The sequence below is a fragment of the Rhinoderma darwinii genome, chromosome 9 (assembly GCF_050947455.1).
Source record: "Rhinoderma darwinii isolate aRhiDar2 chromosome 9, aRhiDar2.hap1, whole genome shotgun sequence".
NCBI lineage: Eukaryota > Metazoa > Chordata > Amphibia > Anura > Rhinodermatidae > Rhinoderma > Rhinoderma darwinii.
The window spans coordinates 17,523,577-17,667,755 of record NC_134695.1 but is presented as its reverse complement, the minus strand read 5'-3'; the positions used below and the strand labels follow the sequence as shown (position 1 = coordinate 17,667,755).

The window sequence follows — 144,179 nt, the reverse complement described above, 5'->3', positions numbered from 1 at the left end:
CACGGAGTGAACCCTCTCTATACGATGCGGGTGTCGGCTGTATGTTTGCGATGTAAAGTGTCATTTCAAACGAGATTACGCTTGCCTTGCTGGAATCTCACAGAAAAGATTCAGAAGCGTCAGGATTCTGAATAAACATCACGTCCAGACTAGTAGTGATGTATATTCATTATCAGGACACTACAGTAATGTTATAGTGTGTGTATTTAGCTGCACATAACAACATAACTATATCGCTAGTGCAGTGTAAATGAATGGAGAGAAGTGCATGATGCTGATTGGTCACTGATTGGTCAGCGTCATACACTCCTCTGTACAACGCCCACTTGGTCTAAAGTAAAACACACCCTCTTGGGCATTAAGAAACTCATAAAGCTAAAAATCGCTCATAAAGTGGTTTAAAATAGATTGTTTTTCTAATTAAAAAGCATTACTGTCACCTACATTATAGCGCCCATCTCCTTATATAGGAGATAGGGCACTTATAATGTGGTGACAGAGCCTCTTTAAGATAGGGCCCAGCATGTATAGAGATATAGGTATGCAGGGCAATAATATTCCTGGTAGGGCGTTTGGTGCCGGGGGCAATGGGGTCCATATGTATCAGGCTAGATGCCAGGGGATTTCTTAGTAGTTCCAGGGTTTGGGAGCTGTTTGTGGGGTTTAGCAATAAGCTATGGGGCCTGTCAGCAATGGAATAGTAAGGAAGCATTATCACCGAGCCAAGGGGAAATGTCTGGGCTATGGCAGGAGAAGGGTCACATAGGAACACATGCTCGCACAATATATTTTTTTGCAGGGAGTGAAGCAGCGATAGAGCACAACAAGCAGAGGAGGGATTGCAGCAAGCCAGCGCAGCGACCAGCAACCCAGGATGGAGTCATTAAGAGCCTGGAAACCGAAGGATGCAACAACTGGGTGAGTCTGATTCCGATTCTTCGGATGGGCATTATTTGTGTTCAGATGTGGAGTAATGCAGTAATTAAGGAAAAATGCTTAGAATATAAAAAAATAATACAAAAATAAAAAACAATAATACAAAAATAAAAAAAAACAAGGAAAAACAAAATAAAAAAAACAAACAAACCCAAAACATTTAAAGGTAGTGAATAGAAGATTCTGTTCCTGTAGGGGGATGTAAGAATTGTTCTCTTCCTAAGGGTAAGCGCAATAAATGAAATAAAAGAGTGAGTGTATAAAAATGTATTGCATAAAGAGTAAAATGACTGTTACAGTTATTCTGAGATTTATATGGAGATATGCACACAAAGACAGTCATGAGCAATAAACTTTTGAGACACTTTTTGCTTATCAACAATAGTTCCATTGTCCACACTACTGGTTGGCATCTGTTAGAGATACCTGTGAATGTCTGGGTCCTTTGTTGTGAGAATCAGATTAAACAATAGGTGATTTGCATACTGATGAAACGCATTTCATTGAAACATGCAACTATACCCATGACTTGATTCATTCAAATAAAATACTCTATATGATATAATATAACATTATATACGGCTTTCATTTTCAAAATCTTCATTTGATACAAGGGGTGGGGGGCGGGGGGGGCGGGGTTCAGAACAGTGATTTGGTAGAAAAAGGGCTAGCGGTTGGGAAAGCAGGATAACCTATGCCTGTTCATTGTTGCCCACATATCCAGATTTGCCACAAAAGGTTTTGAGAAGGAAAAAGTATGTGGTTGTTTTTGTCTAAGTGGAGGTAGCTAAGGAGAAGGGGCTCAGCCAGGCAGATAGATAACAGTGGAAAACTATGTGTGTGGGTGGATGGTAAACCAAGCAATATGTGAATTTGTAAAATACATGGATCTGGTGGATGCACATGCTTCTTATAGCGGAATGGAGTGGTATGATAAAGGGCCTTCAGGAAAAAAAATGGAGGGGCAAAAGGTTGAGCTTTGGTCAGAAGGATTTATATCTGTGGTCAAGATTTATGGACAAGGAGAAAGTAAGTACGGGAGTAGGGGCAGATGGGCCTAATATGGGGAGCAGGGAAAGGATGGTCAGTTGGCCTATGAGAGTGACTGTGACCAGGAATTTGCATGCATGTTCCAAGTGTGAGGCAGGTCATTCCCAAGTAGAATGTGCAGGAAAGACATTTCAAGGGAAGCCCAGGACGATTTATTTTTGTAAATTTGCTCAAGTCAGAGTTTCAGGTGAACATAAACAGATTAAGTAGCTGCTGAGTATCCAGATAGGGAAAAAGTGCAATTCCTGGAGAGTGGGGTTAGGTTTAGGTTTTTAAGCTATCGGTTAAGGGTGGTGGTGCAAGAAAGAAATTTGAAGTCAGCAGATGAGTCGCCAGCAATATTAGTAAAATTAAATAGTAAGGGAGGTAAGGCTGAGAATGGCAGGACCATTTCACAAACCCCCGGTTAAAGGTAGGGTTGCTGCCCCACTAGGGATGTTTTCAAAAAAGGAGAAGGGGAAGTTACATGATAATCCAGCATCTATTCTATGCAGAAGGGTGTTTGGTAATTGATGCGATACGGAAAGAATCATTAGCTTATAGCAGATGCAGGTGAGGTACTGCTGGAGAGGAGGACTAATGGCCAAAGGAGACATTAGGTTGGGCTTAAGATTATTGCTGTTGCACTCGGAGGATTTTAACCCCTTCCCCCTGCTGGCATTCTGGGCCCTAATGTCCAAGCCATTTTTTAGATTTTTCCATTGTCACATTCGAAGAGCTGTAACTTTTTTATTTTTGCGTCGGCATAGCTGTATAAGGTCTTGTTTTTTGCGGGACGACTTGCAGTTTTTATTGGTACCATTTGAGAGTAGATGCGACTTTTTGATCACTTTCTATCACATTTTTTTTAAGTCAGGATTAACAGAAAACAGCAATTTTTCCATTGTTTTTTATTTTATTTTTTACGGCGTTCACAGTACGGGTTAAATAATGTAACAGCTTTATAGTCGGGGTCGTTACGGACGCGGCGATACCAAATATGTGTAACTTTTTTGCTTTATTGTAGTTTTTTTTAATAGTAAAGCAGTTTGTAAGGGGAAAAGCTGGGTTTTTCATTTTTTTTTTTCACTTTTTTTTTAAATTAACTTTATTAAACTTTTTTACTAGTCCCACTAGGGGACTTCACTATCCTCCGATCGCTATTATAATACACTGCAATACTTTTGTATTGCAGTGTATTACTGCCTGTCCGTTTAAAACGGACAGGCATCTGCTAGGTCATGTCTGCGGCATGATCTAGCAGGCATTCGCTGCAGGCAGACCTGGGGGTCTTTATTAGACCCCCGGCTGCCATAGAAGACACAGACACTCGGCGATTTTATCGCCGGGTGTCAGTGAGATGAGAGGGAGCTCCCTCCCTCTCCAAAACCATTCAGATGCGGTGCTCGCTATTGTGCACCGCATCTGAAGGGTTAAACAGGTGAGATCGATACTAATATCGATCTCACCCGGCAGAGCAGGGACGCCCCCAGCCCTCAGATGCTTCTGGCAGCTGAGAGCAGGGAGATTTCACGGCTCCCTGCTCTGTTTACTTTATTCTACAGCAGCGACGTAGTTTGTCGGCGCTCTAGAATAAAGCCCACTAATGACCGCCGTAAAAAGACGTATCGGCGGTCATTAAGGGGTTAAATATACTGGTTGTTGGTTTAGGGGCAAGTACTTTGTTGATAAATGTCTTCCAATGGGGAGTGCCGTGTTGTGTGCTTAATTTAAAGCATTCGGGACCTGCTTACATTACTGTTTATCGTATTACCTGGACAGGGTCTGTATGCGTGAGTGGCATTGGATCCTCGCAGAATGTTTTGTTCTTACAGGACTCAAGAGGGAAGCAGTGAAAGAAGCCAGGATTCCACCAATTATGGAGCGCCTATAGGTCATGAAGCACAAGGACCTGGACTTGGCGGGATAATGGTAGCTTCACATGAGAATGTGTACATTTGTCAGACAAGGGTGGTATGGTCCAGTAGCCACGAAGGTTGGTCAGGATGATCAACCGCTACCTTGGGGGCCTGCTGGGTGCAGATTAGCAAGACTGCCCTAAAAAGTAGGCTTGGTGGTGCAGCACAAGCATTTGGGCTGTAAGGGACGTTCAGAGAGGATGGTCTGTATAACATCAGACGATTGAAGGATTCATAAGTGGTGGGGGCAAAGTAGGGCAGTTGGATGAGCCCTACTTTTTGTGTCGGGATTGCGGCACTTCACACACATGGAGTCGGCAGCTATGGGCCACGGCAAGATAACCACGAGCTACACTTCAGGGTTTCTTGTCTGTGGGGGGACACAAGCTGGACGGCTGGTCCCCGGTTCGGGACACAAGCTACATGGCTGGTCCCCGGTTCGGGACACAAGCTACATAGCTGGTCCCCGGTTCGGGACACAAGCTACATAGCTGGTCCCCGGTTCGGGACACAAGAACACGGCTGGTCCCCCGTTCGGACGGACTTGGGCAACTATGAAGGTTGGTCATGGTAGCTAGCGGTTGCTCAGGGGGAGCCAGTGGAGGTGCGTGTGCACCGCTGGCTCCTAGTCCTTGAGAGGGCTGGGGTAGGCGGGCCCCCGGCCCATCACGTGAGGTGCTGCAATTGGTCGGGTTCGCCCAACTGAGCTGTATAATGTGTTTTAAATAAAGAGTGGCTAGTGCCACAAATTTATTTGTCATAATATTGTTGTTGTGTGGTTATTTGTGTTGGATGAGTGGGGGTTTAACCCCTTAATGACCAACCTATTTTAGACCTTAATGACCAGGCCATTTTTTAAGTTTTTCCATCGTCGCATTCCAAGAGCTATAACCTTTTTATTTTTGCGTCAACATAGCTGTATAAGGTCTTGTTTTTTGCGGGACAAGTTGTATTTTTTAATAGCACCATTTTGGGGGACATATTATTTATTGATTAACTTTTATTAGCTTTTATTTGGGGGGAAATAGAAAAAAACCTGAAATTTCGCCACTCTTTTTTGTGTCCTAAATCTACGCCGTTTACCGTGTGGTATAAATAACACAATAACTTTATTCAGCGGGTTGTTACGATTGCAACGATACCAAATTTGTATAGTTTTTGTATGTTTTACTACTTTTACACAGTAAAAACGCTTTTTTTTTCAAAATTATTTGTTTTTGTGTCTCCATATTTGAAGAGCCGTAACGTTTTTATTTTTTCGCCGATGCGGTTGTGTGAGGGCTTTTTTTTTGCGGGAAGACTTGTAGTTTTTACTGGTACCATTTTGGAGTAGATGCGACTTTTTGATCACTTTTTCTCAAATTTTTTTAAAGTCAGTATTCACAGAAAACAGCAATTTTTCCATAGTTTTTTATTACATTTTTTACGGCGTTCACCGTGCGGGTTAAATAATGTAATAGATTTATAGTCGGGGTCGTTACGGACGCGGCGATACCAAATATGTGTAAATTGTAAACTTTATTTTGTTTTTTAATAGTAAAGCATTTTGTAAGGGGAAAAGCTGGGTTTTTCATTTTTTTTCACATTTTTTTTTTTAATTAACTTTATTAAACTTTTTTTTCACTTTTTTACTAGTCCCACTAGGGGACTATAATATGCGATTCTGCGATTCTGTTTAACACGGACAGGCATCTGCTAGGTCATGCCTGCGGCATGATCTAGCAGGCATTCACTCCAGGCAGACCTGGGGGCCTTTATTAGACCCCCGGCTGCCATTGGAGACACAGATACTCGGCGATCGTATCCCCGGGTGTCGGTGGGAGAGAGAGGGAGCTCCCTCCCTCTCTCCAAAACTACTCAGATGCGGTGCTCGCTATTGCGCACCGCATCTGAGGGGTTAAACGTGTGAGATCGATACTAATATCGATCTCACCCGGCAGAGCAGGGACGCTCCCAGCCCTCAGCTGCCTGTGGCAGCTGAGAGCAGGGAGATTTGACAGCTCCCTGCTCTGTTTACTTATTCCGATGCCGCAACGTAAAAAGTCTATGGCATCGGAATAAGGCCGGTCACTAACGGGTTAACATGTGCACTCCTTATAGTGGTAGAAATGCATGATTTGTGCCAAGCACAATCAAGGCAAAATGACTAATGTACAGAGGAAACACTTTGTAAAACCTGACTACCCATTTCATAGACTGCAGATAAACTACATTCAACTACCTAGATGTGCTGTCTATGAATATGTCTTAGTATGTGTAGACATGTTCTCCTCTTGGGTAGAAGCATGGCCTGTTGCTAAGGCAACAGCTGTAGTGACAGATAAGAAAATAATATCTGAGATTGTGTGCAGATATGGCCTACCTGAGACGGTAGAGTCTGACCGTGGGACACATTTCACGGGGCAGGTATTTGCAGAAATGTTGAAAGGGTTGCAAATTAGCCAACACCTGTATACTCCATATCACCCACAGTCATCAGGGAAGTTTGAGAGAGCAAATGGCATCTTAAAAAATAAGATAGCTAAAATCTGTGAGCAAAAAAACTTACTTGGGTACAAGCCCTACCGTTAGCTTTATTTTCAATAAGGCAAACACCAGTATGAAGGCATGGACTTTCACCGTTCTAAGTGCTGTTTGGCAGGCCACCGCTGACAGGACTTTTCTTTCCACAGGAATTACATGGACAGCATGCTTCGCTAACAGACTATGTTGTCCAGCTCCATAAGCAGCTGACTAATTTGCAGGTCTTAGTCTTTTCTTCTTTACCAGACCCACAAGACAAAACTGGAACTCACCACCTACAACCTGGACATTGGGTCGTATTAAGAAGATACGTGAGGAAACATCTGGAACCCAGATTTGCTGGCCCATACCAAGTACTACTGACCACTTCTACCTCAGTGAAAGTAGAGGGGAAACCCAACTGGATTCACGCTTCTCACAGTAAAAATGTGAACTTTCAGGTCAGGTGATGCAGATCTGTGTAAAAAGGGTGAGGCCACTCAGAGAAAGGAGGATTGACTATAGGAAAATGTCAAAAATGCATTTGCTGTCTTGCCTGTTGTTTTGTATCTTGTGCTATTGTATGAAGGTAAATGGAGAACGGCGGAAGAACTCTATTTGGCTTCTACATCAACAAACAGCCAAACAGCTGAAGACAACTGACTGTTGGATCTGTTCTCATGTTCCAGCAAATCATAAAGGAATCCCTTTCATTGGTGTACCAATATCAATGAATGAGTTCAATCTCACAGACTATAGCTATGATGTTGAAATAGATGTAAATCACACCGCTCACAATGCTCTCTCAGACCAAAGAACATATTTAGAAATTGCTGGCCTATTAAATACACCCACTATGTGCATAGGGCCTATGTATGCTGATCACATAGCCAGAATTAACCCCGTTCCCGTCATTTGACGTATCCATACGGCAAAGTCGGGTAGGAGAAGTATGGAACGGGCTCACGGAGTGAACGAGCGGGATTGTGCTGGAGCGCGATCCCGCTCGTTTAACTCGTTAAATGCCGCGGTCAATAGCGACTGCGCATTTGAATCGTTAAAAAGAGGGGGGCGACCCCCTCTAACAGCTCATCGCGCCCCCGCAATGCAATCGCGGGGTGGCGATGGTTGCTATGGCTGCCTGGAGGCCTAATGTAGGCCCCCAGGTCCGTAATTTTTGTGCTCCTATTAAGCGCTGCCTCCGGCAGGGCTTAATAGAAGCCTGTCAGAATCACTATATACTGCAATACATTAGTCATTAGTAGAGCCTTGACAAAGCGCTTGTAGCGTGAAACGGTCGTTGGCATCCTCCACATCATTACTGACCGAGATGAACCTCAATAAATCTTTTTTATTGCAACTGCTGTGAGTGCCTCGTATTTCCTATCTGTCTTTTTGCAATACATTAGTATTGCAGTACATAGTGCAAGCGATCTAACGAAAAAATATTAAAAGTTCAAAAAAAAAAACTTTTTCCATTTTCCCCTTAGAGCATTGTAAAAAATAAATAAAATAAACATAATTGGTATCGCCACATCGGTAAAAGTCTGAACTATTACAATATATCATTATTTAAAGGAACAGTGTCACGAAATTTTTTTTTTTACATCAGTTTGATTTTAGTGTTTTATTAAAAACTTTTATATTTATTTGTGTGTCTGTGTTTTACTTTTTTTTATTTTTGAACTTCTTCTTCCCTATGGGGGCTGCCATTTTTTTTTCCATTTCTGTATGTGTCAATTAACGACACATACAGACATGGAATACGGCACATACAGTCCCATAGTGAATGCGAACGGGGCCCGTTCCATCCACTATGCTGTACGCCGTCTGTGTGGGAACGGCGCATGCGCCGCTCCCACACAGTCCAAGTTGAACTGTGCGACGTCCGGCACCATTTTCCTGTGGACCGGAAGTCGCGTCCGGACAGTAAGATTACTACTTCCGGTCGCGGCTTCCGGACTTGTGCACTTGGAGCGGGAGGGAGCGGACGGACCGGAGGGAGGAGCAGGTAAGTTATTTCTGTGTATGTAAGTGTTTTACTGTGTGTTTACTACTGTACGTTAACCTACTACACTGTGTGTTAGCTCAAAAAACGGCGAGACACAGTGTAGGAGGTTTGACCGTTCAATCCCCTCGTTTCTCCCGGCACTAGTCAGGATAAAGGAGGGGGGATTCTGAGAGCTCACTAGAGCGAGTGAGTTTTCTCAAATTTTGCAGCATAAAGCAATGTGGTTGCTTTACCACATGCAATGCTGCAATTTTGGGAATTGCTCCATCTAGTGACCAGCACTGGGAAATATTATAAATTAGAATCTAATTTATAATATTTCCTGACTCGTGAAAAAAATAAAAAAAATTAGAACAATGTTTAATCACCTATACACTAATTGTTTAACCGCACGGTGAACGCCGTAAAACAACCAAATGTAAACGCCAGAATCGCTCTTTTTTGGTCACCCCATCTCCCGCAAAAAATGAAATAAAAAGTGATCAAAATGTCGCATGTACCCCAAAATGGTATCATTAAAAACTACAGCTTACCCCGCAAAAAATAAGCCCTCATACCACTTACTCGACCGAAAATAAAAAAGTTATAGCTCTCAGAATTTGGCGACACAAAATAAATTTAATTTTTTACACTTATATATAGAAAAAACTATATATATATTTGATATCGCCGTAATCGTATTGACCCACAGAATAAAGTTAACATGTTGTTTTAATTGCACAGTGAATTCCATAAAAACGACGCGCAAAAAACAATGGAGGAATCTCTGTTTTTTTTCATTTTCTACCCCACAAATAATTTTTTCCCCATTTCCTACTACATTATATGGCACGATAAATGGTGCTACGAAAAACTACAACTCGTCCCGCAAAAATCAAGCCCTCAAAGGACTATATCGATGGAAAAATAAAAAAGTTATGGCTTTTGGAAGGTGGGGAGGGAAAAATTAAAATGAAAATCTGAAAAAGGGCTGTGGAGGGAAGGGGTTAAAGGGCGCAAAGTCAATTTACCCTAAGGCACATGTTGGAGAAACAGATTGTAAAAATGCCACATTACTGTTCAATATGAAGTATGATGTAGTAAAATGTGATGAGGTACACGATAATTGTAATAATCAATGTTGGTGTGCAACTATGACAGCGTCTTGTGCCCCCAGGTGTTCCTGTCCTGACAAAGGAGATGATGACGAATAGGACTGTAAGGGTATGTTCACACGTAGTCAACCAAAACGTCTGAAAATCCAGAGCTGTTTTCAAGGGAAAACAGCCCCTGCTTTTCAGACGTTTTTTTACCAACTCGCATTTTTCGCGGCGTTTTTCGCGCCGTTTTCGCGGCGTTTTTTACGTCCGTTTTTGGAGCTGTTTTCATTGGAGTCTATGAGAAAACAGCTCCAATAACGTCTGAAAGAAGTGTCCTGCACTTCTTTTGCCGAGGCTGTATTTTTACGAGTCGTCGTTTGACAGCTGTCAAACGACGATGCGTAAATAACAGGTCGTCTGCACAGTACGTCGGCAAACCCATTCAAATGAATGGGCAGATGTTTGCCGACGTATTGGAGCCGTATTTTCAGACGTAAAACGAGGCATAATACGCCTCGTATACGTCTGAAATTTGGCCGTGTGAACATACCCTAAGGGTATGTTCACACGAGGGCGTCCGTTACGGCTGAAATTACGGGGATGTTTCAGCCTGAAAACATCCCCGCAATTTCAGCCGTACCGGCATGTGCAGGCGCTTGAACGCCGCGTCATTTACGGCCGTAATTGGCGCTGCTATTCATTGGAGTGAATGAAGAACGGCTCCAATTACGGCCAAAGAAGTGACAGGTCACTTCTTTGACGCGGGCGTCTATTTACGCGCCGTCATTTGACAGCGGCGCGTAAATATACGCCTCGTGTGAACAGACAAACGTCTGCCCATTGCTTTCAATGGGCAGATGTTTGTCAGCGCTATTGAGGCGCTATTTTCGGGCGTAATTCGGGGCAAAAACGCCCGAATTACGTCCGTAAATAGGCCGTGTGAACATACCCTAAGACTAAAGTGCATGACAATATGAGATGGTTTCACAGTTGGTTGGACAATCATGGTAAAATAGTTCCTAGGGTGATAACAGGACTATATTATATTTGTGGTGACAGAGCCTATTCTTGGCTTCCTATGGGAGCGTGGGGTAATTGCACTATAGGAAGAGTTGTTCCAGCCATCAGACAACTTCCAAACATCTCAATTGTATGAAATGTATTCTAAGGAGACTAGATATAAACGAGGGTTGTTTACAGAAGCAGATAAAGCTTGGATGTGGTTCTCCTCTTGGACAGGCTGGGGAATCGAACTGGCGAATAAGTTAAACAAATATGCTAGTATTATGGCAGAGGCGTAGCTAGGTTCTCCTGCACCCGGGGCAACGATTAAGATTGGCGCCCCCCCCCAACTTATTTCCCGACATCTCCTTCCCCCTCGCCATGTTTTCTTTCCCTACCAATCAATGAGATGTAATTTTTTGTTCACAATTTTTTTAATGTAACTTGAGTATAAAAGCATTTCTACATTTTACAAGCGATATAGTTCTTTAATGTAATTAACATAAAAATAAATTAAAATAAAAAAATTAAAGAGGCCACACACAGCCCCCTGTAGATAGCGCCACACAGCCCCTCTCTTGTAGATAGTGCCACACACAGCCCCTCTCTTGTAGATAGTGCCACACACAGCCCCCTGTAGATAGTGCCACACACAGCCCCCAGTAGATAGTGCCACACACAGCCCCCAGTAGATAGTGCCACACACAGCCCCCCTTGTAAATAGTGCCACACAGCCCCCCTTGTAAATAGTGCCACACAGCCCCCCTTGTAGATAGTGCCACACACAGCCCGCTGCCCCTTTGTAAATAGCGCCACACTCCCCCCCCCTTTTATATAGCGCCACACTCCCACCCCTTGTACTTAGCGCCACACTGTGAACAGACCGGTGAGTGGTAGCCTACCGCTACCACTCTCCGCTCTGCCTGGTGTGACTTACCGGAGGAGCCGAGGAGGTCATGCGGCGCAGGCAGCGGCGGAGTTCCTTCTGACTAGGGTTGGTGACAGCCAGGGCCGGCCTTAGGTTGGATGGCGCCCTGTGTGGGACTCTCTATTGCCGCCCCCTGCACAAACCAAAAATTAACCACATATATGGACAGGCTGGAACATATATACTGTACATACATAAAGACAGATATTTAGACATACAGGCAAATATACATACACACATTCTGGAATACATACATACAGGTATATATATATATATATATATATATATATATATATATATATAGACGTGCAGACACATATACGCACACACACCGGCATATAAATACACAGACAGGAACATATACAAATACATAAAGGCACAAATATACAAGCACAAAGACACATTCACAAACAGACCCATATATAAGCACACAGGCACATATGTACACAGCACAGATAATGCAGTAGTGTTACCTGCAATCCTATGTAACACCGCAGATAACACAGTGATAACTCTCTAAATACAGATAGTAGTGTTACCTGCAGTCCTATGTAACACCACAGATAACACAGTGATAACTCTCTGAGTAATGATAATGAGGTAGCTGTTGCCTGCAGTCCTATGTAACACCACAGATAACACATTGTAGTAGAGCTGAGATTGTAATTTAGCACAATGTGTTATCTGTGGTGTTACATAGGACTGCAGGCAACAGCTACTACATTATCTGTAATCAGAGTTATCACTGTGTTATCTGTGGAGTTACATAGGACTGCAGGTAACACTACTATCTGTATTTAGAGAGTTATCACTGTGTTATCTGTGGTGTTACATAGGACTGCAGGTAACACTACTACATTATCTGTACTCAGAGAAATATCACTGTGTTATCTGTGGTGTTACATAGGACTGCAGATAACATCTACTACATTATCTGTACTGTGTAGCAGAGCTGAGATTGTAATTTAGCACACAGTACAGATAATATAGTAGATGTTCCCTGCAGTCCTATGTAACACCACAGATAACACAGTGATATCTCTCTGAGTACAGATAATGTAGTAGTGTTATCTGCAGTCCTATGTAACACCACAGATAACACACAGTGATTACTCTCTGAGTACAGATAATGTAGTAGATGTAAGAGACAAACACATGCAGAGACAGACAGACAGACAGAGACACACACACACACACACACACACACACACTGTAACATACACATCCAAACACAAGAGACACACATTACACACTACACACACAGACACTCACCATGTCTCCTTGCTGACAGGTCAGGACGGGCTGTGTGTGGGCGGATCTTCCTCTCTGCTTCTCGACAGAGCACAGAGTACAGGCAGATGCTGGAAGGCTGCAGCACGGGAGTGGACCTGTCCCCTGACCTGAGTCATCTGACCTCATGTCACTGACGTGAGGTCAGGTGACTGGACTGGTCCACTCCCTGGCCGTCACAGACCCCAGTCAGAACGCCGTAATGTCCTGGCTCTTCCTAAGCTGCTGCAGGTGTCCGACATACGGGGTGCCTGTCAGCAGCGATCAGCTGCTCTTCGGCGCCCCCCCCCTATCCTCCGGGTTGCGCCCGGGGCACATGCCCCGCCTGCCCCCCCCCTAGCTACGCCCCTGATTATGGATGGGATAATTAATGAGACCTCCAGTTCTATCCAGGCTATCAATGGAGAGTTGGCCCAAGTTAGGAAAGTTGCACTCCAAAATAGAATGGCTCTTCATTATCTGTTAGCAATAGAAGGTGGAACTTGTGCTATTATAGGTGAAGAATGTTGCACCTGGATTGAAGACTCACATGACCCCATAGAGGCACATGAATAAAGTAAGGAATTGCAGAAAAAAAGCTAGAGATATATCTTAGGAGGGATGGAATCCCTTTTCTTGGATGATATTGGTGTTTGGTTTAACAATATGCTTTCTGGATTGCTGAAACCCCTAGTGGTAGTGATAGGTGCCACGTAACGGGTTAGTGGACCCACTAGGCCGCACCGCCGTAGCAGGGAGGCAACTGGCCAAACAACAGGAACCCCAGAATACAAAGTCCCGCACAAGGGTACCTGTATAGTCCAGACAGTGGCCGCAGCTCTGGCACTGATGGAGATGGGTGCAGCAGGTATCGCCAAACGTGGCGGATGTCACAGGTGCCACAGGTTGCGCCGTGATGAATTCCTCCGGACGTGGAAGACACAGGACGTGGCAGGTGACACAGATGCCGCAAGTTGCGCCAGATGTGGTGAATTCCTCTGGACGCGGCAGATGACACAGGATCTAGCGTCCATGGCCGCGGGCCGTCGGGTTTACTCACCTCCCGACACCTGCAGCCATGGATCCGTGAGCGCTGGTCCCCATCTCCTTCCTAGGAGACGCTAGCGCTCACTTCCGCTTCGTTCTGCTGTGTCCCGTAGGGTGCGCGCGCACGCACGTGCCGGCCTTAAAGGGCCAGAGCATAAAGGAAATCGTCATCATCATCAACTGCCATGGTTTCCTGGTCTATAAGAAGGCCCCAGCCCTTCTGATCCTTGCCTGAGCAGTGTTAGTTTATCCCAGTCTGTCTTGCAAATGGTCCCTTAGTGTTTCCCGTTCCAGTTGTTACCCGTGCCCTGTTACCTGTTCCTGTGTCTCGTACTGTTCTTGTTCCTAACAACTGGAACCGGAATACACTAAGGGACCATTTGAAAGACAGACTGGGGCCTTCTTATAGACTAGGAAATCATGGCAGTTGATGATGATGATGATGAAATCGTCATCATCAACTGCCTCATGCTGTTTCTGTAACTTCAGGAGTTATAGGGGGCATCAGGACTTAAAGAGGCTCTGTCACCAGATTTTGCAACCCCTATCTGCTATTGTAGCAGATCGGCGCTGCAATGTAGATAAGAGTAACGTTTTTATTTTTAAAAAACGAGCATTTTTGGCCAAGTTATGACCATTTTTGTATTTATGCAAATGAGGCTTGCAAAAGTACAACTGGGCGTGTTTAAAGTAAAAATACAACTGGGCGTGTATTATGTGTGTTACATCGGGGCGTGTTTACTTCTTTTACTAGCTGGGCGTTCTGACGAGAAGTATCATCCACTTCTCTTCAGAACGCCCAGCTTCTGGCAGTCCAGACACAGCCGTGTTCTCGAGAGATCACGCTGTGACGTCACTCACAGGTCCTGCATCGTGTCAGACGAACGAGGACACATCGGCACCAGAGGCTACAGATGATTCTGCAGCAGCATCGGCGCTTGCAGGTAAGTCGATGTAGCTACTTACCTGCAAACGCTGATGCTGCTGCAGAATCAACTGTAGCCTCTGGTGCCGATGTGGCCGACACGATGCAGGACCTGGGGCAGGAAGTGAGTGACGTCACAGCGTGATCTCTCGAGAACACGCTGTGTCTGCACTGCCAGAAGCTGGGCGTTCTGAAGAGAAGTGGATGATGCTTCTCGTCAGAACGCCCAGCTAGTAAAAGAAGTAAAAACGCCCCGATGTACGCACATAATACACGCCCAGTTGGACTTTTACTTTAAACACGCCCAGTTGTACTTTAGCAAGCCTCATTTGCATAAATACAAAAATGGTCATAACTTGGCCAAAAATGCTCGTTTTTTAAAAATAAAAACGTTACTCTTATCTACATTGCAGCGCCGATCTGCTGCAATAGCAGATAGGGGTTGCAAAATCTGGTGACAGAGCCTCTTTAAAGTGCATAGGAGGACAGCATCAACTAAATACGGCCCAGCTTTCACCTACACTCTCTCCTCTGGCCCCCCACTTAAAGGGGTTTTCCCACGAGGGACAGGATATGTCATAGATGTCAGATAGATGCAGGTCCCACCACTGCTACGCTGCTTCCGTAACTGCTATTCACTACTATGGGAGTTACGAAAACAGCACAGCTCAGCGAGCTACGCTGGTTTCGGAACTGCCGACCATAAAGTCAGGAAGTGGCCGGGAGTCAGCGATTACAGACAAAGCTAGAACGGGGTTTAGGGGGCCCCGTTCTAGAGATAGGTGTTGGTCCCAGAGGTGGGTCCGGCATTTATCTGACATTTATGACATATCCTGTGGATATCTCATAAACGCCCCTCGTTGGAAAACCCCAATAACCTATTCCCCTCTCCTCCTCCCACAGAGCCTCTGCCACCATCTGTGCCCCCACCACAAATAAAGGTTCACAATCCTCTTCAGTGTCCCCTGCACCTCATGAGACCCTCCTGCCACTTTCTGTTCCCCATAGTACCCCTACCATTTGCTCCCCAGCATTTTACCGGACACAATAGCGCAGCATGCACTATTTTGGTCACAATTTTTTTTCCCTGCAGTGCAAGCTATATAGTATGCAAATTAGTTTACTGTATGTGGAGGGAAAGTTCCTGACGCCTATGATAAATGTATCCATAGACCCCCATACACCCAACACTTTTTTTTTTTTTTTGCTACCTAGAATATCTTTAAAGGCTGCGCTATTCCATGCATATGTATGTGTTTTTTTTTTAACATGGGCACCTATGGAGGAAGGATAGCAGCAGTGGCGTAAGTACCGCTGTAGCTGCCATAGCGGCTGCTATGGGGCTCGCGGCATAATGGGTCCCGTGCCACCAGCCGGCACGCCCCCCCCCCCATGCCCGGAGGCTCCGGCAAGCAGCCGCTATGGCTGCTACAACGGTAGCGACGCCACATTCAATAGTGTCTGCGTCCTTCAGGCGCAGATGCTATTGAACACTATGACAGAGCTGGGAGGTATCTCCCTGCTCTGCCATAGGATACTGTAACAGTGGCGTAGCTCTAGGGGTCGCAACCGTTGCAATTGCGACCGGGCCCCTAAGCCTGGGCAGTTGCGATGTTGTGACGTCATTGCGCCTGTCTGCGCCGAGTCTCACAGCACAGACCGGAGGAGAAGGATCCGCCACCCGTTGTGGGAACGTGGATAGTTAAGTAATTATGCTATTATTTTTCTATTAGGCACTACGTGGCATTATACTGGGTAAGCAAGGGTGGCTGATATAGTGGCAGCTATAAGAGCATTTTACTATATATGGGGCATTATACTGTGAGGACAGCTATGGATGGCATACTGTGGGGGCAGCTATGGCGGGCATTATATTGTGGGCGTAGCACTGGGGAGCATTATACTGTGTGGGGGCAGCTATGGAGGGCATTATACTGTGGGGACTTTATACTGTGGGGGCAGCTATGGGGGGCATAATACTGAGAGGGTATTATATTGTGTGGGGCATTATATTTTGGGGCAGCTATGGATGACACCCCTTGAGGAAGCAACCGCGAAACGCGCGTTGGGGTTTCCACACGTTTGTCAGGCTCCTGTACACATATCGCAATGGGTAAGCTTTTCTAGCATTTGGGGATTTCATTGAAGTATGAATCTTTGACTGACTGTCTATTCTTACTGGCACTCTGTGAATAACATACATGTATTAGCAATATATCTCATTCACATCCTCATTACTGCATACTTATGTTACGATATGTTTATTAGTGCCTTTAACACATTGTCTCTTATTCATTCCCCATATCTATTCTCTAGATTGTTTACCGCACCCCTATACTTGTAATATTGAGTCTGCCATTCCTGTTAGGGGGGATTCACACGAGCGTGTATTCGGTCCGTGCGGGCCGCGTGGTTTTCACGCAGCACGCATGGACCAATACAAGTCTATGGGGCAGTACAGACAGTCCGTGCTTTTTGCGCAGCGTTTGTCTGCTGCGCAAAAAGCGCGACAGGTTCAATAACTCTGCGTATTTCGCGCATCACGCACCCATTGAAGTCAATGGGTGCGTGAAAATCACGCGCACCACACGGAAGCACTTCCGTGGGACGAGCGTGATTCGCGCAACAGCAGTGAAAAGGATGAATGAAAACAGAAAAGCACCACGTGCTTTTCTGTTTCCAAGCATCCAAACGGAGTGTCTTTGCGAGGAGCGAACCCCGACAACCGAGGCAAACTTCACTGGGTTCGGCCAAACTCGTTTTGGCCGAACCCGGCAAAAAAATTTCCGGTCCGCGACGTCGGGAGAGATTCACTGTGCATGGTGCTGAAAGAGTTAAACTGTTTCAGCACCATGGACAGTGACTTGCGATCCCAAAATACATGAACCTGTAAAAAAAACGGAAGTTCTAACTTACCGATTACTCCTGTCTCCTTCCTGCAGTCCGACCTCCCGGGATGACACTTCAGTTCAAGTGACAGCTCCAGCCAATCACAGGCCAAGCACAGGCTGCAGCCAATCACAGGCTGCAGCGGTCACTTGGACTGCCGCGTCATCCAGGGAGGTGGGGCCCGATGTCAAGAGAGGCGCGTCACCAAGGACGCGTCACCAAGGACGCGTCACCAAGGCAACGGCCGGGAAGTTCTCGGTAAGTAGGAACTTTATCTTTTTTTTTTACAGGTTTTTCGCTGTTGTGTTCGGCATTCACTGTCGAGGGTGCTGAAAGAGTTAGCTCTTTCAGCACCTTGGACAGTGACGGGCGTCGACAAGCCTCATCTCTATGATGCCGGCTGCGCGAAAATCACGCAGCCGCGCATCAGACACGCATGACACACGCAGCTGTCAAATGGTTTTTGCGCTCGCAAAACGCCGCGTTGTTTGCGCGCGCAAAAACGCAACGCTCGTGTGAATCTGCCCTTACAGTGGAATTGTATAGAGTCTCTCTGTCCATTTGTACCTTGTTAGAAACTTTTTCTGTGTATGTAATTATGTCTAATAAAGTTTTTTTCACTTTTTAACTATATGGCTTCCATGCTCCTTTCTCTCTTCTGTATATAAATGCTTATTTAGGAGTGCCTTAAATACGAATTAGGTAGTATGCTTTACACCAATAGCATCTAACCCTTTACCGCTATTTGCAATAGGAGTTCTTTTGTGTATAATTATATTGTGGGGGCAGCTATTGGGGGCATTATATTGTGGGGGCTGCTATGGGGGTATTATACTGTGTGGGGCAGCTATGGGGGGCATTATACTGTGGGACATTATACTGTGGGGGCATCTATGGGGGGCATTATACGGTGGGGACAGCTATGGGTGGCATTCTACTGTTGGGACATTATACTGTGGGGGCAGCTATGGAGGGCATTATACTGAGAGGGCATTATACTGTGTGGGGCACTATACTGTGGGGCAGCGATGGGGGCATTATACTGTGGGGGGCTGCTATGGGGGTAGCTATAGGAGGCATTATACTGTGTGGGGGCAGCTATGGGGGGCATTATTCTGTGTGGGGGCAGCTATGGAGAGCATTATACTGTGGGGCAGCTATGGATGGCATTATATTGTGGGGGCAGCTATGGGGGGCATTATATTGTGGGGGACAGCTATGAGTGGCATTATACTGTTGGGACAGCTATGGGTGGCATTATACTGTGGGGACAGCTATGGGTGGCATTATACTGAGGGGGCATTATACTGTGTGGGGCATTATACTATGTGGGGCATTATACTGTGGGGGCAGCTATGGGAGGCATTATACTGTGGGGACAGCTATGGGTGGCATTATACTGAGGGGGCATTATACTGTGTGGGGCATTATACTGTGGGGGCAGCTATGGGGGCATTATACTGAGGGGGCATTATACTATGTGGGGCATTATACTGTGGGGGCAGCTATGGGAGGCATTATACTGTGTGGGGGCAGCTATGGAGAGCATTTTACTCTGGGGGCAGCTATGGGGGCATTATGCTGAGGGGGCATTATACTGTGGGGGCAGCAATGGGGTGCATTATACTGTGTGGGGGCAGCTATAGGTGGCATTATACTGTGTGGGGGCAGCTATGGGGGGGGGGGCATTATTCTGTGTGGGGGCAGCTATGGAGAGCATTATACTGTGGGGCAGTTATGGATGGCATTATATTGTGGGGCAGCTATGGGGGGCATTATATTGTGGGGGACAGCTATGAGTGGCATTATACTGTGGGGACAGCTATAGGTGGCATTATACTGAGGGGGCATTATACTGTGTGGGGCATTATACTGTGGGGGCAGCTATGGGGCCATTATACTGAGGGGGCATTATACTATGTGGGGCATTATACTGTGGGGGCAGCTATGGGAGGCATTATACTGTGGGGACAGCTATGGGTGGCATTATACTGAGGGGGCATTATACTGTGTGGGGCATTATACTGTGGGGGCAGCTATGGGGGCATTATACTGAGGGGGCATTATACTGTGGGGGCAGCTATGGGAGGCATTATACTGTGGGGGCAGCTATGGAGAGAATTTTACTGTGGGGGCAGCTATGGGGCATTATGCTGAGGGGGCATTATGCTGAGGGGGCATTATACTGTGTGGGGCATTATACTGTGGGGGCAGCTATGGGGGGCATTATACTGTCTGGGGCAGCAATGGGGTGCATTATACTGTGTGGTGGCAGCTATGAAGCGCATTATACTGTGGGGCAGCTATGGGGGGCATTATATTGTGGGGGACAGCTATGAGTGGCATTATACTGTGGGGACAGCTATAGGTGGCATTATACTGAGGGGGCATTATACTGTGTGGGGCATTATACTGTGGGGGCAGCTATGGGGCCATTATACTGAGGGGGCATTATACTATGTGGGGCATTATACTGTGGGGGCAGCTATGGGAGGCATTATACTGTGGGGACAGCTATGGGTGGCATTATACTGAGGGGGCATTATACTGTGTGGGGCATTATACTGTGGGGGCAGCTATGGGGGCATTATACTGAGGGGGCATTATACTGTGGGGGCAGCTATGGGAGGCATTATACTGTGGGGGCAGCTATGGAGAGAATTTTACTGTGGGGGCAGCTATGGGGCATTATGCTGAGGGGGCATTATGCTGAGGGGGCATTATACTGTGTGGGGCATTATACTGTGGGGGCAGCTATGGGGGGCATTATACTGTCTGGGGCAGCAATGGGGTGCATTATACTGTGTGGGGGCAGCTATGAAGAGCATTATACTGTGGGGCAGCTATGGGGGCATTATACTGTATTGGGCAGCTTCGGGGCTTTAATGCTGCATGGGGCAGCTATGGGGCATTATGCTGTATGGGGGAATTTGTTTGGGATTTGTACTGCATGGGGGTATCTGTGTGGGCATTAGACAGTATGCGGCATCTGTGTGGCATTAGATTGTATGGGGCATCTGTATGGTGGCAGCTATGGGGTCATTATACTGTGTGGGGACACTATAGGAGCATGATACTGTGTGGGCTGAACCGGGTGTGTATGGGCAGGGATTGGGTGGGATTCGAGGCATGGCTTAAAAGAAAAAAAAATTGCCTGCTGTGCGCCGCATCGATTGTCCCCCTTTGTGATGCTTAAAAGTATGGCACTGTATACAGGGGCGCTGTATAGCACTGTACAGGGGGGTCTGTATAGTACTGTCTACATGGGGGGGCTGAATAGAACTGTCTACAGGAGGAAGCTGCATGGCACTATTTACAGGGGGGCACTATCTACAAGTGCGGGCTGTGTGTGGCACCCAAGGGAGGGGGCCCAGTCAAAAGTTTGCTATGGGCCCAGTGTTTCCGAGTTATGCCCCTGAATAGCAGAGACATCAATTTTTTAAACTGTTTAATGCATCTCCAGGGAGCTTTATCAGTACATACATAATATTGATAGAAATACTGTGGTGCGAAAGCCGCCCATGATGCAGATGTGAACACAGCCCAACGCTAACAATAAAAATAAGGCTGCATTATTAGATCTATCACCAATGTGGCTACAGCAAATGGTTTGCTGACTCCGCTTACTTGTGCTGGCCCCACCCACAACAGGGGGCCACTTTTAGATTTTTTCCAGGGCCACTTTAAGCTCCCAATCTGCCCCTGCCTGGCATCGTACAAACTATGATGCCAGTGATATACTGCCGACATGCGGACCGTATATCACGGGCCGAACATGGTCGCGTGAATTAGGGTATGTGCACACACAAACTCAAAAACGTCTGAAAATACGGAGCTGTTTTCAGAGAAAACGGCCTCTGATTTTCAGGTATTTTTGAAGCTGAAAATGAAGTTTCTTTTAATTTGGAGCTTCTTTTGAGGCGTTTTTCATAGTGTTCAGTGGAAAATCAGCTCCAAAAAACGCCTCAAGAAGTGACATGCTACTTCTTTTTACAGGGTGTCTTTTTACGCTCCGTTTTTTAAAAAGAGCGGCGTAAAAAGACGCCCCGTATGATCTAAATGCTGTTTTTCCCATTGATTTCAATGGGCAGATGTTTGTAGGTGTTCAGCTTCCATTTTTTCAGGCGTTTTTCAAGGCATAAACACCCCAAAATACGCCTGAATACACTTGCGTGTGAACATACCCTTAGGGCCAGTTCACACTGAGTTTTTTTACACAACTTTTTCTTGACGCGGAAACGCGTTGGAAAACGTGCCAAAAAACGGCTCTGACATCCCATTGACATCAATGGGAGGCAGAGAAAGCGTATTTCGCTGAGTTTTTTGTCCGTAGTACTCATTGGGCGCGAGCGAAAAACGCAGCGAAAATCGCGGCAAGCAGAGTGCAGGAAGGTCAAAATCTGCCTCAAAATCCCAAACGAAATTTTGAGGCAGGATTTTTCTTCTGCAAAAAACTCCATTTGAACTCAGCCTTAGGCCTGATTTTCACGAGTGTGTGCGCTTTGCGCACGCAAAAAACACGGCGTTTTGCATGCGCAAAAGGCACTTAACAGCTCCGTGTGTCATCAGCGTATGATGCGCGGCTGCGAGATTTTCGCGCAGCCGCCATCATTATGACACTCCGTTTGGATGTTTGTAAACAGAAAAGCACGTGGTGCTTTTCTGTTTACATTCAGAGTTTGACAGCTGTTGCGCGAATCACGCAGTTCACACGGAAGTGCTTCCGTGCGACCTGCGTGATTTTCACGCACCCATTGACTTCAATGGGTGTGTGATGCGCGAACAGCGCACAAAGAAAGGACATGTCGTGAGTTTTTTTCAGCGGACTCACGCTGAGCAAAACTCACGGACTGTCTGCATGCCCCCATAGACTAATATAGGTGCGTACGACATGCGTGAAAAGCACGCGCATCGCACGCACGTATATCACGCTCGTGTAAACGAGGCCTTAGGGTATGTTCCCACGCAAACGCAAAATACGTCTGAAATTACGGAGCTGTTTTCAGGCGAAAACAGCTCCTGAATTTCAGACGTAAATGCAAGTACTCGCGTTTTTCACGGCGTCCATTACGGACGTAATTGGAGCTGTTTTTCAATGGAGTCAATGAAAAACGGCTCCAAAAACGTCCAAAGAAGTGACATGCACTTCTTTGACGTGGGCGTATTTTACGCGCTGTCTTTTGACAGTGACGCGTCAAATTGCACTTCATCTGAACAGAACATCGTAAAACCCATTGCAAGCAATGGGCAGATGTTTGCAGACGTAATGGAGCCGTCTTTTCAGGCGTAATTTGAGGCGCAAAACGCCCGAATTATGTCTGAAAATAGGTCGTGTGCACATACCCCGAGGGTATGTTCACACACCCTATTTACAGTCGGAATTCGGGCGTTTTACGCCTTGAATTACGCCCCAAAATAAGACTCCAAACCGCCGGCAAACATCTGCCCATTGAAATCAATGGGGTTACGATGTTCTGTGCACAGAGGCTTTTTTTTTTTACGCGCCACTGTCAAAAGACGGCATGTAAAAATACGCCCGCGTCAATGAAGTGCCTGTCCCTTCTTGAGACTTAATTCGAGCCGTTTTTCATTGACTCCATTGAAAAACAGCTCCAATTACGTCCGTAATTGACGCCGCGAAAAACGCAAGTACGAGCAAACCGCGCCGTAATTTCAGGCGTATTGGACGCTGCCGTGTGAACATACCCTTAGGCTTAAACAGCCAGGATCCCAGCCGTTGCAGCGGGATTTGGGCAGTATATTACAACCACCATCCCATGGAAGTTACATTCATTTTTGAGAAGGGATTAAACACCCCACATGGGGGAGATTTATCAAAACTAAAAGGGGCGGAGTTGCCCATAGCAACCAATCAAACTGCAGCTCTCATTTCTCTAATATAGTTTAAGCAGAGACCCTATATTTTTTAGGTACCAGCTCCCCCTTTTTTTTTTTTTACAAGATCCACAAATGAGCCCTGCTGTCAGTGCCACTCCGGACCATTGCAGGCAGAAAGTAGAAGAGTTTTATAGCAACCAATAAGATTCTAACTTTTAGGAAATCAGCGCGCTTGTTTTTATAAATGGCGCCTATTTGTGCTGACAGTGACACCCCCTCCATATTTACTGTCGCTTTCCCCGTCCCGAGCAGTCCCTGCCTGTGGACTACTCCATTTGTTTGCCCTGTCTCTTCTCTGGGGAAGTGAGACGAGCTTCCTGAGGGAGGGACAGTCACTGACTGGCATGAAACTGACTGCTAAGGAGGGAGGAACAGAGAGTGCGGGGGTGAGGAAGAACCACGAAGCGAAGAGAGACAGAGACTACGGGACGCGCACAAGAAAGTGAAAGAGAGGGAGGGAGCTGCCGGGTAGCGCGCTCTAATCTCCGCCTGACAGGTCACCTCAGGCAGGGTGAGAAGTCCGGGACATCTCTGTTCTGTCAGGGATAAGTAGCATGGAGGAGGACCACTCTGCAGGTGAGTATAGAGGAATGGGACTGTAACTTCTCAGTCATGTGCTCTATGCCATCCTCCAGCTGATGTGACGCTATAACTCCCAGCATACCCTGACAACCACAAGCTGGGAGTTGTAGCGTCACCGCAGCTGCGGATCCCTCAGTGAGGTGGAGAGAACTTTCTGCGACTTCTCATGGAACAAACACTTGTTGTTACTCTTCTCTGTAGTTCTAATCTACTTTGTGTATCACTTCCCTGTCGTTTGCACGGTTTCCTCTTGCTGTCAGTGATTGGGAACATTCCTGTTTACATCCAGAGGCTGAAAAACTGTACAGATCTAATACTTCTCACAACTGAGTGTTTGCTACACTGTACCCAGTCTAGACAATCCTCTGAGCTAAAAACATCAGCAGTAGAAATTGCTCTCCTGTCCTGAAAGTTTGCTATAAGGTGTTGATAAAATGATATCAGTCTAGGTTGCTTAGCTTACAAATTATTTCGAATTTTTCCTTTCACTGACAGCAAACAGCGGTCTTGAAACACAAAGACACAAAACTGTAAGGCATGTGCACGGCGGTGATTTTCGGGTCGGTCGGCTGCGGAGTGTCACCCGCAAATCGCGAGCCGTGCACATGGCTGCGTCCGTTATTTTCTATGAGCCTGGACGGCTGTAATAAGACATGTCCGTTCTTTCTGCGGTCCAGGCTCGTGTGCATGGGCCCATAGAAATGAATGGGGCTGCAATTCTCCCATGGATTTTCGGGGGAATTGCGGCCGCAAAAGCACGTTGTGTGCATTTTAGCCCATAGCAACCTATCACAGCATAACTTTTTTATTTTTCCACTGCAATAAAAGCTGAGCTCTGAATGGTTGATATGGACAACAAGGACCGTTTTTCTATTAAGGTATGTGCACACACAAAATCAAAAATGTCTGAAAATACGGAGTGGTTTTCAAGTGAATTAGAAAGTTGCAGAACTTATCATCATTATATAATTAGGATTTATTTGCATAAATGATGAAATCCTTGTAAAGGGTTATTCCCTTTATAAGAACTGATGTCATATCTTTAGGCCGGGCTCACACGGGTCAGATACGCAGACTAAAAACTACGCAGCGTATCAGACCTGGAACCCACAGTGCATTTTGTCCGGAAAAAACACCACATTGTGGTGTGGTAGTTCGGCCAAAATTTTCCGCTGCGGTAAGCAGCGTAGAGATAATAAAAAAACAAAAACCGCTCATACTTGCATACAGCCCATTTGACCGCTGTTCATTGTCACGTGGGATGAAACGTCATCGCAAGAGAAACAAGCAGGCAGTTCTGAGAAAGGCCTCATGCACACGGCCGTACCCGTAATTACGGCCCGCGATTGCGGCCACGGCTGGCAGCCGAAACCCGCAGGCCGCATTTGCATGCCGTACTCCCATACAAAGTATGGGAGCACGGCCCGCAAAAAACGAAAAGTAGGACATGTTCAATATTTCTCGGCAAGGTCCTACGACACGGACACGTTTCCGTAGCGATACGGAAAGGTGTCTGCTGCCAATAGAACCAGGCGAGTCCGTAATTGCGGACCGTATTGCGGTCCGCAATTACGGAGTTTTTCCATGGTCGAGTGCATGGAGCCTAAGTATGAATTATAATTTTTTGCAATTTTTCAACGGAATCGCTGCGATTTCACACAAAAGTCGCAACACTTCGCTTTCTGTTGCGGGTTTTGCATCCCCATTGAATCCAATGGGGAAAACCCACGAAAAGCAATGAAAATGCAGCATTAATAGATATACTGCGGATTTAAATTCCGCACCGCAGGTCAATTAATGAACGTTTTCGCTGCAGTTTTTTTCCACAGCGTGTGCTGCTACTGTAAATGCTGCGGAATTTCCGCACAGGATTCTATTGCGGAAATTCAGCAGCGTTTATGCTACGTGATAACCCGGCCTTGGGGTTTACCATCACTTCATGACCTGTGCAGATGCGACCAATGGTGTCCCCTTGGTTTATTCTCTTCTCCGCTGCAATCCTATTCACCCACCATGCAGGGAACTGCGACACAGCTCTATTCACGTGAAGGTGGCAATGCTGTTGGGGTTTCTGGTACTCCCACTAAACGTGATGGCATAGCCCTGCAAAATGTCACCATTTCTTATGGTGGGGAAAACTCTTTAACCCTTTCACGACCAAGGACAAAAATGAACGTCCTGGTCGGCTGCTAGTTCCCGCACCAGGACGTTCATTTTCGTCAGCATTTCAAACTGTCACTCTGTGTAAACACAGAGTGACAGGCGCGCGCTGACAGCTGTCCTAGACAGCTGAGACATCAGTCTCGCCGGACAGCGGACCATAGTCGCTGCTTTCGGCAATTAACCCCTTAAGTGCGGCGACGGATTGCCGTCGCCGCATTTAAGTGGTTTGAAGCACATCGGCAGCCCCCACGAAGTGATCGTGGGGGCTACCGATGCTTGTCACGGCAATCGGAGGTCAGATAATGACCTCCGGGTTGCCATGTACGGATGCCTCGGAGGAGCAGCCTCCGGCCGGTCCTCCGAGGCTTCCTGTCAGTGTGACAGTTAGGTCACAATGACAGTTGGAGTACATTACACTACGTGTGTAGTGTAATGTACTCCAGCAGCGATCAAAGCTGCAAGTCTAAGTGTCCCCTAGTGGGACAAGTGAAAAAAGTAAAAAAAAGTAATAAAAATGTTTTAAAAAAAAAGTGTGAAAATAAAAGTTATAAGTTCTATAAACACTAAATGCTTTTTTCCCTATAATAAGACTTTTATTATAGAAAAAAAATGAACACGTTAAAAAAGTGCACATATTTGGTATCACCGCGTTCGTAACGACCCCAACTATAAAACTGTAATGTTATTTTTCCCGCACGATGAACACCCCAAAAAAAATCAATAAAAAACTACGACAGAATCACAATTTTTTTGGTGATCAAAAAGTCGCATGTACCCGAAAATAGTACCAATAAAAACTTCTATCCGTCCTGCAAAAAACAAGCCCTTACACAGCATTTTTGACTAAAAAATAAAAAAATTATGGCCCTCAGAATATGGTGACACAGAATTTTTTTTTTTTATAAATAAGTCATTTTATTGTGCAAACGCTAATAAAAAGGACCAAACCTATATACATATGGTATCGCCGTAACCGTACCAACTCGCAGAATAAAGTAAAAATTTCATTTATAGCGTACAGTGAGCGCTGCAAAAAGAAAACCTAAAAAACGGTGTCAGAATTCCTGTTTTTTGCTCAGGATTGCAAAAAAATTGAATAAAAAAAAATCGCATGTACCCCAAAATGGTACCAATGAAAATTACAGATTGTCCCGCAACAAATAAGCCCTCACACAGCTCCGGTGGTTAAAAAATAAAAAAGTTCTGGCTTTCAGAATATAGCAACGCAAAATGTGCAGAGTGTCAAAGTCCATTTTTATACCCTCTTATTATGCCCTGATGTTCTCCGCACAGATTACATATATCCCCAAATTATAAACTGAAACCTTGACGTCGGAATAGAGAAGACACATCAGCTCCAGGCGTCAGAGGGTGCAGTTGAATGTGCAGCAGCATCACCATGTGCAGGTAAGCATAGTAAACTCCCTAGAGACGAGCATATTAACCTTTTGGACGCCTGGAGCCGATGTATCTTCTTTGTCCGACGACAAGGTTGAAGGACCTGTGGGTGACGTCACGCTGTGTGTCTGCAGTGAAAGAAGCTGGGTGGGAAAGATGAGAAGTGTATGACGCTGATTTGTCAGCGTCATACGCTTCTATTCACAACGCCCAGTTGGTAAAAACACAATACACGCTCAGTTGGTAAAACGAGAAAACACGCCCAGTTGTCCATTCAAAAGCTCATTTGCATAAATATAAAATTGCTCATAACTTGGGCAAAAATTATCGTTTTTCAAAAAAAACAAAAAACTTTGCTGTTCTCTACATTGCAGCGCCGATCACATTCAATAGGAGATAGGGATTTGATAATCTGGTGACAGAGCCTCTTTAAAGAGGCTCTGTCACCAGATTCTCAAATCCCTTTCTCCTATTGCATGTGATCGGCGCTGCAATGTAGAGAACAGTAACGTTTTGTTTTTTTGAAAAACTTTCATTTTTGGCCGAGTTTTATGAGCTATTTTATATATATATATATATATATATATATGCAAATAAGCTTTGAAATGGACAATTGGGCGTTTTTTTTTCGTTATGTCCAACTGGGCGTGTATTGTGTTTTTAACTGGGCGTGTTTACTTGTTTTACTAACTGGGCGTTGTGAATAGAAGTGTATGATGCTGACGAATCAGTGACCAATCAGCATCATGCACTCCTCTCCATTCATTTACACAGCAGCATCGTTCTTACTAGAACGATGTGCAGCCACATACACAAGTGTCCTGATAATGAATACACATGACATCCAGCCTGGACGTCATGTGTACTCAGAATCCTGACACTTCTGAATCTTTTCTGTGAGATTCCAGCAAGCCACGCGTAATCTCGCGAGCATCATACACTTCTATTCACAACGCCCAGTTAGTAAAACAAGTAAACACGCCCAGTTAAAAACACATTACACGCCCAGTTGGACATACGAAAAAAAACACGCCAAGTTGTCCATTTCAAAGCACATTTGCATATATATAAAATAGCTCATAACTTGGCCAAAAATGAAGGTTTTTTAAAAAACAAAACGTTACTGTTATCTACATTGCAGCGCCGATCACATGCAATAGGAGATAGGGATTTGAGAATCTGGTGACAGAGCCTCTTTAAGTTACATTTAGATTTGAGCAAAAATTTAATTATAGCACACTTTACAATGACGCAAAGAAGGGGAAAGTGCTATCACAAGAACAATAAGGCTGGGTTCACACGACCTATTTTCAGACGTAAACGAGGCGTATTATGCCTCGTTTTACGTCTGAAAATAGGGCTACAATACGTCGGCAAACATCTGCCCATTCATTTGAATGGGTTTGCCGACGTACTGTGCAGACGACCTGTCATTTACGTGTCGTCGTTTGACAGCTGTCAAACGTCGACGCGTAAAAATACAGCCTCGTCAAAAGAAGTGCAGGACACTTTGGACGTTTTTGGAGCTGTTTTCTCATAGACTCCAATGAAAACAGCTCCAAAAACAGACGTAAAAAACGCAGCGAAAACGGCGCGAAAAACGCCGCGAAAAAAGCGAGTTGTTCAAAAAACGTCTGAAAATCAGGGGCTGTTTTCCCTTGAAAACAGCTCTGTATTTTCAGACGTTTTTGGTCACTACGTGTGCACATACCCTTAGGCAGAGCTGTATGTACACAGGTGAGCAGATACAGTATATGGACAAAAGTATGTGGACAACCATCCTAATTATTGAGTTCAGGTGTTTCAGCCACACCCATTGCACACAGGTGCATAAAATCAAGCACGCAGCCATGCAATCCATAGACAAACATTGTAGTAGGGCTGGGCAATTAATCGAAATTCAGCGCAATTAATCAACGTCATCTTGTGAATTTTGGTTTTATCAATTATTTTTTCCCGGTTTAAACTGTGTCTGCACCCTCAGGACTCCGATACAGTTTAATCCAATGGTAGAGCAGGGGACCTGCTCTACCATTCACTAGGTATCGCCGGACGCGAGGCAGTGACATCATCGCGCCTGTCTGCGCTGAGTTGCACAGACCAGAGGAGCAGAGGGATCTCCTGCACTCGTCGTTGGAACGGGGTTAGGTGAGTATGTTATAGTTAGTACGGCTGAAAAAAAGACACATGTTCAACCAAGGGACGGGAAAAGGGAAGGTAAAAATTTCTACACATAGGAGCTCATATTTTGTTCTAGGAAATTATCTAAGCCTTTTTTAAAGCAATCTACTGTCCCTGCTGTGACCAGCTCCTGCGGTGGCTATTCCATAGATTCACAGTTCTCACAGTAAAGAAGGCTTGTCGCCTTGTTTTTTGAGGGGGTTTTACATGGAACAGGATTTCACCATATTTTTTGTATGTGCCATTAATATATTTATATAAGTTAATCATGTCCCCCCTTAGTTGTCTTTTTTCAAGGCTAAATAGGTTTAATTCTTTTAATCTTTCCTTATAACTTAGATTCTCCATGCCCCTTATTAGCTTTTGTATATTATTATTTTTATCAGGCACTATTGGGGGCAGCTGTGGGGGCATTATACAGCGTGGAGGCAGCTATGGGGAACTTTATACTGTGTGGGGTGCAGCTTTGGGGGCTGTTATGGGGACATTATACTGTGTCAGGGCAGCTATAGGGGCATTATACTGCGTGGAAGTCTGTTATGGGGGCATTATACTATGTAGAGGTAGCTACAGGGGCATTATACCATTGGGGCAAAGTTATGGGGCATTATACTGTGGGGGGCAGTTATGGGGGACTTTAGACGGTGTGGAGGACAGTTATAGGGGCATTATACTTTGTGGGGGCAGCTATGGAGGCAATATACTGTGTGGGGACATCTACACGGGCATTATACTGTGGGGGGGGGCAGCTACAAGGGCATTATACTGTGTGGGGGCAGCTATGGGGGCATTATACTGTGTGGGGGCAGCTACATGGGCATTATACTGTATGGGGGCAATACACTGTGTGGGGAACACTATGGGGGTAATATACTGTGTGGGGGCAGTGTCAGGGGGTATATTATATACAGTAGTATACAGCAGGCTCGGGAGAATTCCTAATTCAATGGCGTAGCATGCAAATAAGGGGCGTGGCATGCAAAAAGGGGTGTGGTCTAAATAATTATTCAATAATCGTAATCAAGGTTACATGTTCAATTAATTAATTTTGATTTAGGTCATAATTGCCCAGCCCTACATTGTAGCTAGTACTGTGGGCCGTACAGAAGCGCTCAGTGACATTAAACATAGCACTGTCATAAGTATGCCACTTTTGCCACAAGTCCGTTTGTGATATAGATCTGCCCAGGTCAGCTGTAAGTGTCTAGGAGTAACAGGACAGCCACAATGCAATAGACAACACAACTAACACAGTGAGGAACTTACTGACGCGCTTGGCGTCTAAAAATCGTCTGTCATCTGTTGATTTACTCACTACAGAGCTCTAAACTGCCTCTATTGATATCAGCCAAAAACTGGACGTCAGGAGCTTGCTGAAAAGGGTTTTTATGGTTGAGCATTTGCAAACAAGCCTAAGATCACCATGTACAGTGCCAAGCATTGGATGGAGAGGTATAAAGCACGCCACCACTGGACTCTGGAGCAGTGGAAACGTGTTCTGTGGAGTGATGCATCACATTTCACTATCTGGCAGTCTGATACAAATCTGGGTTTGGCGGATGCCGTGCGAACGCTACCTTCCCGGAATGTATCGTGTCCAGTGCCGGATTAAGTAGACCATAGGCCCTGGGCTGTTACCCAAACTTGGGTCCCCCTTCTTTACCGCCGCCCTGCCGCACCGCAACTATTGTTAACACTACCTTTCTGTGTGAGCATTAACAAATGGGTGTTACGATTCCCCTTGTCACAGGGCTGTGTCCCTACATACTGACAGTCTCCAACCATGGCTGACAGTATCACACTGCAGGGACACATCCTCTTGACAAGGGGAATGGTAACACGCATTTGTCTATCCGTCCTGGACTGCACAAAGACACACTATGAAATACAAGGTTTTCCTATAATAAACATGTCAGGAGAGGGGGCAGATTCTCTATAAACCTAGTGACTCACAGGTGACGACTTCTCAGATTCTCGTAGTTTTTTCCCTCCTTCTCCATCCGGTCCAGACTTCTCTCGGCCATGACCCATTTCTGCAGAATTTGCCACTCCGATGTCTTCGGCTCCTGACTTTTCCAACATTTCCACACCTTTAAACGAAGATAAAATTATGGTGCCACACTGTGTCCCTAAATATAACATTATCATACACTGCGCCCCCGAATAAAATAGCACCAAACATTATGCCCCTAAATATAATTGTGTCAAACACTGTAAAGTAATGCACCAAATACACAGTGCCTCCTGTAGATGGCGCCACACACCCATGTAAATAGTGCCACACAAACACCCCTGTAGACAGCGCCACACAAACACCCCTGTAGACAGCGCCCCACACAACCCCTTTTGAGAGCGCCACACACACCCCTTGTATATAGTGCTACACAGCCCCCCTTGTTAATAGCGCCGCACAGTGTACTTAGTGCAAACAGAGAGGAGAGCGGTAGTGGTAGCTTACCGCTAACACTCTCCGCTCTGCCTGACGTGACTCACTGTCAGGAGGAGGTGGTCATGTGGCGGAGGATCACGCTTGATTGGGATCGGTGACGGCAAAGGAGTGGACCAGTCCAGTCACCTGACCTGAGTCATCTGACCTCATGTCGAGTGACAGGTCAGGTGTCTGGATTGGTCCACTCCCGGTACAGGCCTCACTTGGCAGCGGCCGGCCTGCATATCTTTCAGATTCCGCAGAAGTCAAGCGGAGTCTGAAAATATGCTTGGCCGCGGCCTATTCCTTTGCACTGCGCATGTACATTTTGGCGGATGCGCAGTGCAAAATTCCGGGAGTCCAGAAAAAGACGATGGTTTTTTCTGCCGGACGCTTCGAACGGCAGAAAAACACACCCATTTTTGCAGACAGTCCGTAAATTTACAGATGGTTGGCAACCCTGCCGGGCCCCATCTGGTGCTAGTGCCGCCACCGGTCATCAGGGGGCCTGTCGGGTCATGTGCGGTTCGGTCAGCCATGGGCCTCCTGGGAGCCGTGGGCCCCGGACGGCCGCCCAAACCGCCCTAATGATGATCTGCCACTGATTGTGCCTTCTGTATAATTTGTTGGAGGAGAGCTAATGGTTTGGGCTGTTCTTCAGGGTTTGGGCTAGGCTCATTATTTCCAGTGAAGGGTAATTTTAGATGATTGAATACGTCCAAATTGTGGGTAGAGTTTGGGGAAGGCCCTTTTCTGTTCTGGCATGACTGTGCCCCGGTGTACAAAGCAAGGTCCACAAAGACATGGTGTGACGAGTTTGGTGTGAAGGAAGTGGCCTGTTCCGAGCCCTGACCTCAACCCCATCGAATATCTTTGGATTTAATTGGAAGGCCAATTTTGAGCCATAGCCGCTCTAAAATCAGTGTCTGACCTCACAAATGCTTTTTTGGCTGAATGGGCACAAATTCCCACAAACGCACTCCAAAATCTTGTGGAAAACCTTCCCAGAATAGTGGAGGCGGTTATATTCCCGAAAAGGGGGCTCAACTTCATGTTACCGACCATGGTTTTAAAATCAGATGCCTGACAAGCTCATATAGGTGTGATGGTAAATTGTGCACATACTTTTGGCTATATAGTGTCGCAGTGTGAGCCAGTATCTGGATAGATAAGGGTGTGTACGTCTCCAGACATAGCGGAGGAGGGTGTGTACATTTTATTCACAGTGTGAAAGTTGAGCATATTGTGAAACAATAACATGGTTTGTGGTGTATGGAGCATACAGGAATGTGAGTAGCTGCGGGTGCTGACCTGTACATAATGCAGCCTGTGCAGGTGTATAATACAGAGGTGTGCAACTGACTGATATGCCAACAATAGACTACCACAGTCTGTTATGTGTTATTAGGAACAGCCCGGTAATATATATATATTTATTTTTATCACACAGATGAGTGCCCACCAGCAGGGTGGGAGATTCGTCTTCAGGCACAGGAGGAAGAAGTCATGTTGTTGAAGTCAGCCTTATGTGATGTTCTCCAAAGGATCCACAACCTGGAGACTCGCTTCCCTTCTGGACACCTTTGTAAGTAGTTCTGCAAGGGGTATGCTATCCCTTATAATACACGTTGTGTATGAAACACCACCATCCTTAGTAAAATGAAGTTCTGCAGCATCTGAGATGTGGATTATGATGTTCTGCTGCAGCTGGGGCACGTAACTATAACGCACACTACAGCTGCTGAACAGTACTAAAGTCAGCAGTTGGCACAGGAGAAGGGACTTCCTACAACATCGATCCATGTCATTCTGCTGCTGCAGTAAGAAATAACTTGTGCCCCTGAGGTCCCCTTATCTCTGTATATTCATGTACATGACATATATGTATGACATTTAATGTCCGCATGTGATGTTCACATAAATAATGCAAATAATATACAGACATGTCAATGGAAAATTGGAATGTTGTTGTTAATCTTTTCATTACCCTAGACCTCAGAGATGTTACCATGAACCCTTTTAACTACCCTAGACCACCAGGCATGTTTGCATGAACCCGTTACCGGGGAAGTTTGCATTAACCTCTTCACTAATCTAGGAAAGCTGGCAATAACTCATTCACTGCTTTAGACTGCAAGAGATAATCTAATCGATCCTTCCACCAGGGATGGAGCAAATTTTATATTGCTAGATAGTAGACACTACAAAACGTAATCTGGACGCCATGTAGAGTTTGCTGTGTATCTAGCTGCTGTATGGCTTATTATTTGGGCGCTATATAGAAATATTTATTTGATCCTGTTTTAAATGGCTGTTAGTGTTCGTGAACAATTACTTTAAGGCTGGGTTCCCAGGTAGCGTAAATGCTGTGGATTTTCCTCAACGGAATTCTGTGCAGAAATTCCGTAGCATTTTACAGTAGCAGCAAAGTGGATGAAATTCAGAAAATCTCAGGCCCACGCTGCGGAAAAAAAAGCAGCGTAGAGTTTATTAAATTGGAATTTAATTCCGCAGCATGTCAATTTATGCTGCGTTTTTGATTTTCCATTGCGGGTTCTCCCCATTTTGCAAATCCCGCAAAAAAAAAAGCCAAGTGTTGCGGCTTTACCCCACAAAAAAACGCAACTACGGAAAAACAAATAATCATACTTCCTGCAGTCTGGCCTCCTGGGATGACATTGCATCCTATGTGACCACTGCAGCCAATCACAGGCTGCAGAGGTCACACGGGCTGCAGCATCATCCAGGGAGGACTGACCAGACTACACAGAAGGGACGCGTCGCCATAACAATGGCCTACGTAAGTATGAGCGGTTTTTAGAGCTGCTTTCCGCAGCGGAAATTTAATCCGATAAAACGCACCACAATGTGGTGCGGTTTTCGGACTGAATGTACTGTGGGTTCCAGGTCAGATATGCTGCGTGGTTTTTACGCAGAGTATCCGTCCCGTGGGAACCCAGCCCAAGGGTCAGTTCACACAGTTTTGATTTTAATTGGTGGCGGAGGTGTTTTTTTCCCGTTTCCGCCTTTGACCTCCAATTAAAATCAATGGGAGGCAGAAAATACCTGCAGTGCTAGTTTCTGAGCATTTTTCGTGCCGTTTTTTGCCTGTGATCCTTGCATTCTATTCAATGGCCGTGGGCAAATAAACGCAGTGAAAGATGTGGAAAAAAGTATTAAAACAGCACTGGTAGTTCAAAAACTGCCAATTTTTAGACAGATTTTTTTTGCCTACAAAACACTCTGTGTAAACCGGTCCTAAGATGAAGCCCATCCTTTACAACTTCTGGAAAGGAGTTCTCCTGGTTTCTTGTAATAAGCAGTGCTGTGCATGTAGCAGCTGTCTCTGAGATCTACTCTAGATCTGCACTAGAAATATCAAAACTGTCATTTCAACTAATTTTATTTATAGAATTTATTTTTTACGGTTTTTATTCAGGACTAGACAAATCTTAGCCAGTTCTAAAAGTAGTTAGCCAGACAGGTATGTGCGAGCCTGGCTCTACACATGACAGTAAGCTTATGTGTGTTTTTGATGCAGTTTTACCACAGCTGCAAAATAGCATTCATTTACACATGTTTTTTACCATGGCAATTGCAGACAATGGTAAAGCCATGTATTTTCTGTACATGCAGTTTTGTTATGGGCCTGTAATCGTTCGTCTCCCTGTTGCACCTTTACCACACCATGTTCACATACCCTCAAAATTGGCCAGCGCTATTCCCTAGTTGTAATAGCAGGCTCCAACTTCTAAGTGATCACAGCCGGCCATCCTACCCCCCTTCCACTACAGCCAGTAGTCATAAGCCTTAGGCCTTATTCAGACGAATGTTGAATACGTCCGTGTGACGGCTGTTAAAACAACGGCCGCCACACGGATGCATGTATTTCAATGAGGCCGTTCACACGGCTGTTTCAACGGACCGTGTAAAGCAGGGGTCTCAAACTCGGCCGGGTAAGTGGGCCACATATAGAAAAATGGGAAGTTGACGGGCCGCATTACTTTCAAATTTGATACAATACAAAATTATTGTTAATCAATTAGTTATTTGATCTACTATAACACTATATTACTATAATAATACATTACTATAATAATACCGCTAGGTTTAAAGTTTGAGATTTCTCCACGTGCTTATTTCAACAATCCAGTTTAAGTGTCGCTAAATGCAGTCCGGCGGCTCAGTTGGCAGTGTTTGGCAGACACACATGTCAAGATTAGGCAGCCCGTTTTTAGATAGACACGGTGCCCTGTGTGGATGCTGCCGCGGTGCCCTGTGTGGATGCTGCCGCGGTGCCCTGTGTGGATGCTGCCGCGGTGCCCTGTGTGGATGCTGCCGCGGTGCCCTGTGTGGATGCTGCCGCGGTGCCCTCTAGATAATGCCACGGTGCCCCTGCTTTAGGGAAGACCCTAACAACACTGTCCATATATGGACACCGATGTCGGGGAATTCCACGGAATCCCGGAGCAGAGCCTATACTAGCGCTCTGCCCGGGACTCAGTGTTGTCAGGGTCTTCCCCAGAGCTGTCCATATATGGACAGCGATGTCAGGGAATTCCACAGAGTCCCGGAGCAGAGCCGATACTAGTGCTCTGCCCTGGACTCCGCTCTGGGGAAGCCCCTGATATACTGTCCATATATGGACAACGATGTCAGGGAATTCCAGAGTCCCGGAGCAGAGCCTATAGTAGCGCTCTGCACGGGACTCAGGCTCTGGGGAAGCCCCACACATCGCTGTCCATATGTGGACAGCGAAGTCAGGGAATTCCAGAGTCCCGGAGCAGAGTCTGTACTAGCGGCTCTGTGTACCGCGGGCCGCAGATGACAGCCCCAGGGGCCACATGCGGCTCGCGAGCCACATGCGGGCCGCATGCTTGAGACCCCTCATGTTTTGTTCCGTTTTCACGAATCCCTCAATAAACGCAAGTTTTCACGTTCGAGTTTCCCCATGTTTGTCTGAATAAGGCCTTACAGCTCTTACACTCTCCCTGTATTGGCATCAAGACTCTCTGAGCCCCTCCTTTATAGTAGTTTGGCCCCCAAACCTCCCACCTCTTCCAGTATTCACAGATTTGCACCAAGTCCCCGTCCAAGTAGCCGTTTCAAGGTTTCCCCCTGCTCGCCCCCCTCCTAGTATTAAAAGGGAATTTCCATTAACCTCTGCACTAGGGATGCACTGTGCATCGAAACTTCGATACTGTGCATCCCTAAACGGTTCGATACCGCTATTTCCTGTATTTCGATACTGAGCTGCGCAGCCGTACAGCTCAGTATAGTAATACATGAATGTATGGGAGCGCGGCTGCGGCTGTGTAATTCAGCCACAGCCCCGCTCCTGAATCATAAGTTCGCGGGGTCAGGATGATGCGATGCGGCCAGCGCTGCACTAATGAGCGGCGGCACTGGAGACAGAACATGGCGGGCGCACTACAAAATGCCCCCATGTTCTGTCTCCAGTGCCTGAACTGCCGCTCATTAATGCAGCGCCGGCCGCACCTCCTCATGCTGACCGCGCACGCACTTCCTGTCAGGAGCGGGGCAATGGCTGTATTACACAGCCGCAGCCCCGCTCTATAACTGCGGAGATCAGAGAAACCTCTCATCTCCGCCGCTATTCCCCTGAATGCTGCGATCACAGCTGACTGCAGCATTCAGGAGAAAATGAGAAGGGGGGATGCCCCTGGATCGCGTCACAGGGAATTCCTGTGACGCGATCGAGGGCCATGCCATATATGGGCAGACAGCCCAGGGTCTATTGACGGACCCCAGGGCTGTCTTACCATATTTCATGTTGTTAGGACATACCCAAGTATGTCCTAACAACTGCCTGTGTATTATCTGTCCACAGGTTAATGTACTGGCACATATCTGATATATGTCAGTACATTAAAGTTTAAAAATAAAGTAAAAACAAAGTATTGTTAAATGTAAAAAAAAATACACATTCACCTTTTTTACAATAAACATTAAAATAAGTCTCAATACATAAAATATTCACACATTCAGTATTGGCGCGCACAACAATGTTTTTGCATCATTTATGATGTGTACGCTGTAAAAAAATGAAATAAACATGGCTTTCATTCACTTATTAATGTGAGGCGCGATGAATTTAACCTCCATGTTCCTCACATTAATAGTAATTAACCCCATCATGTACCTCGCACATTAACCCATTATGACTGAGAAACATGATGGGATTAATTACTATTAATGTGAGGCGCGTTCAAAATTCATCACACGTCGCGCCTCACATCAGAAAACAGAAGAATTTTTTTTTTTTATTACTGTTGGCAAAGTATCAAAATTGGTATCGAAATCGCAATACTAAATGAAGTATCGGTATCAAAGTCCAAATTCTGGTATCGTGACATCCCTACTCTGCACTATCCCAGGCCATCGGGGAAGCTGGTATTGACCCATTTACTACTTTAGACTACAAGAGATTTTATCCTTGCCCCTTCCACCAGGAAAGAAGCAAATTACTATGGGCTGCCTTGATTTGCATTTGCTGCTGATTCAGGAGGAGCACACAGATTTTTTATTATATTATATATTGCTACCGGCATCTTCATCGATATTACATCAGTCTGGGTGGGCACATGCTTTAACTTTAGTGGTACTCCAGCTCATGTGCGTTATCTATGATTAGAGTCGGCTGCTACATGAGCCCCTCTGAGACTAATAAGGTGCAGGCGATATCATTTACCGAAACTCAAAGATTATTGTAGCATATGTTCAAATTGTTGCATTACCAAAAAATGTGTATGTCTATTTACAGGCAATAGTACACTCAATAAGGGCACATTCACACAGGGTGGTAATGGTGCGGCTGAGAAATGCATGGCAAAACGTCAATCATGGTAAAATCACAGTATAAAAAATGCATGTACAGTATTTACATGCAGTTGGTGCAGTAAGGGTTTGGCTATCTTTCGCCATTACGGCTTCATGTGAATGTACATTGAGACGCTAATTTGGGCATCTCTTTGAGCATTGGCACTAAACCTAGAAACATGATCTATGTGTATCCGACATCTAAATATCTATGCTATAGAGAATTAATACGAAGTACAATTATGCATAGTATTAAATGCCATTATTGATAGGGTGTTTTGACTTCTGCAGGTGACTCCTCATCATTCATCGTGCAGCCTGTCAGTAATGTCACTTCAACTCTGAAAGCCATCAGGTACCAATATGTTTACATATACATATGTTTTCTTACAATTATTTATAATTTGGACTTTACTTTAAAACGGAGGAATTTGAAAGTGAGGGGTCAACACATTTTCTTTTCTTTGTATATGCCCAAATAAGCGGTTTCAGCAAATACCCAGCAATTTGGATTAAAATAAATAATCTGCACAATTTCCCAGTTCTCTGAATGCAGCCTGCGGTGTAAACAGTGGATGTTATCATTCTGGTTGTCATAGCTACATCCAAGAACATGTAAATGTCTTCTAGTCTGGACCAGATATACTAATTTATATATAACTAATATACTAGAGTGGATTTTAGGGGCTTGGTCTGATATCTGGATTAAATTTGGAGTCTGGAATGAGGTCTGAATTAATTTTAGGGATCTGGATTTATGTAGGGATCTGGTCTGTGGTCTGGATTAATTTTGGAGTTTGGTCTGAGGTCTATTTTAGTTTTGGGGTTTGGCCTGGGATTTTAATGCCTCCCATGCTCCCATCCTGCAATTTATTTATGTTTGTCCCAGTGGAGGCACAAAAAAAAGCAAGAAAGGCAAGAGTTATGAGGCAGAGTTCTGTAGTAGACGATGGAGAATTTATAATATGTATGTGTGGTGAGGAGAATCTTTTGCTGTAAGGGGCCAAGAAATTCCTGATGGCCCTGCTTGCAGATTCATAAAATATTTTGTTCTTTTGCAGTCAGCCCGTGGAAAGAACAGAAGATTATAAATTTGTACAGTGTACTGTTGGAACGCAAACAGAGTGCTGTTTGGTTGATAAAGGACCCAAAGACTGTCTAGATGCAGTGGATGTGACCGTACTGTGTGAGAATGACTCACTCAATGGAATTGCTGAGTCCGAAGAGGTGAAAAAGGTATTCCAGAGCCCACCGCCAGAAAATGGTGGAGCCGGTGTACGCACTGTGACGCCTCTGACAAAGAAGGAGCTGTAAGTGTAATGCTATGCAAGCAATGTCATGTTTACATAAGATCCAGTAATGCGGAGTTCACTGGCATCGTGGTTTCCATATTTAGGATCCATGATGGATATCATGGATCATCTATGACCACTTGGATTAATCAAAAAGCAATGGAAACCTGATAGAAAAAAAACTAAGGCAAGTGTAAACAAAGCCTAAGTCATCAGTGCCAGCCATGTGTCAGCTGATTATATGTTCCTCTAGCTTCAGTCTATTTGTGCCCTTAGATCTATATTTGTAAGGTCTTGTCTTCATGGTGACATAACCACAGCACTGGGACATCCTACTTCTTGCTTCTGCTTTCTCTGATCGTGATATGGCAGACTGGAGTAGAATTAGGGTGAAGTCACATGTGGATTATGTGCCTTGTATTTCCACAATGTATTTTTAAGTTGCAGAAAACGTTACCATGTAATCTAATGGGAAAAATATTCTGCAACTCCGATTTCTCAATTTCTTCCGGTGCAGAATATTTTTCCTAATTGCATTACATGGTAAATACGCCACGTGTGACTGCAGACTTATAGTATAGCATCCGCTACGTCACAGCCGCATTGTGCGACATCTGCAGGCCACTAGTGTTGCCATGTAGCCTGAGCCTAATAAGGGTTGTGCCCATTCTTGAATTGGGCATGGATTATGGATCTATCTAATAAGGCATATTGGGCTACATTTATCAAATAAAATGCACCAGAATTGACGTAATGAGCACTAGCAAAGTAATGTGAAAGGCGTCTTTAATTTTTAATCCTGCTATGAAGCATATACTACAGATTTGAAAAAAGTTGCATCAAAGGGATGTGGCATCTTTACAGGAAACAAGCTGCTGTATGATGCGACAAATTTATTTAAAGGCGCACATCCTCCTAATAAATTTGTTGCATCTTTGCCATAGATTTCATTCGGTGCCACAAGGACATCCAGCCAGGAGCTGTTGTAGATTCTCGCTATAATTTACATAACTTTTTGGCTGCCATAGATTTACTCTGGATTCGAGTGGCCCCTGTCCCCATTTGCTAAGCTTCGCCATAATTATTTTTTTTTGTGTGGCGGAAACGGCCCAAAAGGCGCAAATTTTTTGGCTTTTTGTGACCTTTCTATGTCAGAAAACTGGTGTAGAATTTTTTTATTTCTCAATGCATTATGTGCTAGCACCATTTTGTGGTACATCATATTGTATGTATGACCTACATGAAGGGGCAGATTACAATTTTCATTTATAAAGGAAATGATCATGTCAGATTACAATCACGTTCTGCTTGAATTTACTTTCCTCTTTACTGGTACAGTCATGTAAAGTAGATACATGGTAAATGTATCACGTGTCATATGCCCTGACACTTGTGGCAGAAAAACAAAATGTTAAATCAAATAAACAATGTTATTTTGTAGGGGTGGTGCGCGATTTTTTTGTCTTTTCATGTTTTATGGGGTGCAATACCAGATGTAGCCCGTGGACAAGTGTAGCACTGTTTCAAGAAGAGAGCAGTCATCTTTTTCTAATCTCGTACAGCCTCTTTAACTTCCCAATGGTTAGGGGCTATTGACAAAATCGAAATCACTGTTTACCGCTATCAATTGTTGTGCTATGGAAGGCAGACTACAGACTTGCATGTAACCTCTCCATGGCCGTCTGGGAAGCTACAGGGAGTTCGATTACCCAGTTACCTGGGGAATTTGGTTACCCTCAAGCTTTTGAAACTCTCCTGCTTGCAGGGAATTAAGAAATATATTAGGAAACGTCATTACCTATAATTTTTGCATGTATTATCTTATGTGCATCCAAATTAAAGGGAAAGTGTCATCAGAAAACGAACTTTTGTTTACTTCAAGATTTTATGCGAAGTATATTTATTTAGAATTAAGCTTAATTTTTTTCTTTAAGTGAGCATGACTTTTTTTTTTTTTTTTGTGGTATGGAATAGCGTAGTAGACACTATTCCATACAACGGGATCCCACGAAAGAAGTACACCGCACAGTATGTTTTTTTTTTAACATGGCAGCCCATGGGTGACATATTCCAATGTAGGGTATATTTCCCAGGCGTTAAATGTCATGAGATTTTCAATAGCTTTTCATGACTTATAGGTTAAACAGATTCCATAATAGCCTATAGGTGACGAATGTCTGTGACTGATGACTAACTGTGGCATCCACCACCTGTAGGCCAGTATGGCATCTGTTTTAGGTATACTTCATGAAAAGGTCATGAGAGTTCATGACTCATCTGTTTAATGGATATTATGGGTGAAAGATACCACTGTTAGGCATCCCTCCAACCTACATAAGCATTGGGAGCTTTTCTTTGTGTAGGTATTAAACGTAGGCCAAAAAACATGATGTGCATGGGTTCTTACAGAGCTTTCCAATGTGCTGGACTTCGGCGCTGTGTGTTGCAAAAATATTGGAGGAAAACTTCTAATGGGCTTTTTATTTTTTTTTGTTTTTGTTTTTTTAAATATCTACTAAAAGGTAAAAATAGACTTTTGACAGACATTATAATTTGGGGTCTGAGCACTGAGACCCCCACCAATCGCTAACACAAATCGCCAAACGTTATCAGGTGAGCACTGTGGCACTTAGTTTCTGCTCGGCTTACCTCGGAAAGCCGAGCGAGAGGTGTACGGGCTCAATATTAAAGTCTGAGTCCGTACACTGCTCACTCAGCTTTCCGAGTAGAGCCGAGCAGAAACTAAGCGGCACAGCACTCACCTGAGCGTTTCTGCTGCTTAGTTTTAGCGATCGGTGGGGTCCTCACCAATGGACATGGCTATAGGGGGTGCAGAGGTAAAAGTCGCACATGGACCCTGAGCCTAAGGGGGCTCTGAAATACCCTCAGCCGCATGAAAAGACACCAGTTTTATAAATGATATATGGTAGGTGGGGGCCCTTTTATAGATTTTGAAGTGGGGCCCAGGAGCTTAAAGTTATTCCTTTTTCTCAGACCCCACAATCAAAACTTCTGACATGTCACTATGACTTGTCAAAAGTTTTTTGAAAGTATAGGTACACTTAGATGGTGGAGTCCATGGTGGAATAACATATAACTCAATCGAGCTTTGTCCAGGGCACCTTGTCCAGGGCACTAATTTGCTTAAATTAGTCAGTGGCATAACATTTAGGGTATGTTCACACGGCTTGGCAAAATAAGTCTGAAAACAGCTCCTGATTTTCAGACGTTTTTGTAGCAACTTGTGTTTTTCGCGGCGTATTTTACAGATGTTATTGGAGCTGTTTTTCAATGGAGTCAATGAAGAACTGCTCCAAAAACGTCCCAAGAAGTGACATGCACTTCTTTTTCGCGGGCGTCTTCTTACGCACCATCTTTTGACAGTGACGTGTAAAATAACACCTCGTGGGAACAGAACATCGTAAAACCCATTGAAAGCAATGGGCAGATATTTGTAGGCGTAATGGAGACATTTTTTCAGGCGTAATTTGAGGCGTAAAATGCCCGAATTACGTCTGAAAACCATGCGTGTGAACATACCCTTAGCGTTTCTGTTGACAGACACATTGGTTGTTAAAAATGATCTGTTATGGAAAGGATTATCTGTTAAAAAATTGGCCCTTGCTGTTGATACCAGTCAGAATATAATCTCTAGTCTTTTTTTTTTCGGCACCAAGTTTGAAAATGTACCGATGTGCTGTTCTCAAGCAAATGCACTGGCGTGAAATCTCCTGCAGGATCTGGAGCTCACTCAAAAGTACTTCATTATTAAGTATAATGAAGACAGTCCATTTGCTTGCTGACAGTCCAGTGTATGCTGTTTTCTAGAAGAGGGTCCCTTGGTCGGGACTATTAGCGAAAGCACGGAGCTTGAATTAAACACAATAGATGTGTGCCGAATGGAGCAGTTCCCTTCCATATCAGTTGGTCTCTGGAAGAGGATGGGTGAGGACCTGGAAAATGAATTATTGTCATATTTGCTACCAGAACTTCCGGCTATGCCTGCAAGGGAATAAAAGATGGTCATTATTGGTGCAGTTTTGGGCCTTGGGAGGGTGGCATCAGGGAACTTCTAGTCTTCCTGTAGGGTTTTCCTTTTTTTTTAACATTGTTTGGAGCTGGAAATATAATCACATTACCAACTTTTTCAATTTTACACTTTTCCAAGCAGTTACATAAGGTCTTGAAAGTTTCTGTGGCCTTTGAATGTAAGCGACAAACGGGAATTTGTTGTCTATGGAGAACATTCAACACATTTCACGCTATTATTTATATAGTCTTATGGCACATTTCGTGCAAGACTGTTTGCAGAAGTATGGACAACTAATTAATGAGGCCAGTATTCCCAAGCTACATTTATTCATATTCAGCCTCATATTATTCAGCTTCATATTTTGATGCTAAAGTATTTGATAGCACAAATTTTATTTTGCCTCTTTAGGTTCTCAGACAACACTTATTGTAGTAATAAATAGTGAGAGATATCGTTACCCTTTTCCATTAATGTCCTAGTGTACACCGTTAAAGGGATATGTTTCTCAAGTTGAAATGAGGAATATGTTCTCTGTAGCATTAATAAAACCGATTATGGTTTTGCTAAAGCTATGAGCAGAATTGCATGTTTTTTTTGGGGGTCATCTTTTCTTGGAATGGAAGGTTACTCGATCAAGTCTTTGACCTCTTTTGGGAACAGATAGGCTTTCATTTCTTGGCTAACATATAGTGCAGCAGACTGCCTGGATGCATGGTGGCTATATGTCTCATAACACACAATTGCCTAAAAAAACGTTAAAAGTGATAAGAGCTTATTGTTCATGTATTTTGATTACTTTTCTTCTTATTTGTTTGTTACTTCCTAATCTCAAAGCGCTGCGGGATTGGTTGGAGAGACAACCCTAGGCGGAACGGTACCAAATAAAGAATTCAATTCCAAGCTGAACATTCCTGTGACCATAGTATCCAGCGAGTAGACGCACCGGGTTTCTGCCTATCTGGACTCCAGGTCCGCGGCAAACTCCTTCCAAAAGGATCTAGTGGATCATCTCCAGTTGCCCACAATTCCCCTGGAGATCTCTTTGGCTGTTGCCTCGGTGAATGGACTGCCGCTTCCCAATCCGATTGTATCTAAGACCAATCTGCTGAAGCTCTAAGTTGGAGCCCTTCATTCGGAACAAATTTAGTTTCTGGTTTTGCCCAAAGCCATCAATCCTGTTCTGCTGGGCCTGCCTTGGCTTTGACTACATACCCCAGTCCTGGACTGGAATTCCGGAGAGGTTCTCCATTTGGGCTCCAAATGCCTCAGTTACTCTCTGTTGCAGATCCATCCTGTCCAGCCTCCTCTGCCTCAGTCATTGGCAGGATTACCCCCTCATTTCGCTCAGTTTGCGGATGTCTTCAGCAAGAGGGAGGCTGAGATGCTGCCTCAACATCGGACCTATGACTGCCCCATTGAACTTGTTCCAAATGCTTCTCTTCCCAGTAGACGGGTATGTCCTCTCTCCTTGCCAGAGACCCTATCCATGTCGGCCTATGTGAAGGAGATTTTGGAGAGTGGTTTGATACGAAAGCCTTCCTCCCCGGCTGGGGCCGTGTTCTTCTCCGTGAAAAAGAAAGACTGATCTCTTCGACCCTGCATTGACTACAGTGGTCTCAACCAGATCACGGTCAAGAACAAATACCTGTTGCCACTTTTATCCGAACTGTTTGATCATATACGAGGAGCCAGGATTTTTTCAAAATTAGACTTGCGTGGGGCTTATAATTTGATCTGAATCCGTCAAGGGTAAGATGGCGTTCAACAACCGAGACGAGCACAACGAATACCTGGTAATTCCCTTTGGACTGTGTAACGTTCCTGCGGCCTTCCAGTAATTCGTCAATGATCTCTTCCGAGATCTCCTCTATGTCTGTGTTGTAGTCTATCTCGATGATATTTTGATTTTCTCCCCAGATCCGACAACTCATCGGAGGCATGTCCGTCAGGTTCTACAGCGATTAAGGGAGAATCGTTTATATGCCAAGCTGGAGAAGTGCGTCTTTGAAAAGAATTCTCTGCCCTTCCTGGGCTACATCATGTCAGATCAAGGTCTTAAGATGGATCCTGAGAAAGTAATGTCCGTTCTGGAATGGCCATGTCCTTAAGGCCTGAGGTCCATACAGCGTTTTCTGGGATTTGCCAATTTCTACTGGCAGTTTATCCCAAACTTCTCATCACTGACGGCTCCCATCTCTACCCTTACCAAGAAGAATGTGAACGTCAAGGTGTGGACTCCAGAGGCATAATCTGCATTTATTAGCCTCAAGAAAGCCTTCACTTCAGCCTCGATCCTCCATCATCCTGAGGTGTCTCGGCAGTTCTCATTGGAGGTGGATGCTTCTTCTGTTGGTGCAGGTGCACTTCTGTTCCAGAGGAGCTCCAAAAGAAAGGCAGTAGTATGTGGCTATTACTCAAGACTTTTTGCAGAGCTCAACTACTCTATTGGGGATCGGGAGCTACTGGCCATCAAATTGGCTCTGGAATGGTGGAGACATCTTCTAGAGGGTGCAGCTCACCCCAAACTGATCTACACCGACAACAAGAACCTCACCTATCTCCAGTCGGCTCAACGACTAAACCCGCGTCAAGCCATGTGGTTGCTGTTCTTCACCCGTTTCCAATTAGTGCTCCAGTACCGTCCCTCTGACAAGAATGGGAGGGCCTATGCACTGTCCATGTCATATCAGACAGATTACACGGTGGAGTCCTTCAAAGTATTGTAGACCCGTCCTGCATTGCCACTGCCAATCCTTTGCAGGTTAGAGACATCCCCCCGGGGAGGACTTTTGTTCGTTTGGCAGACAGAAGAAGAATTCTCCACTGGGGTCACAGCTCTAAACTGGCCGGACAGACCTGATTACTTATCATTTCTGGTGGCCCACACTACCCAAAGATGTTGTGGACTTTGTCTCTTTCTGCACGGTGTGTTCTTCTAACAAGGTTGCTCACTCCAAGCCAGCCGGCCTGCTCCAACCTCTGTTTGTACCCAATGTCCCCTGGCAGCACATTGCGATGGACTTTGTCACAGACCTTCCTCCCTCAGCAGGATGCAACACTGTCTGGGTGATGGTGGACTGGTTCTCGAAGATGGCACATTTTATCCCGCTGACAGGCCTACCTTCTGCTCCCCGACTGGCAAGTCTCTTCATTCAGCACATCTTCCGCATGCATGGCTTGCCCCTGAGTAGAGGTCCTGGGAGCCGGAAGAGAACCTCAGTGCTCCTGTCCCCATTAAGAAGTTCCTGTCTCGCTCTGGCCCCAAGAAGAGATAAGGAAAGTGGTGGGATACTGTAGCATCCATGGCCGCGGACCGTCAGAATTACTTACCCCCCAGCGGTCGCAGCCATGGATCTGTCCGCTGTGTCCCGTAGGGTGCGCGCTCGTGCCCGGCCTTAAAGGGCCAGCGCACGCACATGGGAATCCTCATCATCAATTAGCCCATGATCCCCTGGACAATAAGAAGGGCCCTGCCCCTTTGCTCATTGTCTGAGCGTTGTTCGTATTCAATATGTCAGTCTTGCAAATGGTCCCTTAGTGTTATCCTGTTCCCGTTATTTCCTGTGCCCTGTATCCTGTATTCCGTGCTGTGTCCTTGTATCGGAGCCTGTTGTTGTTGGAGTCGTGTCCTACTGCACCTGCTGTCATCAGCCACGTCCAGAGTTATCCGCCACGTCTGGCGCAACCTACTGCACCCACCTCCATCCGTGCAAAAGCCTCGGCCACTGTCTGGACTATTCAGGTACCCTAGTGCGGGACTTTGTATTGCTTGGGTGCTCTGTTGTTTGGCCAGCTTTCTCCCCGCTGCAGTGGTGCGGCCTAGTGTGTCCACATACCCACAGACGGTGACAGACCCGCATCTATCTGACATTTATTACCTATCCTGTGTCCCTCATGGGAAAACCCCTTTAATAAATAAGTTGAATAATAGTGGTCCCATCACAGAACCCTGGGGTACACCACATATGACCGGTGACTATTCAGAGTAGGAATCCTTGACCACAACTCTCTGGATACGGTCCTTGAGCCAATTCTCAATCCAATTACAAACTATACTTTCTAAACCTATAGTCCTTAATTTACGCATTAGGCGTCTATGAGGGACAGTGTCAAATGCCTTTGCAAAGTCCAAAAACATTATATCCACAGCAGCCCCTCTGTCGACTTCTACTCACCTCTTCATAAAAACAAATCAGGTTGGTTTGACAATTCTTAATATATTTCTCTGTTTTGATTGCAATTTGAAACCGAATAGAATCCAGGAAGAGGCGGATATTAACCCCTTGACGCATTATCACATACATGTACTGATGTAGCCGTCTTTAACTTGATTCTGATAACTTGCTGCAGCGTAATATCACACAACAAAAGCCATTGAAAGTCATTGAAAAAGTCCAGATAAGAGATCTAGCCATTGTTTATTTAATTCGTTAAAAGTCCAGGTAAAGACGGCTACATCTGGACGTGAGAAGTGTCATAGGGAAGTATGGAGGGCGCTCACTCACTGAGCGCCCTCTATACCTTGCGGGTGTCAGCTGTGTTTTACAGCTGACAGCCTAGACAGCGATCGAGCTGTTCCTGGCTGTTTAACCCCTTAAATGCTGCAGTCAATCGTGACTGCAGTATCTGAAGCGTTGAAAAGAGGGGGCGGCCCCCTCCTCCTCCATGAAGGCACCCATGGAGGGTGCCTTTTGTCTGCCTCTGTTACGGCTCATCAGAAGCCTATGAAAATGACGATATACTGCAATACTTTAGTATTGCAGTATTTTGTAGCAGCGATCTAATGATCGCTGGTTCAAGTACCCTAGGGGCACTAATAAGTGGTGTAAAAAAAAAAGTTATTAGTAGTAAAAAAAATATTAAAAGTTAAAAAAAATCTTTTCCCATTTTTCCTCTAAAGTTATGTAAAAATAAACAAAATTGGTAACGCTGCGTCCGTAAAAGTCTGAACTATTACAATACACCGTTATTTAACTCGCACAGTGAACACAGTAAAAAGCAAAAAATGTAAAACGCGAAAATCGCTGTTTTTAGGGTCACCTTAGATCTCAAATTAATTTTCTAAAAAGTAGTCAAAAAGTTGTACGTACCAAAAAATCTACAGCTCATCCCTCAAAAAACAAGCCATCACATCGCTCAATCCACGGAAAAAAAAAGTTATGGCTCTCAGAATGTGATGAAACAAAACAGTTTTTTTTTTTTAAACTAATAAAATATTAAAAAAACTATATAAATTTGGGATCACCGTAATCGTATTGAGCCACAGTATAAAGTTATGTTGTCGTTTTTACCACACGGTGAAAGCCATGAAAACAAAAACCCAAAAAACTATTTAGCATTCAGTTTTTTCCAATTTCAGCCCGCAACGATTTTTATTTTTTTTACAGTTTCCCAGTACATTATATGGTACTTGAAATGGTGCCATTAGAAACTACAATTCCTCCCGCAAACAATAAGCCCTCACACCAATCTATTGACGGAGAAATAAAAAAGTTCTTGGCTCTTGGAACGAGGGGAATGAATAAATTTAAAATGGCTCGGTCCTTAACCCCTTAGTGACCACCAATACGCCTTTTCACTAAGGGGCATTAGGCTAGGCCGTCGCTTTTTCACAGCAGCCCAGTCTAAGTCCTGCACGGGTGTCCCTTGCAGGCTGGAGCAACCGGGCTCCTGCTCCAACAGCCGCGATCGAAGTTTACTTAGATCGCGGCCATTTAACCCGTTAAATTCTCAATAACGACCGTGGCATTTTTTATTTTTTTTTCTTTATCAAGATTTTTATTTTGCAAAAAAAGATTACAGCATATAAAACATTGTACAATATTGCCATAAAATGTGCACGCAATATAAAATACATATTTTTACAGTATATGAACAGTATATAAAATGCATGAACATCAATGGGAGGTAACCTCCCAGCCATCAAAAGTGCGTATGAATCAAAATACAGTGGTACTAACTGTACCATGTTCACATCAAGATAGTGCAATAAACATGGGGACCAGGCCCCAGTGAAGTAAGCGTTGGTACGTATAAGAGCCACAAAGATATTCTAACACCAACACAAGACACCAGACAACAAAGGGAAACAAACAGACATAGCGCATGGAGTGAGATCACAGAAGTTGCTCAGAACCTTCCATCCAGCCAGAGAGGTAGATCAGTACCACCCCGAAATCCAGACCACACTGCCCAAGTTTGGACGAAGAGCACAGACTTGCCTCTGTCAGCGGACAGCAATTCCTCCATCCTCATAATCCCGTTCACCTCTGTTACCCATTCCGTCAAAGAAGGAACAGTATGAGACTTCCAGTGACGAGGTATCACCGTTCTCGCCGCAGTCAGGAAATGCCTAAAGACACCCCTTTTGAGGTGTGGGAGTGATCCAGGAACCATGGAGAGTAATCCTATAGAAGCTGAGGTCGGGACCTCAGTGTGAAAGAGCTTGTTGCCCAAGTCAAAAATCTTTCCCCAGAAGGGACGTATCCTGGGACAGTCCCACCAAATATGCAACATGGTTCCAGGAGCCTCCCCACACCTCCAACAATCAGCAGACACATCAGGAAATATCCTATGCAACAAAGCAGGACAACGATACCACCGGGTGAGTATTTTGTAGTTTTTTTTTTTTCTTGAGCAAAGCAAGACGTTGGTAGTTTGTGAGCTAAAAAGAAAGAAGTACTCCATTCCTCTTCAGAATGTCGAACCCACATTTCCTCGTCCCATGCAGTAGTGAAGGACAGTTGAGAGAGAGAAAATTTGGGTAAGAGAATCCCATGTAAATAGGACAAGACATGAGAAGGGGCAGTTGATAAAGACAAATGTTCCAAGGGAGTCTTATCCTGTAACAACACCAGACAGTCTTCCATGGAAGAGAGATAGGAACGCAACTGTAAGTATGACCACCAGGTTGATCGTCTTCCCTGGCAGGCCTCAGAGACAACATTCATTGATAAAATGGCCCCGTCAGGAGTAAGGGTCTCAGCCAAATATCCAGCCTCTCCTCTCTCCCAACAGAGGAATGTATCAACACCCACCGCCGGATGGAAGGAGGGGTTATCAAAGAGAGGAGTCAGAGGACCCGGGCAAAGAACAAGGCCCGCAGCACCAAAGATTCGCTCCCAGACTACAAGAAACTGACGTGTGAGGAAAGGCAAAGATGGCACATGGCGCTGTAGGACAGTCAACCACGGCAGAGAGGACAATGCAAGAGGAGACATGTCTCTTTCGATTCGCACCCATTGCTTACCTGTTTCCGAGCGGAACCAATCCACTACCCTCATAATCAATGCAGCTTGATGGTATCGTTTAAAGTCTGGAAGACCCGCGCCCCCAACTACTTTTGGACGACTAAGGACAGCAAAACGGATGCGAGGCTTAGAGGAGCCCCACACAAATTTAGTTATGGCCCTGTGTAAGGTCTTGAAAAAGCCCGATGGTACTACAATAGGGACGGTCTGGAAAAGGTATAAAAATTTGGGCAAAATATCAATTTTGACCGCGTTGATACGCCCAAACCATGACATACGGTTCCCACCATACTCTGCCAATTCCTTCAAAGTACGCTGCAGAATAGGCGTATAATTCAAGGCGAACAGGTCTGCCTGTTGCGTGGGAACATGCACCCCCAGGTATTTTAAGGACGTAGTTTGCCATTTGAATGGGAAAACCCGAGCGAGATGGGTAGCCGACCGTGGCATTTTTAATCATTTACAGGAGGAGGGAGCTCCCTCTCTCACCCTTTGGTGGCCTGAAAATGCAATTGCGGGCCTCTAATGGGGTGCCATGGCAGCCGGGGGCCTGATAAAGGCCCCCAGGTCTGCCCTACGCATATGCCCATTAGGAGGTGCCAGAGTTTTTCACTGACAGGTAATAATGCTCTGGTATACGAAGTATACCAAAGTATTATAGCAGCGATCAAAAGATTGCACAGTGAAGTCTCCTAGTGGGACTAAAAAAATAAGTAATAAATGTGAAATAAAAATTATTAATATACAATAAAATTACAGTAAAAAAAATAAATCCTTTTATTCCATAAAAGGTGGTTTTTTTATTTAGCAGAAGTGTAAAAAATAAACAAAAGTACACATTTATGGTATCAGCACGACCATAATGACCCAAACAATAAAGTTAATATGTAATTTAAACCGCTAGTTGAACACCGTAAAACACACAAAAAACAATGGCGAAATTGCTGTTTTTTTCCATTGGCCCTCAAAAAAATCATAATATTTAATCAATAAGTCCCATTTACCCCAAAACAGTACCAATCAAAACTATGTCTCATCCTGCAAAAAATAAGCCCACATATCACTACGTTGACAGGATAATAAAAAAATTACGGCTCTTGGAAAGCGACAATGCAAAAAACAAAGAATTTTAGTTCAAAATAACTTTCATTGGGCAAAAGTAGTAAAACATAAAAAAAAACTATACATATGTGGTATCGCCGTAATCGTACTGACCCATAGAATAAAAGTAACGTGTAATACGCCACAGTGAACGGCGTGAATTTAAAATGCATAGAACAATGGCAGAATTTCAGGTTTTTTTTCTATTTCCCCCCCCCAAAAATAAGTTAATAAAAATAAAAAAATTATATGAACCCCAAAATGGTGCCATTAAAAAGTACAACTATTCCCGCAAGAAGCAAATGGCTCCGATCCCTGCATAGCGGCCGGGCCGTTTGGCAGATCTGCAGCTCTGTTCCTATTCACTTGCCGCTATTCTTTGACTGGAGCCATCTGCTTCTGGCAATATCGTGCAGTGCCCGTTGGCAGACGGAGTGGCGGATCGGTGTATGACCAAGACAAACTGTGACATTAACATGCCCTCACCCTCCCCTATAACGCGCTGTCAGCAATTTTGAGGCCTTAGACAGATTCCCTTTAAAGATTTCCAGACCGGTTATCTAGCGAACAGGGATATTACATTATATAGCAAGAAAACATACAATTTTGTTCTCAACTAGCTCCCAGGCTATAATAGTGCCAGGCAGAGTTCAGAGCTAAAAGCATGCCACCTTACAGTGCTCAGACAGCATCTTAATCCAGGACCGGGACCCACTCTGTTCATGCACAACAAATGACTGAATAATTGTATACAGATGATGCTGGCTTTATCTTTTTGTAAAACATTTTATTGAGAGTAGGTATGCACGATACATCGAAACTTCGATATTGTGCATCCCCAAACGGTTCGATACCGTTGTTTCATATATTTCGATACTAGGCTGCGCTGCCGCACAACTCAGTATTGTAATACATGAATGTATGAGAGCGGGGTTGTGGCTGTGTAATACAGTCATTGCCCCGCTCCTGAGTCCTGACCAGTGCGCGCCTAAATAGAAGTCTATGGGACCCTACAGTACCTCAGACTTCATACAGAGGCAGACACTTTCTGTCAGATTCTGTAAGAATCTAAGAGAGAAAAAAAAATGGTGGCATGCTTCATAAGACACTGCACATGGCTCTGTAGCTCTACATGGCAGCTATGTTCCCTTAGGCTACATGCACACGTTGCATATTTTGATGCGGAAAATACGCCTCAAAACTGCAGGAAATACGCAGGTAGAAACCGGCATCCTTGTGTAGGCTGGCGCGATCCAGCTGCCTGCTCTTCCATAGTATTCAATTGTATCTGCGTCCTGAGGATGCAGATATAATTGAATATGGCAGTCGCCAGTTGCTGGGACTCGTCCGGGTTAGTAATTTGCCAGGATTGTCTCTGTAAATTCGGGACAGTCCTGGCAAATTCGGGACCATTAGCAACTATGCTATGTACCGCAATTATCATTGGAGGAGAAATATAATTGACCGCTTTAAGTATTTTCATTTGGATCAATTTGACTACCAAAAAACAACTGCCTTAGAAACTGCATCAAGATGCGATGTTTGGGAATGTTTAACTTTTTGTACTGGTATCCATTCTTATGTTTAAGAAAACTTTTTTTGAGAGAGTGGACCTTAGCTGGTCTCTGACTTTTGCACAGGTAATAACAACAAAGGCTAGTAATCCTACTCATAAGCACAAGAAAAAAAAATTGTTCGTCTGAATAAGCTCCAATTATTTGCAGGCATGTCCAGGAGTGCTATTGCATCCGATTAGGAAGCTTTTCCTCAGGGTGTATTCACATGGTGCGGTTTTACACTTCGCATGGAAACCGCAGAGAATTGTTGTACAAATGCACACGTTTTTTCGATTCCGTTTTTGTCCTCCCTTCAAAAAAACACTGCAAAACTGCATCATGTGAATACACCAATATTCCTGGGATCCATTCCAGAACATGACTACATAAAGAAACCTACATTAGACCAAGATCGCACAAGCAGTTTTGATGCAGTTTTTGGTTACATTTTTTTAGCCAAACACGAGTGGATACAAAAAGCCTTCTCCCTTTATTAGCTGGAGCATCTCATAGGACAGTTGAACAATAGTGGTCTTTGGTGCAAGGCTATTTTAAATATTTCCGAATGTTAATTTCTGTTTTTTCTGAACTCTTTTTTTTTCTTTTTTTTTTTTTTTTCTTTCTGTACTACTTGTCTTTGGAATGTGTATAAGGTCTTTGACATGGCAGTATTTTTGTCAGTATTTTTTGAAGCAGAATTTGGGAGCTAAATCCTGCAGTGAGTCCAAAATACGGTACAATTCTTGCAATTTTACTTTTCTATGTTTGTCTAACTTCTGGTTTTGGCTTCAAAATACTGACAAATATTGCCGTGTGAAAGTGGCCTACACCTCCTTGAATTGGATTTTAATCCACAAAGCTTAAATTACTAGCCAGTTCTATTGTTCCTACCTCAGATAAATAATACCAGTAGTGCCTGGCAGTCAGTCACTCATTATTACTTCTATATATTAATATGACACCTTTTAAATTGCAATTTTATTAATGTGTATTGCTTGCTTTAGAAGATTGTCAATTGGATAGGCCTAGTGGGCACTATTGCCCCACTTGAAGCGATAAATAGGGGGTCATAGGTCAAAAGCCCTAACGTGACTATGGTAAGCAGTCTCAGCGAGACGAAGATAAGGGCATATTTCATAAACTATTTTCTGGCCCCTCACTGACACTATGGAAGGCGTTTTAGTGTGTCAATTTACACCCTTCTGTTTCTGTCCATATTCAGTTTAGTTGCCTGCTTATATTGACCCAAATAAAATATATAGTTAGCAAAACTAAGGGCTTGTCCGCACGTAACGATTTTCACGGAAACCAGCAGAAATTCCGCTGTAGAAAAACGGCACCATTTCCTGTGTTTTTTACTTGCAAAAATGGTGCTGTTTGTGCTGCGTTTTTCTCAATGCTGGTAAATTGGGATATCTCGTCTGAAAAATGCAGCAATTGTGTCCACTTTCCGTAGCAGGAATTGACATGCTGCGGTACAAAAAATCCGCACCGCAGGTGATTTTTGCTCTGCTTGTCGATGAGATTTCTTAAATCTCACCCACTTTGCGTCTACTGTATTCTGCTGCATATTTTCCATCTGCAAACTTGGACGCAAAATACGCAGCAATTCCGCTATGTGTGGACAAGCCCTAGGAAGGAAGCAGCGCAGCCCGTTGGAAGTCTATCAAGCAGCCTTTCAGCAGAGGGTTGCTTCTCCTTAGGCCTGATTTACACGAGCGTGTGCGTTTTGCGTGTGCAAAAGGCACTTAACAGCTCCGTGTGTCATCAGTGTATGATCATTATGACATTCCGTTTGGATGTTTGTAAACGGAAAAGCACGTGGTGCTTTTCTGTTTACATTCAGAGTTTGACAGCTGTTGCGCGAATCACGCAGTTCGCACGGAAGTGCTTCCGTGCGGCATGCATGGTTTTCACGCACCCATTGACTTCAATGGGTGCGTGATGCGCGAACAGCGCACAAAGATAGGACATGTCGTGAGTTTTACGCAACGCACTCGCGCTGCGCAAAATTCACGCACTGTCTGCACTGCCCCATTGACTAATATAGGTGCGTACGACATGATGCCTTATGGAAACAGCGCAACTATAGGTAATATTGCAAGTCTTGCTTATTTCTAGAAGAATACAAAAACTGGTGAAATTACATACAGGACAATCTTACATAACTTTTCATCTGTGCTTAGAACTGGAATACCATAAATGTGCTTGTTTTTGAAGGTTACGGAGGAACAGCTCTTCTGATAAACTGGTCAGAGAAGCAAAAGAGAAGAGTAAGAAACTAGAGAGGAAAGTTGTCTCCTCTTCCAATCTTTTCAGTGGTAAGTGTATGACAGTAAAAGGAAATATGTCATGATGGTACGAGTAGTAGTGTTGTTCATGGCAAGCAATAAGATGTTTGCTTTCGTATGTAATTGTATCACTGACTTTAAAAATCTGCTTTAAAAGTTGCAGCCTGTTTAAATTACTTTGGTAGTCACGTCCACATTCTCTAAATATGGTTCTGTTCACACTCGTTTCAAAATACCATGAGATATTTTAACAGCAGTGAAGGCTAAAACTGATTCCCGCAAGTACAATAGTTAAATCGCTATTATAATGACAGATCTGTATATCGGCCACTGGACTCTAGTACTGTACAAAGGGTGAATTTTGCAGGATACTAATCTCCGCTTTCATTGCTGAAATGCTGGAGCCTAGCGGCTGGTACACGAAAGACTACTATCTCCCTTGACCATACAATGTCTGACCTCATGATCACTAATTCATATACATTAACCTACGGTACACACACAAATACTATTAGCAACTTGTCTTATAATGCTACCATTTTGGACGTTTAGATTTAGTAGCCCTTGTCCGTGCCGTAGAAAGGCTCCGCAAAAGATAGGACATGTCCTTTTTTTTGCTTTTTATGGACCGTGCTCCCATACTTTATAATGGGAGCACAGCCCGCAAATGCGGGTGTCTGTCATTCGCCGGCCGTGCCCGTAATAATGGACTGTGATTACGGGCATGGTTGTGTGCATGGGGCCTTACAGATCTCAAAGTGTAGATTAACACCTTCCCGACCGCCCACTGTCTTTTGACGTCAGGCGGTGCAGGTGCTTAGTCTACAGCAGGGGTCTCAAGCATGCGGCCCCTGGGGCTGTCATCTGCGGCCCGCGGGACACAGCCGCTAGTATCGGCTCTGCTCCGAGACTCTGGAATTCCCTGACATCGCTGTCCACATATGAACAGCGATGTCTGGGGCTTCCCCAGAGCCAGAGTCCCGGGCAGAGCGCTAGTATCCGCTCTGCTCCGGGACGCTGCAGAATTCCCTGACATAGCTGCCCATATATGGACAGTGTTGGGGTCTTCCCCAGAGCGGAGTCCCGGGCAGAGAGCTAGTATCGGCTCTGCTCCTGGACTCTGTGGAATTCCCTGACATCGCTGTCCACATATGAACAGCGATGTCTGAGGCTTCCCCAGAGCGGAGTCCCGGGCAGAGCGCTAGTATCGGCTCTGCTCCGGGACTCTGGGGAAGCCTCTGACATCGCTGTCCATACATCGACAATGATGTCAGGGGCTTCCCCAGAGCAGGAGTCTCAGTGATGTCAGGAGCACAGCTGGAGTCCCAGTAAGAGCCTACTAGCGCTCTGCCCGGGACTCCAGCTCTGGGGTTGCCCCTGACATCTCTGTCCATATATGGACAGTGATGTCAGGAGCAGAGCTAGAATCCCAGGCAGAGTGTCCGAAGCGGCTCTGCTCCGGGGACTCCAGCTCTGTGCAAGCCCCGGAGGGCGCTGCGGCAGCATCTGCGGAGCGCGCTGTGGCAGTATCTGCGGAGGGCGCTGCGGCAGCATCTGCATTTAGCGACACTTAAACTGGAAAGCTGGATTGTTGAAATAAGCACGTGGAGAAATATCTCAAATTTTAAACCTAGCGGTATTATTATAGTAATGTAGTATTATAGTAATATAGTGTTATAGTAGTTCAAATAACTAATTGATTAACAATAATTTTGTATTGTATCAAATTTGAAAGTAATACGGCCCGTCAAATTCCCATTTTTTCTATATGCGGCCCACTTACCCGGCCGAGTTTGAGACCCCTGGTCTACAGGGACGTCTTTTGGCGTCGCTGTAGGAGAGGCTGATGAGCGCTCATCCTCTAAGCAGGCGCTGTAACTTACCTTAACTGATCTTAGAGCAGCCTCCTGAACACAGCTGGGGTCGGCAAACATTCGGACCCCAGCTGTTTAACCCTTTGATTACCGCGGTCCGTGACCGTGGTATGATCAAAGGGAAGTCCCCTCTTTGATTACATCACCGGGATTCCGGTGATGCAATCAAACACCGGGGAATCCCTCTGCAGTCAGCCCTGGGGACCTACAAAGGACCCCAGGGCTGTCTGTTCCATGTGCCTGCTGTTCGGGCACACTGTGCTGCCGGATCAGCAGCCTGTTTCATAGTGACACAGTGTAATGTATTAGCATACATGAGTATGCTAATACATTACAAGTAAAAAAACAAAGTTACAAATAAAGTTATCCCTTGATGGGATTAAAAAAAAAAAAAGTAACAAAACAAAACAAAAAAAAAATCTATTTTGCATAAAATAAATTTTATTGCCCCTACGCTAAATAAAAACAAAAAACCTACACATATTAGGTATCTATACGACCGTAATAACCTGAAGAATTAATTTAATGGGTTATTTAGCGTGAAACGTCAACGGGATAAAAAATAAAAAAAAAAACCTATACCGAGAACCACTTTTTCCTATATTCATGCTGTAAAAAAATTTTGGGGGAAAAAAAATACTATTTCTCTCGAATAAAACAAGTCCTCATACAGCCACGTCAATGAAAAAATAAAAAAGTTATGGCTGCTGAAACGCAGAGAAGCAAAATCAGAAAAATTGAGCTGGTCAGGCCCGGTCATTAAGGGGTTAAGGTTGGGTTTACATAAGGCATTTATGTTTATTACTCCCGTGGCCAGATGTGCAGTATTAATATATGGGTATTTCGGAATTTCCATTCATATACTGCTTTCTACCATTGTGGTTTTGTTTTGATTTTAGAGCATTGTTTAGATATTGCAGCATGCTCCAGCTTTGGAGCTTTGCGCCTTGGTAATGATAATTTGTGAAAAAAGGAAATCCTGAAAAGCAAATAAAAAAAAGTTTGCGTTTCAACATGCTGTTACTTCTCAACAGGAGTAATTCTAAGGGCTTATTAATATGAACGTGTGTCAAATCGGCCGTGAAAAATTGCCTTTTTCACTGCTGATTTGCATCCGTGCGGGACCCGATTTCACAGATCCCTCATTGAGTCTATTAAGGGATCTGTGAAGATGGGCCAAAATAGGACATGTCCGTTAAAATAACGGCCGTGTGTATAGCCCCATAGAACATTTATTTTAATGCAGCTGTTGGGAAACGCCTGTTCCCTTAAGATTACCATGACTATGGTTCTGGCTTCTGGGCGTGTCTGTTTTTACCTTTATCTTATCTCTTTTGTCTGTCCTTCTTCCTGTCAGGTGTGGATTAGTATTTAATCCCACCTTCTTCCACCTCTCCCTTGCTTGTGATTCTCCTATCTTCTGGTGTTCTGATCAAGCTCCTGGTATTTCCTGCACTTCTGACCCTCGTGAATACTGACCTTGGCTTGTCTCTCATTTAGCCTCTGCTTACCAATTCTGTTTATCTGCTCCCGGTTGGTTCTGACCTTTGCTTTGCCTAATTACCCCTTGCTCTAGTATTGGACTTTCTGTTAACCCTCTGGCTGTCTGGTTTCCAGCTCAGGGTTGCCTGCATTACACCTCTAATCCAACACTTTACTCTAAGGGTATGTTCACACGCTTAACAAAAAACGTCTGAAAAATACGGAGCTGATTTCAGAGAAAACAGCCTCTGATTTTCAGGCGTTTTTGAAGCTGAGAATGAAATTTGGAGCTTCTTTTCAGACGATTTTTGAGGCGTTTTTTGAGGCGTTTTTCATAAGTTCAATGGAAAATCGGCTCCAAAAACACCTCAAGAAGTGACATGCTACTTTTTATGGAGCGTCTTTTTACGCTCTGTTTTTTGACAGCGAAGCGTAAAATAAAGGCTCGTGGGAACAGAACATCGTAATTCCCATTGAAAGCAATGGGCAGATGTTTGTAGGCGTATTAGGGGCATTTTTTCAGGCGTAAATCGAGGCGTAAAACGCCCGAATTACGTCTGAAACCACTGCGTGTGAACATACCTTAAGACAACCTGGGTTCTAAGCAGCAAAGACCATCCCACTTTGCGGTTGGCTCTGTCGAACACCTTAGAGTAGCCTTAGACTCAAAGTGGTTTTGGATTTAAGGTTGCGGTTTTATGTGCACCATCTCTCTTGGTGGACTCCAGCCGCCTTTGGAGAATCGCTCAAACTTGCATTTCCATAACAGCAGCCTTGTGACGGTCGTTCAAAAAACATCCGTCACTCTACCGATTATGCCGTTCATGTGAATAACCTCTAAGATTCTTGGTCCACCTTCCTAGTGTGACTGTTCATGATACACACAGCATAAAAATATAATGCTCCGTGTGCTCTCGTCCTGTTTTTTATTTATATGTTCGCTTGTTTTTGCGCTTTTTTATATCTTGTCTTTAATTAGTCACATAAATATCTTCCAGGTTCCTCTGGGTCAAAACGGGGAAATTATAACGTAGGTAAGTATTTAATGTTTGTAAAGATATTCCTCTCTCATATTCAGCATTTTTGTTATGACAAAGCACATTTCCCGTAGGTTAGAAGTGATTGTTTTAGAAAAGCTCAGTTCGCATGAGTGTTATATATTGTACAAATGTATACTGTAAGATTACAATCCAATTTTTTGGGGGCAAACAATGTCCTTTGGCATACGTTTAACTGGTTTTTGACTGGATATAGTTTTTTTTAAGGTAGTGAATAGTATAGCCTGCTACTAAATTTGTCACCACAAAAAACGTATACAGTAATTTGTCGCGGCAAAAACATTTATACAATATTTTATTTTTTTACATACAGAGGCAAAGATAAATCTAACATAAAAAAAAATTATTTAATGCTTATTATTTCTAGCAAAATCCTCCAGTTCAAGGAGGGGGGTTGTCTTATATTGTGTATAAATATTATTTCTCTTTAAATGGTGCCCAGTATAAGTTATGAATTCTGAGGAACATTATATTTAAATATTATAAATCACTCCATTATTTGCTGCCTATGTTTTTTTATTATTTTAACCATATTGCCATCTCCAGCAATACCCTGGTGCGGAGTGCATGTTTATAATACATCCAACCACAAGAGAATTTACGGTTGCCACTACACCACACCGTGGCAATAATTGCGGATTACTGCGCTGCTGGGATCTGTGGTTCTATAGCTGCCAATCGGGCTGTGCTCTGTGCGTGCAAAGTGTCAACTCCCAATATAACAACAAGATGAAGAGAAAAATGCACGGCACTCATTCTTCATATTGTTGTCATGTTTATAATAAGCCTTTGCATAATTGAATATTGAGTCCACGTTATTTTGTATCATTCGTGTCCTCTGTTTCCACATAGATGGAATGAGTGTTAAGGTTTTTCTCCGTGGTCGACCAATTACAATGTATATACCTTCCTGCATAAAAAACCATGATGACCAGAAGCCTGAACTTCCCTGTGAGAAGCTGCAGTTAGAGTGGGTGTATCCTTAAACGGGGTCTCTGTCTAAATAATAACAATTGAATGCGCCTCTTTTCTTTTCAGGGGTTTGTGCTCCAGAGTTGCTCTTCTAACTGAAATAAGACACTTGTAACTAGTGTCAGCCATTTTGGAGCTGAGAAGTCCTTAATCACCACGTTAAAGTATATGTAAAATGTGAAAGATTTAAAAATAAAAATAAAACGTTAGTCAGTGTGATTGATTGCAACTTTCTAAATAGTTTTTATTAGAAATGTGTTTTACTTTTTGAGATACAGCTGCTCTGTATTCTCTATACAGAGCATCTGTATGTAGCGCTAAATTCTGCACCCGTCCACGGGACTGACCGGTTCAGTGACAGCGGGTACTGCGTGTCTGAGACGCGCAGGACCCACTCACACTGAATCCATCAGGTCCACGGGACTGACGGATTCAGGTCATGGCGAAAGATACAGCTGCTCTGTATAGAGAATACAGAGCAGCTGGATCTCAAAAAGTAAAAATATTTTTTAATAAAAGCTATTTAGAAAGTTGCACTAATCACACCGACCTGACCTTTTAATTAATTGAAAAAAAAAAAACTGCCCTCCAAAGGTGTACATAGCCTTTAAAGTATACACAAACTTTTTACCCTGCCCTCTCCTCCCTCCTTCATGACAGCCCACATACATACCCTGTGAGCTAGGATTGCACAATACACTGGACAGAAATGCTGTAGAATTTCTGTGCGCAAGATAAATTGACATTCTGCAGATTGGGAATGTGCACTGCAGGTCAATTTTCGCACGTGTTTTCTGCAGACTTTTTCCACCTTATGTGGATGACATTTGTTCAGATGTCCTCCAATTTGCTGCTACTGAAATACGCTGCACAATTTCTTCACGTAAATTCTGGCTGGAAATTCCACAGCAATTCCATCCCATGTGGAGGAGGTCTAAGGCTGAATGCACACGTTGTGGAATTTGGTGCAGAAAATCCGCATCAAAACCACAGATATACGCAGGTAGTTCCGCAGGTAAAATCTGCACCCAAGGGTATGCGGCTGTAAAATACGGAGCTGTTTTCAAGGAAAAACATCCCCTGATTTTCAGCCGTTTTTTATGCATCAAGCGGTTTTTTATGCATATTTTAAAGCCGTTTTTGTAGCGGTTTTTCTATTGAGACAATGCAAAACGGCTCAAGAAGTGACATGCACTTCTTTTTTTATGGGGCGTTTTTTTACGTGCCATTTGTAAAAATGGCACGTAAAAAATGCCCCGTGTTAACGGAACGCCGTTTTTGGGCAGATGTTTGGAGGCATTCAGCCCCCGTATCTTCAGCCATTTTTCGGTACGTTTACGGCCTGAAAAATATCTGAAAATAGGCCGTGTGAACATACCCTTATAGTGTGTTTTTGGGTGTGTCTTTTTTTAGATTTTGATGCGGTAATAGGTCTGTTTTTGTGTGTGTTTTTTGTTTTTTAAAACTAGTCCAATACAGTTCACAAGTGGAAATGCAACATAAATTGACATGCTGCAGATTTTAAAATGCACACTTCAGGTCAATTTACGGTCAGAAAAAAACCACAATGTGTAGATGAGATTTCTAGGGATCTCATTTACTTTGCTGGTACTGTATTACACTGCGGATTTGCCGAATGAAAATACATGCAGCAAATCCACACATAATACGCATCGTGTACATTTGGCCTCAGGGTACCCACATAAGACGCGGATTTGTTGCTCATTTTCTGTAGTGTTTCTATAGCAAAATATGGCCGTGTTACGTGTGGGTTTTGCGGCGGATTTCGCCCCTTCTACATTGAAAAGGGTGAAATCCACTGTGAATATCCACGACAGAATGAACATGCTGCAGATTTGAAAATCTACAGCATGCTCTGATTTCCATGCGGAAAATGTTCAGCAGTACGTGGATGAGATTTTTTCAATCCCATCCATTTTCCTACAACAGTCTTGACAGAAAATCTACAACAAATCCGCTATGTGTACATGGGGACTTCTATTCATTTCAATTGAGTAATCATTTAGGCGCAGCATTTGAGAAAACAAAAACTAACATATGGTAAAATATGCCATTTTTTTTAATTTAAAAAATCAAATTGAATTTTCATAGTACTGTATATTCTATGGCATAGAACGGCATGGTACTTTCAGTACCTGAAACTTAGGCAGTCCCTTCACTTTATTTTCAACAAATTTTGACCAAGGAGATTTCCTTAACCCTTTATCTACCTTTAGTTATGGTTGTCGTGGCCGCGATTCCAGATGTAATCTACGTATGTTGCAGTCTGGAGAAGTTATATACTTTACTGCATGTGTCATAGTCATCTGTGATGTAAACCGTGGAACTCAGCGCCACTTTTTACGGCACACGGACTGTATTCGCTGGTAAGTCAGATAATAAGATCGTATTATCAGTAGATTCATTTAAAATTTTACATGGCATTTTAGCCATTTTCTGTTTGGGTCAATTCCATATGCTGTCACCCCAACTATAGGACTACCATTATCTGTGGAAAAAAAAGTTTCAATGGGAGTTTGTGATTGAAGTACTGTACTAAAGTAAACAAAGGGAAACATGCCGCACATTAGACATGCCTTGTTTTGAAAAAAAAATGCAGCGTAATCTAGAAAATGTTTACCTCTGGGCAACATGGCCCTAGGACACCAGGGAAACACAACTCAACTTAAGGGCGGGTTCACACGGAAGTGTTCGGTCCGTGATATACTGACTGTATGTCGGCCGTATTACCTGGACCGACCACAGTTCAGGGAGGTGAGTTTCTAGCATCATAGTTATCTATGATGCTAGGAGTCCCTGCCTCTCCGGGGAACTATTGTCCCGTACAGTAAGCACGTTTTCCGTATGGGACAGTATTCCTGTGGGAGGCAGGGACTTTAGCGTCATAAATAACTGTGATGCTCCCTGAACTGTGGTCGGTCTGGAAAATATGGCCGACATACGGTCCGTGTGTCACGGACCGAACACGGCCGTGTGAATAAGGCCTAAATATGGACGTACACATGAATTAAATGTTGGCCAAATAAGTGATTCCTTCCAACTCCACCATGAACATACACACTCGGTCCGGCCAAGCATGTATGATTATTTCAATCGCTATCAGACAACAGTGCTTATCTTCTGTGGGAACAAAGTAACAGGCATGTTGAAATCCAATTCTTTACCCCAACATCTGCCATTTGGTGTGTCAGGGGGCTTCCGTACACGTTAGATCCTCGGCTGAAATTGGCAGGCTTGGCCAAGTTTTGATCTATTGTATTATTATTCTTAAGATGCCCATACACATTAGTGTATGGGCATCTTAAGAATAATAACACAATAGATCAATGTATTGTGCAAACTGAATCTAACGAGTGAATTTTTTTTACATGATTTGATTTGCTAGGCAAGTTTGAGGGAATTATAGACTGAATGATTTCCCTATTGCATTTCATGAAACTGGCAATCAGCAAAATATTTGAATCAATTTGCTACTCTCCAATGCCATCCATATTTGCTAACTTCCTCTGGTTTAAAAAACCTATTCTCAAACACTCTATTAGGGTATTCTGAGATTAGAATCCCTCATTTGGGACTTCCATCAAGTAGCCAGGAGTACCCGGCCTTTCTGTACCGTACACGGATTGCCCATTGATTTCAATGAGCACCATGTAATGCTTAATTTCCCCTGTGGTGGCACAGTCAGAGATTTTGCTACAGAAATTTCTGTGACTGAAAATCCGTTCCAGTTATCTGAATGCGGCTGTTTCGGCAGCAAGTGCATGGATTTCTGCAAGTTCCATTCAGATGAATGGAACTGATTTTCAGTCGCAGACATTTTTGCAACACAATCTGCTGTGTGTGACTGTCCACTAACGGCCATGTTCCCCTCCAGAATGCAGCTGACTGGAGATCCAAGCAACTGAACACCCTCTGATCATGATCAACTTATTTTTGGAGGACACCTGTAGCAAGAAGGGACTGTCCAAAGCAGACAACAACTTTTGAGGTTATTTTTCATAATTAAAAGGAATGTACATAACTTTTCAAACCTATCCTTTCCTCTCTCCAACATTGCTGCTCACGTAGTCTAGCTGTCCATCCTGATGGAGTGAGAGTGGCCTCTGGACAAACAGCTGGAGTGGACAAGGATGGTAAGGTGAGGAGCGCATGCATACATTTCTAGGCATCCCATTTGTTTGGAATAGAAATAGGTGCACATAATCAACACAAGTTTAAGGCCACTTTCACTCGGCAGTATTTTTGAGCCAAAACCAAGAATGAGTGCAAAACAGGGAAAAGATCCAAATATATATATATTAGGACTTCTTCAGACCAACGTATAATACGTCCGTGCTACGCGCATGAGTTTCACGTGCGTCGCACGGACTTATGTTAGTCAATGGGGCCGTTCAGACAGTCCGTGATTTTCACGCAGCGTATGACATACGCTGCGTAAAACTCACGACCTGTCCTATATTTGTGCGTTTTTAACGCATCACGCACCAATTGAAGTCAATGGGTGCGTGAAAATCACGCACGCCACACGGAAGCACGGAAGTAGTCAAAACTATGAATGAAAACAGAAAAGCACCACGTGCTTTTCTGTTTGTAAACATAAAAACAGAGTCATTATGATGCCGGCTGCGCGAAAATCACGCAGCCGCGCACCATATGCTGATGACACACGGACCTTTTGCGCGCGCAAAACGCTGCGTTTTTTTTTCGCGCGCAAAACGCTGCGTTTTTTTGCGCGCGCAAAACGCTGCGTTTTTTTGCGTGCGCAAAACGCTGCGTTTTTTGCGCGTGCAAAACGCACACGCTCGGGTGAATCCGGCCCTATACTTCTCCGTTTATGTTCCACTCCTGGTTTTGGCTTCCAAATACTGATAAATATTACTAACCAAAATGCTGCCAAGTGAAAGTGTCCGAAAGCTGAAGCTCTTTTTAGAGGGTACAGATAGAACATTGATTGTGATGGAGCATCTACAGGGCATGAAGTGCTTCCTCTCTTCCTGTATCATCGTCTCCTGGGCTTAAGTTAATATATTTCATTAATAAAGTACAGGACAGTTCTGGGAACAATAGGACACAACTACTGTATAGTATTTATCTCTTTATTTACTTTCTGCCCTCTACTGGTTACAATCAATTGTCTTAGTATTTTTCCTTGTATGGCCATCTTGTCATTTCATAACAAAAGTCAGAATTTTCCCTCACACTCTCTCCGCTTTTAGCCAAATCCCTCATTCTTGTAAAATGGAGCAATTTGGCTAATAGGGAAATGTTGCAGTTATCTATAAGCCAATATTAACTTCAACTCTAGAACGTTCCTCTTGCATTTCGATTAGGGTATGTTCACACGCGCTGTTTTCAGATGTAATTCGGGCGTTTTACGCCTCGAATTACACCTGAAAAACGGCTCCATTACGCCTACAAACATCTGCCCATTGCTTGCAATGGGTTTTACGATGTTCTGTTCCCACGAGGTGTCATTTTATTCATCCCTGTCAAAAGACGGCGCATAAAAAGACGCCCGTGTCAAAGAAGTGCAGGACACTTCTTGGGACGTTTTTGGAGCCGTTTTTCATAGGCTCTATTGAAAACGGCTCTAAAAACGTTCGTAAAAAAACGCTGCGAAAAACGCGAGTTGCTCAAAAAACTTCTGAAAATCAGGAGCTGTATTCCCTTGAAAACAGCTCCGTATTTTCAGACTTTTTTTGTTATGCGTGTGAACATACCCTCACAATTAAACGAAACGGTAATATTTGTTAAAGAAAAACTTCAATTATTACATAGTTTTTTATTGTTGAGACCCTGAAGGGGCATCAGTCAGATCAGAGCGGCTGTAAAGAGCAGTCATGTATTTATTGAATGGCCTGATCATGTATTATTTATTTAAATGGGCACAATATAATACATTTTCCCTGCAATGGCCTCTGCAGTTTACCCCAGCGATAACAGCCGATATCTTCAGAAGTTAGCGGTTTACCAACAGGTCTGCATTTAGAAAAATGGTTATCGTGATGGGACGACCCCCTTTTTGTCTTTACTAGTATGAGGGAAGTTTCGCTGTCACATGACTGCATCTTCCAACTGAGGTGTTGTAGGGAAAGTTTACTGGTGTGGGAAAAAATTTGTCAAGTGGAATCTATACTGTCCAGGGAGCACACCGTTAAGCTGGGTTCACTCTTTGTTTTTTAACATGCGTTTTTTGTTTTGGTTGATGAGTTCCTATTGAGAGACATTGGAATTTATCTACCCGAACAAAAATGGCATGTTGAAAACACAACAAATTCACACCGTTTGTACCCGGCCTAATAGCACACATACAAACACTCTGCTATAGAGGATTCTTTAAATGTTTTGAGTGTCATACTGTGTAATGCTGGCCTTAAACAAACCATTGTTTGTTATGGTAGGAAAAAATTTGACTAATAATAATTGTACTATTTCATGAGTGAGATTGAAAAATGACGTTGTTTACTCCACTGGGGCCAGAATCTCTTTTTAGAGATCACATGACCTCTTTTTAAAAACCGCATCATTTATTTATTTTTTTTTAAACATTTTACAACATTACACTGTTAAAATCGACATAAAATGTTCAGTAACATTGTATGTAGTTGTGCTGATTTTGAGTTTTCCTTTCCATTCAAGTACTGCTTGTGTTCTGTTACCAGAGAGAGGTGCTTGTGGGGACTCACATGAAAATTAGGCAGATCTAAGCTGTTACATCACCTGTCTGACAGTGGAGCTAAATTGCTGTCTGTTTCCATGGGAAACCAGCAGAATTGTGAAGTGGCTGTGAATATAAATAGAGAAAACCACATTAAATAACTCATACTATTGTAAAACTATTTATTTGCACAGTTACTATCGGACTCTTGGTCTCTTGGTGCCCAAGGCAGGGGTGGTCCCCCGGCATCCCTTGCCCCTGAAGTCACCATTATAGCGGTCGGATGCACAATCATTTGTTTGCCAACTGTTGCCTCTCTGTCTCACAAGTCCCTAGATCTTATATATAATACATACTCCTCATTTTTCGTTCCCCCATTCAGAGCTGGTTGGCGCTCATTCCCCTCCCCCACTGGTGCCCTAGGCAGCCACCTTCTTCGCTGAACCCGAACCCCAATGTCCCAATGTGAAATGTTGAGTACAGTCTTATTCCATAGTAACTACTGTGTGTAGCTATACCGTTAAATCATTGATATCACACTTAGATGCCTTAACATGTAATCAATATAAGAAGACTAGTTTGACATATTTATAACATTTATATACTTTTCTCTTTGCAGCCCATGGTGTTTATATGGGATTCATCATCACTTCAGATAGTACATCAGATTGGTTTGGGCTTCTTTGAAAGAGGTGTCGGTTACCTTGCCTTCTCCTCTCAGGCAAGTCTTCACATTCAGCAGTCGCTTCCTTTAAATTCACAAAATGTTTCACAGGTTTTATGGAATTCAGAATTACCTTCTTCTGTTCCCTAAATCAAGGGGAGATTTTATGGGGAGAATAAGGGGGGATTGTTGTGCCAGTTTACAAAAAACGCCAATAGACAACTAGATCAAGAACCTTTAATTGTAGAAAGCCATCTAGTGTTGTGTTTCCATTTTTATTTTTATTCATTTAGGCTACATTCACATGAGCGTGCCAGATTTACGTGCGTAAAATACCCGCGTAAATCCCGTCCATGTTCTTTGCGTTATTGCATCTGTGCTTTGCGAGTGGCATGTGTTTTTCACGCACTCGCAAAGCACATTTTTATTTTATTTTTTTCAATGGAATTGATGTTCAAATTACGCACAGCACACGAATGTGCATCCATGTGCTGTGCGTGAATTTCACGAACCCATTGACTTCATGTGTGTGTGAATGGCCCCATTGAAATTAATGGGTGCCAGTGTGCTGTGCGTGATTTTCATGCACATTACACGGACAAGTTTTATGCTCGTCTGAATGAGCCCCTACTGTTGCTTTTGCGTTCTTTCTTATGCCAAACGTCCTATGATGTAACCAATCTAATGTTTTCACAGGACTTTGGCCTATACCTTGGTGTTGTGGATGACTGCAATGACCATGTGTTGTCTATCTGGGATACAGTGAAAGGAAACAAGATTGCAGAAACAAAGGTTTGTTGAAATAATTGTGGGCCAGCACTGAGATCAGGGAAAGCTTAGAGCACAGGGACCAATATAAGATGCAGGAATAGTTTCTCTCACTTACAGATGAGCCTCAACCTATCCAACCGGACCTCTAGCAATTCTCATAAATAATATACAGTATATGTGCCCAAGGTAGTGACATCAAATGGCTGGAATAGAACTTTCAAAAAAAATTCTTAAATTATTTGCAATTAATTTTTATTCCAAGCGACAGGCTGCACAGATTAGAAGAAGCATACCAGTGTACCCCCTGCTGACTTCCTGCATGCCCATGTCACTGGGTAACTATATTTCAGGGAGTGGAGGTGTTTACACAGTCCTGCATTGCTTATGGTATATCACTGCCTTGTGGTCTGCTGTGTCATTCATAATGCAATCAATTACAATGATATTGAGATTACCTGGACAATAAACAGATTAAGATTTCTTTTTTTGTAAATTCTTTATTGACATTTATTTTAAAACCTAATGTGGGGGGTAAAGGGTACAGAAAGGAAGGGATGAGGGTCAGGGGTACAAGTTAAACATGGTACAAAGAAAATTAACTTTTTTTTGCTGTAGTATATGTAAGTTAGAAAGAAATATATATAAATTCCATACAAGTTTACAGGTTCTTCCGGTTATACAAATTACATATCTGGCACCAAATTGCTTTAGGTTTGATAGTTTAAAATGAGATGTGTACCTCCTCCATCACATCAAGTTATACAGAGTATCGGCTCTCTGAGCGTCTATCCACCTATCCCAAATCATGTGATATTTATCTAAATTTTGCTCAATTGACCATTTAGTTTTTTCGAATGACTGTACAGAACAGATCTCGTCTTTCCATTCTTAAGCAGATGGTGTATCCCTTTCCCTCCAGTGTCTAGCAATTATACGTTTTGCCACGTTTAAAAGATGGGGAATGATGAATTTGGGGTTTATGATCTGGAAGGACATGTCAAGATTAAGCTCTTCAGGACTGAGCCTGTTTTGGCCTTCAGGACGAAGCCGATTTTTCAAATCTGACGTGTCCCTTTTTGTGGTAATAACTTCGGAATACTTTTACCTATCCAAGTGATTGTGAGATTGTTTTCTCATGACATATTGTACTTTGTTAGTGAAAAAATTTGGGCGATTAAATTCAATATTTATTTGTAAAAAAGAAACAAGATTTGGAGAAAAATGTGCAAAAATTAGCATTTTTTGAAATTTAAATGTTTTTTTCTGTACCACAGAAGGTTTTACCTGAGAAATGCAACAAAATATTTATTGCCCAGATTCTGTAGTTTTTAGAAATATCAATCTATCCCTTAGAAATATACGTGTGGCCCTAGGGTGCTAATGGACTGAAACACATACCTCAGAAGCAAAGGTGTACCTAGTGGATTTTGGGGCCTCCTTTTTTTAGAATATATTTTAGGCACCATGTCAGGTTTGAAGAGGTCTTGTGGTGCCAAAACAGTAAAGACCCCCCAAAAGTGACTCCATTTTGGAAACTACACCCTTTAAGGAATTTATCTAGGGGTATAGTTAGCATTTTGAACCCACAGTTTTTTTGCTAAATTTATTTGAATTAGTCTATGAAGATGAAAATCTACTTTTTTTTCTGGAAAAATGTTTTGTTTTTTTTCGTTTTTTTTCGTTTTTACAAGGAATAAAGGAGAAAAAACACCCCAACATATGTGAACCAATTTCTCCTGATTATAGCAATACCCATATGTGGTAATAAACTGCTGTTTGGACCCACAGCAGGGCTCAGAAGAGAAGGAGCACCATTTGGATTTCTGATTTTGCTGGAATAGTTTTTAGTACCGTGTCCCGTTTGCAATGCACTGGAGGGACCAAAACAATGGAACCCCCCCTCCCCCCAAAGTGACCCCATTTTGGAAACTACACCCCTCAAGGAATTTTTCTAGGGGTAAAGTTAGCATTTGGACTCCACAGTTGTTTTGCTGAATTCATTAGAATTAGTCTGTAAAGGTTAAAATCTACTTTTTTTCTGAAAGAACCTAGACCTTTATAATTTTTACAAGGATAAAGGAGAGAAAGCACCCCAAGATTTGTAAAACAATTTCTCCCGATTACGTAAATACGCTATATGTGGTAATAAACTTCTGTTTGGACCCACAGCGGGGCTTAGAAGGGAAGGAGCGCTATTTGGCTTTTGGAGCTCAAATTTAGCTGAAATGGTTTACGGGTGCCAGGTAGAATTTGCAAAGCCCCTGAGCGACCAAAACAGTGGAAACCACACAAAGGTGACCCTATTTGGGAAACGACACCACTTAAGGAATCGATCTAGGGATATAGTGAGTATTTAGACCCCCACAGGTCTTTTGCAGATTTTATTAGAATTTCACAAAGGATAAAGGAGGAAAAAGCACCCCAACATTTGTAAAGCAATTTTTCCCGAGTACGGCAATACCCCACATGTGGTCATAAATGTTTTTTCATTAGAAAGTAATTAACCTTTTCTGGACTGATCCATTTTTTTCTTTTTCCCTCCCCGCTTTCCAAGAGCCATAACTTTTTTATTTTTCCGTCAATAGAGTGGTGTGGGGGTCCTTTTTTTTTTGCGGAACGAGCTGTAGTTTTTATTGGTACCATTTTTTGTTAGATTCAACTTTTTGAACACTTTTCTTTTGGTAGAGCCAAGGTGACCAAAAAACAGCGATTTTGCAGTTTTATATTCTTTATTTTTCACGGCGTTCACCGTGCGAGTTAAATAATGTTATATTGTAATAGTTTGGACTTTTACAGACACAGCGATACCAATTTTGTGTGGTTTTTGTTTTTTTTTACTTTTACTTTAGAGAAAAAATTTGAAAAGGGTTGTTTTTTTTGGGACTTTAAAATTTATTATCAGTGAAAAAAATGTAATAAATATTTACTTTTGTTTTTATACATTTTATTAGTCCCCATAGGAGACTTGAACCAGCAAATCAGTAGATAGCTGGTACAATACACTGCAATACTAATGTATTGCAGTATATTGTCATTTTTACAGGCTCCTGCAACAGCGCGATCACTGTTCCTGTCTGTTAGTCCCGGGTGTCGGCTGTAATACACAGCTCACACCCACAGTGTATGGCGCGGGCTCAGCGCGTGAGCCCGCTCCATACATTACCTCCCACACTACGACATGCTATTAAGTCGTGGTGCGCGAAGGGGTTAATGTGCAGCGGATGGTGCAGAGTGAAAATTGCAATTTTCCACTGATATGCCATTTTAGTGCACTATATGTTATGCTCAGTTTGTGCCACTGAAGACAAAGTACCTCATAAAATTTTAACCGGGTTCTCCCGGCGATAGCGATGCCATATCTGTGGACATAAACTGCTGTTTGGGCACGCTGCAGGGCTCAGAAGGGAGGGAGTGGCATTTGGCTTTTGGAGCGCAGATTTAGCTTGGCAGTAGTTCTGTTTGGCGTTTTGCTGGTATTTCAGTATATAAGGTGGGGGCATATGTAATCTGTGCGGAGAACATCAGGGCATAATAAGAGGGTATAATAATGGGGTAAATAAATAATAATCCGCAGATATGTAGCCAGTGTCGCACTGATAAATGGTGCCCAATCTTATCTTCTTTTGGAACACTGCACATTTTGCATCGCCATATTCTGAGAGCCAGAACTTCTTTATTTTTTCTCCACCGGAGCTGCGTGAGGGCTTATTTGTTGCGGGACAATCTGTACCATTTTTGGGTACATGCAATTTTTTTAATCACTTTTGATTCCATTTTTTGGCAAGCAAGGTGACCAAAAACCATCAATTCTGACAATGGTTTTTTTATTCTTTTTTTTTTTTTTTTCTATGGCGTTCACCCTGGGCCTTTAAATTACCATTTAACTTTATTCTGCTGGTCAGTACGATTACAACGATACCATATGTATAGCTTTTTTTATGTTTTGCAGCGTTTGCGCAATAAAATCACTTATTTATAAAATTAATTTTTTGTGTCACCACATTCTGGGAGCCATAACTTTTTTTATTTTTCAGTCAAAAAAGTTGTGTAAGGGCTTGTTTTTTGCGGGACGGGTTGTAGTTTTTATTTTTTTTTATTTTTATCAAATGTTTTTATTTGAAATAAGAATTGCAACATCAAATAAACAGGGGCACATTTGCCCAAAATGCAAAGAGGAGTTACAATCTTCGTACATAAAGCTTGAAATACAAATCACATAAACTTTAGACAATCATACAAAAAAGGGGGGGACATAGTGACAAGAGTGGTAATAAGCATCAAATTGTATTCTGAACCCAGTTACAATTGAAAAGTGATATAAGCAATGAAAGACATGAGCAATAAACATGTTTCTAGAGGACCTGTGTAACAGAAGTCTTACTATATGGTAATATTTAAGCTAGAGTGGATGGTCTACGATTCCTCCAGAAAACAACCCAAGGCTGGCATAAGTTCATATACTTGACATGGCTTCCCGTCTCCCAGCTGGCCAACTCCTCCAATTTCGAGATCTGATTTATCTTATCAATCCACTGTGCCATAGTGGGTGGTTGACAGATCTCCATTTAAGTGGAACAAGCAGACTCGCTGCCGTAATTAATGTTGTGGGTAAATTATGTCTAGAGGGCTGAAACTGTAAAGTGGGAAGCCACAACAAAACTAATTCGGGAGTCAAGGAAAATGCACCCCCACATATTTGGGTAATGTATTGTTGTACTCCAGACCAAAAGGATTGAAGCCTGTGCCTCTACTACTCCTTCATCAGCTGTCATCTTCTGACAGACCCATCAACTTTAATTGATATGGCATCTTGTACCATCTGGTCAATGTTTTGAATGAATTCTCTTGTATTTTTATATATCTAGAAAATCCATGTGAACTTAAAAGGATTTTAAGAAGTTCTGATGGCCTGAATTGCACACCAAGTTCCCTTTCCCATGCGGCCAAATAGCATGGTGCAGGCGGAGCGGATTGTATCAGCAGCTGTTTATAGATATTAGGAAATAAATCTTTAGGAACCTTGGGAAGTATTAGGAAATTTTCAAGCCAGTTGGTATCCCTTATTGGAGCCGCCAGTTGAGCAATAAAACCTTCACACCAGTATTTAAAGGAGATTTCACGTAGGAAAGTGGAGGATTGTGAAGATGTATCTTGTAACATAGCATTCAATGTAGATAAATGAATTTTATCTTTAAGATGTGGTGAAATAAATATGTTCTGGAGATTAGTCCAGGGAAAAGTTAAGGATATAGGTTTCTTTCGAACATAAGCCGGTAATAAACTCATGGGCAGAAATGGAGATGGATGGACCTCTGTAATGACTGGGTAGGGAGACAGACAGGTGAGCCCTAATCTACCCGCCACTCAGTCCCTGACTACCTGCAACGACCTATCCCAGGCGACGTGGCACAACTGGGCGACGGTCCCTACACTCAGCAAGTGCACGACAGACAAACAGACAAGGGCACACAGAAGCCAGGGAAACGGGGCAGCTGCCCACGGAGACACCGTGAGCAACGAGAGTCGTGAACGAGCCGAGTCAAACCAGGAGTGCACGAGGTACAAAACGCTGAGCAGGAGAGTGGTCAGTAAGCCAAGGTCAATAACAAGCAGAGCATCAGTAGTTCAAGCAGCAGAGACAGGAAACAAGCAGAGCAGAATCACAGGCAAAGGAGGAACAGGACAGGCAGGTACAAATAGACAGTGGGCGGGAGCTAGCTCCGTCTGGCCAGGCTGCGATAGGCTCTCCCACTCCCAAGCCTGCCATCCTGAGTGGTGGAAGATGGAGTCAGTCTCACAGACATAGGAGCAGGTGCAAACCGACCACCCACGGGCGTCGACACAGAATCTGTGTCTGGCAGATCCTTTACACCTCTATGTATTTGTGTGAGGGAGAGGTGCTTCTGATGTACTGCAATAGTGCCCAAGAGTGTCAAGCTATAAATCTGGTGATGCGAGTGTATATCTGACCATAAGTATAAAGACCACCTTCTCCAAGCATATGTCTTTCTATTTGTAGATGTGGTGCTGTATCTTGAGTACGCACCAAAGTGATCCATCTAACTAAGTGATTTGCTAGATAATAAGTGGACACATCTGGAAAGGCGCACCCACCTTGCAGTTTGTGTTTCCATTGTGAGAAGGATATTCTAGCTCGTTTATTGTTCCATATAAACCTTGCCAAACGGGAGTTTATTTGTTTAAAAAAGGCCAACGGCTTTATAGGAACAGTTGAAAGGATATATAGTATTTGTGGTAAAATATATGTCTTGATTAGATTCCTTCTCCCTAGCTGAGGAACGTAAGGGATCTTAAGTTCAGAAATTTGTGTGGATATTTTGTGCAAGAGTGGCTTATAGTTGACTTGGGTCGGGGGGACGTTTACACCTAAATACTTGATCGTTGTTGAAGGCCACTTAAAGGATACTGAGGATTTAAGTTTAGTAATAATTCGTCTGGAGACAGTTATATTAAAGAGGCTCTGTCACCAGATTTTGCAGCCCCTATCTGCTATTGCAGCAGATAGGCGCTGCAATGTAGATTACAGTAACGTTTTTATTTATAAAAAACGAGCATTTTTGGCCAAGTTATGACCATTTTCGTATTTATGCAAATGAGGCTTGCAAAAGTACAACTGGGCGTGTATTATGTGCGTACATCGGGGCGTGTTTACTACTTTTACTAGCTGGGCGTTGTGTATAGAAGTATCATCCACTTCTCTTCACAACGCCCAGCTTCTGGCAGTGCAGACACAGCCGTGTTCTCCAGAGATCACGCTGTGTCGTCACTCACAGGTCCTGCATCGTGTCAGACGAGCGGGGACACATCGGCACCAGAGGCTACAGATGATTCTGCAGCAGCATCGGCGTTTGCAGGTAAGTCGATGTAGCTACTTACCTGCAAACTCTGATGCTGCTGCAGAATCAACTGTAGCCTCTGGTGCCGACACGATGCAGGACCTGTGAGTGACGTCACAGATCTGCACTGCCAGAAGCTGGGCGTTCTGAAGAGAAGTGGATGATACTTCTCATCAGAATGCCCAGCTAGTAAAAGTAGTAAACACGCCCAGATGTAAGACACATAATACACGCCCAGTTGTACTTTTACTTTTCAACACGCCCAGTTGTACTTTTGCAAGCCTCATTTGCATAAATACGAAAATGGTCATAACTTGGCCAAAAATGCTCGTTTTTTAAAAATAAAAACGTTACTGTAATCTACATTGCAGCGCCTATCTGCTGCAATAGCAGATAGGGGCTGCAAAATCTGGTGACAGAGCCTCTTTAAGGGCTACTGACTTTTTAAAATTGATCTTAAAATGTGATATTCTCCCAAATTCCTCAAACATGTCTAGAAGTTTCGGAAAGGCTCTAGAGGGGTTCGTTATAAAAAGTAGAAGCTCATCTGTGAATGCAGCTGTGGAATGGGTAAGTGGGCCTACATCTATACCTTGAGTCTCAGGCGTCTGTGTAATTTTTTGTCTTAGTGTCTCCATCACTAGTATGAAAAGCGAGGGGGAGAGATGACATCCCTGCCTAGTACCATTGTTGATTTCGAAAGTCGGGGAAAGTGTACCGTTCATTCTAACGGGGCAGGGCTTAACAGATGCTTGTAAAAATGACGATATACTGCAATGCATTAGTTTTGCAGTGTATTGTACCAGCGATCTAACAATCGGTGGTTAAAGTCCCCTAGGGGGACTAATAAAATGTGTAAAAATAAGTGATATAAAGTTTTTAGTAGTGCAAAAAAAATAAAGTTCAAAAAAAACCCCTTTTCCCATTTTTACTCTAAAGTAATGTAAAAAATAAAACAAGTAAACAAAATTGGTATCGCTGCGTCCATAAAAGTCTGAACTATTACAATATAGTGTTATTTAAGGCGCACGGTGAAGGCTATAAAAATTGTAAACCGCCAAAATCGCAATTTTTTTTTTTTTTAGTCCCCTTCGCTCTCAAAATTTTTTACCAACAAATGGTGCCAATAAAAACTACAGCTCGTCCTGGAAAAAATAAGCCCTCACACCGCTCAATGCACAGAAAAATAAAAAAGTTACGGCTCTCAGAATGTGGTTTCTTTTTTTAACAAAAAGTTTTTTGTTTTTTTAAAGTAGTAAAATATAAAAAAAATCGATTTATAAATTTGGTATCAACTTAATCGTATTGAGCCACAGAATAAAGTTAAGTTGTTGCTTTTACCACACGGTGAAAGACGTAAAAACAGAACCCAAAAAATAATGGAGTAAATGCAGTTTTTCCCTATTTCAGCCAACAAATAATTTTTTTTCAGTTTCCGAGTACATTATATGGTACTTTAAATGCTACCAATAGAAACTACAACTCCTCCCGCAATATATAAGCCCCCACACCGGTCTATTGACTGAAAAATAAAGACGTTATGGCTCTTGGAATGCGGGAAGTGAAAAACTAAAATGAAAAATCAAAAAATGGCTCGGACCTTAAGGGGTTAAAGATTACTAGGTCGAATGTCAAAGTATTATTGTTATCGAAGACAGTGTTTATGATTTTCTATTTTTTTCCAAAATGGCTTGATTTGATCACAGTTAAAGCAGATGTGTGACAAATTCCCTGTTTCTTTTTTACATCGCCAGCATATTGGGTTTTGCTTGGGATTTATTCTGTTCAGAAGCTCTCGCGTTTTGTACCTAGTTTATAATTTAGTTCTTGTATTTTTGTAGAACTGGAAATGGATTGAGAAGTTTTTAAAATTCGGTCAGTCTGTTCCCTAGTAAACGTTTTACCTAACTCTCTTTCCCATTTTGCTATAAATGAGGGTATTTCTGAATTAGCGATGAGAATTTGGTACATTTTTGAAACTTTTTTTTTTTTTTTTGGGAATAATCTTTGAGGAATAAAAATTAGTGAACATATTAACAGTACTTGTATCTAGAATATCAGGCGAGAACCTTAATTGATTCAGCAATTATATTGAATCATCAAACGTGACATTAGGAAGTATATTTTTAATTTCTTCCATTGTGATCACACTTTTATTTAGAATAAATCACTTGCTTGGAGTAAAACTTCTTTCAAGTTTGTAGATTCCTTCTTAACCCCTTCAGGACAGAGCCTGTTTTGGCCTCGTGGACAAAGCCGGTTTTTTCAAATTTGACGTGTCACTTTATGTGGTAATAACTTGGGAATGCTTTTACCTATCCAAGCGATTCTGAGATCGTTTTCTCATGACATATTGTATTGTATATGTTAGTTGAAACATTTGGTCAATAAATTCAGTATTTGTTTGTGAAAAACACCAAACTTTAGAGAAATTTTGCAAAAATTTGCATGTTTCTAAATTTTAATGTATCTGCTTGTAAAACAGATAGTAATACCACACAAAATAATTAGTAATTAACATTTCCCATATGTCTACTTTTATGTTTGCATCGTTTTTTTTCTAGGACGTTACAAGGCTTAGAACTTTAGCAGCAATTTCTCACATTTTCAAGAACATTTCCAAAACCTATTTTTATAGGTACCAGTTCAGATCTGAAGCGGCTTTGAGGGCCTTATATATTAGAAACCCCCATAAGTCACCCAATTTTAAAAACTGCACCCCTCAAAGTTTTCAAAACTGCATTTAGAAAGTTTCTTAGGAATTAAAGCAAAGTAGAGGGGAAATTTACTAATTTTTTTTTTTTCGTCATAAAATCCATTTTAATCCATATTTTTCTGTATCACAAAAGGTTTTGCCAGAGAAACGCAACTCACTATTTATTGCCCAGATAATGACGTTTTTAGAAATATCCCACATCTGGCCCTAGTGTGGTAAGAGGATTTTGCTGAGTTTAGTGGAATTAGTCCATAAAAATGAAAATTACATTTTTTCCAATAAAACTTAAAAGTTATAAATTTTTGCAAGGAATAAAGAAGAAAAAGCACCCCAAGATTTGTAAAGCAGTTTCTCCTGATTACGGCAATACCCCATATGTGGTAATAAACAGCTCTTTGGACACACGGCAGGGTTCAGAAGCGAAGGAGTGCTATTTGGGTATGTGCACACGACCTCTTTTCAGACGCAATGGAGGCGTTTTACGCCTCAAATTACGCCTGAAAAGACCACTCCAATACGTCGGCAAAACCTCTGCCCATTGCGTGCAATGGCTCTTACGATGTTCTGTGCAGACGAGCTGTCATTTTACGCGTCGCTGTCAAAATACGGCGCGTAAAATGACGGCTTGTCAAAAGAAGTGCAGGACACTTCTTAGGACGTTTTTGGAGCCATTTTCTCATAGACTGTATTGATAATAGCTCCAAAAACGGCCGTAAAAAAACGCTGCGAAAAACGCGAGTTGCTGAAGAAACGTCTGAAAATCAGGAGCTGTTTTCCCATAAAAACAGCTCCGTATTTTCAGATGTATTTTGTTAATTGTGTGAACATACCCTTTTGGCTTTTGGAGCTCAAGTTTGCTGGATTGGTTTTCGTGTCATGTCGCATTTGTGAAGCCCCTGTGGCACCAAATCAGTGGACACCCCCCAGAAGTGACCCCATTTGAGAAACTACAGCCCTAAAAATAATTTATCTAGGGGTATAGTGAGCATTTTGATCCCATAGGTTTTTTTGCTTTAGTGTAATTTAGTGTAATTAGGCCGTAAAAACTTCTGTTTTTTTTTTTTTTTTTTACGGTGTTCACAGTGCATTACAAATGACATATTTAATTTATGCTGTGGGTCGATGCAAGATACCATATGTATATAGGTTTATGTTTTACCCGACCCGATGTTTTGCACGATAAAATCACCGTTTTAAAAAAATGATTTCGTTTTTGTCGCCATATTCGAAGAGCCACAACTTTTTTATATTTCAATCAAGAAAGTTGTGTGAGGGCTTGTTTTTTGCGGAGCAAACTAGTTTTTATTGGTACCATTTTTGGGTACATGCATCTTTTTGATCCATATTTATAAAAAATTTTGGGAGCTAAAGTGACTAAAAATAGCGATTCTGGGATAATTTTTTTAATATTTTTTTATGGCGGTCACCGTACGGGATAAATGACATTATATTTTTTTAGTTCAGACTGTTACGGACGTGGCGATACCTATTATGCATAGTTTATTGTTTTTCATTTTTTTTCTAATAATAAAGGACTTTACAAGGGATAAACGGCGATTTTTATATATATATATATATATATATATATATATATATATATATATATATATATATATTTTTTTTTTATTTTTTTTTTTCTTTAATTTTATTTTTAAATTTTTCTTTTGTACATTGTTTTTTGTAACTTTTTTGATTTTTTTTTTTACGTCCCACTAGGGAATTGAAGATCCAATTGTTGGATCATTGTTTTAATACCCTGCAATACTTATTTTATGTATTGCAGGGTATTATACCTGTCCGTTTCACACTGACAGGGGGCATTTTAGGTCCTGCCTCTGGCAGGACCTAATCGCCTTCCATAGATGGCAGACCGGAGGCCTTTGTTAGGCTTCCGGTTGCCATCGCAACAATCGGACCCTGCAATCACGTAGCGGGGTGCCGATGTTGTTATAACAACTTAAATGCAGGGGTCGCTATTGACCGCCGCATTTAAGGGTTAAATCAGCGGGGATCACCATTGTGATTCGCCCCGATGTTTTCCCCCAGTACTATGGCTGCTAGTAGCAGCCCGTACTGGGAGATGCCTGGCATAGGGGAATGCCTGTGTGCTCTGTCAGGAGCACACGTAGATTAACGGGCTGCTGCCTGTTAATCTACGTGGGGTTGTCGGGTTAAAGGGGTTTTCCCACAAGGGACATTTATGACGTATCCACAGGATGTCATAAATGTCAGATAGATGTGGGTCCCACCTCTGGGACCCGCACCTATCTCTAGAACGGCCCCTAAACCCCGTTCTACCTCTTTGTTTGTCGGCTGATTTGCGACCATGAAGGTGAAAACCGCGTAGTTCGCTGATCTACGCTGTTTTCGTAAGCCCCATAGAACTGAATGGTAGTCACGGAAATAGCGTAGCTCGTGTGCTACGCTGCTTCCGTAACTGCTATTCACTACTGTGGGCGTTACGGAAACGGCGTAGCTCAGCAAGCCACACTGTTTTTGTAACTCCCGACCATAAAGTCAGGAAGTGGCTGGGAGTCAGCGATTTCAGACAAAGCTAGAACGGGGTTTAGGGGGCCCCGTTCTAGAGATAGATGCGGGTCCCAGAGGTGGGACCTGCATCTATCTGACATTTATGACATATCCTGTGGATATCTCATAAACATCACTCGTGTGAAAGCCCCTTTAAGTTTTTTTAAATTAGTTTAGTATAAGATAGTAGTAGATTGGTGTGTGAATACATATATTACGTATAAAATTTAATTTTTTGTTCAGTTTGTGCCGTGTTCTAACAGTCTGATTAGTCAAAGGAATAAGTATATCAGAGTATTTGAATCTATTATAAGGTGTTGGCCATAAAATATCTTCAACGTTGGTTTTCAATAAACTCAATTCGAGTTTGACCCAGAGCTTTCGTTTTGTAGGGCTTTGTCATTCCATAAATCTGCATAGCTGGATAGCGTTGTTGTAATTTTCTATGTCTGGTAGGCCTATTCCACCTGCTTTTTTGGTTTCTAGAAGGCCCTATGTACACTACAGTATTTTTCATCCGTAATTACGGACCCATTCATTTCTATTTGCCACGGACACCTTTCAGTATTTTTACTGATGGGTGTCCGTGCTGAAAAAATTATAGAACCTGTCCTATTGTTAGTAATTACGGCAAGGACTCTCCCATAGAAGTCTATGGGAGCTTCCGTAAATACGGACGGCTACTGATGTGCATCCGTATACCGTCCGTATTTATGGAAGCATTGCTAGGCAACATGTTGATGACATAATTTACAACCTCCCTCTTTTTGTAAGGATCCTTCTATATGGATGGAATACTGATGCAATACGGACCGCATTTACAGATGAAATACGGATGCCTACTCATCTGTATTTGCGGTCAGTATTTTGGGATAGATGAAAATACTGTTGTGTGCATGGGACCTAAGGCCCCATGCACACGACTGTAAAATCAACCGTAATTACGGACCATGATTACGGTCCGTAATTACGGGCCAATTCCTTTCTATGGCCGACTGACACCTTCCCGTATGTCTACGGGAGGGTCTCCGTGCCATAGAAACCGGCCGAAAAAAATAAGACATGTCCTGTTTTCTTATATTACAGACTGCGCTCCCATACTTTATAATGGGAGCACGGCCCGTAAAAACAGCCGGCTGCCCACAGCCGTCCCCTTCCGGCCGTGCTCGTAATTCCGGGCATGGTCGTGTGCATGGAGCCTAAGGCCCCATGCACACGAACGTGCTTTTGCAGCCGCAATTCCCCCGAAAATCCACGGGAGAATTGCTGCCCCATTTATTCTTAGGCTGGGTTCACACTACCTATTTTCAGACGTAAAAGCCTCTCATCGTGTGAACATACCTTTAGGCTGGGTTCACACGACCTATTTTCAGACTTAAACGAGGCATATTATGCCTCGTTTTACGTCTGAAAATAGGGCTACAATACGTCGGCAAACATCTGCCCATTCATTTGAATGGGTTTGCTGACGTACTGTGCAGACGAGCTGTCATTTACGCGTCGTCGTTTGACAGCTGTCAAACGACGACTCGTAAATTGACTGCCTCGGCAAAGAAGTGCAGGGCACTTCTTTGCAACGTAATTTGAGCCGTTCTTCATTGAAGTCAATGAAGAGCAGCTCAAGTTTACAGGCGTCAAAGACGCCTCGCATAATACGAGGAGCAGCATTTACGTCTGAAACGACGCAGCTGTTTTCTCCTGATAACAGTCTGTCTTTTCAGACGTAAAAGCCTCTTATCGTGTGCACATACCCTTATAGGGCCATGCACACGACCGTGGTTTCCACGGTCCGTACATGGCCCCGCAGCCCGGACCGCAGAAAGAACGAGCAAGCCTTATTACGGCCGTGTTCTGCGCTCCGGGCTCATTGAAAATAATGGCTGCGGCCATGCATATGGCTACGGTCGTGTGCATGAGGCCTTAGTGTTGAATATTTGATTCTACATCCTTTTAGCTTGCCATATGAATTTTGTTATCTTAAGTTTATTGAAAAATGTCAACGGGACATCCATTGGTAATACTTGTAGTAGGTAAAGTATTTTTGGTAGTATTACTATTTTTATGATGTTATTTGTCTTGAACCACGAGATTGGTAGAATATTCCATTTCTCCAAGTCAGCTTCTATTTTAGCTAACATTGGCTTATAATTTAAATCTTTATTGGAATTGTTAATCTTTGTTCCCAAATAAGTAATATGAGCACAATTATTTTTAAAGGGGAAGTTCCTGGACATTTCCTTCCACGTTTTGGGGTCTGTTTTATCAGTAATTCTGATTTTGTTGTATTAACTTCTCCAAATGTTTTTTTTTTTGGGGGCGGGATTAGATCAAATTATTAGAATATAGTCTGCAAATGCGGCAGTCTTATGTGCAATAATATAGAACACGAGTCCAGTGATCTCCTTGTTTTCCCTAATCATTTGGGCTAGGACTTCCATGGTCGTTATAAATAACAATGGAGATAATGGACAGCCCTGTCTCGTGCCGTTTTTTATTTTTAAGTGGGGTGAGAATTCACTGTTTATTTTGAGTTTTGCGGATGGATCTTTGTAGAGAGCCATAATTTTGTCTATAAACAAGTGGAAGGGCAAATTTTTGTAGTGTCGATTTGAGAAGAAAATCAGTCTACTCTATTGAATGCCTAGAGCTAGAAGAATGTTTTTGTTCTGGGCTACTTGGATGACATTCAAAATTCTGACCGTGTTATCTTTGGCTTCCCTGCCTGGCGTGAATCCCACTTATTCTAGATTAATTCTGTTTGGTAGAAAATGTATAATTCTATTTGCTATTATTTTTGCAATTACTTTTATGTCATTATTTATCAAAGAGATGGCTCTGTAATTACCACATATAGTGGGGTCTTTTCCTTCCTTGGCAATTATTAAAGTAATGTGAGCAGTTATTGACTCTTTAAAGAAGGGATTATATAAGTCTATGGTGTTGAAATACTGTGTTAGAAAGGGAGATAGTGTCTCGAAATATTTTATAGTATGACATAGAGTACCCGTCTGGTCCTGGGCTTTTGCCTTTTGGGCTAGTATTTATGGCGTTTTCTATATCTTGTTTTATGAAAGGTAAAGTTAGCATTTGACTAATCTATTGTTAGTAATTGAGTTAGTAATGTGAGGAAGTCGTATTTTGTCAAGTAATTTATTTATCTTATCGGTTTTATTTTTTTGTATTTAAAGTTATTCAATTTTCAAAAATATAAAAATCAGGGATACAAAAGAAAACGTTAGGGATAGGGCTACAAAGTAGTCCTCTCATGTCAGATCACACAAAGTATTGTTACAGCAGGACAGTGCAGTCACTCAAATATAGCCATGTCGTGTGAATACCATAAACTCACATTGGAGATTGAGAGAGATCAATATAAATACACACCTATTGGCACACATTTCACATGACCTGTAACTACACGAACGGTAGGTAAACAACCGGTCCAGAGAAGAAGAGAAGAGACAAAAGAAAGATAAAAAGGGGAGACTCTCCTCCCACACCTTTCCCTCCCCACAGCGTACCAGACCAGCAAGAGCCTAAGCATCCTCAGTTCCACCTCCAGCAGACACACCCAGAAGCCTCTGACATCTGTCAGACATGTAGAAAGAGAACCAGTAGAGCCAGGTTTTCGGAAATTGATCTGCACGGTCAGTCGAGGAATGAAGTAAGTCCTCCATCCTCCGAAATTCATTAACACGCTCAAGCCATTGTCCAACAGATGGGGGCTCAGAGGATCTCCAACAGGCCGGGATACATGCCTTTTCTGCATTTAGCAGCTGTCTCCGCAATGACTTCCTATATTTCTCTATTGACATGTTATGGTGATGTAGAATGATCCATGCCGGGTCATCCCCCAAGGTCCACCCTGTGATCTTGAGTATGCTATCTTGAATCTCAGACCAAAAACTTCTAATTCTATCACCGCTCCAAAATATATGCAGAAGAGTCCCTTCTTCCCTGCCACACCTCCAGCAAAGGGGGGATACATAAGGGAATATTTTATGCAAACATGTGGGACTCTGTACCACCGGGATAGTATTTTAAAGTTCGTTTCTTGATACGCATTGCTAATAGATGCTTTATGAGATAGGATCTTGATCTTTTCTTTTTGTCCTCCTGTTAGTGAAATCTGAAGGTCTCTCTCCCATTTCGCAACATATGGAGGTGTAAAATCCTCATCAGGTGCGAGCAGCAAGCTATAAATATTTGATAATGTACGCCTCACATGTCCTTTTTGAGAACGCAATGATTCAAAAGGGGTTAATGTGCGAGTATAGGTAGTAGGGACAGGGAGAAAAGATAAATAATGTGTCAGTTGTAGGCTCTGCCACTGGGAAGCCACGGCTAGATCCACAGGAATTGAGAGTTCCACCCCATGCACCATATGTTATTCCTATAGAAATGAATTACCCTGAAATATCCTTCACTTAAGCAAACATTAAAGGTCTGATCAGTCAGGCCCGGGCGAAAAACTGGGTTGCCCAAGACCGGTGTTAGAGGGGAGTGTGGGGGTGATATCCCATTCGGCCTCTGCAAGGTCCTGAACACCTGTAAAGTTGGGTAGAGAGTGGGATGGTCAGTCAGAGGCCTCCAATGGGTTGGAGCTATCCATGGTAAACACTTCAAGGGTATATCCGTAAAACCCTGTTCCACAGCTATCCAGGCCTTGAAAGAATCATGTCTGCACCAATCCACTATCCTAGTCAAATGAACTGCGTGGTAGTAGTGTTCCATATCAGGCAGCCCAATCCCACCACATCTTTTGGCAAGGACAAGAATCCTCCTCTGAAGTCTGGGGGTGTTTATTGGCCCACCAAAGGTAGTAAAGTATTAGTATATGGTTTTAATGATTGAAGAGGGTATCTTAATTGGCATGGTTTGCATCGGGTATAAGAGACGAGGTAAAATATTAATCTTAAGAATACCCACCGTCCAAACCAAGAAAAGGTCCCTCTCGTCCATCGAGCCAAGTCACTCTTCACCGATTGCAGCAGAGGTAGAAAGTTGAGTTTAAATGTCTGATCTATACAACTCGGTTACTGGATGACCAGATATTTGATCATATGTCCACCCAAAGGGAAATCTAGAGCTTGGGAGACTCTCTTGGTCATGTGGAACATTTAGTGTCATCGCCGACTTCTGGAAATTAATTTTAAAGTAGGATAAAGAGCCGTATGTCCGAAATTCCTCCATGAGGTTGGGAATAGAGACACGAGGAGAGGTCACAAAGAATAATAAATCGCCTGCATATGCGGTAACTTTAAAGGACTTACCTCCCATTGTTAAACCCCCCACTTTCACGTTACTTCTGATTCTACATAGGAAAGGTTCCAGGGATAGGGCAAAGAGCAGGGGCGACAACGGACAAACCTGTCTCGTACCGTTATGAATCAAAAAAGGAGAAGAATAACTACCAGTAACCCTTACAGAAGGCAAGGAATAGATGGCACCAACCCATGCTAGCATATTAGGTCCCAGAGATGTTCCAGAGTTCCAAAGAGGAATGGCCACCGACCTGTTCAAAGGCCTTCTCTGCGTCCCTAGATAAAATCACGGTAGGAGATTTCTGTGTATTGGCCCAGTGGATGAGATTAAGGGCCTTAGTCGTGTTGTCTCTCGCTTCCCTAGATGGAATGAAACCTGTTTGATCTCCGTGAATCACAGTAGTCATTAGTGGAGCTAGACGGTTTGCTAAGAATTTAGAGAACAAATTTTAAATCTACATTAAGGAAATCGGCCTGTAACAAGAGGATGGATCCTTGCCGTCCTTTGGAATAACTACTATAGTAGTTTTTAAGGAGTCTGAAGGTATTGAGCTGCCCGATGCCATCGCATTAACGGTCTCCAAAAACCGATCTGATAGTTGATCTTTAAAGATTTTATAGTAGCCAACAGTCAATCCGCCATGGCCTCGAGCTTTCCCCGATTTGGTGTCTTAAAATGCCTTTGAAAGTTCATCAAGAGAGATTTGGTGATCTAATATGGAACAAGCCTCTTCTGATAACCGGGAAAGACCTGATGAGGATATATAGTCATGTATGTCTACACGAGTGGGTGTACAATGTGGTTCTAGCTTGTATAGAGAGGAATAGAACTCCCGAAAGGAACGGGCGATATCCCCCGGGGAGATAATCTTTGTGCCCGTGGAAGAATTGATATGAGGAACATATGTTGAGGCTCTATGTGTTCTCAAGGCATTTGCTGGAATTTTTCCAGGTTTATTGCCACACTCCTAGAATGTTCTATGGCATTTAACCAAGGCTTCTTTAGCTTTGACTTCATAAAGTGATCTATGTTCCTCCCGAAGTGAAATCAAAAGGTTCCTAGTGTGCTGTGACTAACATTGTTTGTTTGGTTTCAATCTCTCTAATCTGTGTCAGTAGACCATTTGCTTTCTCAGTTCTCTCCATCTTGAGTCTCACGCCCCATTTGATGATAACCCCTAGACTATAGCATTTATGAGCCTCCCAGAGAATCAGTGGGTTTGACACCAATCCGGAGTTAGTAGAGAAATACAGTTCCAACTCCCGTCTTATTTCGGACTGAGCTTTCAGGGTGATTAAGCAGAAACTCATCAAGTTTCCAGTGACCCTGTGTCATGAAAGGCGGAGCAAAAGAGAGAGTGAGATTGGTGAATGATCTGATAAAGGGGACGTGTGAATATCTGCACCCACTACTCTATCAAGATGGAAGTGGCTTATAAATAAAAGTCAATTCTGGAGAACATATCGTGAGTAGCTGAATAATAGGAATAGTCACGAGTTCCCAGGTACAGAGTCCTCCATGTATCCACCAATTGGTGTCCATGTATAGTGTTTTTAATGGATCAGAGCTGAGAGAAAGAAAGATGAGAAGCTCGTCTCGAGACATCCAAATTCAGTTCTAAAGCTACATTAAAATCACCCCCTACTACGATAAGGCCTTTTCCAAAAGACTAGAGCTGTTCTAGGTATACAGCAAGCGCAACCGAATGACCCGTATTTGGTAGATATAAATTGGCTAGTGTGACAACCTGCGAAAATAGAGTACCCTTTACAAACAAAAATCTACCTTGGGGATCAGCTTGAGAATCCGTAAATGACCATGGGACATTATGTACAATAAGAATACTCACACCTCTAGATACATAAACCTCTGAACAGCCATGATCACAATACGGGGAGCTATTATTTTTTTTTTTTTTTGAAATTCTTTATTTTCATGGCCGACAACCATATTTTTACATAATAAAAAACAAGAATACCGCAAATACAGAAAGGGAAATGAAGCACATAACCAATAATGAGGATACATAGTGTTTAACCACATACTGAAAACCTCAAGGGAGGTATAACCACATGTGACATCTCCCCCTTGATCTGATTGACATTCCCCTCTGAGAGAAAGGAGCAGGAGAGACTAAGCGAGATAAAGAAAGATAAATGAGAAGGATAAGGGGAGGAGGAAGGGGCAACACTCCCCACCGAGGAGATCCATTGCGGGTTATCAACCAACTTCCAACCCACCCAGAATGTCTTTATAGGTGTCAGTGTCCTGGAACACTATCCAAGGGGACCACGTTAGGCAAAACCTAGCGTTAGTATCATGAACGCTTGAGGTCAGATCCTCCATGTGCATTAGGTCGTTGACCATCGAAACCCAGAGGGACAGAGTAGGTGGGGAGAAGTTTTTCCATCTTAATGGAATGCAATGTCTAGCTGCCATCACTAAAAAGTGAAGCAGCGAGCTTTTGTAGTTATTTGTTGGGATGTCACAATGATGTAGGAGGAAGAAGGCCGCATCCAAACGAGAACTGGTATCTGTTACCTCGGAGATCACTCTCTTCACTCCTTCCCAGAATTCTGCGAGTAACGGGCAAGACCAAAAGGTGTGGAGGAGGGTACCATCTTCCCGACCGCATCTCCAACAGAGAGGTGAAACTGTCGGGAAAATACGATGTTAACGGACCGGGGTCCTGTACCATCGCGAGAGCAGTTTAAAACTGGCTTCTTGGTAACGCGAGCTGATCGAGGTTTTATGAGCCAAAGTAAGGATGCGGGTACATTGACTTGCGGTAAAGCTGATGCCCAAATCCGCTTCCCACTCCGCGATGTATCCTGGCGGGGGGAGGTCCGGCGGGTTTAGAAGGAGATGGTAGATCGTGGACAGTGTGTGACGGGCTGGTTCGGAGCCAACACACATCTCTTCCAACGGGGATCTAGACTCTTGAAATAAAGCCGGAGACGATAATGAAGAGAAAAAATGGCGGAGCTGAAATATGCGCCAATAGCCCAGAGGCTGGAGTTCCGGCAGATGCGACCGCTCCGAAAGGGAGAGCCACTCCGCGTTCTTAAGGTAGTGCGCTGCCCTAAATATACCAGACGTGAACCAAGCCCGGAAGACCGAATCTGTCAACCCTGAAGGGAAAGCAGGATTCCCCAAGATCGGAAACATTGGAGAGCAGATGGGCAGAAGGCTTGATCGGACCTTCTGAAGAGAACAACATCGCAGTGTGGGGCTGATAGTGGGATGTTGGTGAATGGATTTAAGAAGTCCGCTTTGCAACCACGGAACCACCTGAAGAGGGGCCTCCGTGAAGCTTTGCTCAAGACCCACCCAAGACTTGTAGGGGGCGTGTCTACACCAATCCACAACGCGCGCTAGATGAGTTGCTATGTAGTATGAACGGATGTCAGGAAGTGCCAGTCCCCCCGCCTCCCGTGTCCGACACAAGAGCGTTCGACTAAGGCGTGAAGGCTTACCATTCCATACAAAGGAAATTTGTAAAGAGTTGACTGCTTTGAAGAACGAGGGTGGAATTGCTATAGGCAGCGCTTGGAATAAGTAAAGTAATCGGGGAAGAATATTAATTTTAAAAATAGTGCAGCGACCCATCCACGTGAATGTGCCCCTCCTCCATCTGGCACAATCCGTTTTCACTTCGGTAAGAAACACTGGGAAGTTCAAATTAAAAAGCTCTTTAAGATCCGCCGGGATGCGCACTCCCAAGTATTTGAGCGCCTTCGAGTTACATTTAAAGCTAAAGGATTGTTCCAGTGTGCGTAGAAGGGAGGAGGGTATGGAGACATTCATGGCCTCGGATTTGGAAAAGTTTATTTTAAAATTGGATAGACTGGAAAAGCGACGAAATTCCTGCATCAGATTCGGGAGGGAGATAGACGGGTTAGTCAGGAAAAACAACAAGTCATCTGCGTACGCTGCAACCTTGTCGACCCGAGTTCCCACCTCTAGGCCCTTAATGTCGAAGTTCGCTCTGACATGCCGTAGGAATGGTTCCAAGGTCAGGATAAAAATCAAGGGGGATAAGGGGCAACCCTGTCGGGTCCCGTTGTGGATGTTGAATTCTTCCGAAAGGATCCCGTTCACGCGTACCCTCGCAGACGGGCAAGAGTATAGCGACATTATCCATCCCATCATTTGTGGACCAAGACCAAGTCGGAGAAGAGTTTCCTCCATATACGTCCAATTAACTCTGTCAAATGCTTTTTCAGCATCTGTTGACAAGAGCATAAGCGGAACTCTAGATAGATTAGCCTTATGAATGAGATTGATTGCCTTTGTGGTATTATCACGGGCCTCTCTGCCCAACATGAACCCTGCCTGGTCAAGATGTATGACACCACTGAGTAATGGGGCCAAACGCCCTGCCAAAATCTTTGCAAAGAGCTTGACGTCTGCATTAAGAAGGGAAATTGGCCTATAGCTTGCGCATTGAGAGGGATCTTTCCCTGTCTTGGGGATCACTGCAATATGTGCCCTGAGCGCGTCAGGTGGGACGCGAGCGGCGGAAGAGAAAGAATTCAAGGACGCTAAGAGATGCGGACTAAGGACAGCGAGGAATTTTTTATAATAGGGAAGCGTAAACCCATCAGGTCCAGGTGCCTTACCAGAGGCGGAGTTCTTGAGAGCGTCGGATAGTTCCGGCGCGGTAATTGGGACCTCCAGCGCATTGAGAACCTCCTCAGACAGGGAGGGGAGGCCTGACTCCGCAATATAGGACTTAATATTTGCACGGAAATCTCTCGAGAGCGTGGCCGGATTGGTAGAGTCGGTGTCATAGAGTGAAGCATAAAAGTCGCGGAATTGCGACGCTATGTCCAAAGGCATATTAACTCGAGTGGAAGGAGAGGTTGTAATAAACGGTACATAAGTGTGCGCTTGTTGGAGGCGCAATGCTCTGGCAAGAGACTTGCTACATTTGTTTCCGTACTCATAAAAGTGCCGTTTGCATTTGGCGAGAGTGGCTTTCGCCTTGGAAAGGAGTAAGGTGCGTAGCTCCTCCCGTTTTTGAATTAGCGCCACTTTGCATTCCAGTTCGTGGGACCATTTAACGGGGAGCTATTATAATATATATATATATATATATATATATATATATATATATATATCTCTTTAGCAATTTAAATGGTTAAGACCTAAAAAATATCAATATACAATAAACCAAAAAAGAATGTCTCAAAGAATACACATTTATTTCATCAATAAATAGAATTTTAATTTTTATTAATTCACAATTACACAAACATAACCCCCCTACAAATATGTACTACAGACATATAAAAAAACAAACACTTAAATAAAACCAACCAGGTGTAACACCATCATAGTCATAATTCATAGTTGATCAACAGATAACAATAGTTACAAGCACGGGCAGTTACTCAAAACATTTTTAGTAATAACCCACGCCTGTATAGTACTCGAGGCAGTGATCCTCAAAAATACAAACCATTACAAGTGAGTATAACTGTGGAAGACATGATGGTGATTGGACCTTTAACCAGGAGAAAACACACCTCGACGCACGTTTCGCAACCTTCGTTAGGCCATGATAACAATACGGGGAGCGTCTTTTAGAGAGTTTAGGTACCTTTCCTGAAGTGCGTCTCATGGAGGAATGTCACCTGGACTTTGTCGCCAAAGGTCATTGAGAATCATTGTACGCTTCTCGGGAGTCCTCAAACCCCTCACATTCTGGGAGAGAAACTTTGCATCTGTGTGCATGTCTGCTTAGCGCTGTAAGGAGAGAAAGAGAAGGTAAAAAAAAAAAAAGGGGGGCAGAGGGCTAAAGAAGGGGGGAAAAGTAGTACTTCGAGGTAAGATTAAAATAAAGAAAATGTTGAAATGGAGAAGAATAGGGGATATGCTAGGAAGGTCCGGAGAAGCTCGACCAGCGAGATGTTCCAGAGGAAATACCTAGGGGGAGAGTAAGTAAGACACACAAGGAAGTGGAGACCACCTCCCGTAAAAATATTGGAAATACTACCAACGACAGAAAATTCCCCTGCTTAGTAGTTTGCAAATAACTCAAATGCTCTTCGTGAGTGAAATAAGCCTAAAACATTTTAACTGCAATAATTGTAAGCTAGCAAACCGAATAATACCCCGAATGATACTAGTGGTCCTAGTGACTAATTAAAACTAAACCAGAACAAGAAACAAGTCACGACCAGGTGTTTGAAAAAATACAAATAATCTTTATTAAAGTCAATTAGACACATGGAGACAACGTATAACACTTAGACATACTAAAATGCCATGGACCCTTGAACACAAACGGAATCCGAACGTAAAAGCAGAGTAGCCCCCCAGATGTAAAAATGGTCTGACACAACCTATATATGGCTAAAGTGCATAAATACATATTAATGAGCAGGTACTAGGCATGGTACGCTTTGCACAGATGAACACATAAATAAGTATAGAGAATATATATAAGGTACAATCTAAGTAAAAACGACATGTAAAGTAGTATACCTACACCTGCGTATAAGAAGATAAATAGGAGATCAAGACCAGGAGGGGGACCTCTGCTTAACCCAACGCGCGTTTCGCTGGTGCTTCGTCAACCCCTGACGAAGCACCAGCGAAACGCGCGTTGGGTTAAGCAGAGGTCCCCCTCCTGGTCTTGATCTCCTATTTATCTTCTTATACGCAGGTGTAGGTATACTACTTTACATGTCGTTTTTACTTAGATTGTACCTTATATATATTCTCTATACTTATTTATGTGTTCATCTGTGCAAAGCGTACCATGCCTAGTACCTGCTCATTAATATGTATTTATGCACTTTAGCCATATATAGGTTGTGTCAGACCATTTTTACATCTGGGGGGCTACTCTGCTTTTACGTTCGGATTCCGTTTGTGTTCAAGGGTCCATGGCATTTTAGTATGTCTAAGTGTTATACGTTGTCTCCATGTGTCTAATTGACTTTAATAAAGATTATTTGTATTTTTTCAAACACCTGGTCGAGACTTGTTTCTTGTTCTGGTTTAGTTTAATAATTGTAAGCTGCCCAACAAAATGAGCCAAATATAGGCAATGGACATCTAAGTAGTGACGTCATATTAGCAACCGGTAAATCATGCAAAGAGAATACTGTGGGAGATAAATTGTATGGTTATGACGTCCGACCTCAGAGAAGGATATGACTGCATGCAAAACCAGCAATTGTACAATTAAACGTCCCTTCTATGGAATTTGTTGCCTCGCAGGTCTGAGTCGTTGCAGTATGGGCTGTAGTGGGTCCATAGGACGGTTCCGTCCATGTCTAGGAGAGCGATGGTTCAGGGAAGCAGCAATCAAGTCTGGAATGTCACTTGGTGGAACATCAAGGAAGGCAAAAAGAGGAGGCAAATCCTGTGGAGAATGCACAGTGATCAAATCCCCTTGTTTCTTGACAATAAGATGAAGCGGAAATCCCCACATATGTCGCTTCAGCCTCTCTCTGATTATGTCCAGCAACAGGCGCATCATGCGTCTCATTAGTAATGTATGGGCCGATAGATCGGGAAGAATATGAACCTCAGCGCCCTGAAATTCCAAGTGACCCATGTTACGCATTAAATGCTCCTTTACAGTGAAATAGTGAATACTGCATACGATGTCCCGAGGTCTGTCTGGGTCTTGTGATTTAGGTCCCAATGCTCTGTGCACTCTGTCCAGCTCGATGGGGTTGTCTGGTGGCTCCCCCAGAATTTTAGTAAACATTTCCGGCACCATGACTCGGAGATTATCTCCCTCCTTCGATTCTGGCAATCCCCGTATACACACAATATTGCGCCTGTTTCTATTTTCCAAGTCATCGTGCGTGTTCTAGGGCCATAGATTGTAAAAGCGACTGATGAGATTGAAGTTGAATCTCTAACCTATCCAGCCTGTCTCCGTGAGAAGATGTCTGCTGTTCTAAGGCCGAGACACGTGAGCACATTTGTTCCACAGTGCGTTTTACCTCCTCCAATCACTTGCGCTGCATTTTCTCCATTATGTCTAACACATTATCGAAGAAACTTCTGGTCGGAAGATGTTTAAGGGCTTTAGACAGGTCGAATCTAGTCTGTGGGGCCTCGTCCAAGCAGTTCGGTGAAATAGGGCCAGGTGACCACTTGGCTCTAATAGGAGATCCCCCCCCCCCCCCCGAGCCAGGAGTAGCAGCTCGTGTGGCTAGTGGGTCTGAGGGTATAGACGCACCTGATACAACGCCTGAGCGGTGAGGGGAGACCACAGCCTGCCGTTGTGGAGTCGAGCTGGGTGAAGCGGCAGCCATGATGGATTCCTCCTGTCTCTGTGAAATGCGTGGCCGCAAGGAGCAGGATAGTGAAGATGCCGGAGTAACCTTTTGGGAAGTCTTCAGGGTCTTCCCTCGGGGCATAGCTCGAAAAACGAGGCACTTGCTAGTCGTTGGTAAGCTGGATGTCTCGTTAACAATCACGGTTGGTGGGAGCTTCTGAGCTTTGCGTCCTGCTTCCTCACATGCCGAGATCACGCCCCCCCCCCTTATCGGCTTTCTTAATCCGTGTTTGATTCTGATTTGCTAGGTGGTATAATTCTGAATAGAAGGCACAAAATTCCTTAGATATTTCTTCCATTGTGTGTAATAGTTTATTTCTTTTGTCTTTTTTATTTTTTGGTATAAATGTATTTGAGTGTTTTTTAATTATGTTGGCTAAACTCTTTCCACAATTGTCTGCATTCATGTACCTTTTGAACTTTGCGAAGTAGAAACATTTTTTCTGTTTTATAGTTCAGCAGTTCCTTCAATTCAGCTGAAAATGTGAATGTTCTTTTTCTGATTTTATACATAGTGATTTCTTATGTTTTAATTCCAATACTTTTATTCTAAAACATTGGTGATTATTTTTTTTATTTGAACCTAATTCAATTAGAAAGCCTCTGATTACTGCTTTATGCGCTTCCCAGGTGTTCGAGTTGCATTTGTTATTGGGGCAGTTGTCTAAAAGTCTTTTATACGTAAAAATATGTAGGCTTTATCTTCTTTATTAGTGAGTAAACTATCGTTTAGTTTCCAGTTAAAATTATGGTTATTTTGTTTTTTGGGAGGAAAAAAGATGTAACTTAAGTGGAGCATGGTCCGATTGTGTGATAGAACCATATTTTAGTTGTGTTATTGTATTGATAAGAGAGTGAGGTATAAATAAGTTGTCTAATCTAGAATACTTTTTGTGAACGGCCGAATAGAATGAATAGTCTCTGCTAGAAGGGTATTTAATTCATGCATCCACTAAATGAGCTTCAGCAAATAGCTTTTTTTTTTTTTTAGAGATTGATGCTTTTTGTATGAAATTGATGAACTGTTATTGGAAGTGTCTAATGAGGGTTAAAGTGGTGTATTAGGGTAAGGCCACAAGGAGCGGCCCTGACACGGTCGCAACGCGGCCAACGCGGTTGTTGGCCGCGTTGCAACCGTGTCAGGGCCGCTCCGTGTGACCTTACCCTTAAAGGGAACCTGTCGCCAGCATTTCACCTATTGAACTTTACACATCCCTCACTGGCCGCTGCTGTCAAAAGTTCATTGCCGTTCTCCCCTCTCCTAAACTTCTCCTCCGACTATAAATAACGGTCTTCAAACATTTTGCGCCTTTTATCGCAATAATCCGATGTCTGTTTGTGCGCACACACCAGCAGAGGACATCAATGCACAAGCGCGGGATTGTGTGTGATGGGGAAGGAGAGGAGCTGTCAATCAAAAGTAAGGAGGAGGGGTAAACTCAGAAAGACTTGACGAATGAAGATATGACTCTTTTTTCAAAGAACGATTTGACTCTTTTCAAACGAAGATATGACTCTTTTATACTCATACAGTGTTGGAACACTAAAAAACTGAATACTAAAGCTATAGAGCCGACTAAGAAGACAATTATAGGTTATATAGAAATGATTTTTCACCCACTATCACCAGGCATTGCTGGTTTAATAGGGGAAATGCTGGTGACAGGTTCCCTTTAAAGTCGCCCCCTAAGATCAATCCACCCTCTCTGAATTTCTCTAATTTTTGCAACAATTGTTTGAAGAACTTCTCTTGATTTATTAGTGGTCATGTATAAATTTGCAAACGTGAATGCTCTACCGAATATATTTCCCTTCAGAGGAACATATCTACCTCCAGTATCTAGAACCACATCTTTATAGGTGAAAGGAACTTTTTTTGTTAATGATGATAGCAACGCCCTTAGATCTTTTAAGGAGTATTGAAGAATTGTACCATTTCGTGTAAGTTTTAGTTTTTTGTTAATGGGGTGTCATTTTATTTAAAGTGGGTTTCTTGCAGAAAAGCAATATCTATTCTTTTCTAAAAACTGAGGTATTTGCAGTCTCTTATTGGGGACATTGATGCCTTTAACTTTGTATGTGACCATTTTAAGTTCAGCCATTATTTAAAGGGAAGATGTCATGAATAATTTTTTTTTTTATTATATTGCTTTTAATTAAATATAAACAAAATTTTTATTTATTAGTGTTGTGACTAAACTTTTTACTGTGTTCTTACTTTTACTTCACTATGGGGGCTGCCATTTTGTTTTTCATCTCTGTATGTGTCGATTTAACAACCCATACAGAGATGGAATACGGCACATACAACCCCATAGAGAATGCGAACGGGAGCCGTTCCATTCACAGAAGCGTACGCCTTAAAACGCATTAAAAAAAAGCTGGGAAAGCGCGCTGTTGGTACATACAAAGCACTTTTTTACACGAGTGCTTTTAAAAAACGCGTTGCGGAAAAAAACCGTGTCTGGTTAATACTTTGGCACATAAAATGCGCCAAATGTTCCCATACACAATTGGAGTCCTAATTACGCACCAAAAAATGTGCACAAAATGCGTCAAATAATGCGCAAAAAAGCTCAATGGGCAAGCGAGATGTTCGTGTTTATATAATGGACTTTTTTACACAAGTGTTTGAAAAAAACGCGTTGCGTAAAAAAGAGGCATCTGGTCAGTTGCGCCAAATAGTTAGTGGGAGTTCTAATTATGTGCCAAAAAAAAGTGTAAAAATTGCGCACAAAATGTGCCGAAAAAACGCCTGTATTTTAAGAAGCGATTCACAAGAAACGCTAGTGTATTTCACATGTTTGCACGTCGTTTTTTTTGGAGCGCCATGTGAACATGCCCTAAGGGAATTATTTTTCATTGACGTATAGTTTCTATTGTGGCGCAGGGGAGAAGACAGATATCTGCTGTATGTGAGTTTTTTTTTATTTTTCATAGTGCTAACTGAATTTTTTTGTTTTGCAGGTTCTGCTGGACCGTTTGGTAGTCGTAGATTCGTTGGACTACTTTGATCACTTTTAAATAAAAATTGTTAACGAGTGTTGTGGGGGGGGAGTTTTTATTTCAATAAAAAAAAATATTTTCTTCGGGTATATTCACACAGTGCGGTTTTGCCGCGTTTTCGTCTCACAGCCGAAAACCGCAGCAAAGCTACACTTTGTGAATAAACCTAGAGTTTTTTTGCAGACAGAATAAAATCTGCCTCAGAATTCCTTCAGGATTTTTGAGGCAGATTTTGTACTTCCTGTGTTTTTTTTTGTCCAGTTTTCGCCAGTGGCCATTGAAACTAATGCAAGGACCATGGGCAAAAAATGCTCGGAAACTGGCGCCGCAGGTTTTTTTTGTGTCATTAATTTCAATAGGAGGTCAGGCGGAAGCTGCAGGAAGAAAGGACACACCGCTTTTTTTTCCCGCGAGCAGACAAATGCCGCCCGGGAAGAAGACGCATCTGCATCACATTGAAATCAATACGGGGCAATTTCGGGCGTTTTATTGAGCTGATTCCGACGCAGTTCCAGCGTCAAAATCCACGCCGAAAAACTGTGTGAACAGGGAGTTTGGTCTCTTGTTTTTAATACCTCATTAGCGCCTTAGTGATGGCAGTTGTCTGTTTGACGACGTCCATTACTAAGGTGGGGCTTCATGTTAGCCAATCAAAAGGCTTTCACTTACCCCACCCTCCATTATTACAAGTTTACCCACCACCAACAGGGTAGCGGGAAGAACCAGGTACAATCCAGTACCCGACCATCTGTAGTAATGGTCGGACATTGGGTCGGCCGCAGGCTGGTATTATGAGGCCAAGAAGGGCCGAAAACGGTGGTCCCTGCCACCCTTGTAATGCTAGGCTGCGGCTGCTTTATTTTATCTGGCTGGTTATGAAAATGGATGGGACCCCACGTCATTTATTGATTTCTTAAAAAAACAACAACTTAACCATCATAACCAGCCAGATACAATAAAGCAGCCGCAGTATAAGGCTGGGTTCACACGACCTATTTTCAGACGTAATGGAGGTGTTTTACGCCTCGAATTACGGCTGAAAAAAACGGCTCCAATACGTCGGCAAATATCTGCCCATTACTTTCAATGGGCTTTACGATGTACTGTGCCGACGACCTGTCATTTTACGCGTCGCTGTCAAAAACGGCAGGACACTTCTTGGGACGTAATTTGAGCCGTTCATTGGAGTCAATGAAAAACAGCTCCAAATTAGGTCAGTTAAAGACGCCCCGCAAAACGCAAGCACATGCAATTACGTCTGAAATTCAGGAGCTGTTTTCTCCTGAAAACAGCTCCGTAATTTCAGACGTAATTGCAGTTATCGTGTGCACATACCGTAACCAGGATGGCAGGGGCCACTGTTTTTGGTCCTTATTTAATACCACTCTGCGGCCGCCCCAGCGCCCGGCCATCACTACAGATGGTCGGGTACTGGATTGTACCCGGTTCGTCCCGCTACCCTGTTGGTGGTGGGTAAGTGAAATCCTTTTTATTGGCTAACACTAAGCCTCACCTTAGTAATGGATGTCGTCAAGCAGACAACTGCCATTACTAAGGCGCAAATAAAGTACTAAAAAAACAGGAATAACCAAATCTTTTTTTTTATTGAAATAAAAACTCCCCCACAAGACCCTTGTTAACCATTTTATTTAAAAAAAAAACAAAAAAAAAACGAAGATCATTGCAGTAGTCCAACGAATCTACGTCTTAGTCCAATAGGTCCAGCAGAATCTACAAAACAAAGAAAATTAAGTGAGTAACAAGAGAAAAAAAAAAATCTTATACTCCTCTACAGCAGACTTCTGTCTTCTCCCCTGCGCCACAATAAATACTAGGCCAATGAACTGCAGTTTCTACAGTGGTGCACGGGACTTAGAGATCCGCCAGAAATATTAATAGTTGTTAATAATTCTTGTGCATCACTGAGCTCCTCCACACATGTAGCTGCTCTGCAAACCCCTCCCCCCCACACACCCACTCATACACCCGCATCCCCCCCACACACACACAACACCCCCCCCAAACATGGAAAACACGACCCCCCCCCCCCACACACACACACGCACGCACCTTACCTGGTGCCAGTCTTCACCAAAATGGCGCTGGCTTTCTCCCTACAACCCAGGTTCTATACTGGGTTGCCCTGAACTGCGCATGCCACAGAGAATGCGCGATTCAGAGTTAGGGTATGTTCACACGGGCCATTTTCGGGCGGTAAACTCCCCGAAAAATGGCTGAAAAATCAAAAGCAGAATGCCTACAAACATCTGCCCATTGATTTCAATGGCAAATACGGCGATCTGTTCCAGCGGGGCGTTTTTTTTACGCCTCATTTTCAAATAAAAGTACGTAAAAAGACGCCCCGTAAAAAGAAGTGCATGTAACTTCTTGAGCCATTTTTGGAGCCGTTTTTTCATTGACTAATAGAATATTTAAATATATAAAAAAAATAATGACACCTTTCCTTTAAGAGCTGAAGCTCTCTGTTACTGTTAGGCTACGGAATTCTGTGCGGAAATTCTGCAGCATTTACAGTAGCAGCAAAGTGAATGAGATTTACAAAATCGCATGCCCATGCTGCGATAAACGCACAGAAATTGTGCGTAAAGTTTTCTGCGGTGCGTTTTTTAATTCCGCAGCATGTCAATTTATGCTGCGTTTTCTGTGCGGAGATGCTGCGTGTTTCGCCCATAGAATTTAGGGATGAGTTCACAAGGGACGGGTAAGCTGCATAAAAGTACACGGCGTATCAGGACCGGCGTCGGCACCCAGCAAACACGAGCAAGTGCCCTGGCCCACTGCCCTTCGGGGATCCCACTCTGTGGTGACGCTGCCGTCATGGCTCCTCCGGAAGTGGAATCCCCAGGCCAGAGCTCTGCCGACACTCTTGCAAGGGGTTCTGCTTCTAGATGGTGCTCCTGTCTAGGAGACAGAGTGACTACCGCTTTAGCAGCCGCTATGGGGCCTGCTGCATTAGGGTGCCCTTGCCTCCCATAGTAATGGGCCCCCATAGTAATGGGCCCCCATGCCCAGTGGCCCCACTAGCCGCTGCTACAGCGGTAGTGACGCCACATTCAATAGAATCTGCGTCCTTAGGACACACGTACTATTGAACGCTATGGCAGAGTAGGGAGGCATCTCCCCGCTCTACCTGGGAGTCTGAAGCCTAGTAAATGGCAGAGTGCTAGTAGCGCTCTGCTTGAGACTCCGGCTCTGGCGTTGCCCCTGATATCACTGTCCATATATGGACAGTGATGTGAGGAGGAGGGAAGGAGTCCTAGGCAGAGCGCAAGAAGCGGCTCTGCTCCTGGACTCCATCTCTGGGGAAGTCCCTGACATCACTGTCCATATAAGGGCAGTGATGTCAGGAGCAGTGTCCCAGGCAGAGTGCTAGTATCGCTCTGCCCGGGACTATGGCTCTGGGATTGCCCCTTACATCACTGTCCATATATGGACATTGATGTCAGGGGCTTCCCCAGAGACAAAGTCCCAGAGCAGAGCCTTTACTAGTGCTCTGCCCGGGACTTCAGCTGTACTCCGGACGTACTGGTAGCTCTCTGCCAAGGACTATGGCTCTGGGGTTGCCCCTGACATCACTGTCCATATATGGACCGTGACGTCAGGGGCTCCTCCTGAAGCGGAAGCCCCAGCCAGAGCATCGGCAATTCTCTGGATGGGAATTCCACTACTAGGGAGAGCCCCACAGGCAGTGTGGCACTACCAGGGCAGGAAGGGGCCTGCATTGCGCTACCTGGGAGGGGGGCTGTGTGGCACTAATTGGGAGGGGGGCTGTGTGGCACTTTACTGCCACTGTGAGTTCCCCCGCAAAGGGGCCCACTAAGTCTGTGTCGCCAAAGGGCCTACATAAACCTGGAGCCAGCCCTGGTATCCATCCTGTGTGCCGCTGGGAATTCCGGGTAAGAAATTGCACCAAACTGTGGTGCAGTTTTTCGCCAGGAATGTCCGCTGCGGAAAACTGCAGCACCAGCAGGCCGGCCTCCTGAGATGAAGTCTTTTTCTGAGTTGCGTTTTTTGCGGAGGGATCAGCTGCGAACCCACCTGCAAAAAATGCAATAACTGCGATCTGTTGCGGCATTTAGCTCCCCATTGAATTCAATGGGGAAGTCTGCAACAGACAAGCTGCTTTTACGCAAATACAATTGACATGCTTCGGAATAAATTTCCTCAGCACAGGTCAATTTCTGAGTGTTTTTTCTGCCCAATTTTTTGTTTTTTGAGGGGATTTTACATAGAACAGGATTTCACCATATTTTTTGTATGTACCATTAATATATTTATATAAGTTAATCATGTCCCCCCCTTAGTCGTCTTTTTTCAAGGCTAAATTGGTTTAGTTCTTTTAATCTTTCCTCATAACTTAGATTCTCCATGCCCCTTATTAGCTTCGCTGCTCTTCTTTGTATTTTTTCCAACTCCAGGGCATCCTTTCTATGAACTGGAGCCCAGAATTGAACTGCATATTCTAGATGAGGCCTCACTAATGCTTTGCAAAGTGGTAATATTATATCCCTGTCCTGCGAGTCCATGCCTCTTTTAATACACGACAATATCTTGCTGGCCTTTGAAGCAGCTGATTGACACTGCATGCTGTTACTTAGTTTATGATCTACAAGTACACCCAGATCCTTCTCAACAAGTGACTCCCCCAGGGTAGCTCCCCCTACGACATATGATGCATGCAGGTTGTTCGTACCCAGATGTATAACTTTAGATTAAACCTAATTTGCCAAGTGGACGCCCACTTATAACCGGGGACCATTCAGAGTAGGAATCATTGACCACAACTCTCTGGATACGGTCCTTGAGCCAATTCTCAATCCAATTACAAACTATAATTTCTAAACCTATAGTCCTTAATTTACCCATTAGCCGTCTATGAGGGACAGTGTCAAATGCCTTTGCAAAGTTCAAAAACACTATATCCACAGCGGCGTGTTTTTTTCCAGTGTTGCGATTTCTGCAGCATAAGCGCTGCGAATACGCAGTAAAAGTCGCAACACATGGCTTTCTGTTGCGGGTTTTGCATCCCCATTGAATACAATGTGGAAAACCTGCAGCAGAAAATCAATGAAAACGCAGCATAAATTGACATGCTGCGGAATTCAATTCCACACCGCAGTTCAATTTATTAACGTTTACACTGCAGTTTTTTTTCCGCAGCGTGAGCATGAGATTTACTAAATCTCACCCACTCTGCTGCTATTGTGAACGCTGCGGAATTTCTGCACTGAAGTCCATTGTGGAAATCCCGCAGTGTTTACGTGGGAACACAGCCTTTACATTTCTTCAGGAACATTGCGAAAAAGACTCAGAAAACGAGTGCCGCGGGTTATTTCTGCCTCCCATTGATTTTTATGGGAGGCCGGAGATGGAACCGCGGCAAGAAAGGACATGTTGCCTTTTTTCCCCCTCGAGCGGTTAAAAACCGCCCGGGAAAAAGAACCAAAACACTTCTGCCTCCCATTGAAATCAATGGGGACTGATTTCGGTGGTGTTTTGGCGCTGATTTCGACACTGTTTCCGCATCAAAATCCGCGCCAAAAAACTCTGAGCAGGGCCTTATTATGGCTGCAAATGACAGCAGGCAAACCCTCACTTGGTTCCAGCTATAACATATATAACAAATCTGAGATTCAATTACTGAGATTATGCCCAGTGACTATATAGAAGAATTTGGAAGTATAGGTAAATGTCCTTATTTGGCTGTATGTACCATCTACGTACAATTTTTCCAGTTTGGTAGTTTTATTTCTTTATTTTATATTGTTTACATTTTTTTATATTCATGGTTTTTTATTTATTTATGTTTTTTTAGTGCACAAATGAGTCGGTGCTTTGTCTTGCTTTCAACCCTGTGGACATTTCTTACATTGTCACAGTAGGCAAGTCACATATTCACTTTTGGAGCTGGAGTGGTGCTTCACTTACTAAGAAACAGGGCATTTTTGGGGTAAGTGCCTTGATTTGGTTTCTTTTTGACATTATATTTCTAAACGGAATTGTTTCTATATCACTTAGTAATTCATATCACTATGTTGTCCTACTGAATACTTATGGTTTGTCTACACGGCGGAAATTTGCGGTGGAATCCGCCGCAACATTCCGCCTCCTATTAATTTCAATGAGAGACATCTTTTTCCCGCTAGCAGTAAAAGGGCTTTATGTAAATAAAGTTTAATCAGTGTATAAAGGCTATATTCGCACGACCGAGTGTCAAACTGGCCATGAAAAGCTGCCGTTTTTCACAACTGATTTGCACCCGTGCGGGTCCAGTTTTCACTGACCCATCATAGACTTGAGTCTATAGAGGGATCCAGGAAAACTGGCAAAAATAGGACATGTTCGATATTATTTATTTTTTTTTCCCCTGGCCGTTCACGCGGTCTGTTAAAAAAAAAAAGGGCCGTGTGAATAGCCCCATAGACATGCATTCATTTTAATGCAGCCATGTGATGGCCATTAGAAAACGTCTGTCACGGCAGACATTCCCTGACGTCGGAATAAACTCTAAGGCCTCATGCACGACCGTGTTTTTGCGGTCGCAATTCCCCCGAAAATTCACTGGAGAATTGCGGCCCCATTCTTTTCTATGGGGCCGTGCACACGACCGTAGTTTTTGCGGTCCGTGCACGGCCCGGGAGCCCGGACCGCAGAAAGAACGGGCATGTCTTATTACGGCCCAGTTCTGCGGTCCGGGCTCATTGAAAACAATAGCCGCGGCCATGTGCATGTCCCACGATTTGCGGGCGGCCTGCGGCTGACAGTCCGCAGCCGGCCGACCCGAAAATCACGGCCGTGCACACGGCTACGGTTGTGTGCATGAGGCCTTAATGAAGAGGTCTGCAACTTTCTAATATACAGGGTGGGCCATTTATATGGATACACCTAAATAAAATGGGAATGGTTGGTGATATTAACTTCCTGTTTGTGGCACATTAGTATATGGGAGGGGGGAAACTTTTCAAGCTGGGTGTTGACCATGGTGGCCATTTTGAAGTCGGCCATTTTGTATCCAACTTTAGTTTTTTCAATGGGAAGAGGATCATGTGACACATCAAACTTAACGAGAATTTCACAAGAAAAACAATGGTGTGCTTGGTTTTAACGTTACTGTATTCTTTCCTGAGTTATTTACAAGTTTCTGACCACTTATAAAATGTGTTCAAAGTGCTGCCCATTGTGTTGGATTGTCAATGCAACCCTCTTCTCCCACTCTTCACACACTGATAGCAACACCGCAGAAGAAATGCTAGCACAGGCTTCCAGTACCCGTAGTTTCAGTTGCTGCACATCTCGTATCTTCACAGCATAGACAATTGCCTTCAGATGACCCCAAAGATAAAAGTCTAAGGTGGTCAGATCGGGAGACCTAGGGGGCCATTCAACTGGCCCACGACGACCAATCCACTTTCCAGGAAACTGTTCATCTAGGAATGCTGGGACCTGACACCCATAATGTGGTGGTGCACCATCTTGCTCGAAAAACTCGGGGAACGTGCCAGCTTCAGTGCATAAAGAGGGAAACACATCATCATGTAGCAATTTCAGATATCCCGTGGCCTTGAGGTTTCCATTGATGAAGAATGGCCCCACTATCTTTGTACCCCATATACCACACCATACCATCAATTTTTGTGTTCCAACAGTCTTGGAGGGATCTATCCAATGTGGGTTAGTGTCAGACCAATAGCAGTGGTTTTATTGGTTAACTTCACCATTCACATAAAAGTTTGCCTCATCACTGAATAAAATGTTCTGTGTAAACTGAGGGTCCTGTTCCAATTTTTGTTTTGCCCATTCTGCAAATTCAGTGCGCCGATCTGGGTCATCCTCGTTGAGATGCTGCAGCAGCTGGAGTTTGTAAGGGTGCCATTTGTGAGTAGCTAATATCCGCCGAAGGGATGTTCGACTGATGCCACTCTCCAGTGACATGCGGCGAGTGCTACGCTGCGGGCTCTTGCTGAATGAAGCTAGTACAGCCACTGATGTTTCTTCATTAGTGACAGTTTTCATGCGTCCACATTTGGGCAAATCCAACACTGAACCAGTTTCACGAAACTTGGCAAGCAGTTTGCAAACTGTAGCATGGGAGATGGGTGGTCTCGTAGGGTGTCTTGCATTGAAATCTGCTGCAATGACCCGGGTACTGCGTTCACCAGACATCAACACAATTTCTATCCGCTCCTCACGTGTTAACCTCTGCGACATGTCAATGGCTGTAAACAAAGAGAAGCTTGTAAATAACTCATGAAAGAATAAAGTAACGTTAAAACCAAGCACACCATTGTTTTTCTTGTGAAATTCTCGATAAGTTTGATGTGTCACGTGACCCTCTTCCCATTTGAAAAAACTAAAGTTGGATACAAAATGGCCAACTTCAAAATGGCCGCCATGGTCAACACCCAGCTTGAAAAGTTTCCCCCCTCCCATATACTAATGTGCCACAAACAGGAAGTTAAGATCACCAACCATTCCCATTTTATTTAGGTGTATCCATATAAATGGCCCACCCTGTACTTTGTGTTTCAATTCTTCACCATTTTAAAAAAAATTATTTGCTGTCAGTGAATGAGAATATATTTGATTACATTTAGGCCGGATTTACACGAGCGTGTGCGTTTTGCGCGCGCAAAAAACGCGGCGTTTTGTGCGCGCAAAAGTTACTTAAAGGGAATGTGTTGCTAGAAAAAAATGTATATTTTTTTTAGTTAAACAATTAGTGTGTAGGGGATTAAACATTGTTCTAACTTTTTTTATTTTTTTCACGAGTCAGGAGATATTATAAATTAGATTCTAATTTATAATATTTCCCAGTGCTGGTCACTAGATGGAGCAATTCCCAAAATTGCAGCATTGCACGTGGTAAAGCAACCACATTTCTTTATGCTGCAAAATTTGGGAAAACTCACTCGCTCTAGTGAGCTCTCAGAATCCCCCCCTCCTTTATCCTGGCTAGTGCCGGGAGAAACGAGGGGATTGAATGGTCAAATCTCCTACACTGTGTGTCGCCATTTTTTGAGCTAACACACAGTGTAGTAGGTTTACATACACTAGTAAACACACAGTATAACACTTACATACACAGAAATCACTTACCTGCTCCAGTCGCCGCCGCTCCCTCCGGTCCGTCCGCTCCGTCTGCTCCCTCCGCTCCAAGTGCACAAGTCTGGAAGCCGCGACCGGAAGTAGTAATCTTACTCTCCGGCCGCGACTTCCGGTCTACAGGAAAATGGCGCCGGACAGCGCTCAGTTCAACTTGGACTGTGTGGGAGCGGCACATGCGCCGTTCCCACACCGACGGCGTACACCATAGTGGATGGAACGGGCCGTATTCCGTGTCTGTATGTGTTGTTAATCGACACATACAGAAATGGCACATGCCGTATTCCATGTCTGTATGTGTCGTTAATCGACACATACAGAAATGGAAAAAAAAATGGCAGCCCCCATAGGGAAGAAAAAGTTAAAAAATAAAAAAAAGTAAAACACAAACACACAAATAAATACAAAAGTTTTTAATAAAGCACTAAAATCAAACTGATGTAAAAATATTTTTTTTCGTGACACTGTTCCTTTAACAGCTCCGTGTGGCAGCAGCATATGATGCGCGGCTGCGTGATTTTCATGCAGCCACCATCATTATCACACTCTGTTTGTATGTTTGTAAAAAGAAAAGCACGTGGTGCTTTTCTGTTTTCATTCATACTTTTTACTGCTGTTGCGCGAATCACGTGCGTCACACGGAACTGCTTCCGTGTGCTGCGCGTGATTTTCACGCACACATTGACTTCAATGGGTGTGTGATGCGCGAACAACAACACACAAATATCGGACAGTCTGCACGGCCCCATAGACTTACATAGGTCCATGCGAGGCGTGTGAATATCACGTGTGTTGCACGGACGTATATCACGTTCGTCTAAATAAGCCCTTCGAGACTGAAAACTAGTACATACCTAGTCCTGCTCTTAGCTGAGGATCCAATTGTATGCAGTTTAGTCAATGCTCTGAGCTAAATAGATCAGCAGCTGCACCAATCTGCCTGGTAGCTTGCTACAATGTATCAGTCCAAGGTGTTTAGCTCAGAGACCTTGTTCCACAGCACGGTATACAGATTATAGTCACTTGCATCACTCCATCACAATGGTATCCGAGTGGCAACCGATAATCTTCACTGACCCATTCACTTTAGCGGGTGAATCGTGTCCGTGAAAAATGGTCAGAGTCTCCGATCCAAGAACATGTTCTATCTTTCCTCTGATCACTGGCGGGACACGGACAGCGCACACAGTCGTGTGCATGAGGCGTAAGAAAGCCATACTAATGTTGCCCTGGTTGGATTTAAACCTGACCCGCGTGCTGTAAGCCAATATTGCTAACCATTAAACTGCTGTGCTACAGAAATAAAGTAATGCGTACTTGGGGTATCCGGATTGTGCTATTCATGCATTAATATTTATCATATGCTGTTAGTTCTGCCATATCTTTTCCTACACAGTCTGTTTGGTATTTTTTTTTTGTCCCATGTAGAAATATAAAAAGCCTCGCTATGTGCAGTGTGTGCTGTTTGATCGAACTGGGGACGTACTCACAGGAGACTCGGAGGGACAGATATTAACCTGGGCCAGAAGTGCAGCAGACACCAGGACTTTAGGCAAAGGTGCAAAGGGTGAGCTATAACATACTAAACCACATGTTTATACTATGCGTTGTGCTGCTGCAGTTAGGCTGGTCATAGACTTATTAGGATTGTTCATTATCATTTTTATGCTGATGGTACGAAGAACGATCAGTTCCGATGGAAATTTTTGTATTGGTCGGAACTTTTAGGGCTTATCCACACACACAACGGAATAGCTGCAGAAAATTTCTGCAGCAATTCCATTGAAAGTCAAAGGCTTTCCGCTGCAGCAACAACGCACCATTTCCTGCGTTTTTTGCATCATCAAATGGTGCGTAAATTGCTGCGTTTTTTCCCCGATGTTAGGAGATGGAGACATCTATGAAAAACGCAGTAATTCTGCACATTTTCCGTAGCAGGAATTGACATGTGGCAATCCAAAAAAATACGCGCCACAGGTAAATTTTGGCGCAGAAATTTTACGCAGCATGTGGATGAGATTTGTTAAATCTCATCCACTATGCTACTACTGTATTATGCTGCGTTTTTTCCGGCCGAAATTCTGGCCTTAAACGCTGCAATTCCGGAGCGTGTGGACCAGCCCTTATTATTTAATGCTTCAAAAGTGTTGTCAGCTGTTATTGGTGAATGGGTCATTTGTATTTATTTATTGATCGTTTATTGTCGTCAGAGGGAAATACATGAGTAGCAATGCAAAATGCCTCACTATATGAATTGTGAAAAAAATTTTTGGGTGTATTTCCCTTTTTCGATGAGCGTTACAATTAAAAAGAAAAAAAATGGAATGCTTGACTTATTGTAGCCATCTCACATTTAAGACCAACTTTAGGCACCATGCTCACGACCGTGCCTGTAATTACGGGCACGGACGGCTGCGGGCTGCTTTTACGGGCCATGCCCCCATTATAAAGTATAGGAGCACTGCCCGTAAAATAAGAAAATAGGACATACGGGAAGGTGTCCATTGGCCATAGAAATGAATGGGACCGTAATTACGAGCGATTTTACGGTTGTGCGCATGGGGCCTTAGTCTGTAAATATTCCACACAATCGATTACTGATCATACAGTTCCCTTCCCCCCCTAATCCATAACTTTCCTCCCTGTCCCACAGATACATATCAAATATCACGTCACACACGTGCACATGATGGTAGCGTGTCATCACTGACTGCTCTCCGGGGAGGTTGTGTTCTCAGTTCTGGAGGAAAGGACAGGCGCTTGGTATTATGGAGTGAGACACTGAGCCAACTTAAGGAGTATGAGGTAAGCAATTCTGCATATTCTTAGACATTAGTTTTGGTGTCGCTTTGCTTTATCATGTTTCCGCTCTGTTATTCAGATTTCTGAGCAGTATGGGGCTGTACGTTCAATTGCAGAAGGCATGGAGGGCGAACTGCTGGTGGCAACCGCGAAGAACGCACTACTAAAGGGGACTTTGGAGCAGGGATTCGCACCTGTTATACAGGTTTGGCTAATACATTTCTATTGAAATTCACACAGAAATGACAGAGTACTAGAGAGAATAAAATACCAAACATGTTACATACAACGTCGTCTTAGGCATGCCTCTCAGTACTATGAATTCTGCATAACATTTCAGGATGGACAACATCGATATATGAGAATTGCTCAATACACAACGCTTAAAACATCATAGTCATTTTTTTCATATAGAGCGCTGAGGAGTATGTGGATAAAGTGATACGATTAACTCATAACAGGACAGAAATGTAATTCTTGAAGATCAACTCAAAGAAATCTGGTTGTTCAGCATAGACTGAAGAGTACTTGAGGTCTTTTTTTCACTCCAATCTAAAAATGCATTTATGAATTCCCTAAAGTGGATGCCTCCTTACAGACCACCCCTCTCAATAAGGTAGCCACCCATTGACACCCCCCCCCCCCCCCACAGAACAGCTGGTTTTTTTGGTGGAAGCCGCAACCAGCCAGACATTTCCCCTGTTGCAGTATTAGGCTATGTTCACACGGGGTATTTTGCAGAGTTTTTGGACGCGGAAACCGCGTCGCAAAACTCGGCAAAAACGGCCCGAGAACGCCTCCCATTGATTTCAATGGGATGCGTCGGCGTCTTTTTCCCGCGAGCAGTAAAACTGCCTCGCGGGAAAAAGAAGCGACATGCCCTATCTTCGGGCGCTTCTGCCTCTGACCTCCCATTGACTTCAATGGGAGGCAGAGAAAGGGTATACCCCTTTTGAAAAAGCCATCTACGCGAAACGCGCGTCGGGGTCTCTCCGTACTCGGGAAGATACTGAATTGCAGGAACCACATGGGTCAGTAACACTTTATGCTGTGCTTTACATTTTGTACTTGCTCCTTTCCTGTGGCGATAATACTCTGTGAAGATCTGTCTGCTCTGTGGGGATTCTCTGTGAGCACTTTTTGCTCTGATTGAAATCCACTCACAATGTTTACCTTAATAGCTCTGTGACTGTCTGTATGTACGATGTAATTTACTTAAATTTACATACCCTGGCTCTTATGCCTAGTGCTACTTCACTGTATTTTCTGCCCTAGTCCTAGCTGGTATTTCATTATCTGTTAGATAAACTTTTTCTTCCTGTAACCGCCAACATAAGGAGTGGTTCCTTTAGGTTCATCTTCACCACTTGGGAGGTGTACAGTCCTCAGATTTGTAGTCTTTTTTTAACTCTATGTATTTTGTATCGTCCAATAAAACTTATTTTTCTATGCCATTGGCAAACTTTATTACAATAGTGCATGACTCCTTCTGTTCCTAGTGTTTTTCACAGGGCCACCATTACTAGCATAGCCTACCAAAACGTAGCAATTCTTATTAGTGACAACAATAAGAATGAGGGTAGAGAAGTCTTGTGGGCGCTGCTTAATTGATCTTTGTTTTACCTGGAATATGCCTTTAATATACTCCTATTCATGTATTCCACATTTCTGCAGGGGCACACAGATGAGCTGTGGGGTCTGGCTACACATCCTTTTCAGAATATTTTTTTGACCTGTGGGCACGACAAGCAGTTGTGTATTTGGAATGGTAACGATCATATGTTGAATTGGGCATGTTTACTGGAGGTGAGACACTATATGCAGAATCAAGTTATATTAAACCTATAAATGTTATATTATAATTTAAAGGGGTTGTGTCATGAAGACAACATCTGCCCATATGGCATATTAGGGAATATAGACATCATAAAGGGGGTCCCACGTTCACAAAAAGCGGCTCTTGCTAGCCCAACCACCATATAGTGTCCATTGTGTAATACTACATTTTTCCTGCCAGGCTGGCCTCTGTTTAACCCCTTAATGACCAGCTTATATTAAGCCTTAATGACCAAGCAATTTTTTCCGTTTTTCCATCGTCTCATTCAAAGAGCTGTATCTTCTTTTTTTTTTTTTTTTTTCGTCGACGTAGCTGTATAAGGACTTGTTTTTTTTGCGGGAAAAGTTGTATTTTTGAATAGCACAATTTTGGGGTGCATATAATTTATTGATTAACTCTTATTAACTTTTTAGGGGAAGTGATGGAAAAAAAACCTGAAATTTTGCTATATTTTTTTCGCGTCTCAAATTTACACCGTTTACCGTGTGGTATAAATAACATAATAACTTTATTCAACGGGTTGTTACGATTGCAGCAATACCAAATTGATATAGTTTTTTTTATGTTTTACTACTGTTACACAATAAAAACTTATTTTTTTGTTTCAAAATTAGTTTTTATTTCACCATATTCGGAGAGCCATAACTTTTTATTTTTTTGCTGACGTAGCTGTATGACCGCTTTTTTTTTTTTTTTTAGAGGATGGCTTTTAGTATTTATTGATATCACTTGAGTACATACCATTTTTTGATCACATTTTTTTGAAGGCAGGATGAACAAAAAAACATCTGCCATTGGTTTTTATTAAATTTTTAATGTTGTGGGCTAAATAATGTAATCGTTTTATAGTTTTATAGTTGGTCTTTCAGATGCGGCAATACCAAATGTGTAACTTTTTTTTTTTTTTTTTTTGGTCATTCACTAAAGGCAGAACTGGGGGCCTTTGTTAGGCCCCCGGCTGCCATAAAAACCATTGGCACACCTGTGATTGCAACGCGGGTGTGCCGATGTACTGAGAGAGGGAGCCCCCTCCCTCTCAAACCACTTAGATGCGGCTGTCGCTACTGACCTTTTAGCTATGTTTTAATTTTTTTTCTGCAATGTAGTTGCTAAATGTTACTAAATGGATTAGGATTGGGCCATTTTGTGGTCTATATCCATTCATTCTTTTGAGAAGAGTTATATTACATATATTTATCCAGGAACGTGTGGCCATACTTAGATACATTATTTCTTTCTCATAGGATCCTGGTTTATGTGCAGATTTCCATCCAAATGGAAGAGAAATTTGTGTGGGTCTGAGCACAGGAAAGTAAGAACGAACTTCTGTTTTTCTGTACTTTACCTTTCTATAACACATCCTTTATACTTCCTTATCTCCCCACAATTCTGCTGAATGTGTGTTACTTTGTCAGTAACTGTATTGTCCTGCACTGGTGTTATGACTTCATCCATAACTCTTCAATTATACTATCTATAATAGTCATATGTTCCTTCTTTACAGGTGGCTTGTCCTGGACCTGCAATCCTGCAAAATTCTGTCTATGCACTCTGATGGGAATGAGCAACTCTCTGTCGTCAGATACTCTCCAGGTGAGTAAAAGAAATACAACATGAGTGACTCTTTTTCCAGTGCATTCTTCTTTTTAAAGTTTGTTTGAGTTTTGTGTTCATCCTAGATTTGGGGACATTTTTCACATTTCTGGGGAATGAGAACACAATGTAGATTCTCACACTAACTGGGGATCTGAGGGGCTGAAAAGCTGTGTTTTATACAATTTGGCCATCCATTTTCTCATTGAACCATTGACCAAGAGACAGGATGTGATCAGTAGTACGAATAGGGTCAGATTTGTATCAGGTCAAATACGTAAAATAAGTGAAACCAGAATTGTGATATTAAGAGCACTACTGTGAATGACTGTTTACAATGGCAGATTATTGTGATGGGTCTCTTGCTTCCGAGTGATCATTACAATAATTGGCCAGTGTGAATAAAGATCAACTACAAACCATAAAACTATGGTCTATCGTTATACCTGATCAATTGTGCCACCATGAATATTGTCGTTATCGCCATTCTCATTTACACAAGGCATTGCTGCCTAGCACACGGATCTTACAAGTGCCATCATTGGGGAACAATGACGCTAATCGCTCGTGGGAAGGAGTCCCTCCCCCTTCCAGCTACGAAGATCATAGTCAAAAACGGACCATGGTTAATGCCAAAAGTATCTATTTATTCTATTTTATTGATACTAACCCTTCCTAAAGAAAACAATTTAGGGCTCTGAAGAAACAAGCACATAGCCTTTTTATTAAGGCTTTCTCCCCTACGGCCTCTACATCTCCCGTAGTACCGGATGAACTGAACGCGTTGACAGAGAGGCTTTATTTTCTCTGCCAAATAGCGATCTACCACAGGTGGCTATATTACCATGCTGCCCAGACCGGCATTGTTTCTATCTAGCTGGTTAAGTTGGCATATGTACTATATTAAGATAGGCATATTGGGTGGATCTGATCCATACCCTGACGCCCATAACCAGTGACACCGGAGCATACTGATGGGCAGAAACTACTCAGCTGCGAGCCTGGTACACCCCCCCGAACGTTATGGAGGGAGTGTGCAGATGGGTGGTGTCAGAAGAGCATAAGTAATGAAGGGAAACACATGTTAAACGATGACGTCAGACACCAAACATACGGCGCCAAGCAAGATAGGAACGAGACAGTGTTCCAGCCATGACTGTTCCCTTGCCACTGCAAGTTAAAGAATAAAGAAGCCACAGGATACAGAATCCCTCTCCATATGGGAGAAAAAGGGAAAGGGCTTAGTCTCCCCTGAGGAATCTGTAGCCACGAGGAAACGCATTGGGAGAGACATAACAAACAGCAGTGGGGTGATCCCATGGAAATCTCTTCATCCAAAATCAGAAGTTACTTCTAAATGGAAACGGTTAGGGGGGTAAGCAGCACCCCAGAAAAAAAGCTCCATGCATATATGTACCACGTGCTGGAAACGAAATGAATATCTATAACATATGCATTACATGGAAGGGATTAAATGAATATTGAAACATTCACTCCATTTTTCTGCTCTATTGATGTGGCGCACCACTCACAAGAACAACTTTTGTGAGGGGGAATTAAAGAACTGATAAATTATAAATCATAATGAAAGTGGCATGATAAAAGTGAACACTGCAATTAATACAAAATCAACACACGAGAACAGGGTTATTGATGCTCTACCATTTCTTGTATGTATTGTCCATTTTAAACAATTTTTGCACAGTAAAAGTTACGTTTTAAGAAACACTCCAGACTTATTCCAGTGATCATCAAGTGCCATCATTGGGGAACAATGACGCTAATCGCTCGGTGGGAAGGAGTCCCTTCCCCTGCCAGCTACAAAGATCATGCTTATAGAAATGTCCAACAGATAATCGCCCACAATTTTTCAAACCAATCGTTCGTCTAAGGTTTGAAAAAGTGGGGCGTAAAGGGGCCTTTTAGAACAAAACATTCTAGGTTTCATTATCTTATTTCTATCTTGCTTTTATACCTGTTTAAATCTGTCATCTTACACGCCGCATGGTTCTCATTATTGTTTTCTATTTTTCCTCTGCTAGATGGGAATTTTCTGGCTATTGGCTCTCATGATAATGTCATCTATATGTACAGCACAGGCCAGAAAGATCAAAAGGCTTATTCACGTGACCTCTCCGTAGAAGAAATGGAGAGATCGCATGAAGAAGGTGAAACCCCTGAAGGAGAGGCAGATAACTTTGTGTGTGAGAGAACACAGCAGTACACAAGATACGGAAAGTGTATGGTGAGTTCTCACGCTTTCTTGCTTGCTTTTCTCATCCCCTCAGGATCCATTCATATCCCAATTCAATTTGGGGGTATGCATTGGGCTGATTTTAGACTACTGTAACATGTTCTGAGTAAATATATATATATTTTTTTTTCACCTTCTATTTTTTATGCAATTAATACAGTAAAGTCACAAAATGGAAAATAAGATTTCCACCTATGAATTCTATCACCATAGGGACACTCTAGCTTTATCACCCATTTGGATTGGTCAAAAGACGGAAATTATATCATGTCAAACTCTGGAGACTATGAGATACTATACTGTGAGTATTGTAAACTAAGATAATTTTCCAATCTGACCATTAATTTACATTGTTGCCAATAATACTGATGTATAACGATGGAAAATAAAGGGGTTTACAATTATATGTGAATAAAGCTTACTTATTCTAAAGATAAAGACAAACTTTCTAATACCCAATGGGAAAATTTGCTAAGCAAAACCAAAATTCTTATATAAAAATTGTACAAAAACGTGGAGTTCTTGGCTTTTCTAACGAGGGATATTTTATTGTTTTATTATAGTAATAACCTGTAATGAGATATTCTTAATGAATGCAGAATGGTGCCACTCAGATGTTTGAAACAGATTCCACCTAGTATTATGAGCAATTCTTTATGAAGAACATGCTGCCACTTGTCGTTGCTAGAAACGTCACATACTTTATATGACCATTTTTCATTGTCTGCTTTTGTCTTACTTATGTTTTTTTTGTATTTATCTCTTACTCCTATGACAGGGGACATCACTGGAGGGTGCAAACTTCTCAGAAACAGATATAAAAACAAAGATCGTGAGTGGGCAACATACACATGTGTACTGGGATACCATGTTTTTGGTAAGGAACACTTTTCTTGTCAGTGCATGACCTATCTGAGTATATATGGTATTACATGTCTCTAATGAGCAGAGAAATTCACGCTAAACTATAGGGACAGTGCCACTTGTATAGATCACATCTTCCTGGATCTGCAGCACTAAGTGACTGACTTAAAGTGGTTGTCTAGTTTAGAAAACCCATTCTCATGTGGATCTGATGAGCTTTCATATTTATTTCAATATGGACAGGGGATAAGTGGCTGCGAGATATCTCTGGCATCACTTATCTCACAAAGGATTAGGCAATCATTGTTTTTCCCACCAAAACTATCATCTCATAGATATGAGATTTTGATGGACTCCGCTGAAATCAGCGGGATTTACTGACAAGTATCTCATGTCTATGGTCCAAAAAAAACTGATGGATTTAATTTCTCATGTTTTTTTTTTGTCCAAAACCCCTGAAAACTCCACAGTGCCCATATTGCTGTAATGCCCCTGTAGATAGTCATAGTGCCCACATAGATAGTGCCCTCATATTGCCACAGTGCCCATGTAGATAGCGCCAGTATCCGCTCCAGAAGGTACCCACATAGTTCCACAGTGCCCATGTAGATAGCACCACAGTGTCCACTCTAGAAGGTGCCAATATATTGTGCCTCAGTGCCCATATAGTGTAACAGTGCTCCTGTAGATAGTGCCACACCCACCTTGAAGATAGTGCCACACCCACCTTGAAGATAGTGCCACACACCCTGTAGTTTGTGCCACACACACCCCCTGTAGGTAGTGCCACACACCTTCTTGTAGATAGCACCACACACACCCCCTGTATCTTACGCCAGACACACCCCACCCTGTGGATAGTGCTACCGCCCCTTGTAGATAGCGCAATTGGCGAAATCCCCAGCCAGGGCGTTGCCAACCTGATGTCACTTTCATATATGGATAGTGACGCCAGGGGCTCCTCCAGGAGTGGAATCACAGCCCAAAGCATCGTCTCCAGGGGGATCCCCTGATGTCACTGTCCATATAACTGTCCATCACTTTTTAACGACCGTCACAAGGATTGATTCTTGAAAAATGGCCTTTAAAAACTGATCCATTGAGTTCTATGGGGGCCGTCTGGTCGTGAAAACGGCCAAAAATGGGACATGTCCTAATTTTTGACAGCCAGTATTCGCTGGCCATTTAATAAACCGCGGTGTGAATACAGCCGTAAAACTACATGTGTGACAGCCGTAAAAAAAACAAAAACGTCCGTCACATAATAATGTAGTTATTCAACTTTTTAATATACTTTTGTGTTTCATTTGCTCTGCTTGCTGTTAGTGAATGAAACATTGTCATGTCTAGACAACTTTGTGAGCTAAATACATCCGCAACAAAAATCACCTGTTCTGATAGTTTGCAATAATCTCTTAGTGTATGTAAAATGTGTCAGCCTGAAGTCCAAGCTGTTTAGCTCACAGAGCATTGCAGGATACAATTGTATCTACCTGTCTATGCTGGTTTTGTGCAAAATTAACTTAGGGTATGTTCACACGGCCAAATTTCAGACGTATACGAGGCGTATTATGCCTCGTTTTACGTCTGAAAATAGGGCTGCAATACGTCGGCAAACATCTGCCCATTCATTTGAATGGGTTTGCCGACGTACTGTGCAGACGACCTGTTATTTACGCGTCGTCGTTTGACAGCTGTCAAACGACGACTCGTAAAAATACAGCCTCGTCAAAAGAAGTGCAGGACACTTCTTTCAGACGTTTTTGGAGCTGTTTTCTCATAGACTCCAATGAAAACAGCTCCAAAAACGAGTTGGTAAAAAAATGAGTTGGTAAAAATGCGAGTTGGTAAAAAACGTCTGAAAAGCAGGGTCTGTTTTCCCTTGAAAACAGCTCTGGATTTTCAGACGTTTTGGTTGACTACGTGTGAACATACCCTTAGTTTGCAGGAATCCATGATCTTCAAACTGCATTTGTACTAGGGAATAGGCCAGTCATCTAGCAACAGCTATTGGGTGCCGGCGGCTGCCTCCCGGAATTGCCGCTGAAATAAGTGTCCGCACTGCTACATTTGTAGCAGTGCGGTCACGTGAGGTACTCCCATGTGTATGCGTGCATGCGGGATTAGCTCAGAATTTTAGCGCCACACACAACCCCCGCAAAACACCCTGTAGGGAAGGCCAGCTAAGCTCCCTCTAGGAGCAGAATCCCCGGCCAGCGCTCTGGCCGCAGATTCCCATCCTCAAGGGAGCCACCAACGTCTCAACATTCCCGCTGAACCTCCTTCCCCCTGTAGCGCCACCTAAACTACCACTAGGAGCGGAATCCCCGGTGTCAGATCGATCTGTGCCGCGAATTCCGCTTCTAGAGAGAGCCCCTGACGTCATTGTCCTCCGTCACAGGCTCTCTCTAGGAATCGCCGGTCGACACTGACCGGGGATTCCACTACTGGAGAAGCAACTGATGTCACTATCGATATATGGACATTGACGTCAGGGGCTACTCCTGGAGCAGAATCACTGGCCACAGCGCTGCCGAAGCTCAGGCAGGGGTTCCGCTTTTAGAATTAGCCCCTGACGTCACTGTCCATATAAGGCCAGAGGGATTCCGCTCCTACAGGAAGCTACAGTCGTGCCATCTACAGGAAAGGGGTGCCATTTATGGGGGGTGCTGCTATTTACAGAGGGAGTGGCACTATCTACGGGGGAAGTGGCGCTATCTGCAGGGGGTGTGGTGCTATCTACAGGCAGGATTATGCCATCTGCAGGGGGTGGCGCTATCTGCAGGGCGTGTGTTGCTGTCTACAGGGGGTGCTATATACATGGGCACTGGCATTACATGGGCACTACCCACGGACACTGGTGCTATCTACATGGGCTCTGCGTGTGGGAACTGACACTGTGGCACTATTTACAGTGGGCGCTATCTGTGGGCACTGGCACTATCTACAGTGGTATTGCGTCGCTATCTACAAGAAGGCTGTACACACTAAGCCCTTATTCACACGACAGGGTTTCCCGGCCGGGTGACGGCCGTTCATAAATCGGCCGGCACCCGGCTGCAGTAGGAACAATAGACCCCTAATGGGGCTATTCACACGACCGATTTTTTGGGATATGCCCTATTTTCGGCCGTTTACCCGGCCGCCCGGCTCCCATTGAAGTCTATGGGGCCGGGTAATACACGGCCATCACCGGAATGTGTCCCGAGTGATGGCCATGTATTCCGTCGCTCGCGCTCTCTCTCCTCCTCCTCCTCACAGTGCAGAGTGCATGTGAGGAGGAGGGGGGTGTTTTTTTGCTCCCTGTAGGAGCCAGAATCCCCAATCCCCGGCCGGGGATTGGGGAATCCGCTACAGGAGAAGTGAGTGACTACACTGTCCATATATGGACACAGCGACGTCACTCACTTCTGAAGCGGAATCCCCGACTCTATGGCCGGGGATTCCGCTACAGGAGAAGTGAGTGACTACACTGTCCATATATGGACACAGTGACGTCACTCACTTCTGAAGCGGAATTCCCGACCTGTGGCAGGGAATTCCTCTCCAGGAGAAGTCAGTGACTACACTGTCCATATATGGACATTTGAAGTCAGTGACTTCTCCTGGAAGGGGGGGGATGGGTGCAACCTACAGGGGGCTGGGTGGCATTACCTACCAGGGGGGCTGTGGCATTATCTACAGAGGGCTGTGTGTGGCAACAAATTTAAATGAAATTCATCCGATTTTAAAATGGACAGGGAAAATAACAAATGCAAAACGGGTCAAAATCGTCCGTTAAAAACAGCAACACTGCCCGGAACGGAATCGGAACGGATGCAAAACGGCCGTTTTTATCGGCCGACACTCGGACCCTGTCGTGTGAATGAGGCTTAACAGTCTATAGAAGAGAATAACCTATTCTTTCTTTGTATAGGAGTTTGGCCAGAAGGATCTGATGGGACAGATATTAATGCTCTTGCCCGCTCCCATGGGATGAGCATGATCTCCGTTGCAGATGATTTCTGTAAAGTTCATCTCTTTCGCTACCCTTGCAATAAGCCAAAGGTATGAATCTGTGTTTCATTCTGATACTTTAATTTCAAATATAATGTCGCTTAAATCATTAAAATATGTATAATTAATTCATATTACATGTGTTTCTCTCCAATAGGCACCAAGTCATGTCTATTCTGGTCATGGAAGTCACGTGACCAATGTTTGCTTTACTCACGATGATAGTTACCTCATCTCAATGGGTGGAAAGGATGCAAGCATTTTTCAATGGAGGGTTGTGAAAGCTGGCAACATGCCTCACCGCCAATCACTGTCCTCCACCTCATCTATAGAAGCTTCTCACTGAGTACTATCTCTCAATACACAGTCATGACACAGACTTAAAACCGTTACAACCATTGTATCTGCCAACATCCAATGTTTCTCAATGGTCCAATTTCAAAACTGGCACCTACTGGCAATAGTGCCAATATAGCAGCCTGCAGCAAATGTCATAAAATCAGAAATCTTAATACGGTACAACACACCAAGCTGTATCAGACATGCTAGCAGCCCTGCTTAAGGCCCGGTTAACACTGAGATTTTTGCCACGGAAACAGCGGCAAAAAAACGGCCGAAATTGTCTCATATTGATATCAATGGGATGTGGAGGCGTTTTTTTCCCACGAGCAAGAAAAACCGCTCGCGGGAAAAAGAAGCGACATGCCCTCTCCTGAGGCATTTTTTTTTTTTACGTGGATCTTGACGCGGTCATCAGCATAAAACGCTCACGGTTATTCCCTTTGTCTGTTAAAGAAATAGGTAAAAAAAAAACTCCTCAAACAAATGCGGTAAAAATCGCATGTGGTGCAAAACCACATAAAAACAAAATGGAGCTGATTTTTCCAGGCAGAATTTTCTGCCTGCAAAAAACTCTGTGAACCCAGCCTAAGGGTATGTTCACACAGAAATTTTTTCAGGCATAAAATCTGGCTCAAAATTCCATTTGGAATTTTGAGGCAGATTTTGCTCTGCCTGCACGCCGATTTTCGCTGCGTTTTTTGCCCGTGGCCATTGAAATACGCCGCGAAATACGCTTTCTCTGCCTCCCATTAATGTCAATGGGAGGTCAGAGACGTAAACGCCCGAAGATAGGGCATGTTCCTTCTTTTTTGGCGTGTCAAAAAAACTCTATGTGAACTGGCCCTTAAAGGGATCCTGTCATCAACATCTTACCTGTTAAACTCGCCTGACCCCTCAATGGCCGCAGCTGTCCAGAGTGCGTTCCTGTTCTCTTCTTTCCTGAAATCCTCCTCTGTCTGTAAATATCGTCGTTTAAACTCTTCCCGCCTTTTATGGTAATTATTTTTCCCTCTGGGATGCAGCTTCTTAACCCCGCCCACCGTTGCCACCTGTCTGGCCCTGACTGGCTAAGGAGCTGTCAATCAAAAAGAAGGAGGTGGAGTCCACTCTGAGATGCTGGAGGAATGAAAATCTGACTCTTTTCAGATGAAGATTTGACTCTTTTCTGCTCATTTGCATATGGCTTGGGACCACTGAAAAACGGAATACTAAAGCTACAGAGCTTACTTAGAACATATTTATAGCTTAGATGACAATGATTTTTCACCCACTTTCACCAGGTATTGCTGGCTTTATAGCTAAAATGCTGGTGACAGGTTCCCTTTAAACTGCTTGACTGCTCAAGACTGAGCCATGGGTCTTAACACATCTTAACTACTGAAACACAAACACACCAAATACTGTAGTCATAAACTAACAATGTGCATCATATACTGTCTCCTGTAGATATGATAATGTAAGCCTCCAGCTGCAAACACATGCAAATATAAGCTTCGTCAAAGGAGAGCAGAGCTCATATATAAATATATATATATATATTTACTTACACAGAATCCCTGATTTATATGAAATGCTACTACCAATTATTGCACTGTGGACAATCCTGCAACATTCCCTCAAAAACATGAAGCTTTTATCCCATAATGTCTCATTGCATGCAAACAATGCTGACACCGAGCCACATCTATCAATAGTACGACCTTAAAGGGAATGTGTCGCAAATTAAACTTTTTTTTTTTTATTTTTTGTGTCGTTACTTATTTCTATTATATTTTAATTTTTTTGCTGTATTTTATTTTTTCTTCCATATGGTGGAAAGTATTAAAAATTAAATAATAATTTGGCATGTTTTCCTATGTTGGCCACCAGAGGGAGCACTTCCCAGACTTACAGCAAGGTGAATAAGGCAAAGCAACCTGACTCACAGCTGCCGTAAATGTGGGAGGGAATCTCACCCCCCTCCTACAAGCCAGGATAAGGTGTCTTCAAATTGCTAAGCAGTGTCCGGCTGTCGTTTTGGGTGTGATTCTGCAGCTGGCAGAAGTTATAGGACACGCCAAAAGGCTACGAGTATGTTCACACGCTTACTAAACAAAGGGAAAACAGCTCCTGATTTTCAGCCATTTTTTTAATCATACTCTCGTTTTTGGCGGCCGTTTTTGGCGCTGTTTTTCTATAGAGTCAATGATAAACGGCTCCAAAAACGTCCCAAGAAGTGATGTGCACTTCATTTTGGCGGGCATCTTTTTACGTGCCGTTTTTGGAAAACGGCCGTGTAAAAGATGCCCCGTCGGAATTGAACGCCGTATTTCCCATTGAAACCAATGGGCAGATGTTTGTAGGCGTTCTGCTTCCGATTTTTCAGCTAATTTCCTGGACGTTTACGGCCCGAAAAAACTGCTGAAAACATTGCGTGTGAACATACCCTTAGAGTGATGAAAGTGAAGTGAATGACTTTTCAGTTGACAGGTTCAAACGGTGTGTATTGACACGGTTTTTTGTGCACATTTTACGTGCCAGAAACCACATTAAAAAAACACTTGATTACATGTGCGTGTGCGTGTGCGTTCTCTCGCCACTGAAAATAGCTGATAAGTGGCTATGAAGTATCAGCGGCGCCCGTGCATACTCCACTCTGCTACACACATACCCACACCCATAGAGAAGTAAAAGTATGAATACATTAGAAAGTGACAACACAAATAAATAAAATTTTTGTTTACATTATATTAAAAGCAATATAATAAAAAAAATATCGTGACACCTTCCCTTTTAACAGTTTTATAAATACCTGGATCATCTTCTCGCGCTCAGCCCCTCCTCCTCCTCCTCCACCACCACCACCACGTAGACCTTGGCTCGTCCGTGCCGCTCGTTGTCCCGGATGTCCTTGGCGACCGCGGTGGCTTTCAGCTTCTCGAACCTGTTGGCCTTTGATCCGCACCACTGGAAGATTTCCTGCAGACACGGGAAAAGTCTTAAAGGGGTCGTCCAGGAAAACATGGAGGCTTTTTTCAACCAACAGCGCCGCACCTGTCCTCAGGTCATGTGTGGTATTACAGCTTTGTCCTATTTACTTCAATGAAGGTGAACTGCAATACCAGACACAACCTGAGGACAGGTGCGGCGCTGTGTCTCCAATCTGGACACCCCCTTCTGTCCTGAGATGATCCGACGGAGGAGGCGGGTGTCAGAGACACCCACCGCCATCACTGCAGGCAGAACCACACAACTACGGCATGAGGGCAGGGCTTGTCCTGAGTGCATGGTCTCTTTAAGAGATCTGGTTATGGACAGGTTTATAGTCATCAGAACCGCAAACCTAGGCCTGATCACATGACAGAGGGGAATCGCCAAAAACCCTGTGCACCCTCAGCCTGTCCATCCAGCCGTTTCCTGGTTATATCTGCTTTTGGGAAAGCTGGGTGACCACCATTACCCCACCTACTGGAGTGTGGGAGGTTTATTAGTCACATCCCTAAACAGTCTCAGCACAACTAGAGAGATTTACCGTTCAGGGGTCTGGGAAAGCTGGGTACCACACTAACAGCGGGCATATTGTTTATCACCCAGCTTTCCCAGGACAGAAACGTGTGATAAACACCTGAATCCAGCCTCACTGGTCGAGGAGCAGAACAAACCTCCCCGGTCCAGAATGAAGCAGTCGCCTTGGTTGAAGCTCCCCCCAGGACACCGGCAGACCAGAGGTGTAGCTAGTTTCTCCAGCACCCGGGGCAAAGATTCAGTCTGGCGCCCCCCCCCCCCCAACCTCTTTCCCAACTACTCCTCACCATGTTTGTTTTCTCTACCAATCGACGTGTCATTTCTTTTTATGTAACGCGAGCATAAAAACATTTGTACATTTTATAAGCAATATAGTTCTATACACAACACCAGAACCAAGCTCAGTACATAAATACAGCACCAGCACAAATACAGCTCAATTTAGTGCAACCCCTGCTGTACAGGTTTGTACGGCGTAAAACTACAGCTCCCAGCATGGCCCGAACAATGATAAGGATATGCTGTTTCACAAAAAATAAATCCTATCATAATCATCTCGCTGCAGATAATACAGTGACTACATTACTGATTAGAGGCAGAATAAACATTTACATTAAGTGACTCACCGGTGACATCTTAGATTCTAGTTCTTTTTCTCCATCCGGTCCACACCTCTATGATAACTTCTCCCGGTCACAGCCCATTTCTGCAGTTTGCCGCTCACCTGGCTTCAGCTTCTCACTTTTCCAACATTTCTGCACCTATAAATAAAGATAAAGTTCTCATTATACCACACACTACGCCCATAAATATAATAGCGCCATACACTGCACCTCTAATTATAATAGCCCCATACACCGTGTCCCACACACACCGTGACCCCTGTACATAGTGCCCCCATATAGCCCACCCCTGTATATAGTGTCCCACAAATAACTCCCCCATTAGTGCTCTACAGATAGCCCACCCCTGTATATAGCCGCCTGTAGATATAGCCCAGCCCTGTATATAGTGCTCCACGTATAGCCCAACCCTGTATATAGCCCACCCCTGTATATAGTGCTCCACAGATAGCCCACCCCTGTATATAGCCCCCCTGTAGATATAACCCAACCCTGTATGTAGCCCCCTGTAGATATAGCCCACCCCTGTATATAGTGCTCCACATATAGTCCACCCCTGTATATAGTTCTCCACAGATAGCCCACCCCTGTATATACACAGGGGTGGGCTATCTGTGGAGCACTATATACAGGGGTGGGCTATATGTACAGGGGGGCTATATATAGGGGTGGGCTTTTTGTGGAGCACTATAGAGGGAGCTATTTGTGGGATACTATATACAGGGGTGGGCTATATCTACAGGGGGACTATATACAGGGGTGGGCTATATCTACAGGGGTGGGCTATATACAGGGGGGTGCGATCTATGGAGCACCAAATACAGGGGTGGGCTATATCTACAGGGGGACTATATACAGGAGTGGGCTATATCTACAGGGGGGGCTATATCTACAGGGGTGGGCTATATACAGGGGGGCGCGATCTATGGAGCACCAAATACAGGGGTGGGCTATATCTACTATATAGCCCCCCCTGTAGCTATAGCCCACCCCTGTATATGGTGCTCCATAGATAGCCCACCCCAGTATATAGACACACCCCCATAGATAAAGTCCCCCCGTAGATAAAGTCCCCCTTGTAGATAAAGTCGTCCCCCCCGTAGTTAAAGTCCCCCCCCCGTGTAGACAAAGCCCCCCCCCCCCCGTAGATAAAGCCCCCCCCCCGTAGATAAAGCCCCCCCCCCCGTGTAGACAAAGCCCCCCCCCCGTAGATAAAGTCCTCCCTGTAGATAATGGCACACACTTTTCTTACAATTAAAAAAAAACTATTCAAACTCACCTTATTCCCGCTCCCACGCCGTCCGGCAGCCATGGAGACCTGCTCTCTTCTGCGCAGGTCTCCTGGGGGTTGAACACAGCGTCTATGAATGGCACTGATTGGCTGGGCAGGATGACTTTTCCTGTCACTCAGCGCCTTTCATCGACGGAAGCTTCACTGGTACAAAAGGTACCAGTCGCTTCACTGATGCAAAAGCGCTGAATAGCCCGGTCATTCATTGCTTCTAATTGTACCTGTGTCCTATAGACACAGGTACAATTATAGTGCAGGTGGCGCTGGCGCCCCCTCTAAGTTGCACCCGGGGCACATGCCCTGCCTGCCCCCCCCCCCTAGCTACGCCCACCACAACCTACACTACACCAACCGTCACTACACAGGGGGGACGCACAGTCACATCATGTGTGGACAGCAGACACCACAACCTACACTACACCAACCGTGACTACACGGGGGACGCACAGTCACATGAACATCATGTGGACGGCAGACATCGCATTACATAGAAGGATAAGCTGCGTCCTTTATACAGAGTCTCCTGCACGACTATAGGGGGGGGCCGTCGGGAGTCACGAGAGCGGGGGTCTGTGAGAGGGACAGACCAAGACACACATCTTACCTGCAGTGCAGCCGGTCTTCATAATGGCGCCTGCTATCTCCCTACAAACCAGCTTCTCTGCTGTGTGACTCTGACCTGCGTCTGCGCAGTACAAAGCCAGATAGCAGAGGCAATGGACGGCTGCCGTTCATTGTGCCCTATGCATTGTAGCTGCCATATTCCATCTCTGTATGTGTCGTTAATCAATACATACAGAGATGGAAAAATAAATGGCAGCCCCCATAGAGAAGTAAAAGTATGAATACATTAAAAAGTAGAAAGTGACAACACAAATAAATACAATTTTTGTTTACATTATATTAAAAGCAATATAATTAAAAAAATCATAACACCTTCCCTTCAAAGGGAATGTGTCACAAACAAAACTTTTTTTTTTTTTTTTGGAAGTTACACCAAAAAAAAAAAATCTAAAAAAAGAGTATTATTTTTCCCTCTTCCACAAGGTGGGAAGTATTAAAAACATGTTTACCTATGTTGGCCTTCAGAGGAAGCATTTCCCAGAATTCCAGCAAGGTGAATCAGGCAAAGCAACCTGATTCACAGCTGCTGTAAATGTGGGAGCGATACTCACCCAGTGGCGTAACTACCGCGGTAGCAGCAGTAGCGGCTGCTACGGGGCCCGGGGCTTGAGGGGGCCCGTGCCGCCAGCTGACACGCCCACCCAAATGCCCGGTGGCGCCGCTAGCAGCCGTTATGGCTGCTACTTCGGTAGTGCCACTACTGTGGGGCCCGCGACGCCGAGCCTTACACAGGCCCTCTCATGCCTGTAGGTGTCGCTAGCACCGGAGGGGGCCCCAGTGCTAGCGGCAGCCAAATACATGTATTAGCACTGAATGGCCGGGCATGTTCCGTGCCTGACCATCCAGTGCCTTACAATGACACTGATTGGCTAGCGGCGCGATGACATCATCGAGCCCCTTCCATGCTTGGAAGGTGCTGATTGGCGGGGCAAGTCATTCTGCCCCGCCAATCAGCGTCATTGGAGGATGCTCGTTCAGCTCCTGCAGACATGCTCAGAAGAGAGCATGTCTGCATCGCCAGTGAACAGCGTGGGAACGGGATCATGTGAGTATGTCAATTATTTTTTTTTCCCTCATAAAAATGTGAATGGCATTATCTATAGTGGGGGGGTCGTCTTTATGTGGGCTATTATATATAGGGGGGTCTATATGTGGGGCAGTAGCTACAGGGGGGTCTATATGTGGGGGTGTGGGCCATTATATACAGGGGGCTCTATGTGGGCCATTATATACAGGGGGGTCTATATGTGGGGGTGTGGGCCACTATATACAGGGGGCTCTATATGTGGGCCATTATATACAGGGGGCTCTATATGTGGGCAATTATATACAGGGGGCTCTATATGTGGGCCATTATATACAGGGGGGTCTATATGTGGGCCATTATATACAGGGGGGTCTATATGTGGGCCACTATATACAGGGGGGTCTATATGTGGGGCACTATATACAGGGGTGGGCTATATGTAGAGCACTATCTATAGGGGAGCTATTTTTTTAGGGTACTTTCTATAGGGGTGGGCTATGTGTGGGACACTATATACAGGGGTGGGTTACCTGTGGGGCACTAGCAACAGGGTGGCTATATGTAGTGCACAGTCTAAAGGGGTGGGCTATATGTGGGACACTATATACAGGGGGAGCTATATGTGAGACACTATCTACAGAGGTGGGCTATACGTGGAGCACTAACTATAGGGGAAGCTATATGTAGGGCAGCACGGTGGCTCAGTGGTTAGCACTATTGCCTTGCAGCTCTGGAGTCCATATGTGGGCACTATCTACAGGGACTTCTATGTAGGTCACTATCTACAGGGGGCACTGTGTGTGTGTGTGTGTGTGTGTGTGTGTGTGTGTGTGTGTGTGTGTGTGTGTGTGTGACAGTTATATTTAGATGTGTTGAGAATTTTAACTTTGTTTATAGGTGCAGAAGTGAGAAGCTGAAGACATCTAAACGGAAAACTGCAGAAATGGGTCATGGCCGGGAGAAATCCATCATAGATGTCTGAACCGGAGGGAGAAGAAAAGAACTAGAATCTGAGACGTCACCGGTGAGTCACTTAATGTAAATTTTTATTCTGCCTCTAATCAGTATTGTAGTCACTGTATGATCTGCAGCGAGATGATGGTGATAGGATTTTTTTTGTGAAACCGCATCTCCCAGCATATCCTTACCATTGTTCCGGCCATGCTGGGAGCTGTAGTTTTACGCCGTACAAACCTATACGCAGTGGCGTAACTACCGCTATAGCAGCCGTAGCGACTTCTACAGGGCCTGCAGCATGAGGGGGCCCGTGGCACCCGCCGGCACGGCCCCCTCCCATGGCCGCAGGCTCCGCTAGCAGCCGCTATGGCTGCTACAGCGCGACGCCACTGAAGGGGTTGTTCCTACAAAAGACATACATCCCCTATCCACAGGATAGGGGATACATGTGGGATCGCTGGGACGCCCAGCGATGAGGAGAACGGGGGACCGAAAGTCCCCCCTAAGTTCTCCATGACAAACCTCGGACTTCCGGGATCTGTGTCGGCAGCTCCGTAGAAATGAATGGAGCGACGGTCGCGCTTATGCGCATGCGTAACCAGCGCTCCTTTCATTTTTATTGAACTGCACAGACGCCGGAAGTCCGAGGTTAGTCATGGAGAACTTCGGGGGACTTTCGGTCCCCCGTTCTCCTTATCGCTGCCAGCGATCACACATGTAGCCCCTATCCTGTGGATAGGGGATGCATGTCTTTTGTAGGACAAACTATAGGCCGTTTTTTTTTTGGGGGGGGGCTATATGGCGTTATCTACAGAGGGGTTCTGTATGGTGTTATCTACAGAGGGGGCTGTATGCTGTTATCTACAGATAGGGTCTGTATGGCGTTATCTACAGGGTGGACTGTATGGCGTTATCTACAGGGGGGCTGTATGGCGTCATCTACAGGGGGCTGTGTATGGTGCTATCTATAGGGGGGCGCTGTGTGGTGGAATCTATAGGGAGGCACTATCTACAAGGGGGGGGGGTTGTGTGATACCCAGCAGAGGGGGGGCCCCAGTCAAAAGTTTGCTATGGGGCCCAGTCTTTCCTAGTTACGCCCCTGCACTCACCCCCTCCCTATTTTCAGCTACAAGCCAGGAAGAGGTGTCTTCAAACTGCCAAGCATTGTCCGGCTCCATTTTTTGAGTGATTGTACAATGGTAGGATGTGCTGATCACGGCAGCTGATCAGGAAACACCAAAAAGCTGAGAATGATGAAAGTCAAGAGGGAATACCCTCTGGTGAATGACTTTTCAGTTGACGGGTTCACACAGCGTGTATGTATTTGACGTGTTTTCTGGTGCATTTTACGCTCCGAAAAACAAGTAAAATAACGCTTGATTATGCTCCCCATTTACAACAATGGGAAAGCACGCTGTTAGTTAATAAAACACGCTTTTTTATGTGAGCATTTTCAGAAAAACGCGGTGCATCAAAATAATAAGTGTTGGATCAATTCTTTGGCAAGTAAAACGTGCCAAATGTTCCCATTAGTCAGTGGGAGTAACAATTGCACGTCAAAAAGGACGTACAAAATGCGTCAAACACTAAAAATGCGCAAAAAAAATTCCTAAGGGAATTATTTTTCATTGACCTCTAGTTTCTACTGTGGCGCACGGGAAAAGACAGACGTCTGCTGTAAGGGAGTATAAGTTTTTTTATTTTTCATATTACTAAGTCATAGATTAGTTAGACTACTTCGATTATCTGCATATTTTTTTTTTTAAACGGTTCCGCGTGGCTGAAAAACGCTTCAAAAACGCATATGTTTTTACCGCAAATTGCAAAATCTCTGCAAATAACCGTAAAAACTCGACAAAACTGCACTGTGTGAATACACCCTTAGGTCATGTTCAGTTTTTTTTGCAGGCAGAAAAAGATCTGCCTCAGAATACCTTCAGGATTTTTTTCCTGCGGCCATTGAGGCGAATGCAAGGACCGCAGGGAAAAACCGCAGGGAAAAACCGCCATGAAAAACGCTCTGAAACTAGCGCTGCAGGTTTTTTCTGCCTCCCATTGATTGCAAAAAAATCACCTCTGCCTCTTATTGAAATCAATGTGGGGCGATTTTGAGGGTTTTATGGCACTGATTTAAAGCAGTTTCCACATCAAAATCAATGCCCCAAAAAAATGCTGGTTATGAAAATGGGGGACCACACGTAGTTTTCGTCAATTATTTGTTAAAAAATATATATATTTTTTTTAAGAACACCGACATTTCATAACAGCCAGATACAATAAAGCAGCCTAGCATTACCAGGGTGATGAGGTCCACTGTTTTTGGCCTTTCCCAGCCTGATAATACCAGCCTGCGGCACTTCGATAACCCCGGAGGTAATAATGGGAGGTTAGTGCTAGCCTTTATACTGGCTAACACTAACTCCCCCCTTAGTAATGGATGTCATCAAATAGACAACTGCCATTACTAATTTTTTTAAATTGACATAAATACTCCCCCACACAACCCTCTTGGACCATTGTATTTAAAATAAAAAAGTAGATTGAAGTAGTCCAACGAATCTACGAAGTAGTCCAAACAGTCCAGCAGAACCAGCAAAATAAAAGTTAGTAATAGTTGATCAGAAGACCAGAATAGCGGCCAAAACGGTTCACAATATCAATAGCCCGTGGAAGAGTATCATGAACCTCTGATATGTAGAGAACTAAATCATCCGCATACAGACCTATCCTGTTTTCTCTATTACCAATTAGAACTCCCTGAAATATGTGATCCTGATGGATGTGAATGGCAAGAGGTTCTATGGCTAAAGCAAAGAGAAGAGGGGATAGCGGACAGCCTTGTCTGGTGCCCTGACTTAGATCGAAAAATGCAGTACCTATACCATTAACCAAGAGGTTTGCCCTGGGGTTCATATATAAAATGGATATCCATTTGGAAAATCCAGATCCAAATCCGAATTTAGACCATACCACTTGCAGATATCTCCACTCCACGGAGTCAAAGGCCTTGGCCGTATCAAGAGACGCCAACGCCCATTGTTTATGTAATTTTCCCCGTACCTATGAAACCGCCTGGACCCTACGAATATTCCCCGAAGTGGATCTCCCAGGAATAAAGCCGGATTGATCCTCATGTATTAATGAGGTGATAATAGGATTAAGTCGATTTGCCAATATTTTAGTCAGAATCTTATAATCTAAATTGAGTAAGGAGATAGGTCTATATGATCCACACTCCATGGGGTTTTTGTCAGGTTTCAGCAAAATTATAATAGTAGCCTCGTACAAGGAAGTGGGCAAGACTCCCTTCTCAAAAGCTGCCATATACATCTGAAGCAATTCGGGACCAATAATCTCCAAATATCTGGAATATACCTCCAATGGAACCCCATCAGGCCCAGGCAATTTCCCACTAGCTAAATCCTGTATAGCCGTCTGTAATTATTCCAGAGTAAGAGCCTCATCCAGGCAATCTCTATGTTCTCCCAATAACTGTGGGAAGACGAGCCCCTCCAAATATTCAATCAATGACTCATCTGAGTACTCACACGGGGATGTATATAATGCAATATAGAATCGGCGGAACCTATCACCAATTTTTTCAGCATCACTAAGTGTTTGACGTCCCTCATCCAGAATATGCAGAATGGCAGGAGATGACTGATTAGAATGCACCATATGCGACAGCAATCTACCAGACTGGTTACCCAATTCAAAGGCATTTTGCCTGAGAAAAAACAACTTCCTATCCCCCTTCTCTTTAAAATGTAGCAGATACAATCTGCCAGCCTGTTGCCAGCGTAATCTATTCTCCTCAGAAGGCTCATCAGTGAACGCCTTTTCCAGGTCTTTGCAAGTCATGGCCAATCTATCCTCCTCTACCCGTGACGTTTTTTTAATGAAAGAAATAGTGGATCTCAGACACCCCTTTAAATATGCCTTAAACGTATCCCACTTGAGCAAAGTGTCAGTCTCCTCACCATGAATGTCACAAAATTGAGTTATCTGGTCAGGAATGCGGTCATTGGGCCCAATCAGGGACAGACAAAATGGATGAACTCTCCAATTCAGTTTACTAGCCTGTCGATCACACAACCGAAATGTTGCCCGCAGGGGCACATGATCCGATTCGCTAGGAGGAGCGTAGTCAATATCAGACACCCTAGGGCCCAAAGAGGTTGAGCCAAACATATAGTCAATTCTGGATAACGCCCACCTAGCAGGAGTAAAGCATGAGAACTCTAATGATGCGGGATGTTTCAGTCTCCACAACTCCACCCATCCCATCCCATCTCATCTGCCAATCGTTGCAAGTTCGAGGATGAGTTCAGTTCCCCATCTCCGTTCTGGGGTATAAATTTATCAAGAGTCGGATTCAGTAAAAGATTAAAATCTCCCATACACAGTACCTTAGCGTCAGGGTAATTAGAAACAAAATTAATTGCTAACTGTAGGATTGACAGGTTTGCCGGAGGCGGGTTATATACCCCCATGATCACAAAGGACACACAATTAAGATATGCATGGACAAAGACATATCTACCCTCTGTGTCCTTCACCGTCTTAGTCACACTCCATCTCACTGACCGGTGGACTAGTACAGAAACCCCTCGAGAGTATGACTTATGCCACGAGTGCTCCACCCATTGAACCCAGGATTTGTTTAAACGATTAACAGTATCGGCCGTTAGATGGGTCTCCTGAAGACACAGAATGTGTGGACCAAATTCCCACACGTGTGCAAATACTGTAATTCTCTTGCGAGGGGTACCCATGCCTCTAATGTTCCATGACATCACTCGCAGGTCAGCGATGAAATCACACCCACATATATATTACAGGAATCCTCCCCACTTAGCCTCTGCATGGAGTACAAGGCATCAATTAATGACTTAAAACGTTGACAATGTATTGAGTATATAGCAAGCATGTTAATTCTTATCCAACAGAACAAAACTTACTCCTTCGGGGGCTTCCATGAGAGGGGTCTCCTCCCATGGGAAAACTTATCAGTATCCCTTAAAGGTATAGGTGTAACTGGTATACCAGGACTGACGGTTACGGGGTATCTGTGCATACAATTAAAGATGGAAAATGTAAGCTACACAGAAATAAACAGCAACCCAAATTTCCCCGCTATCACACATCAGACCTCTTCACAAGTTCGACAGGATACACCGGACAGTCCATAGGATGAAAAGATGCATCGACCTCTCGGTGACTTGAACATGCGGCACCACAACAAATTCTGCAGAGTACAGGTGGCCATTATCGATCACTTGGTTCTCCTGGTCGCATAGACAGCCATTCCTCAGCTTCCCTCAGATCTCCAAAGAAAACCGCCTTCCCTCCATCAGTTATGCGTAGACGAGCTGGATAAGCCATATAGTAGGATATGTTCAGGTCCCGCATCTTCCTCTTAAAAGCAATAAAGGTGGCACGTTTTTTCTGCAGTTCAGCTGAAAAATCTGGAAACAATAGCACCCGAGAATTCTCGTGCTGGATATTGGGGTGCTTGCGAGCCATTTGCAATATCAGATCCCGATCCTTCCAATTGAGTAAACGTGCCAATAAAGGCCTTGGCGGCATGCCGGGTTGAGGTGGTCGCGCCGGCACTCTGTGTGCTCATTCCACCGCAAATTCTGCTGAAAAATGTGCCTCTGGGAAGGTGGTCTGGAACCACTGCTCAATAAATGTGCCAGGTACAGCTCCCTCCACTCGCTCCGGCAAGCCAATAATTCTGACATTATTCCTGCGCAAACGATTCTCCAAATCGTCACATTTCTGCTGCCATATTTCCACTTTTGCCTCCACAGCCGATAATCTTGCAGGAATGCGTATATTAGCATCTTCAATGGCGGAAATTCTATGTTCCATTTCCTTCACCCTCTCCCTGAGCTTCTGTACGTCATGGCGCAGCAGGCCGAGATCTACTCTCACCTCTTCTATCTTCCCAGTCAGCGAAGTAGTAGACAGATTTATAGCCTGTTACAGTTGTTCATATACCTGTTGCAGAGTCAGTTCAGGGCCAGGCTCCCTCCGTCTCCTCAGGCTGTGCCGTGCTGACACTCTGACCGCGTGGTGGCCTGGAGCGCTATGCCGGGGATGCTGCGGCGCCATTTTGAGAACTGTCCCATTGCGAAATCCTTCAATTTCTCCGCCGCTGAAGTGCCTTTCGTGGGGCCCATCGGTGCCATGACTCAGCCCCACTCCGGTAAGCTGTCTAGAGGTCTGGTAGTCTCAGGATAATAGGCAGGATAGCAAGTATAGCGGGTTACCCGACGGAGCTCTCACTCAGCACGTCTTCTCATGTTGCCTGCTGGCCACGCCGAAACTTCTGCTACTTAATCAGTTCCATTTATCTAAATAGGGTTGTTTCTTTTCAGATGAATGGAACTGATTTTCAGTTGCAGAATTTTCTGTAACAAAATCTGCCGCATTGACTGCACCCTTAGGCCTTGTTCACACAGTGCAGATTTTGTACAGATTTTGCATGCAATTTTTTAAGCCAAAACCATAATTGGGACCAGGAGAGCAGATCTATAAGGCCCTTCTTTATATATTTCTTCATGTATATAAAGTTATATGTTTAATTACTGTCCTTCAATATAAATATATATATGTGACAACTTGGGGTAAGTTAGCTCACAGGATCGCCATCTCCAGGGTAAGATGGTCGGCACACTCAAGAATTTCCACTCCAACACAGATGATTCGATATGAAACTGTCCGCAACCAGCTTTATTGTCTTCAATACAGCAAGCAGTTTTACAAAACCGTTCAAAATAAACGCTAGGCCGTCCAGCCTCTAACTAAACTTAGTAGCTTCCCTAGCTATCAGGGTGAAAGGTCTTCTGCACAACACAACACAACACATGTCCTTACCAGAACCTCTGACTCCCGCAGGCTGGCAATACCTGTCTTCCTCAGACTGGGAGCCTTGTGTGAATAGATCACACCTTTCTTAACCCCTTCATGACCCAGCCTGTTTTGGTCTTCAGGACACAGCCAAATTTTTCATATCGGACATGTGTTACTTTATTGTACCAAAAAAGAGAGAACATGGAGTCTATAAGTCAAAAGATAAAACGTAAATTTTATTTCACAAATTCTAAAAAGTCAGTACATAAACTATTTAACCCCTTCCCGCTCCTGGACGTACTATTAGGTCATGGTAGCTGTATCGTTCGCGCTCCATGACCTAATAGTACGTCTCGGGAGTAACGGCTGTTTCGGCCGTCCTCCCGACACATACAGGTGCTGTGACAGCTGCTGTCTCGTACAGCAGCTGCCGCAGCTCCTACAGCAGGGACCGATCGCTGTGTCCCCGCTGATTAACCCCTTAAAAGCCGCGTTCAATAGAGATCGCAGCTTTTTAGGGGTTAAGCTACAATCGCCGGCCTGCTACACGATAGCGGCCGACGACTGTAACTATGGCAACCGGACATCAATCAATGGCGTCCGGCTATGCCATCGACGGAAGCCTAGTGGGTCCTGACAAAGTCAGGACCCACTATGCCTGCTATCAGTGAGTAGCTGACAGCTCTAATACACTGCACTCCTGCCCTTAAAGAGGCTCTGTCACCAGATTTTGCAGCCCCTATCTGCTATTGCAGCAGATAGGCGCTGCAATGTAGATAAGAGTAACGTTTTTATTTTTAAAAAACGAGCATTTTTGGCCAAGTTATGACCATTTTTGTAGTTATGCAAATGAGGCTTGCAAAAGTCCAAGTGAGTGTGTTTAAAAGTAAAAGCAGGCGTTAGCAGGTAAGTCGATGTAGCTACTTACCTGCAAACGCTGATGCTGCTGCAGAATCAACTGTAGCCTCTGGTGCCGATGTGTCCTCGCTCGTCTGACACGATGCAGGACCTGTGATTGACGTCACAGATCTGCACTGCCAGAAGCTGGGCGTTCTGAAGAGAAGTGGATGATACTTCTCATCAGAGCGCCCAGCTAGTAAAAGTATTAAAAACGCCCCGATGTACGCACATAATACACGCCCACTTGGACTTTTACTTTTAAACACACCCACTTGGACTTTTGCAAGCCTCATTTGCATAACTAAATAAATGGTCATAACTTGGCCAAAAATGCTCGTTTTTTAAAAATAAAAACGTTACTGTAATCTACATTGCAGCGCCTATCTGCTGCAATAGCAGATAGGGGTTGCAAAATCTGGTGACAGAGCCTCTTTAAGTCCCCTAGTGGGACAAAGTAATAAAGTAAAAAAAAGATGTGTAAAAATAAGAAAATAAAAGTTTTAAATCCCCCTTTTTCTCTTATCAGTCCTTTATTATTAATAAAAAGAGATAAACTATACATAATTAGTATCGCCGCGTCCGTAACGACCTGAACTACAAAATAATTTTGTTATTTATCCCGTGCGGTGAACGCCGTAAAAGAAAATAATAATAAACCGTACCACAATCACAATTGTTTGGTCACTTCACCTTCCAAAAAATGGAATAAAATGAGATCAAAAAGTCGCATGTACCTAAAAATGGTAATGATTGAAACTACAGTTCGTTACGCAAAAAATAAGTCCTCGCACGGCTTTCTTGATGTAAAAATTAAAAAGCTCTGGCTCTTAGAATAAGGTAACACAAAAAGTGAATGATTTTTTACAAAACTTATTTTATTGTGCAAACGCCATTAGACATAAAAAAACCTATAAACATCTGGTATCGCCGTAATCGTATCGCCCCGCAGAATAAAGTGAATATGTCATTTATAGCGCACGGTGAACACTAAAAAATATAGAATAAAAAACAATAGTAGAATTGATGTTTTTAGTCACCACGCCACCTAAAAATAGAATAAAAACTGATCAAATAGTCGTATGCGCCCCAAGAAAACTACAATGAATTCCTCAAGGCGTCTAGTTTCCAAAATGGGATAACTTTTGGGGGGTTTCCACTGTTTTGGCACCACAAGACCTCTTCAAACCGGACATGGTGCCTAATAAAAAGGAGGCCTTAAAATCCTCTAGGTGCTCCTTTGCTTCGGAGGACGGTGCTTCAGTCCATTACCGCACTAGGGCCACATGTGGGATATTTCTCAAAACTGCAGAATCTGGGCAATACGTATTAAGTTGCGTTTCTCTGGTAAAACCTTTTGTGTTATAGAAAAAAATGGTATAAAAAGGATTTTCTGACAAAAATAAATATGTAAATGTCACCTCTATTTTGCTCTAAATTCCCGTGAAACACCTAAACAGTTCATAAACTTTCTATATGCGGTTGTGAATACTTTGAGGTGTCTAGTTTCTAAAATGGGGTTTTTCATAGGGGTGTATAATATATAGGCCCCTCAAAGCAACTTCAGAACTGAACTGGAACCTAAAAAAAAATAAAAATGAGGCAATACTTCGCTTCTTACATTATACTGATAATGAGCCGTGCCTACTCCAAGATGACCCCAGTTATGACCGTTTGTATAAACTGAGACCCCTATTAGACCGTTTCAGTGCCCGGTTTTCCCAAGCATACACCCCCGGGAATTGTATTTCTATTGATGAGTCCTTGGTACATTTTAAAGGGAGGCTTCAATTCCGCCAGTACCTGCCGGGTAAGAGGGCAAGGTATGGCGTGAAGATGTATAAGCTGTGCGAGTGCATCAGGGTATACCTACAAATTTAGGATATATGAAGGGAAGGACACCAGTGCTCAGCCCCCAGAATGCCCCCCATTACTGGGAGTTAATGCAAAAATTGTGTGGGATTTGGTGCACCCACTGCTGGACCAGGGTTACCACCTCTACCTGGATAATTTTTATACCAGCGTCCCTCTCTTCAACTGCCTCGCTTCCAGAAGTACTGCGGCATGCGGCACTGCTAGAAGAAATCTGAGAGGCCTCCCTAAGACTCTGCTTGGGCAAACACTCAGAAGGGGTGAGAGCAGGGCACAATCTAGCAGCAACATATTGTGTGTCAAGTACAAGACAAGAGAGATGCCACACCAGTACCCATGTACCTGTACGAGGTACCAGTACAGAAACCCCCAAACCAGACTGCATCCTAGACTACAATAGGTACATGGGAGGGGTGGACTTGTCAGATCAAGTCCTGAAACCCTACAGCGCCATGCGGTGTGGTATAAGAAGCTGGCCGTGCACATCATACAGATGGCATTGTACAACGCGTACGTGCTACGTGTTTATGTTCTAAGCCTTGTAACATCCAAGAAAAATAAAAGAATGTTCAAAAAACAATGCCAATCTAAGGTAGACATATGGTGAAACGCGTGTTGGGGCAGGTCGCGATCTTTGAGACACAGCAACATGGGTCAGTAGTCCACCATTTATTCCAGGTCTTTCATCGGTTGCACTTAGCACTTTATAAATAATATATAGAGTTTGATGGAATAGTGGTAGGGGGGCTTCTATTGGATTCCCTGTGGAGGCTGGTAACAGTGTAGTTCTCACATCTCTATAACCAGACATATAAACGTTCAATATTTACTTTGCACTATGCACTTTTGTACTATATTGTATACCAACGTATATGTGGATATATGATTGATATTTGAACCCTCTCACGATAATTGTCTTATATTTTGGCAGTCCTTTTCTGTCATCTGTGGAGATTCATTTTTAAATAGTTTATGTACTGACTTTTTAGAATTTGTGAAATAAAATTTAAGTTTTATCTTTTGACTTATAGACTCCATGTTCTCTCTTTTTTTGGTACAATATATATAAGGAGCACAGTCGTGTTACATGGGGAAATGACTATATAAAATGATATATGTATATACCCTGTGGATAGGTTCTATTATGTGTTACTTTATGTGGTAATAACATCGGAATGCTTTTACCTATCCAAGCGATTCTAAGATTGATTTCTCGTGACATGTTGTACGTTGTTAGTGAAAACATTTTGGTCGATAATTTCGGTTTTTATTTCTGAAAAACACCAAAATGTAGAAAAAATTAGCATTTTTCTCAATTTAAACGTATCTGCTTGTAAAACAAATAGTAATACCACCCAAAATAGTTACTAGTTAACATTTCCCATATGTCTACTTTATGTTTGCATCGTTTTTTTTAAAATGCTCTTTTATTTTTCTAGGACGTTACAAGGCTTAGAACTTTAGCAGCAATTTCTCATATTTTAAAGAAAATTTCAAAAGCCCATTTTTTCAGGAACCAGTTCAGTTCTGAAGTGGCTTTAAGGGCCATATATATTAGAAAATCCCCAGAAGTCACCCTATTTTGAAAACTGCACCCCCCAAGGTATTCGAATCAGCATTCACAAAGTGTTTTAACCCTTTAGGCGTTTCACAGACATTAAAGCAAAGTAGAGGTGAAATTTACAAATTTTATTTTTTTGGCTGAAATTCATTTCTAATAAAAAAAAAATTGTAACACAGAAGGTTTTACCCGAGAAATGCAACTCAATATTTAATTGCCCAGATTCTGCAGTTTTTAGAAATATCCTACATGTGGTCCTAGTGCGCTAATGGACTGAAACACAGGTCTCAGTTGCAAAGGAGCACCTAGTGGATTTTGGGCCTCCTTTTTTTTAGAATATATTTTAGGCACCTTGTCAGGTTTGAAGAGGTCTTGTGGTGCAAAAACAGTGAAACACCCCAAAAGTGACCCCATTTTGGAAACTACACCTCTCAAGGAATTTATCTAGGGGTATAGTTAGCATTTTGACCACACAGGTTTTTCGCTAAATATATTGGAATTACACGACAAACACTTGAGAACAAGGAGTCATTACGCCACAAATCATAGAAAAATTTATACGTTTTATTACATACAATATTATAAGCACAGAATATATAAAAACAGAACGAGGTTCTAAAAAATGAAGTCTATGTGTGGATCACTCACAAGACCATAGTACAACCACAGGCGTAGTGTTATTGCTAAACACTGCAAATATCTATAATAGCTCGTGATCAAGACCACTAAGTGAATACTGTCTAGTTCAACTAGTGCTAAATTAATATACTGTCATTTGTTTCAAATGTCACCATATCTAGCCTTAAGATGTCAGACACACATTAGGTCCTGTTTTGAAGAGCTGTATATAAATACTCTATACATACTGGGAGAAATTAACCTGAAATGGCCGGAAATGAAAGGCTACGTCCACTTGGTAATAACAGGGGGACGAGTGTAGCAAGTCTTACCCATGAAGTTGAAAGTAAACTGGTCCACACGGTAACTAGGCACCCCGACGCGCGTTTCGCAGGTATCGCTTCCTCAGGGGGTGTAGAGTGCTGTGAAACCTGTCCTCTTAAGTAGTGTCCCAGGTCGTCTGTGAGTGTGTTCCGGTCTGTCCAATTACCTGGTCTACAGCGCATGCGCGGGATTGTCTGAGGCCGCGAGACCTCCATCGCCCGTCGTCACACGGCCACTGCGCGTGCACGCCTCCGAGGACGCGTCTCTAGGGAGACAGCGCAGGCGCAGTGCCCGTGTACTGACGAAATGAGACAGAGGCGGGTACTCAACATCGCCGCAGCCTGCGCAACCCCAGGGTGAGGAATATATCTATAGTGAGTCTATCTGTGTCTACCTATACCAGTCATTTGAAATCATCTCAAAGCATCTCCCCATGCTCCATGTCCAAAACCTCAGAGGAAATAGTGAGATTAAAGACTTCATATTTTTTGGCTAATATACAGTGGCATATGATCAACCTAGGTTGAAACAAATAGCAGTACATCCTGCACAAAATGTGAGGTTAATAAAAAATAGCAAGAAATAGATTAACCCCTTCAGGACTGAGCCTGTTTTGGCCTTCAGGACGAAGCCGATTTTTCAAATCTGACATGTCACTTTATGTGGTAATAACTCCGGAATGCTTTTACCTATCCAAGTGATTCTGAGAATGTTTTCTCGTGACATATTGTACTTTATGTTAGGGAAAAAATTTGGTCGATAAATTCAATATTTATTTGTAAAAAACACCAAGATTTAGACAAAATTAGCAAAAATTTTCATTTTTCTAAATTTAAATGTATCTACTTGTAATACAACACAAAATACTTACTAGTTTATATTTCCCATATGTTTACTTTATGTTTGCATCATTTTTTGAACATTCTTTTATTTTTCTAGGACGTTACAAGGCTTAGAACTTTAGCAGCAATTTCTCTTATTTTCAAGAAAATTTCAAAAGCCTATTTTTTCAGGGACCAGTTCAGTTCTGAAGTGGCTTTGAGGGCCTTATATATTAGACAGTCCCCATAAATCACCCCATTTTGAAAACTACACCCCTCAAAGTATTCAAAACAGCATTCAAAAAGTGTTTTAACCCTTTAGGCGTTTCACAGGAATTAAAGCAAAGTAGAGGGGAAATGTACAAATGTAATTATTTTTTTTAGAAAATTTATTTGTAATACATTTTTTCTGTACCACAGAAAGTTTTACCCAAGAGATTCAACTCAATATTTATTGCCCAGATTCTGCTGTTTTTAGAAATATCCTACATGTGGTCCTAGTGCGGTAATGGACCGAAGCATCGGCCTCAGAAGCAAAGGTGCGCCTAGTGGATTTTGGGGCCTCCTTTTTTTAGAATATATTTTAGGCACCATGTCAGGTTTGAATAGGTCTTGTGGTACCAAAACAGTAAAGACCCCCCAAAAGTGACCCCATTTTGGAAACTATACCCCTCAAGGAATTTATCTATGGGTATAGTTAGCATTTTGAACCCACAGTTTTTTTTCTAAATTTATTTGAATTAGTATGTGAAGATGAAAATATACTTTTTTTTTGTGAAAAACGTAGAAAGTTTTACAAGGAAAAAGTAGAAAAAACACCCCAACATATGTAAAGAAATTTCTTCCGATTATAGCATATGGCAATACCCCATATGTGGTAATAAACTGCTGTTTGGACCCACAGCAGGCCTCAGAAGAGAAGGAGCACCATTTGGATTTCTGATTTTGCTGGAATTGTTTTCAGTGCCGTGTCGCGTTTGCAATGCACTGGAGGGATGAAAACCGTGGAAACCCCCCAATAGTGACCCCATTTTGGAAACTACACCCCTCAAGGAATTTTTCTAGGTGTAAAGTTAGCATTTTGACCCCACAGTTGTTTTGCTAAATTCATTGGAATTAGTCTGTAAATATAAAAATCTACTTTTTTTTCTGTAAGAACGTAGACATTTTTAATTTTTACAAGGAATAAAGGAGAAAAAGCACCCCAACATTTGTAAAACAATTTCTCCTGATTACGTAAATACCCCATATGTGGTAATAAACTGCTGTTTGGACCCACACCGGGGCTTAGAAGGGAAGGAGCGCTATTTGGCTTTTGGAGCTCAAATTTAGCTGGAATAGTTTTTGGATGTCTTGTCGAATTTACAAAGCCACTGAGAGACCGAAACAGTGGAAACCCCCCAAAAGTAACCCCATTTGGGAAACTACACCACTTAAGGAATCTATCTAGGTATAGTGAGCATTTAGACCCCACACGTCTTTTGCAGAATTTATTAGAATTAGGCCGTGAAAATTAATATCAACATTATTTCCACTAAAATTTTGAATTTTTTCAATTTCACAAAGGATAAAGGAGAAAATGCACCCCAACATTTGTAAAACAATTTCTCGCGAGTACATGTGGTCATAAATGTTTTTTCATTAGAAAGTAATTAACC

The 144,179-nt window shown here is 43.4% G+C and overlaps 1 protein-coding gene across 2 annotated transcripts; it reads left to right on the top strand.

Annotated features, from left to right (window-relative positions):
- Positions 1–23,507: 23,507 nt before the first annotated feature.
- On the top strand, positions 23,508–124,033 carry EML3 (EMAP like 3). 2 transcript variants are annotated; one of them, XM_075837316.1, is made up of 23 exons: positions 23,508–24,010; positions 33,637–33,771; positions 39,318–39,381; positions 40,088–40,336; positions 56,479–56,579; positions 60,904–60,939; positions 61,816–61,939; positions 64,173–64,322; positions 66,025–66,094; positions 69,234–69,335; positions 69,975–70,070; positions 104,567–104,701; positions 109,282–109,420; positions 110,507–110,658; positions 110,735–110,860; positions 112,330–112,461; positions 113,737–113,804; positions 113,997–114,085; positions 116,128–116,330; positions 116,553–116,640; positions 117,118–117,216; positions 121,120–121,250; positions 121,357–124,033. In XM_075837316.1, exons 1-23 carry the CDS (start codon positions 23,989–23,991, stop codon positions 121,543–121,545), a joined length of 2,700 nt encoding a protein of 899 aa, XP_075693431.1. In that variant the 5' UTR covers positions 23,508–23,988; the 3' UTR covers positions 121,546–124,033. The 2 variants fall into 2 exon arrangements, with proteins under 2 accessions (XP_075693431.1, XP_075693432.1); XM_075837317.1 differs by lacking the exon at positions 23,508–24,010 and adding an exon at positions 27,490–27,586.
- The last annotated feature ends 20,146 nt before the right edge of the window (positions 124,034–144,179 follow it).

Bases quoted from the DNA above. Each gene is read 5' to 3' on its own strand.
- EML3 (XM_075837316.1), top strand. From the start codon at position 23,989: ATGGAGGAGGACCACTCTGCAG. The intron at 33,772-39,317 runs GTAAGTAGTTCT...TGACTTCTGCAG, and splicing joins CTTCCCTTCTGGACACCTTT to GTGACTCCTCATCATTCATC. The intron at 116,641-117,117 runs GTGAGTATTGTA...CTCCTATGACAG, and splicing joins AGACTATGAGATACTATACT to GGGACATCACTGGAGGGTGC.